At 42.8% G+C, this 135,038-nt stretch overlaps 1 protein-coding gene across 6 annotated transcripts; it reads right to left on the bottom strand.

Annotated features, from left to right (window-relative positions):
- Nucleotides 1–16,053: 16,053 nt before the first annotated feature.
- On the bottom strand, nucleotides 16,054–103,151 carry AGPAT3 (1-acylglycerol-3-phosphate O-acyltransferase 3). 6 transcript variants are annotated; one of them, XM_084224430.1, is made up of 11 exons: nucleotides 102,440–102,718; nucleotides 69,710–69,899; nucleotides 63,597–63,717; nucleotides 32,332–32,558; nucleotides 27,009–27,178; nucleotides 26,660–26,821; nucleotides 25,063–25,216; nucleotides 24,560–24,662; nucleotides 22,109–22,184; nucleotides 19,780–19,978; nucleotides 16,054–19,122 (listed from the first exon to the last, which is right to left on the bottom strand). In XM_084224430.1, exons 4-11 carry the CDS (start codon nucleotides 32,507–32,509, stop codon nucleotides 19,034–19,036), a joined length of 1,131 nt encoding a protein of 376 aa, XP_084080556.1. In that variant the 5' UTR covers nucleotides 32,510–32,558; nucleotides 63,597–63,717; nucleotides 69,710–69,899; nucleotides 102,440–102,718; the 3' UTR covers nucleotides 16,054–19,033. The 6 variants fall into 6 exon arrangements, with proteins under 6 accessions (XP_084080556.1, XP_084080557.1, XP_084080555.1 ...); XM_084224431.1 differs by lacking the exons at nucleotides 69,710–69,899; nucleotides 102,440–102,718 and adding an exon at nucleotides 103,031–103,151; XM_084224429.1 differs by lacking the exon at nucleotides 69,710–69,899.
- Between the last annotated feature and the right edge of the window lie 31,887 nt (nucleotides 103,152–135,038).

The following is a 135,038-nucleotide window of genomic DNA, read 5'->3' as shown; positions in this document are numbered from 1 at the left end:
TTCAAATATTTATAGAAGTCAATTTGTTTAGAATTTTCTTTCAGTAAAACCTTAACCCTATTTTCTGGACTTAAAATGTTGATTCAAAAAAAAATCACAGCGTCCTTGTAACATATTTCATCCCTTAATACTACTGAATATTCCCAGTTTTATCTCTGCCATTTTACTGGGGGATTATTGGTTGTTTCCTAATTGAATATTTTCACCAACATTTGCACAGAAATTTGCTTTCACCTTGGTTGTAACTTGTTTTCTTGGCACAGTAAAATTTTAAGAATCTTATATAGCACAATAAAATTTTTTAATCTGACTTTCAGGTTTAGGTCAGCAGTTGGACACAAACATTTTTTATTGTTGTGAGAGTCAAGGCATTTCATGGTACAATTTTATTTTAAAAATGTCAGCACTTAAACACTGTTTTACAGCATAAGTGTATAGCAAAAATTATTCACTGAAACAGAAAAGAAAAAACATTCTTTATGCACGTATAAAAAGTGAGAAATTCCTCCCAGTAAGTTCCTAAGTAATTCAGATGCCCAAAGTAATTTTGTGCATCTGTCAAATGGTCCTGAGCAGCACAGGTTGGGAAACAGGTGAGCCCAAGTCAAATGTATTTATCCCCTTTTCTCAGAGATTAGAGATAAGGCAAATAGTTCATTGGGATTAACATTTTATTAACAGTACAATTTGATAAATAATTCAATTTCCTCTATAGTTTTTATGTTGCAGTATAGCTGCTTCTATTAAAAACTAACAAACCAACCAAAAGAAAAGCCCTGTCCTAGCCCTGCTTGCTGTTTTTGATAGCAAGTGAAGCAAATGCATCTCCATTTGTGGTTTATCCCTAAACCATCATCTCCCTCCCAAAAAACAAGACAGGCTTATTAATACAGACAAGAAGACTCAGGAAAACAACTTTTCATTGTGTCTCAGGTGTTTAATTGCCAAAAATACTTGAAAGTCAGTTTGACAAGGGAGTGAAATTGGTCTCTGATGGGAAAAGTAGATCTTTTATAGCAAACTACACAGAGAAAAAAGAAATCAAGCATTTGGAAATTGGGACTTCAACAATTTTCTGGTTCTACCTTGCATTTTGAAATGAATGGATGGAATTTTCCTTCTGGGGAAAAGAGGAAAAAAGACCACTTGAAGGGTAACTAGAATTTTGCTTTTTCTTTTGCCTTTACACCAGCTAAAATACTCTCTGCCTCTGCTAGAAATCATTACATGTCTTAAGTGAATATTAGTTCTGTATCCACAAAACATAATCATTACAGATACCAGGCCACTGTGGTGCTACAGTTCACTCCCAATTTTTCAACCTCTCATGCATGGCAAGATAAAATTTCATTCTTGCCTACCAATCAGTCTCTTTAGCCAAGCAAATTCTCTTCACCAATTCAGATTGCTGGGTATCAGGTGCCTTAAACTTTTCTGTTGCCACATTAGCAGGGCAGAATGATGCCTGCACTTTGGATGAGGAGTCAGTAAGAGAAGAGGAGCTGAATTTGGGGTAGTTGATGGCCAGGCAGAGCCTGCACAAGTGCTTTTACATATCAGCTTTATCATTTCTATTCCAGCCACAGGCTAAGTGCCCAAGTAGGTCAGCTCTGGGATGGAGCTTGACTTTGAGGCACAGTATAAAGGAGCAGATTAATCTAAGAGGCATTTGTATGGCTGGGTGGAAAGACTGCGTGTATATTATTAAACCAGGAAGAGTTTCCTGGTTTCCAAGTCTGTGCATCTCATTTTCCTGTGGATTTCAGGTTGGTGTGGAACAGAAGGGCACAGCAGCCTTTCTTTTCATCCCCACTCCACAGCCTGGCCTCTGCACAGAGCAGAGGTGTGCTGATGGAGCAGGCCCATGGCACACACCATCAGCACTGTCTGGGGTGTTTGTGAGAACAGTGCTCTAGCAGGAAAACAACCTCAGAAAAATGGACTCTCTCCCAAAACAAGGCACATAAACTCATTCAATTTCCACAGCCAGGCTCTGTACCTCACTCTCACTTGGTTTAACTGCACTTCATTAACTGTTTCATTAGCAGGAGCTGGTGTCTCTTCTTCCAACTTTCACTTTGTCTGTGCACTCTGATTGTGCAGCCTCATCACTTCTCCCTCAGTTCATAGCTTCTCTCTGCAATAGCATTTTTACAGAATTCAAAATTTTCTCCCATCAAAATTTTGCACAGTTGTTCTTCTGTGATGTTTCTTCTTATTGATGACCTAGAGATTTATACACCAAATAGCCACTGCCACAGGCAGTCCCATCAGTATCTGACTGGGTTTGGGTTAGGCTAGCTTCATGGGCAGTTTCTGTGGCTTTTGGGAACTCTCCCTCCTAGAGGAGGAATGAAGTCTGACTTGAAAAGTGGGAATTGTTTCAGAAGAAAAAAACTGGTTTCAGAGGTGCTGTTTGTGTATATTGTGTGGTGGTTAATGTAAACCAAGGGTTAAATTTCTCATTGTCCTGTTCTATCATATTTTATATGCACAAACCCAGTGGCACAGGTGTCAGGCAAACAGAGGAAGTCAGCATATCCCACACCTCTTTCTGCTCCTGAATTTCCATTTCTTTCTTTTTTTCCCTAGCTCTTCTTCTGTTACTGGTTTGTTTAAATGATGTGCTCTGCAAGGCAGGACAAGGAATTTCTCGGTAAAATATTTGGCACTTGATCAAAATGGAACATAGCTGTACCCTTAAGAACCATATCACAGAGATTAATGAGCTCAGTAACTGCAAGAGAAGCTGCAGTGGTTTTCAGAGGAACTGGATCCCGTGTCTCAGGTCTCCCAAAGAGCAAGAAGGTTAATTAAATCCTGGCTCTTTGTTATAACATTAAATCCTAAAATATGATGTCAGTCTTCAGGTCTCTACTGGGACAACTCTTGGTGAATTTCTTTCAAATATTTAAGCAGCAGGAGAATGAAAGGAAAGTACTTTAAGTGTATCCCTAATTGCCTTATGTTTTGATGCAATGTCCATTACAGGGGAAAATCCACATTTGAAAATGGTCCTGCTGAGTTTGAAAATTATGACAACCATCCTATTTTGGAGATGCAGAGAGAGAAAAGATAAACAGAAAGAATGGTGTTGATGAAAGAAACGATTACCAGCAGGCAAGGCTTTGATAGGAGGAAGTAAAATTCTTATGCCAGGTTTCAGTCAGGATGAAGACAAAACCAGCAGTGTCTACAGGACAATTTGATTTCTCTTCTCCAGTGTCACCTGACTGTCTGTAAGATAACCAGGGCCCAGGGGTATCATGGTAGATCCCAGGATTTGCTAGTAATAGCAGTCATAAGTTTCTTGTATCCTCTCATTTATATAAAATCCAAGTAAAGATTTGCCATGAAAAATTTTATCTTTATATTCTCCATATCTGACCACACTAACATTTCTGCTGGATGTAGTGGGTTGAGCCTGGCCAGCAGCCACACAAACACTCTCTCTCCCATCCCCAGCAGGACTGGGGAAGAAAAGAAGAACAGGAGTGGGAAAGCACATGGTTTGAGATAAAAACAGTTTATTAGGTGAAGGAAAGAGACAGAAATGAAGCAAAGGAAATCACTCACCACCTCCCACACGCAGAGCAAGCAGGAGCCACCTTGGAAGCCAGAGGTTTCCCTTTCTCTGTCCCAGTTTTTACTGGTGACCATGACCTTATGGCACTGTATTGTATGTAAGGAAAAGCCCTTTGGCCACCTGGGGTCAGCTGGCCCAGCAAAGTCCCCTGACCATCTCTTGCCTATCCCAGCCTACTTGTTGGAGGAGAAGAGTGTCCAGGTCTGCTTGTTTTTACAACAATCTCATTTAGCAGATAATGTTGGTTTCCCTGTGATGACTTAGTGTAGGATTATGCCAGAGATATTAATGAAATAATATCCAGACTTTGACATATTGTCACCACTACTTAAAACTGAGTCTGTAGATGGACAGTCCTGGATAGAATGGTAGGAGAGAGTTTATACATGTGCTTTTTTACCAATGTTGTAAGTTCTATCTGACCTGAATATGATTACAGATTAGAAACTTTATGGGCAAGATTAATATTTGAATGTTCAACAGTAGCAAGGTTTGGAATGGAAAACTGAAGGAATTTCTAGAGAAAGCTTTTCTTTTCAGGTTGAGCATCACCTCTGGGGAAACTTCAAGCAAATTTTTCCAGTGAGGTTAAAGGATAAATCTTTGCTTGTAGGGATTTCTTACATTTTCCTTTGATAGTTTTGGTAATTAATATTTAGGGAGAAATGGATATGGAAGTCCATGGGTTACCACTGGGATGACCATCACTCTATACAGTGTTTGGGATTAAAAATAAATCAACATAATAACTGTAACTAAGTTTTAGAGAATTAGTGAAGGAAACTTTACCCCAAAGGAAGAATTATTCAAGGAATCAGGAGAGAAGCAAATGCATAGTTTTGTGTTTTCACTGTGACTTGTGGCAGCAGTCAGAAAATGGTCACCAAAAACCACAGAAAGTTTAACTGAGGGAATTCTGGTTTTAATTAACTAATTTCATGAAATCACAGCCACCTGCAGAAACAGGAAAAAATGACAAGATTTTTATATTTTGGAAAATAATTTTATAAGATTGTAAATTCTTTTTTAAAAAATGAGTACTTTAAAAGCCACATTTTCGAATTAGTATGTCAGCCACAAATCATTAGTGCTACATTATAATCAAAATTCTGGCTTTTTATTTCATATTGTTGGGAATGAATCACTGACAGAAACGTATTTAATAGCAACAAAACCAGCATGGGGAACCTATTTCCATAGAAGCACTACTCCAGAGTATTTTCATTCCATCCATAGATTTCTGCAGCAGAATCTGTTGTGTATTGTGAACTGTTGCCAATCTCCAGAGTTAGGAAAATATGGGAATGCAGAGAAGGTGAGAGTAACTGTGGAAGAGCTGCTGTGTGTCCCTGTTCTGAAACCTGTAAATGACCACAGACAAACCAGAGGGAAAAAACATTTCAAAATTGAAATGTGCAATCAAAGACTTTCAAGAAGGGTCAGGAAAAGTGAAAAGCCTTTTGAAGGGAAGAGAAAAAGAGAGTAATCATAGAAATGCTGAAAATATTTAAGAAAGGAGTCTACAGAAATGCTGGCCAGCAAGCCAGGGCAGAGCAGCTGGAGCAAGGAGGAGGAAGAGATGCTGGCCTAGAAGGGAGAATCAGTACCTTGCTATTTGTCCAGCAAATAATCTTCACAATCTTTCCAACCAGTCTGTGCCTTCTGGGACTCCAAGAAACCTCCTTTCCTGGCAGTGCCTCTCTTCCAGCACCTCTTGAGACAGACTTTCCTCCTCCTCCAAACAGCTTGCTTTGTTCTCTAAAATCCTACTCATCCAGGGAGGATGCCACAAAAAGGCAGTGCATTTGAGTTATCAGAGCAGCTCTACCTTGCAGACATGAGAAAGGCATTTGGACTCAGATCAAGTGCTGAATGTGTTACAAGCACACCAACTCACCTTAGTAATGAGGAACAAGTTCAAAGTGTGAAATTTTAAATAGGAAAGTATAAACATCATTACCAGGATGTTAATGCTATGTGTCTAATGGTGTCAGCAACTGCTCTTGCTGCCCCTGTACCACATGAACCACATAAAAGAAAGAGGAAAAAGCAGACATGACAGCCCTTCCTCCAAGCTAATTCTGAAGACCAGAGGAATTCAATCTGCAGCTGAGCTACCACTGCCCTTGCCTCCTTTTCTTCTCCCCCAACATGTCATTTAGATCCATTTCCCAAGCCACTCAAATGTGTTTAGTAACTAACTAGAAATAGTGCAGTGATCTCAGAGCCTTTCACAGCTCCCTGAAATCCAAACAACTTTTCAACCAGTATGGGCAGAAACAAGGTCAGGTGCCAGCAGGCAGAGAAGGCCCTCAAGCCCCAGGAGTTCCTGCAGCTCTGGACTATTTTCAGGATAAATCCGAGCTGCAAAACAGAAACATTTCATCTGCCAGCAGGGAGGCACAGGGCTAATTAGCAGGTCTTGAACAGCAAGATTCAAACTGAGAGCATCCAGCACTGTCCCTGGTTTTTAGAGAAATGGATGCTATTTCTCTGTATCACCAGCCTCTGCTCCCTGAGCACCCATCTTTTCCCTGAAATCCAGCCCTGCTGAGCACGGAGCTGTGGTAGCTGTCATGAGAACATCAGCTCAAACTGTGTGAAAATGGAAATCAATTCTCCTCACTCATGAGAGAGGTTTGTGTCAGGAGTTTCATTCTCATTTATGCCACGAGTATGAGTGGCAGAGAGCCCAAGATAGAGTCCCAGGGCAGTCACACACCAGCATAATTCTGAACTTCCTCTTGAGACTGGAGACCTTAGAAGAAAAGAGTTGTTTGTCTGAAAAGTTACCCTGTCCTGAGAGGAGTTAGAAGCACAGGAAGATAAACATTTGAACACTGGCTGTTCTTTGGAAAAAGGGGAGGTAAAGGGACACCACCATGGGATGTTTCCATGCACAAATCTCCTGCAGGGGCTTTGGTACCACCACCAGCAAGGTGATTTCATCACCAGACACAGGAGACCTGTCATGGCCTGCCATGAGGGCCTGGAGAGAGCATGGTGTATTTAACCTGTGCACAGCCAGAGAGCTCCCTGCTCCCAGCTCACAAGGAATTCACTGTTCTTTTATCAGCTGTACTCTGCAGTCTGCACCTGGACTCTCTCAGCTGGGGACTGAAAACCCTTTCCTACACAATATATTCATTTCTATTAATTTCTGCTCACTACATGATTAGAAATGTAGATGTGTGGTCACTTTAAAAAAACACATTACAGGAAACATTATCAAAATACACCTTTAGTAATTATGCTTTTTGTCCAAACATATCATAGTAGTTCTGGCTTGTTACTTCATTTATCATCCTTCTTAGGAGTAGCTTCTGAAGAGTACTGAAGTTGGTAAGAATGAGACCATAAAATTTCTAATTCAATTTTCTAGACAAGAAGAATCTATTCTAAAGATTGTCTAAGGATGATTGTTTAATCTCTGCCCATCACACCAGCCTGAGGAAGAGCTCACACATATCCAAGGGATAATGTAATACTGGTGGGAATAAGGAAGGAGGGAATCTTAAGACTGAATTACACCATTATTTAAATACTCTTCTCTACATTCATCAAGGGAAAGCTCAATTCCAAATTAGAATGTAAAATTATTAGTTGTTAAATTAAAATGCATTATTAATTAGAAATTAGATTCCCTTGCAAGCTTATCTTAGGCAGGTCCTCCCTGGGTGGCAAAATTGAAGCACAACAAGAATAATGAAGTCTGGAGAAGAGGCCCAGAAAGCCATTCATAATAAGCACAGAAGTAAATATTCTGATGAGAATACTCCCCTTCAGAATACTCCTTTTTATTTTTGCATCCTGCCATGACAGCAGGACCCTCTCAGAGGGTTAAATTGACAGGGTATGTGTGATTTTATGGAGAAGGAAGAGAGTTAAACAACCAGAGACTCAGCAGTAGCGTAGGTTTTGAGATCATAAAGACATCCAGGCCACAAAGGATATTTCCACTACAGATTTCTATTCCAGGCTTTGATCCTATTAGACCCTGGTGCTCTTAGGAATAAAGCTACTGAGACAGCTGTAAACCAAAATATATCATTGATGGGAGAGAAGGACAATGAAATCTCTCATCAATTCTTGCTCTGACCCCCAAATAATACAGCAGCAAATATTTCAAACAGATGATGCTGCTCAGATCCAGGTCCTGTAGCAGCACTGCAAACAAACCTTCGCTGCTCTTAACACCTTGTTAATCCTTTTCAGCTGTGCCTGAAGACACAAAGGTGCTGAGAGCCTTGCCCTGAGCACCGAACTGAAGCTGAGTAAAACTAAGCTTGAACCCTCCTCAGTGAGCTGTTGAGAAATGAGGTTTCCTCTTGCAAGTGTAACAACAAAATTCTGATATTTCATTTATGTAAAGGTGCTATAGAGTTACGATGTTTTGCTTTGTATCTTGAGTAGGAGTGAGTACTGTTTAGTCACAGCTTGCACACCAAGTACAAGGCCCTTTACCCTTCTGATGGGTGGAATAACAAATCTCCTTGTCTGGGGAACACAGAAGGGAAAATCTGGGTGTACTGATTGTTTGGGTGACACTTCTGAACCTGTGCTGAAATCTCTGAGAAGCCCAAGGGAATTAAACACTGACTCCCATCAGACTGAAAAGGAAGTCATGTGCCTAATCCTATTAGTGCCTGTAAAATTCCCAGACCTAACATTAGCTCCAGAGGTTACTCTACTGAGAGATCCCTTTGAGAGTAAGCAAAACCCCCCATATTGCTTCTGTGCAATTTGTTCTCCCTAACCACGTTGTCGTTTTGGAGTTAGCATAATTTATGTTCCATTATGTGCAGTACTTAATTTAGATAGGCCAGCTGCCTTCCTGCATGGCTGCCAGCAAAAGAGTGCACACTCTCAGGAAATAACAAATTTGCAGGTTTCCCTTGCCTGCCTTTCTAATCTTACTGGAGTTCTGGGCCAGGGGTGCTGGGGGAATGTGGTCTCTTTGTTCCCATCCAGCAGGGAACTAACCCCGGTGTGAGCAAGCTTCCCTCCCCAAAAATACAGAGTTCCAGTCTGCAGCACAGGGCTGTGTCATGTCTTCACAGCTGAAGAATATTCAAAAGCCTTTTCATAAAAGCATTTCTTAACAGTTTGAGGTCTTCTCCACCCTTAAATTAATCAGAAAAGAAATATGGGATTTGCCAGGTAAACTCTTTTACTGTGTTCAGTTAGAGTCTTGATCTGAACCTACCTGCTGACAGAGAGGAAGCAGTGCATGCTTCTGGCAGATTATGCCATTGTAATCCCAATAAATGCTCTGTATGAAAACATTCAAATTTTTAAATAACATAAAATAATTATTTTTTTAAAAAATCAGAATTTTGCCATAAAATTTTGTAAATTATGGGAATGACATGATTATGTGCTAGGTGGAACATGAGAAGAAAGTAGCAAAACAGGAAAGAGTTTTGCCTGCCCATTCAGCATCAACTGTATTTTCCCTTTATTTCACTTTTGTGCAATTGCTTAAAGTAAAGCCTTTCACAGCTGGGAGAAAGAAGTGCCTAAAAGAAGTCAGCCTTGTCCGGTCAAACACAACACTTGCAGCAGTTGTGTGAAGAGAGGAGTAACCTCAGAGAGAAGGATTTTCTCCCAGGGAGCTTCAGGGGATCAGCTCAGCTCTGTGGCAGAGTGGACCCTGCTTTTATCACCTCCAAAGCAGCTTTGCTGCACAGAGACAAAGGACAGCCATCTTCTACCTCTGACAAGGAGCTCTGACCTGATAGGAAGCAAACAAGATTTAGCATTTTCCTGAAAATACTTATGGAATTCATATTTAATTGCAGCAAAGGTAGGAGGACACTTGTATGTGTTCCTAAACTGATTAGTTTCTTTCTTCCACTGATCTTCCTTATGAATGGAGCAACCACTAGCACTGAACTACTTGTAACTTCATTGGAGAAGTGAAAAAAAGAGACGTCACAACTAGGCCAGTGCTGAATTTGGCTTTTGCACATGTTGCCTGACATCAGCAAGATGAAGAACAAAGGCAGTTCATTTTCACACCACAAGTCACAGAAAAGTAAAAGAACCTGCCCTCAGAGTGAGCTCTCTGTATCCCATCAGTCACGTTCCATGTCTGCAGAGGCAGTGGCACAGGTGGCACAGGGACACCTGCTTTTGGCACTCTGCTCTCATGTGCTTTGTCTTTCCAGTGCAGAGCAGAAATGCCTACTCCAGCCCTGTCAGCTCAGGTGTCACAACTCCAGCTCCAGCCCCAGCAGCCTCATCATAGCAGTGCTGTCCCTTTGGCACAAACCTCAATCACAGCAGGACATGATGATGTTGGCAGTATGGGGGACTTCTATATGTGCACGGATCTCATATAATGTGTTGGTATCATATGTTATTTTTGTAACCCCTTGCAGGAGAGAAGGCTCAGTGGAGATCAGTGGGGGTGAGTGTCTGGGCAATGAAAAATGGAATCATAGAATTTTAGGAGGTTGGAACAGACATTTAAGATCATATACTTCTGATGATGAGCCTCCCACTAGACCAGGTTGTTCAAGACCTTCCAATTTGCTTGGAACACTGCCAGGGATGGGGCATCCACAATATTCCTGGACAACCTGTGCCAGGTCCTCACCACCCTCACAGTAAAGAATTTCTTTCTACTGCTACCTTAAATTTCTCCTCTTTAAATTTGTACCCATTTCCCCCTGTCCTGTCACTGCAGTTCCAGACAAAGAGTCCTTCTCCAGCTTCCCTGCAGCCCCTCCAGACTCTGCAAGGTGCTCTGAGGTCTCCACACAACCTTCTCTTCTCCTGGCTGAACAGCCACAGCTTTCCCAGCCTGTCTCCAAAGGCGAGGTGCTCCAGTGCTCTGGACATGTTCCAACAATTCCACATCCTTCTTTTGTTGGGGACACCAGACCTGGACACAGCACTGCAGGTGGGGTCTCACCAGAGTAGGGTAGAGGTAGAGAATCTCCTCCTTGGACCTGCTACCCATGTTCCTTTTGATGGAAGCCAGGAGAGGGTTGGTTTCTGGCTGTGGGTGCTCACTGCCACTTCTTGTTGTTTTTCCTCAGTTATCACCCCCAGGTCTTTCTCTGCAGGGCTGCTCTCAATCCCTTCCCCACCCAACCTGTAGGTGTGTCTGGGATTGCCCCAACGCAGGTGCAGGACCTTGTACTTCACTTTGTTCAACTTCATGAATTTTCCACCAGCCCCACCTCTCAGGCCTGCCAAGGTCCCTTGTTGTGGGGTGTGACACACCACAGCTGTGGCACTGCAAGCTGACTTCAGCTCTGCACAACAGGGACCAGGGGTGGCCTTTGCTTCAGACCAACAGCTGCCAAGAGCTGAGTGCATCAACTGGTGGTCTGAATACTTCCCCCAGTCACACGAGGAGAGGGGGAATTAAACATTATCCCTCCACATGTGGGATGGTTAAAAGAAGATGGGCAGAGAGCTCTGGACTCTGACATATAATATAGGATGTGATGAAATCCAGAAGATTATTTTGTTAACCCACACCACAGCTTTTAACATTTATCTACCTACAAAATCCTGTTACACGAAGTTTTGTTTCACAGAGGCATTCTGTCAAGCCTCCCAGGAATGGATTCCAGTTTTAGAAGCATGTAGAAAGTGCATCAGCCTGTTCCTCACCCCAAAAGCCCTCTGTCCAACATAGCACTCAGCAGGGTGGCACATCTGAACTATGAACTTGCTCCCAGTGCAGCAGCTGATTGTATCTGGTGTTGAGAACACAGCATTGCTTTTATGGAATTCCAGGCTGTTTTCCCAAATACATTAATGCAGTGTTGGAAGAAAAAGAGTGGAATTGGTGAGATGGAAGTACATACAGAAAATGCCCCTACCATAAGCAGCCTCCAATGGTGTTTGCAACTTAAAGAGAGGGTGTGTAAGAAGCTCCCACAGCCTGAAGGTCACTGTTATGTGGACTGCTTAGCGCAGGAAAAACCACCTAACAACATTCCCTGTGCCTTCATGCATGGAGCAAACATTCCATTTCCACAGCTCCCTTACACAGGGCTGGCTGTCAAACACTGCAGTGCCACACTGCCCCACTGACCCCCCCTTGCCCATAAACCCCACTGCTGGCTGCTTCTTACAGGTGTGGTTGTGATGTTTGACCCTGCTTGGTTCCAGATCAAAATCATCATCCTCTAAAAATGAATTATGGATCCAAGGAGAGCCAACAGAGGCACTGAGGTAAGAAAAGCTGTATTCATGAGAACTCACAAGGAAGACAAGGAAGTTCCTGCTTGCATACTCTTAGAATGGAAGCCCATCCTCTCCACAAAAAATAGGTCCTCCCACACAGAGACACATGACACCATTCATCTGTCATTTTAAGGCAGCTCAGCCCAACCTAGACTGTTCAAAGGGGAACAGATCAGGAAAGAGAAAACCTACAGGAGAAACCAAGAACCCAGTCCTTGCAGGGCAGCAAAAAGATGACCCAGGAATGTGATATTGTGACACAAATGTCATTTGCTAAAGGATCACATAGGCTAAAGAAGAGCTGGTGGTCCAGGGGACAGAGCATGGTACAGTGTATGATGTTGGAGTACACCGGAGGAAGTGCTTTATCTTCTAGTGAAAAATAAAAACTTTAAAGATGTCAGATTTGAAAAATTGGTTTAATCTACAGCATCTCTGCGTACAGCCACCCTACCCTGCTGCAGTCTCAACTTAGATTACACAGCTTTGGGGTTACTTTGGAGGATTCTTCAGGAAAGGAAGATACCTCCTTCCTTATTCTGATCTTTCGGAGGAGCCACGAAAAACTTTATACATTGCAGCTGTAAGTGCCTCAGCAGTGAACCATCCCTCTGAGTTCTCAAGGACTGGCTTTGTGCAAGGAATGCACATGGGGTTAACCTCGTTTTTGCCTCCCATCCCCACAAAACGATCCATCCAGGTTACTGCTGCAGACATGTGGCACTCACACGGGTCAGTTTGCAGGACTGAGACCAAAATGCGTCAATGGAAATGAAACCAATCAAAGCAAAAAGAAAATAGCCCTTAGTACATGTTTAGTTACAAAAATCAGAGTGCTAAGTCAGAAAAGTATGCAGATCTTCCAGCTACATTATGGGCTGCCCAATAAACACTTGAAAAAAAGCCAGATGCTGGGCAGTCACCATTTCATTCAAGCACAATTAAACCCCCTGTATCCCTTCATAGTATGTACAAAATCACATACAGTTAAATAAACAACTGAAAGCGTGAATGAGATTCTAATATACAGTACTTTCACACAGCCAAAGCTATTTTATTTTACAAGACGAGGCTTTTGCGTTCATCTTTTTTCTGAAGGCCATTAAAAACAGCGTAAACTACTTAAGCAAAATTTAAGAGACAACTTACAAAGTAAAATTTGCATAGCACTGTAAATCTGCGTGTTTGTTTGGGCACAGTTCTCTGTAAAAACTACAGTAAGTGACAGGGTCGGGTTTTCTTGATAGCTTCTTGTTTTTCACCAGATTCAGACACACTTCTGAACATCATAAAATCAAGTGTAGGAAACAACTGTAAAAATGTACAAAAATATATACACATGCACAGTAAATGCATACCCTGTATACAGTTTTATTACTCGTTAGATTTGGCTAATAATGATCATCTGGTGACTTATGCTTCCCTCCGAATGACAGGTTGCAACACATCAATCAGCTCAAGGAGGGTGATTTTCCTCGGAGAGGAGGTTTGGATTAAAGCTACAGTACTTGCTGGTGATCTGAGAAGTGAGCGAGGCGCCGGCCGGCAGCGGCCGCCGGGCGTTCAGGCAAGTTCAGCATTCAAATGTCACAAGGGGACAGCTCGGACACAGCTGAAGCGAAGGGACACGAAGGGACACAGCTTGGCTCTCTGCACAGATGCACATGCACGGAATAAAGGAGGTACACAGAACCCACTCATGCCTTGGGGTGTAAAATTTAATTCCTGATTAGGCTCTGCTACCTACTCTTCCTTCCTCCGCAAATTGTATTTTAGCAATTTGTAACTCAGTGTGTTTTCCTTAAGAATGCACGCTGGCCAAAACTAAAAAAGTTGTGTAAGACTGAAAATTGGTAGTGGTAGCCCCCCACATTAAGGAATACTTCTAATTTAAATTTTAAAAGTACTATTATATTCTGATTGCTGCTGAAGTGTCTAATTTTAAAATACACTTTTCTCCTAAAAAGATAAAATGCTGCTTCTGCTAGTGGTTTATAGAAACAGGCTATCTGCACTCAAGTGCTCTCAACAGTGAAAGTGCCCAAATCTTTCTTTACGGTTTCAAAAACTGAACAGTGGCAGGTAACTACAGGTATAACATTTTAAGAAACACAGGCAGCTTTCTAAAAGCCTAGAGAGGCCAAGGATCAGAGAAACAGATTTGTCTTAGATGCCAATCCCATGTCTTCCCAATTCTGAAGTATGAAATATTTTCACGACTTTGTCTGGTGGCTAACACACGTGGCACAGACCCTATAACGCTGACTTCCAGAATGTTCTCACTCCAAACCACAGCAGGTGAATAACACACAACCAGCAGCCTGCAAGCATCTTGCTGCAGAGACAATCAGATAAACCAGCCTTAAAGATAAACAGGGTAGAATGAGAGTCCCCATCTGAAACAAGCCCTCAGGAGGAATTCTGACCCAAATCACGTGAACATGGCAAGGGATATTTTGTAGGTTGTTACACAGAGGTCTCACATCCACATTAGTCAGAGCTTGCCTCTCACATAGTTGTCTCTGCTTTGCAAAGCTCCTGGTGATCCCTCAGTTTTCTCAGAACAAGAATTTGGCTGGACCTGTCAGTGCTCCTGCTCCTCCCAGCGGTGCACCTTGCTGAGTTCCTTCTCCCTCGCAGCTCCCAGCAGGGCTGTCACCTGCTTCAAATCCCAGCTTCACTCAGCACCAGCAGCCCTGGAGCAGCGCCTGTTATGATCAGAAGGTTCAGGAACACGGGAACAAGCAGCTGTGACACTGTACAGTACAAATTCAGCATTCCCATCACAGGGACGAGCTTCTTTGTGCAGGCACACAGCAGAACTTGCAGCAATCGTCTGCTGGGAATCAGAACCTTCACACCAGGGGACAGAAGCACATGGCATCCAGGAGATGCTGTGAGCTATCCTGCTGCATCCCATCTTCAAAGGAGATCAAGGAATGGGTTCTTCACTTTGATCTGTGTTGGCCTCCAGCATCTGCATGAAACACTTGGGCGAAGTCTGCCCAAGTCTGGCTTAAAGATTCTTAGCAAATACTTCTCAAAGATGCCAAAATACATCAGATTGTGTCTTCAATCTGAAACACTGTGTAGTGTCAAGTCAGCATTATTAAAAGCCTCCAACCCCACATTTCTTCAAAAGGTACATGAAGCAAAACCAGGCTTTGGGGTAATCCCAAGACAGAAACAGTACTTTCAACAAATATCCCATGACAGTGACTCCCTTGCTTTCTCATTATTCCAACTCTTAGTAAAAACCTTGTCCCAATGCCTTTCACCAGAGGGACCTGTTGCCAGGTAGGGAGGGCCTGTGTGAGGGAGGCCTCTTCTCTTCCCTGCTAAAAGTTTTGCTTTGAAGCAGCAAAGTTGCATTACCATGTAACACAAACACAATCCTGTCACTTCAAACCTAGAGCTGTCAACCAGTGCCAAAATTCAGGAAGAGAAAACCCCAGCCATGTGAGACAGCTGCTGTAGGACTGGTTGAACTGGAGAGCTCCGATTTCCTCTAAGAGGTTGTAACCAAACCATCTGCAGAAGATACAGGTGAGCAAATATACATGACATCAGTGATGGAGACAAGAGGTACTACGTGGAAGTGAGCAGTCACACCCACCTTTCCTGTGAATACCAGGCAATTAGGACACAGGCAGCAGTCAGATTCATTGGTCAGCAGTTAAGTGTAGAGCCCTTCAAGATAAGTTAAAGCAGAACAAAGGAACATTGCCCATGCTCTTTGTGCCAGAGACAGATATTTTGCTCAGTGATGCAAAGTCAATTGCGGGAGCACATTCAGCCCATGATGAGCAAGAGAGAACTGTAATCCTACCGAGCCAAGGCCTCTGGATACCACATCCTTCTTCAGCATCAGCTCTTTGTGCCTTCCTAACTCAGTGATGCCACGTGGCCAGCAGTCCCCAAGCTCTCTCACCAGGTTCTCAGATGTAGGTCAACGCGACGCTCCTTTGGAACTGCAAATCCCACTTGGAGAGCAGCATCATTGCTGTTGGTGACAATGACAAGTGCTGCCAAGGCCAAGAGCACACATCTATCATCTGCCCATGTTAGTCTGAGAACCGTTCCTCTTCGGAGTCAATGCTGAGCTCCAGGGCAGTCAGCTTGCAAGTCCATACTGGAAAACTCTATTTACTCCAAACAAATAAACAATAAATGAAAATTCTGAAAGATGGAGAGAAAAAACACTCCCACAGCTGTAAGTTTATTAAACCTAGCATGGTTGAAAAGCAAAAGACGAAAAACATGATATATTTTTGTTTATTATTGCTCTTAAAGGGCTTGGTAGTCAAATATACAAGCTATGCTCTATTAAACCAGAAGAAAATATGATATAAAATCTATGCTCACTTTTCCAATCCAATCCAATCCACCTGCTAATCTTCATTAGTGACATTAACTTCAGCTATTTCCAGTCATTTTAATTGATACATACTCTGTGTACGTGTGCGCGCGCGAGTATAAAAACCCCTATTTGAGAGATAAAATTCAAAATGAAGAGATTTGTGTTGGTTTTGTACTGTTTTGTGCACTGCTGTAGGTTTCAGTTTTTCAAGTGGTTACTGATATGTCTGTTTAGAAGAGCAAAATTTAAGTATCTGATGATGTATTTATTATATTGTCAAAAAGAAAGCATGACCAATAAGTTATGATAAGAAAATATGAAATGTTGATTATTCTCCCCTTGATGTACATGCACTAATCCCATGATCCTGAATAGGGAGTTACATGCACTAAGAGGAGAAAAGGATCCTGTAAAGAGAAAGGCTATTAATTCCTTTCTCCTCTAAGCAGCTCCCCTCTTCTCAGCATTAAGAAGAGATTTATTTTGTGACATTCTCGTCATGCCCATTAATATACTGCTCAAAATGTAAGTATAAAACATAGTCAATGGTCAGCCTGCTTAGCAAGCCTCTTCTGCTAAGCCAGTACAATTTATATATACTCAATATCATCTTCAGGAAGCAAGTATACAGCATTTGTAACATCTTTCTAGGAAGCAAGAACTATACCCATTACTGAATTACTTAAGAAGAAAGAAAAAAAAAAAGGAAAAAAAAAAAGAACCCCCCCCACTGTTCTCAGTCCTCTGGTTAAAAACAGGGAAAAGCCAGAGTTAACTTTATCAGCATTTGGATGCCTGACTGTATTTGAAGGAAAATTTCAAAAACATCCAGCAAGGAAAACAGAGTTATGGCTAGGCTCTGCTCTCCTCAGTTCCCATAGCATATTTCAAATTCCACTAACATTTGCAACAGATTTGCAGCCCCCCTCTTAGGGAAGATTTATTGAGGGGACAAAGATGACACACTAACGTTGGGGGTCTGGGTACAATGATTCAGCAAGGTGGAGTCTAACAGGAGACAGACAGAACTCAGGTGAGCCTTCAAATGCTCTTGTTGAAAAGACCACAAATAAAAATCAAGTGCATGACAGAACAAGTGATTAATGACCCCAAGTAAAATATTTTTCTAAGTTACAAAATTGCTCTTCCAGTGTTTGAAAACAGAAAAACCTGTGGGAGAAGAGGTTACATTCCAACATTTAAGAGCAAATTCGGAAAGAAGGTAAATTATTACTCTCTTATCTTGGTTACTGGAGCAAAGATGAAAACAACAACCGGTGCTTTGATAAAATCTGCTCTTTACAAAAGTGAGATAAATATTCTAGTGGCAGCAGGGTTAAAGATACAGACCCTGAGGGTTAGCTTCTGCCCTCAGCTGTAGATCTGCAACTCATTTCACCCACTTTCTGCAAGCAGCCAAATGCAGATTGTGACCTTCAGACTTGAACATACAGGTATAGTTACCATCTGTTTGCAAATAATTCCCCAGCTATGCATACAGCAGCAACCTACAGAAACCTCCAAATGTGCGTTTGTAAAAAAAGGAAAGGAAGAAAGGAAAAAAGGGAGACAGGTACAGACATGATTCTGAGCTCTAATTTTAAATGAAAAAGACCAAAATGTCAACAAGCAAAACTAAAGATACTTAAAATCCCTGAAGAGACCTTATACTCTTTCTAACGCTTCAACAGCACAGCCCACCTTGCAAAAAACTTCACATGAACATCTAAAGCATGACCAAGTCAAAAGAGCAGCACATCCTATCCTGACACACACAGGGTAAAATCCTGGCCCCATCTCAATCCATGCTGAAACTCTCATTAGAAGTTCAAGAGATACCAGCATTCCAAATTTGACTGCTACAGACCCCTCCTTTTCACATTTTTTACAAAAGAAGACATTTTGAAAGCTATTGTGCTGATTTCTAGTGCTGCCTCCCAGTTTACTGAGAGAGGTTGGCTGAACTGGACTTTGGTAATGAGAGATGCAAACAGAAATATAAGGAGAATTGAAAAAATTTCCTTCTTTGCACAACTCTAAATCCCACAGCCAACCACTAATTAAAAAAACCCACAAAAAACCAAACGGGCCCAAACAGATTCAAAATTATGGAACATGTTTGATGTGAAACAGGGCAAACAGCACTCAAGACTGAAGTAAGATTTTGAAATTAAACAGCCTTGAGCAGTTAGCAGGAGATAGGATGAGAGTGTTATCCCATTGGATCTGTTCTATGGGATGTGCTGATGGATAACACACTGCTTCCAAACTCCACTGTCTCCTGCCTTACAGAAGTCTTAAGATGTTGCCTGAAAATAAAAAGTGTAACATACAAACAGGATTTCATCTGTAGCCACGACAACACAGCCAAAAAGACTCTAACCCAACGAACACCTGTCAATTCATTTAAAGAGGGTGTTTTTTCCTGGCTCATTAGTAAGAGAAGTTGGAAATCAATAAATGTTACATTGGCTTTAGCAAGAGGAAACATTCAATGGCTCCTGTTGTAAAAGTGAGTGTAGTGCTCTTGACAGAAACCAGTTTTCAGTCATCTGAAGATACACGTGGCCATTGCCAATGCCCTCTTTTCTCCCCCACCCCAAGTCCCCCAACAAAGCAAGAAAAATTAGTTTCTTCTTCCACCCCACCCCAGATTTTCTCCCACAGCTTGACTACAGTAATCCTTGAACAGGCAGAAGGTTGGTGCATTCTCTTCAGTCGATGCCTCCACCTTCTTCATTCTTGGCTCAAGTTTTATTCATTAATATTAGTCATCAGTTATTAAGAAAAAGATAGTTTCTAAGTGTTTGTTGTTGTTTTTTAACTGAAGTTAATCGGATACCATAGTCTGGTTATATGTGCTGAACTGCAGCCGTCAGTTATTCCTTTTTCTTGAATTCCTGGTTGCCATAGCTGGAGCCTTTTTCTATTTCAGTTACTCCTATCAGTCTACGAACTCCAAAGGAAGCTTTAAAATATAACAGAGAAATGAGAGGCACATTAAAAACAGTCCAAGCATCCAGGGAGTTACATGTAAGCACACGAGCAGAACCCAATCCCCAAGTCAGCAGTGACCAACAGTGCACTGTACGAGGCTGCACAAGGCTCACAGGTCAAATGACACTCAAGGAGAGGGACAATCCGGATTTAAAAATATCATTATTGCTTCTCCTGGTTAACAGGACATGTAGCATGAACACTGAAGCATATCCCCTCCCTCTACTTCCCCTTCTTTTATTGTTAGGGGTTTTTTGTTGGGGGGCAGGGGGAAGGGAAATTTTGGTGGTATTTATGTATTTTTTGTTTGTGGTGATGGTTTTCTCTGTTTTTTTTAAATTCTCAGACAGGTTGTCCAGTGAAAGTATTTTTTCCTTTGGGCACCATAATAATGGGCTACACGACTCACCTGCTATCACTACAGTTTTTGCTTAAGTTTGCAAAAGATTAAATCTTTTGAAACAATAAAAATGCTGTACAACAGAAAGACTAATGAATGAGCTCCAAATATTTTCCTGCAAGTCCCATTCTCATTCCCATTCCCATTAATCAAGACACAGGATTTGTTGGAGGTATAGGATCCTGTTATGTGTCACACTGGGCTTAGCATCTTCTCTGCTTTTATTACCTGCTCCTACAAGTCCCAGGAATGCAAGGATAAGGAGAGGTGATCCACTTGCAAAAACTCCGAAGCCAAATGTGAAGAGAGGAGAGAGGAGAACTGTGGCCCAAAAAAGGAAGTTTAGGAGAGTCCATGGTCTCCTAGGAGGTTTAAACTGCTTGCCAGGAAATACACCTTCCTGATTATACATCTCTTGCAAAGCATCCTGGGGGAAAAAGAAAACAGGTTTATAATGTTTGCACCAAGCAGCCCAAGATTAGTCAGCTCCAGGACAACATTCAGGACAGTATCTGTGCTACAAACTCATCAAAAGGGCACAGCATCCAATTCCATCTGCTGTCACTTATTTGGGCATTTCTGTTGACCATCCAAGTGACCTTTAAGCCTTTTGAAGGCAATTTTGGCACCATCAAAAACTGAAACATTATCATCCTCTCTACTACCAAATAGTTTCATCTTGCTAATTAATTGCTTAAGAATTTAGGGCAGCTTCAGGCCAGAGACACAGTTCAGACACTACCAACCCTCTTAGCTGGGTGCTTTTCCTTCCTGTTTTTACTTCCAGAAAGGTCAGCATGATTCAGCAAAGCACAGCAGAAAAATTCTGTGTGGAGAGCCAGGAGGGGAGGGCAAGGAATGAGCTGAGAGCAGAGACAGCACCACACCAGCCCTAATCCCAGCCCTGCAACAGAGCCACTGCAGCCCAAGCTGAGCCTGAACACACCACTCAAAAGAACAAGGCCCCCTCCACCTTCCCTCAGTCTGTAAGACTGTTCTTTAAGGTTTCCAAGGCATTACCAAGGATGGCTCAAGTCCAGCTATTTCTAATTTTTATTTCTTACTTTTTAAATTTCCCTTACAAAGGACTGAAAAGTGCAAAGCATTCCTTGCCAAAACCAGCCTTTGGAGGACATATCCTCTGTGCATGAAGAGGATTCCAGTTACAAAGTCATTGCAATAAATGGAATGAGAGGATTCCAGTTACAAAGTATTGCTAACACTGTAAGATCAATATGTATAAAAGATCAATATGTATAATACCCATGTCCATAAGCAATACCTCCCTGTCAACACCTCACAACAAAGCTGAATAGAGGTACAGCCAACATCAGGAGGGACGAGAGGAAATGGTGTCACATTGCACCAGGGGAGGGTTAGACTGTACATTAGGAAAGGGTTGTAAAGCAGTAAGACTGTCCAGGGAACTGGTAGAGTCATCATCCCTGGAAGTGCTCAAAAAAACCCTGTGGATTTGGCACTTGAGGATGTGGTTTAGTGGTGAGCATGGTGCTGGTGCTGGGTTGACAGCTGGACTCTGTTCTTAGAAGCCTTTCTCAACCTCCAACACTATTTGGTTTTGTAGACCTGCTAAGGGAGGTGGGGGGAAAAGATCATGAGCTACTGCTCTTTGTAAGATAACCTCTCTCCTTAACTAAATCAGAGTTCAGATATTCAAACAAATTAGGTTGAAATAAATACAATGAAATTCAGAACAATTTGCTGCCTACCTAGAGACTGAGCATAAGCTTGGCAATGTTGCAGCACAGGTCATCATAGCTGGGGAAAGCCCAGGACACTTTACCTTTCTGTGCTCTGCTGTCTTCCCAAAAGATCAGCAACACAGAAATCAAGATACACTTTTCAAGTTCAATAATCCACCACTTAGGGCTGAACAACAATTACAGCTCTCTCCTACTCCCCACAGAAGTGTTAAATCTGTGGTCGAGAAAAATGGATTTTTCTAACCATCTAAGGTTAGAAAAAGAAATGACACAAGGAAAAGCTCTGAGCCATCTGAAGGCATGCTGGGCACATGTTTTATCAGTCCCTGGCAGCAGATCCCAGGGACTGTCTGTCCCATGTCACACACCACTGCAGAAGTATTAGCAGGAGGCAGAAGGAAAGTGACAGTGGAAGAAAAATGAAAGCAAAGAACAATTGCAGCTGAAAGCTGGGACCGGCTGTCCCTGACAGACAGTTATCACTCTTCTCAAGTGCCTAAAAACACCCACAGGGAAAATGGAGCCTTTAGAAATGCATGAGACAGAGATCCAAGGGCTGAAAAATGTAAAAAGACACTGGATTGCTATTAGTCTTCCACAGCTCAGGCATATCTCTGAATTCTACTGTGCTTCCTGGCAATTTGAGACCTCACTACCCAGCCCTCTGCTGCCAAGGGGCTCCTCAGTCCTGCTCCTTCCAGCACTTTGAGGGATGGCTGCCTAGTTATACATAATATCCTCTCCATCCAGTGCAAGAGTGTGTATTACTCACTGACTTAATACACTCCCCTGTGCAAGTCCCAAAAGGCAGAATAGAAAGTAAAGCTATTTACCTTTTCCTGGTAAAGCTTATGAAGCCAGTTTGCAGCTTCCTTTTCATCTTGAGGGATATCTTCCAGAGGAAATCTCCTAGTTTAGTAGAGAGATTAAAAAAATTGAAAGAAGAAAAACAACAACAACAACAAAAAGAATTAAGGGAAAATCAGGTATTTGGTTTTACGCCTCTCCTAGGGAAGATCTTCCATTCACTAAAGGGCAGAAATCACAGGCAATAGTGTCACTGATGGCAGAGGTCTTAAACACAGAGAACTGGCACTTAAAATCTGAGGTTTTAGGCTGGGAATTGGGTGCTATTTTAGACAAAAGAAACTGTACAAGCTCCTGTCAGTTTCAGAGCACATCAGTAAAATCATCATTTCCCATTCAAACACTGTTCCTCCTTCACCAGATCCACCACTGGCTGATTTCCAGTGAGCTCAGACTGAGTCACTCGGAGCTGGGAAAAGAAAAGCAAGTGGAAAACCCAAGGATAATTGTTGGCTACATTTTGGTAGTGAAAACCGTATTTTGGAAGCAATGGGAAAGGCAACGAAACATTCACTTTATACCATCCCTAAGGCAAACATCTGCAGTGACTGCACTTGTCCCTCTTTGCCTCTGCAGCCCCACAGACTGAGGCACATGGTTCTGGGGGTGACAATTTTGCCCAGTGCCAGCCCTGACTTGACCTCACTGAGAACAGGTGCCTTGTCAGAGCCTCTCTGTAGTGATGAAGAGCCAACCATTCCCCTGCATTCTTCTGTTTTCTAGACCCTTCCAAGCCCAGACCCTCTATGATTCTGTGAATTTGTTCTAATTCATTTCTAATGATCCCATAAGCCCACTGAACAACAGATCTGGCAGATTTACTTACATGAGCTCTAACAAGAGAAACTGCTCATTTCATATGAATAATGCTCAATAAAAGCTCAGTGAAAAGCCATTTGCTGAAAGCCTTCTGGTGAAGTCACTGCGGTGTTGCTGTCACCACTAGAGGGGACTCACAGCAATCACATTTGGTGACTTCCTGATTATTTCCTCTGGAGGCAGTCGGGATAAAGACTGGATCCACTGCAGAGCTAAGCTGCTTACCTCTGCACAGGTAACTATGTCTGCACATACCAAGAACAAGAGCTTATGTGCTTCCCTTCTCTGAGCCACGCTAAGTCTGTTAGCACAACAAGGGCATGCTCCATTTTCAGCAAAACATCTGTGAAAACAGTCTCCTTACTCTCATAGCTTCTTCCCCAAAAGAGAGAAAAAGTGTAGAAAAGCACCTTGAGAATATTCATTCCATCCACAATCATATTGTTAATCTAATTATCTAAGCACAGCCATTTGCAGGGTGCAATTAGTAATTTTACCTGGCAACATCACCCTCAACAGACTTTTACAAACCCAAACCTCTTCTAACTCTATTGAAAACTACATTTCTCTTCTTTCCTCCCATTACCTCTCCAAGAAATGAAAGAAAATTGCACCTCCATTAGAAAAAAAGCATATTTAACTGAAGGCTGCCACAGTTCAGTGTATAATTAATAATTATACAGATGTGCATCCATGCATGTGCACCTCAGACCCAGCTAGATATCCTACATGCATTTGCTATCAGTGTGGAATTACAGGTGGAACTGCCTGACCAGCTGTTTTGCTGGCTGGCAAATTGTCTGCTCACTTTCCTCATCAGGAATATGTCTGGCAAGTGTAAATAGTGAAAATGAAACCCCTTGCAAATGAGCAACTCCACCTCTCCATGGACAGCTCCACAGTATTCTTTTCAGATGAGAAACTAAAATGTTGCAGATGTTGCAGCAACACACAGACCCAAACATAGGGGAAAGGTGTGGGGGGAAGGAAAAAGGCTTTTAAAATTTTTTTTCAACTTTAGAAAACCAAGCATCAATCACATGACCAGAATACAGCAGTGTTTTCCAAAGGGTGGGTGAATCCCCCAGAGAAGCAGAAGCAAAGTGTCTAAAGAACTCTGGAAAGAATAACCAGGTCATGTCTCAGGTACAAACATAAAAGGGAAAAGAAGAAATTCAACAGAATTGGTAGTTTTTATGATCACAAAGAAGCCTTTGAAGCAGAAGGCAGCAAGGAGAAAGCAAGAAAGAGAAGGGGTGTTTGTGCATGCAAATGTGTACGTGCTGCATGGGGTTAGCTGTTAACAGCTACTCTTTGAGGCAAAGGAACAGTGAGGAATGTGAGTAATGTCCCACCTCATTCACAGGATGTCTGAATTTCAGCATTTTTAAATTTTTAATCTGCTGATGAAACCATGTGAGTGAGGGAGAGAAACTGGCATGTAAAGGAGCTTTAGACTATTTACTACAAGGGACCACTGAAGGTGAAGGGCAAGGAGAAGTGGACTACAGGAAAGGAAATCACCCTGTAAAATCTGAATAAACTTCAACATGCTAAGCTATGCATCTTAGGCCTCACCTCCATCAGTAAATGCTCACCTTACACACATATCTGCTTCATATTTCTTTCCATAAAGAATTCCTAATAAAGACGGGTTCTTGTTTCCTCTGAAATTTAGTGTTACATCATACACTGCTGAAACTGTTAGGGAAAAAAAATAAAACAGGACTGTTACAGCAGCAATTCTAGCAAGCTCCTTCTGGCATCCTTGCTTGAGACAGCACAGAGCCTTGTGCAAGCCTTGCATTAATGATGTGTCAGAGTCCTCCACTATTCTGTGTTTACACACCACATTTATCTGCACCAGCCCCCTGACACTCCCAGCTCTGTAAAACACCAGATGACTTGATGAACTAAGCAACATAAAAAGGTTTTTAGTATTTTTTAAGACTGGTATCTGACAGTTCTGTGGCAATTTACAAATTACCAGCTGACATGCTGGATTCCTCATTACTGCCTGCTCACTAATTGTAACGAATAACAGAGCAGACTATGCTGGTGCTAAACAACAGATTACAAGTGCTGCAAAGCTTGGCAGTACCTGTTCCCCTGAGACACTGGACAGCAGTGGTGAAACCTTTGGTTCTGGGCAACAGGTGGTATTTCAGTTTAGGCAACCCCTTGGATTCAGCTACTTCCATACTGATGCGGTGCTTGGTCTCTGTGAAACGAGTTCCTTCACAGTACAGCAGAAACTGTGCAAGACAAAAGCAAAAAAAAACCCCAAGGATATCTTGAGATACCAAAAAAAATCCAGCAGTATACTGAAAATTTGTCCAAGATAAACATACATGTGCACACACTTCAGTTGTCTCACCTCTTCACCAAGTATTAGGCATAAGCACCAACTCCCAGCTCATTTACCATTACCTTTGCATTTAACAACACTTGTACCAAATTTAAGGTGGCAAAGAGACAGCCCTAATTGTGGCATTTAGAATGCACAGAAATTAGGAAATTGATCCACTCAAGTCAATTTTAATCATGATTTCAATTATCAAGCAGGAAGCCTTGATTTAAATAATCAATGCTAACTACATTTTGCACTTCTATTTTCTAGTTGTTTTCCCTAGAGACTCGTCCTTGGTTCTCAGTTGTAGAATCATTAAAATGTATAGATCTGAAGCTCAAGTTCAGTCGTGAGATTTTCTAATTGGTAGGGTTTATTCTGTTTTTTCTTTTCTTCCCCACACTCATCACAAAGATATATTCAATATAATTCATATCTATATATTCAAGCAATTAAGTAGCTTAAAATACATTCTCCAGATTCTTACTTTTTTCTATCTTTATAATGGTAGAAAATTACAATGCATTCACAATGTTCTAGTTAAGGCTTAATGTTTCACTATTAATTTTAACAAGCTGTACTGGATAATACTGAAAACTCACTTAAAATGCATAAAAAGCCCCTTAATGTTTTATAAGCCAAATAATTGTACATTACATGTGCTGCTATAAAAGTAAAATTGAGAATTTATCAAAACCTTTGCATTCAAAGCTGTAAGAAGGTTAATGGGTTGATTACACCACTGTGCTGCTGCAGTGAAGTTTAACAGCATTGCCACAATGAAACAGAGATGTTTTACCCTTGATTTTAAATAATGTCAAAATAAAAAGGAAAAAATGTAACTGCAGAAGCAGATATAAGCTTGCCATATGTTCTCACAGAGACTTTTTGGGAAACCTGCAATTTCACAGATCAATGAACACACTAACAGGAACTTTCCATCAAAATCCATGGCCTGTGCAGTCAAATTCACTTCTCCAAAAAAGATTTTTTTGTCGATGTGTCTTTTCAGCCTACCTGAGAAAATATTATACAGATGTAGCAATCAAATGTAAGGGTTTTTTTGAAATAGGCAAAAATAAGTTTGGACAGAATCATTGTATCACACAAGCCTGATTTATTAATGATTCAAGCTTCTGAACTGTTTCCCAAATGGTTTCCCTTACCAATAGGCAAACAGCACTTTTCTACCAGCATATCCCAAAAGACCTCCTGAAACAGAGCATGGCTTTTCTGTGACAACTCTGGGAAGCGAGCACACCTTCTCCTGACACACAAAGCCACAGGCACCAGTCTGTCACTGCTTCACTGCCAGCAGCCAATACCAGAGGAGGGACTCAACACTTACCCACATATATTCAGGATAATCAGACAAACGTTTCAATCCCTCAATGACTGTATCTCTGTCCTCTTCCCATTTCCTTTTGCAGAAAACAATCTCAAGGAAGTACCACGTCCAGCCAATTAGGGGCACATAGAGCAGCTCTCTCTTAGCAAGAACTTTGGAACTCTTGGAGAGAAAACAGAAGTGACAATCCAAAAATGTCATCTGCTGATTTGTGCAATGAGGTCAAACACATTAAAGCTAAGATGATTGAGTTGGATCTGGGAACTTAAATGCAAAGAAAGTGTTTATAGATGGGTTTTAGGCAGACCTGCCACCCTGCAGAGGAAGGGAAAGCTCATGGCCCACATACCCCCAGCACTCCAAAGCGCTCCGTCATCGTCCAGCCGCACAGGAAGTCGATCTCAAAGTTGTGGTTCAGGATGATGATGACATGTTCCTTCCCAAAGGTTTTCACCGTGGCCTCGTCTGAGAACAGGGTGCACTCTGTGCCTGACCACCATTCCAGCAGCATTACCAACTCTAGCAAACATGATGAAGGTGGAGAGAGGAGTCAGGGGTACCCCTCACAGGAAGCATTTAGAGTTTCCTCCTCAGCCCCATTCACTGCCCAGCCTCTCCTGACTGCCAACACCATCACCTGCCCAAACCCACCCAGCAGAGATGAAACAGAAGCTTGGAAGGGTACAGACCACACCATATTACCATCCCTAAGCAGTATTTAGGGCACCAGACATATGCATTATGGATAATTCAGCAAGTTTTTAACAGTGACAAGTCTGGGCATTGCATTACAAATGCAAAATTAGATGACCACTGGAAAAAAAAGCTCAAAGACTTTTATGCCTGAAAACAGACAGTGGAGCTGTTGATTGCTCCACTAAATGAGCACAGTTCCTCCCAGGTGGAATAGAAATTATGCATAGATGCAGCCTAATGTTTTTACTCCACATGAAACAAGCCTTATGGAGGTAAACAGACCAATAAAGGTCTTTTAAAGGGATGCAGTGACATAGATCTTCCGTGATAGATTTTAATATTAAAACACAGGGCTTTAATTGTTCTGCATTATGATCATCCACAGAGAGTTAAAAACAGCAGAAAATTGAGCTAATTTATCAAAATACCTGGGCAAAGACAGGAATGGTAAATTTTGTCTTCCTTTTAGTGCAAAAGAATGAGCCTTTTCCCCTCCATTTACTCCAACTTTAAAAGTATGACAGCAACTCTTTTTCCACCCAGAACATTTGTTACCCTTTTTTATTTTCCACCTCCCCTTTTTTCATCATAAACTCCCCTTCCACTTAAATTCAGCATGCACTGACTGTAGTTGCTATGGTTAGCTTATTTCCCTCATTTCAGTAGATCAAGGCAGATGGAAGGCATTGCTTGCATCATGGGACAACTATAAAAAGTATGAGAATAGTTCAACCTCCCAGTAGGAAGATTTGCTTCCCTGTAAACTGCAGTCATTGGTATTTTTTAATTTCAATGAGGTATGGTTGAAATAAAAACGTGTTTGCACAAATATGGCAGTTAAAAAGAGTCCAACCCTTCCCACATGACTACACCTGCAGGTTCCCCCTCTCTTCCCTCCATCAGGCTCTGCCAGGAGGTTTTTCAGCTTCCCACTGGGAGTTTCTGGTTCTGCCAAACAGGGCAGCACCTTCCTGCACAAGGGTTTCTGATCAGTGGGATCAGACAAGCTCATCTATCCATACTGCTAAACAGGAGTTTGGGATCCAGTCTTGTACCACACCAGAGAGAGGGCAAACACAGGATTTGGGTGAATAATGGGGAAAACCATGTTTAAAAGTTTAAAGTGTTCCAGCACTGTTTTTTTCACTCATGACCACTTACTCACCCACCAGGTTATTCTCCTGTACCACTTTCAGCACTTGCTCATTTGGAAGAACGACAAAGTTATGCACCTTGCTGGCCAAGAGAGCTTAACCCCAGTCAACTGGAAATATGGCAGAGGAAAGACAGAATTGTCTTGTTCCTTCATACCAGGTACAGGTTTCCATCACTGCTCCCCAGATTTGCATGCTTTGTGTTCACTCACCTTCCTTTCTCTGGTTACCCTGGCTCAGTAAAAGGGGAAAGAGGACAGCAGGAGTGTCCTCACATCACCTTCCAAGCAGGTGGCCAGGAGAATGGAGCAGTAGTACCAAACACATCGTGGTACTCTGAGCAATTTTCCCTTTCCATTGCAGACTGTGTACCAAGGAGGAACATCTCCAGTACCTGCTACATTTTCTTATAAAAATTATAATCATCTGTGTGTGTTTCTTCTTCAAAATCAGGGAAGAAAAATCTGCAGAGGCCAGTGTGGATGTGACTTTCTGCAGAACCTTTCTCCCTAGAACACTGGAGGATTTGCCAGAGTTCATACTGAGAGAGAAGGGTTGACAAGCCAAAGGATTAACATGAGGAAACAGATTGTCCCTTACAAGTGTGCTGACAAATGATGTAATTATAACCAGGAGTGGGCTCATTTCCTTTTTTCAGTGTGTGGGTTACAGCTCCTTTGCGTGGCACTGATCCTATCAATGCTACACAAGAAATCCCTCTGAATGAAGGAATGGCAGCACTTGCACTGCCCAGGACAGTTCCTGTAGGGAATAAGCAACACCTGGCATCAATCCCCCCTGCAGCTGGGGGTCCCACACACCAAACCAGGTGCATTTACAGCCAAGCCCCCCAGAAACAAAGCAAGCAAGGGGCACAGCACATCCCTCAGCTGGAAGTACCAACATTTGAGAGGTTATTTTTGCAACAGGACTAACCCAAACACGCTGCACTCTCCAAGGGTGTGATTCATCTGAAAGGAGCTGACGTGGGAGAGCTGCAAGTACAGACGACCTGTCATGAATTTATGGGTTTATGTTGGGGCCAGAGCCTGAGAGGCTTCCTTCCCCAAATGTCTGTCAGGAACATTGGATAGAGTCTCTCTCCCTCTTATTTGGAAGCTGGGCTTTATGTATTTGAGAGGAGATACAGTAAGAACAGAGCCTGGTTTTCAGTACAGAGCCACACAGGATCACCTTTGCATCCCTCCCTGCACTGATCCTCTGCCAGCTGGGCAGAGCAGCTTCTCTTACAGACCCTCAGCCTAAAACCACAAACAGCTTGGGGAAAGTGAGCAAAACATAGCATCCAGGGCAGAGCACCAACCTACAGCTTCCTTGCCAAAAGGCTTCTCTTTACTGAAACATATTTCATTATGAATGGTAACACTGGATTTACTGCATTTACACAGCTTACCTAAATTGCTATAAATCACAGTTGAAGAGCATATTCTGGCAGCTCTTCCATTACAGGCCATCATCTCTCTGCAATCCCACATAACATTTACATTGATTTTCATAGTTTAATTTCCCAAGATGTTAATTTATAACAGGCTACACACTAGGGGTTATCCTATGTACAACCAATTATCTACTCAGCTTCTCCCAACCTCTTTGAACAATGGTGTGGGTTATTTCCAGTGTTTAGAGGATGTAAGACAGCAGCATTTACAGTGTGGGGTTTTTTTAATGCACAATGCTAAGGGCTGAGCCTAAAGACTTACAGGAGCAAGCAGCTCATATCCTCAGAAAAGCTTAACTATTAATGCAGCAATAGTTTTCAGCATGAGATCAGATTCTAGATTTTTGAAAGCACAAAGAAATTCTTACAAGCAAATTAAAAATAAAAACTCCTATATGTCCCCACTCTCATCCAACCAAACTAATTTTGAAGTTTCTACTAAGCTCTTCTACTACAATGCCTTTTTTTCCTGACAATTTGCTTGGTAGTCTATTTCATTTCCTCTCTCTTGCACTTCTCAGTAGGCAGGACAAAAAGCACAGTAAAGGCAATGACAACAAGCTTAAAAAGAGACTGAACCAGACACCTCAGAGAGTTTTTGTTGGTGATACTTCACATGGATGATTTATAAAATGTGGGTGCCTGTCAGTGGACTGCTGAACTGTAATTTCAGTGTTCATTCTGATGACTCATTTACCCAAAGTGGGAGTTGGATGCTGAGCTGAGCACTAAGGTAAGTGGCCATGCATACTGGGAAGGGATGGAGAATGGAAAGCAATTAGATGATTCACTGCTGAAACAGGAGGTGACATTTGGGCTAAGGAGCCTTCTAAACACTCTAAACATTTTCAGAAATCCAGCTCTGTGAGAAGAAGGCTTCCACAGGGAGGAAGTTTTGCATTGGTCTGACAGAGGAGAACAAAGAAGCTGCACTCAGTACAGAGCTGATCCATGGGCAGAAGAACTACTGAAAAAATGCTCCCAAAAGGAGACCCTGGCCTCACAGATGGACACTGAAGGGTGTAAGTGGATTCTGAAGTTTGTCACACAGTTTAGCTGCACACATCTACATGAGACACTTTAAGATAGACCTCTCCCTCTGCAGCCCCCACCATAAACCTGGCCTCCTACATGATCAATACTGCTCACGTGCTCAGTACCTGAGCCAGTCTCACAATGGTGCTGATACTGGATGAAGATGGCATTGAGACACAAGTAACAACTCCTATCAGCCCAGATAAGGTTGGAGGTGCAGAGGATCTTTACTTCCCACTTTTTTGAATGACAGAGTGACAACACACTTTAGACTCTTGACTTCTGTGTGATTTCCCAGTATTCCAGGAAAAAAAAAATGCTGTTTTGACCTGCTCTGAAAAAATCTACATCTAACTTACCATTTCTCTCATCTCTGTGTGCAAACAGATACAAGTGCAAATGTGGCTGCAGCTCTCTTCCCGGAGAGCAGCAGGCACAACTTCCCCAGGATTTTTCATGGGGAAGGCAGTGAGAAAGCTCAGAGAAGAAGAAAAGCAATTCTTATCTCTACTTGCTGCATCTGTTGTTTGGCACATGTGGAATGTGTTATGGAAACTGTTTACCCAAAAGGGATTTGTTAATTGGACACTGGTGATGGCTGTTTTGGATTAATTGACCAATTAGGTCAGAGCTATGTTGTGACTGCCTGTAAAGGGTCACGGGTTTTTCTTCAGTATAGTTTTAGTTCAGTTTAGTATAGTATAGTTTTTAATATAATATAATATAGCTTAATAAAGCATTTGTTCAGCCTTCTGAATCATGGAGTCATTGCACATTTGTGGTGTTTGTGAGGGTTCCCAGGACAAAGTGAGAGATGAGAATTTGACTCCTTGTTTTCTGAAGGCTGATATGATATGATAGGATATGATATTAAAAGAATGCTATACTAAAGAAAGAGAAAGGATACATCAGAAGGCTTAATAAGAATGATAATGAAAGCCCATGATTGACTCCTCAGAGTACAATATAAATGATAGTGATTGGTCATTAAGTAAAAACAATTCACATGTTTGGATAAACAATCTCCAGACCACATTCCAGAGCAGCAAAACATGGAGAAGCTAAAGCTTCCCAGGAGAAGAAATCCTGGCAAAGGGATTTTTCAGAAAATATGGTGACAGCATGTTATTCCCCAGCTGGGGGTCGTCCTGCATCGATACGTATATCCATGTATTTCTTTTGGTTAACAAAAGCAAAACCAAGAAAGGCCCCGCCCCATCCCATCCCATCCCATCCCATCCCATCCCATCCCATCCCATCCCATCCCATCCCATCCCATCCCATCCCATCCCATCTCATCCCATCCCATCCCATCCCAGCATACTCACGGCTCCACAGGGAATAGGCAAGGCGACAGTTTATTCGGCGATAGAGCTGCTTGTTGATGGGCCAGAGGAGCAGCGTGCATAGTTGGATGAAGTTAATGATCAGTCCACTGACAACAAAGACGAACCCAATGAGGAGGTGAACTATGAACTGGGTCTTCAGGAAGGCAATGAAGCCCATGATAACCACTCAGAAGCGTGTGCAAGGGCCGTCACTCAGAATAACTGTCCTGAAACAGGGAAAAAAAAAAACCAACAAAAGAGTCAGATGGAGTGGATTTGCAAGCTCTGAGGAAGGACAAAGCAAAAGCCCTGAAACAGTCCAGGCTCATTCATCAAGAGGAACCCAACCCAATAAACACTGTGCTCTCCAAGCTTGCCTCATGCAGGTCTTCACACAATAAACTGGTGATGGTGCAAATCCCTGCCCAAAATAGGAAGGAATCATTATTTACAATTTACAGCCCACCAGGAAGATTATTGTTTGCTGAAGACACTAATCTCACACCTCTCTTCAAACAAATACCATATAATTGGGAGTTAATGCTGGGAGGAACACAGAGCCCTGCAGTCACAGTGAGCAGTGGGCAAACAGGGGCTTTATCTTTAAGGATGCTGCTCTGAACTGCAACAGGAGCCTCACCCTGCAAAGAGCAGGGCTGGTCACACACACCATCAGTCTGGCCAACACTAAGGCAAGGAAATGGAGATCAGGTATTCCCACATTCAAAACCCATGCTGGAGAAGGTTTAATAACTCTTCACCTTGTCAAGACACAGTTCTGGGATCAAACATACCAGTTAGTGTGAGGGAAAAATGTAAAATTATAAAAAGGCCTTAGGCTATGTAGCAGTACAAACTTGATCTAGAAAGGGCATTGGTGTAGAATCTTGATTCCACCAAATCAGCACTTAACTCTGAGCCTGTGCCATATTTATACCAGGTGCAGAAAGACTGGCAAGGTCTGAACCAGCAGAATGCCACAGGAGCTTAGACAAGCCTGATCCACTACAAATCCTGCCAGCACAAAGTTAAGCCAGCAAACTCTATTTACCAAGCCACCAAACTGAGTTTATTGCAAACCCCACAATATCCAGCACCGGCCTGTTTGACCTGTTGGGTACTGGAAATCACAGCCTCAAGGTCTCACCCAAAAAATAAAAGTTTGACCCTGATTTTCTGCCACAGCCACAGCTTGCTGAAGGTTTTCATGCTCAGTTTTCGCAAGTGTGGCAAATGACCAGATCGAGCAGTAGATGATAACAAATACTTCTGACAAACCAGGCATCCCAAGGTGATGTGGACCTGCTGTCTGAAAATAAAGCCCCTGCCAGTTGTGAAGAATCAAATAATATTCACTCACCACCAGCTTACTGTGTGCTGCTATTTATAAAACTCTACAGCAATTTTATTGTGAAAGCTTGTTTTCTATCCTCTCTTCTGCCAATCAGGTACAGCCTCTCAAGGCACAGAGTGTCTAGTTTTTGCACAATTAACATCCATTTGCATCATTAGTAACCTATCCACTTCAGAAGCACATAAGAGAGGCAAAAAAAAGCCTGGTTGAACACAGCCAGTATTGTGCCTACCACAGAAAGCAAAGCAAAGCAAGATGAATAGTATTGGAGCTCATGATAAATAATCTAAATTCTCCCAGTGTCTTCCTGTAAGGATGAAAGAAACATTTCTTCCACGGATAAATTACTTTAAGAACAGCTGTTGGGAAGCAGAGACTTCTGTTTGAAAAGGAACAAGTGGAGCCCTCCTTCCTCTTCCCTCCCCAAAAGGCTGCAGTTGTCTCACACAGCCAAAACACCACCCCAGTGTTCACACATTGCCATGTGGGAGGCAGCTGTGGCATCCAGTGACTCCCGAGCACTGGGCTTGTTTGTCTTTTCCACTGGCACACTCTAATAAATACTGCCAAACATTAAACACCAAGTTCTTCACTTCCAAGAGTCATTCTCTTCATCTGGTGTATCTCAAAAGCCAGTTCAAACAAACAAGAAAAGAACAATTCCCTCCACCCCTGCAAGCTATTTCTTGAGTTCTTGCTTGCCCTCTGCAGAGCCACATGCAAGCAGCTTTGCTGATGACTGTGTCCAGTGTCAAACCATTCAAAGGCTGGACTTGAGGATCCTGGAAGCTCTTCCAACATGATTTTATCTGTGACAGTCATAAGAGCAGCACTTAGAGGCTTTTTCCACACAGCCTGGCCCCTCTCAGACAGGGGCACAAAGCAGACAAACGGCATAAGGAGGAACAGGAATGTCAGGTATTATCTATCCTCAAATCAAATGGTTTGGCTGCATTTCCACAGCCTCTTGGCTCTGAGCAGAGTCTGTGGCTGGTGTTTGTCTCTTCCATTAAGGACACTGCTGTTCTACACACCCCAAAGGACACATCCCTCCTTACACAGCAGCAAGATGGTTTCTCCAGCTTTGCTGGACATGGAAAACAGGATTTATCACTCTTGCACCAGCATCCTGCCCCACATGCTGGGCACCATAGAATCATTAAGGTTGGAAAAGCCCTCCAGGATCACTGAGTGCCATCTTTGACCAACCATTACCTCATCAACTACACCACAGCCCTAAATCTCACATCCAGTCACTTCTCGAACACCTCCAGGAATAGCAACTCCACCATTCCCCCAGGCAGTTTCAATGCTTAACAACACCTTCCATGAAGAAATTCCTCCTGATGTCCAATCTGAGCCTTCCTGGCACAGCTTGAGACCACTTCCTCTGGTCCTGTTGCTGTCTGATCCTTCCAGTTTTGCTGCTGGATACAGAACCTGCCAGTTTCTGTTTTGACAATCCCCCACTTAACTGTATTTGACTTTTAAGATCATTAGAAGTTAACCTTAATCTAGGAATTATTTTGTTTTCTGCATCCCTGCCCATGTAGGACAGGCAGACAACTTAGGGACAGGACAGCAGGCAAAAGGTGGTCAGCAGCTGTTTTGTTGTATCCCATGGTCAGGGTCAGGGGAGGATGGGGAAATCAGAATTTGCTGAAACAAGGAAAAACACCACTTCTGCATTTGATGTATGTATTAAGATCAGCTTAGTGAAGTATCTAGGAAGTAAACAGCTGCCCCAGTGTAATACAGCAAAGTCTCAGCACTATTATTTTTTTTTTAACCTGTCCATATCATCTGCTTTTTTAAAGACCTGCTGGTAAAATCTTATTTTTGTCCTTGTTTTTCATAAACGAGGAAACACTGTCACTTCCCAGCATTGACCTTTCACCACAAAACCTTCATTTCTTCCTGAACAGCCACACTGAGAACTGTGGGGAGTTTTAGTACTCTCCCTGCTTTCACAGGATCAGAGAATGGTTTGGGTTGGAAGAAGCATTAAATATCACCAACTTCCAACCCCCACACCATGGGCAGGGACGCCTCCCACTACACCAGGTTGCCCAGAGCCCAATCCAGCCTGGTCTTGATCGATCTGCTCTGATGAAAAAGTTCTTAAACGTTTTGCATCCTTCAGGGCTCTCTTCCTTATTTCTGTTCCTCTCAAGAAAAGGGCAAGGAGAAAAATGTCTTGGTGTGGTAAGCTGACCCTGGCTGAAGGACTGGTGCCACCAAGGCTGCTCTATCACTCCCCTCCTCACCTGGACAGGGAAAACAACAAATGGAGAGATCACTCACCAATTACTGTCATGGGCAGAACAGACTTGATGTGGAGAAATCAGTTCAATTTATTACTAATCAAAGCACAGCGTGGTAATGAGAAATAAAAACAGATCTTAAAACACTTTCTCCCAACCCCTCCCTTTTTTGTTGGGCTCAATTTCCTGATTTTCTGTATTTCCTCTCACCCAGCAGTGCATGGAGACAAGGAATGGGGCTGTGGTCAGTCCATTACTCATCTCTGCTCCTTCTTCTTCGCAGAGAGAAGTTCTCACACACTTCCCCTGCTCCAGAGGGGAGTCCCTCCCACAGGAGACAGTCCTCCAAGGACTTCTCCAATATGAGTTCTTCACCGGCTGCTCCAGCCTGCTTCCTTTCCATGGGGGGAAATCCTTCAGGAGCAGGCTGCTCCAGTGGGTCCTTTGCAGGGCAACAAGTCCTGCCAGCAAACCAGCTCCAGCCTGGGCTTCCCACAGGACCACAGCCTTCTTCAGGCTCTCATGTGGGCTCCTCCAGGGGATCTCTGCATCCCCATGGATCTCCACGGGCTGCAGGGGCACAGCTGTCTCGACAGGGTTTGCAGGGGAATCTCTGCTCCAGCGCCAGGAGCACCTCCTGCCCCTCCTTCTGCACTGACCTTGGAACCTCCTGGGCTTGAACCACATATTCACACTCTTCTCTCTGGCCACAATTTCTGCTGTGGAGTTCTTTCCTTCTTCAGTACACTCCCCCAGAGGTGGTACCACCATCTCTGATGGGCTCAGCCTTGGCCAGTGGCTCTGTCCTGGACTCGAGGACAGAGTTGTGTCTTGAAGCCCCATGTTCACATGGATCCAAAACATACAATGTGCCTCTCACCAGAAGTCAGAATATAACTGTTCTCCTTTACCCAGCTGTCTGCATTCATGGCAGTCCTAATGATTAAACTTCCTGGAGACTTCTACCTCTGCCAAATGTCACTGGAATTTGCCACCAAGTTCAAAGCCATTAGAAGAGAGAATGACAGAGAAATGTGACTGCATTCATTAAGAAATCAGTCAAATGCACAACGTGCACATTACAGCATTTCATGACACATAGCTATTTATGAACTCAAAATTAAAAATTAAGCCACTAATCATTCTGTAAGACAATCTATTCAGTTTGAACTCCAGATTTTAATTAATTTCTTGCTGTCGTGCATGCTCAATGCCTCTGAAGTTCATGATGTTTGCATGAATATGAGCATGAAATTAGAAACTGGCCCACTGATCCTAATATTCCAACCCAGTGAGAGTTAATGTGCTTGTCAACAACAAAAACTGTGGCAGGTAGTATTTACATCTCCAGGACTTTGCCTTCAGTTTTTCTGAACATGCTTTTGCCATCTCTGCTGTGCCATATTTACCTTCACCCATGAAACCAACCACAGATATCTTTTGCCTGAATATCTTGCCCCCACCCTGAAATTTGGTAATTTACTTACTTTTTTTAATTTGAGAAATTAGTGAAACTTTTAGATCACTGAATTTTACCTTTTACCACCATATTTTAAAGTACTGTATTTTTCAGATGAAGCTTTCTAAGCCTCCTTGATGTCTATATAAACTTGGCAAACCCTGCCTGGGAGGAAGGGTTAATGATGTTGCAAAAAAGTACAAAAAGGCATTTTGTTGCCCATCAAGAGCTTCCTGATGATTTTTCAGAATTCTACAAAATTCATCAAAAACACACAAAGAAAATAAAATCTGGTTTTTATTCAAAGTGATATCTACCTGTTGCATGAGCTCCTTCACGAGTATGGGTACAGATAAAGGCAGCAGAAACCAGGAGCTCAAGAAAATGGCTTTTTCTGAGTATACTTTCTACCCTTCTAACTTTTCTGATGATCCAACTCAGGCTACTTCTCTTTCAAAAGCATGAAAACCACCAGCCTAAGTGTCTGTTCCCTCACCCCTCCTGAGATCAGAAATCCCAAGAATACTCAGGAGCTACCCAAGAGTCAGGGCAGAGATATGAGGGACAGCTTCCAGTGGCCCTGCCTATACTTCTGAGTCAGATAAATAAAAGTACAGGTCCCAGTCTGGTTATTTTAGAATCCTTCAGAAACACCACATTACCACACTGGGATAGCAGGTTATTTTCCTGGACATTTCTGGGATATTCTATGTAAAAATATGTTGATAATCTTATGATTAATGCTTAGAAGTAATCAGTTACCACTAAGAAATAATTTTTCCTTGCAGAATACACAATACTCTTCTAGCTCAAAGACAGAAGTGCAGTGGCTATCCAGCTTTTAAAAGCTAAATGAAATATTCATAGAAAATAGGAAAATATTCAGGAAGACAACAGGTCATTGATGGGCTCCCACTTCCTGCACTGTACCACATCTCCTGGGATGAGGAATTTGGGAGCCTGACCCCCTTGATGCAGAAAGCACACATGGAGAGAGTATTTACCCAGGGCTTTGCCCCAGACTTTAAAAAAGCATCCCAGGACTCCTGCTCTGCTCAGAGTCTCCCAGACTCTGCCATGGCACCACTAAAAGCTATCTTCACTCAGGCCTCATTTATTTTAGAACTAGCACTGGCAACCACAGGTGTCTAAGTAGGCTGGAAAACAGAGTGAGATCAACAGCAGTGAGTCAGAGAGAATAAGCAAATAAGCAAATAAGGTATAACAACAGTTTTGGTACCCATTTGAACAGTCTGTACCAGGGATTCTCCAGATAAGCTGTAAAAATGGACAGCTACTCAATTGCATCCCACACAGCATTACAAACTGTCTACTACAGACCCAGCCTTTTAAACCTAAGCGTGACAGAAAGATTATCTTAGCTTCTCACACAATATAGGTCTAATTTCCCTGAATGTGCCTCAGTGAGGTGCAAGGATGTTTCAGAGTTCATTAAAAATCCTGCTTGTCATGAATTTTTAAAATTGAAAGGTATGGAAAAGAACCTTAAGCTAAACTGAGGTCACAGAGATGTAAGTTTGGTTTTGAGTTGTAAGAACTAGGAATAAGATCTCAAAAAGAAAAAATGGTACAATCATGAAATCAGATGAAAACTCATGCCTTGAAATGTTGTCCATCTTGGCCTTGAAACAGCACCACAGCCAATTTCCAGAAAAGGTCAAGATTATCACCACTATCTGTCTGAAATATATTCCTTAATTTGGGCTTGATCTGAAGGCATTCAAGCCACAGAAACTTCCACTCATGTCAATAGGTTTGGCTCAGTATCTGTAGAGATTTTTGATAAGACTGTTTCCATCAAATAAAAAGCCTTTGGTTTGACTCATCATCCTGATGAGATGCCAATACTTTGAGGTTAAAAAAATAAAAAAGAAAGAAAAAAGCTGTGCTTATGGCTCTGACACTCATGATCATTTCACAGGCACATAGAATTAGACTTAATGAGAAGTTTTTACATTCCATTCTTATCTTCAAGATACAGGTTGCTCTAAGAAAAAATACCAAGATAATCAGTTAACTTGCATTTTGTAGTGAGAAGACCACTGAATATAACAAAGCAAAGCAAAGTATTCAAACAACTCAGTGCAACCAGAAGGAAAAAATACCAGCTCTCAATACTACACATCACTGCACCTGAGGGGCAGATTTCCCTCTTCCCTGCCCTAAATGCAATGTTACTGACATGACTGAGCCTCCTCAACAGCTGTAAAAAGACCTGTGCCTATGCCACCACTAGGGATGAAATTATGTTTTCTCTAACTTCTGCTACAATATTACAGCTGAAAATATCAGCAATATTAAAATGGCTGTTTTCCAAATTTAATTTCAACCATTTCCTTCTATCACACTTGGCACAAAAAGGAGAGATCAAGTGTGCACAAATTCAATTTCTTCTCAGCATACACCCTTCAGTTAACATTGTCTCTATTTGAACAAATGGATTGGGTAACCAAATTGAACTCTGACTTGCTTAGAAATCTGCTGGCTGCATGACAACCCCCACAAGGAAGCAAAACTCCTTGCAGAATTTCTCTCACTGTGAGTGCCTCTTTATTGACAAAGAAAATAATGGTATTTTCATTGTGATTTTTTGTTCACAACAGGGAAACTAGAGAGATTCTGTCACAAGTTCCCTGGGTAAAACCAGCTCAGACAACTTAGATGCCATGGCTGAGTCTCACCAAAGCAGGCTGACATCACTTTTCCCACAAAACAGCCTCCCATACTCACAAGGCATCACAGGGCCCTGCATGGAGCTCTCCAGGGAAGGCACCCCACAACTTGTTTTTACTTCAGGAAGACAATCACTGCCTTATGTTTTAATAAACTTACAATAGTTTCTATAAGAGTATGTCACTTACAACTGCTTGTAGGTGTTTGTGTGCTGCTTCTCTCCTGGATACACACATTTGTCATCCCTCAGTCTGCAGTCTCACACTTTTGTTTCAGTATGAGTAAAGCAGAATTAGTTTTTTCTTAGAACTATAATTACAAAACCTTAATTGCTATTAAATTTAGATTAGATAAGAATTGTGAATTTGGCAAGTTTGCTTCATTTCTCACACGTTCAGATGGGTTTTGTGGGTATATGCATATTTACAGATACTTTTGAGAGTTCTTGCAGAACTCAGCCTTAACAAATCTTGTCCCAAACTTGAATATTCGTAATCACTAAGGTTTACCCAACTGCAAGCATTTGAGCTCAAGTTTTCTTTTACCTGCTTACTATCAGGAGGAAAAATAAACACCCTGTAACTTACATTGTTCTGCAAACCACACAACCCCATAATTAGCCTGATTTTGAAAACCAAAATCAGGTAGACACAGATTACTCCTGGTTTCATCTTTAGAACAAGGCACAAGACATGAGCCAAGGCAGGGCGATCCATGCTCCCACCAGCACAGTAAGACACAGCAGGATGGAGCAGCAGAAGATAAGCAAGACTGAAATTTCTAAGAAAAAAGGATTAAAACCAGGGGAAAATACCAGCCCACTGCAAGACATTTACACCGAGATGCACGAGCTAGAACATGTCATATTCTGTATATTTTAAGAAATAAATAGGAACAATTATTCAGCTTTGCAAATTCCTCCTGGCTCCAGACAGACAGCTTAGCGTGACTCACTCAGGAATGGCTGTCAAACACCTTCTGCCAGCCTTGTTCCTCCTCTTGGGAACTTTTAAACTTCTCCCTGGCCTTGTTTGCTTGGTGGCAGCTGCTCTCCCCCCTTGGCCACTCTGGATAAAACTCCCTCAAGGGAAAAGCAGGATGCTAATCCTTGCTAGCTCCTCAGTTCCCTGCTCCTTCCCTTGTGTCAGACTCTCCTCTTTTACACACACCAACACCTTCCCAGCCTGGGCAAGAGCCCTGCTTTGTGCCACAGTGGACTTGAGCCCACCCCATCACTGTGGGCAGTGCTGCAGGCACTGCCTGCCCACCTGGTGCTCAGGTTGTGTGTCAACCTCAAGTTCTAAAAAACTGTCAAGTTTCCAGCTTGCTTTGAGAGCAAAAGCAGGCTGGGAGAAGCTCCTGGAGAACTCAGCACACTCCAGCAGGTCCACTGCACCTCTTTAAAGGACAGGCAAATATTTTCAGTCCTGGCAACTGCTCTCTGGAATCTCACCCCGAGGGCAATGGCAGGGCGTCCTGCCTGGGGTAAAACTGGGCAGATGATGGCAGTGCTGGGATACTCCTGCTGTTGAACACTCCGTGTCTTTCCTCAGACAGTTACTCACCAGAGATAAATAAGAAAGGACATCACAGGATGGTTTGGCTTGGAAGGCACTTTGAAGCTCATCTCATTCCACCCCCTGCAGGAACACCTTCCACTACCCCAGGCTGCTTCAAGCCCTGTCCAACCTGGCCCTGGACATCTCCTAAGATGGGGCTTCTCCAGGCAACCTGTGCCAAGGCCTCACCACCCTCACAGGGAAGAATTTCTTCCCAACATCTAATCTAACCCTACTCTCTTCCAGTTTGAAGTCATTCCCCATGTTCTGTCACTCCAGTTCCTCTCTGCCTTCATGCAGGCCTCTTCAGATCCTGGAAGCTGCTCTGAAGCCTCCACACAACCTCCTCTTCTCCTCCTTCTCTTGGCTGAACAGCCCCAAATCTCTCATCCTGTCTCCAGAGGGAAGGTGTTCCAATCCTCCTATGAACTTTGTGGCCTCCTCTGGACTCACCCAACAGTTCCATACCCTCCTTGTGCTGGGGGCACAAGAACTGTACACAGCATTCCAGCTGAAAATCCTGGCTGGAGAAGCAAGCAGAGCAAACACAATGCACCCCTTTAACCCTGTACAGAAAGGGAGGGATACCTGGGAGAGCCAGGAGCCAGCTGGAGCTCCCTGCACAGCCCACACATCATTTCATGCTGCACTTGCAGTGAACAGAATCACCACCTGCAGCACCCACAAGACATTTAAGCAGTTTTGAATGCTCATAGTGAAAAATAAACCAACAAATCTCCAATAACCACAGAGTTTTGCATGCTTCCCACTCCCCAAGTTGTACCCAAGGCATGGGAAATCCTTTCCTTAGTGACAGCACACAGCTTTAGGGTGTTGCAGATGTAAAACACATCCCCAGAGGGACCTGTTGATTGACCACTTGTGCTCGTGTTGCTCTCTGCAGCCAAGCCAAGACTGACCAGTTTGTGTTCAGCACCACACTGATGTGGCTTGGGGGTTTATGAAGCTGAGGGTGAGAGCAGGAAGCAATGCTTCTCCCTGCAAGGAGTAGGATGGAGGGGATGACCAATTTCAGACATGTTTAGTGCTCACAGTGTGGGTACTCTGGAGATCTCACAGATTCAGTAGGCAGCACTGTACTGACACACCAAAGAATGCCCCTCAGCCAAAGGCAGGTCTCACTATAAGGGCAGAAATTCCTGAATTTGAAAATCACTTTGCTGACATATCAATATACACACAGTACAAAAAGGTGCTGAGGTCCAGCAATTTCCAGGATAGGAACTGTAGGCCTGAAGGGACTTCATGTTAACCCAGTAGTTATGCTGGTATTTGGTAAGAAATTACCTTTAGAAAATCAGCATTGTCATCAGAGAAAGGGTGGGAAATGGAAACCAGGAGAGCAAGGATCTCATGATTGAAAAGTAATGCCACAATTATGGCTGGCCATAATCAATGCTCTTCTCAAATCAGCTCATCATTTATTCCATCCTGCTGCACTCTGAACACCTTTGTAAGTACTATACTGCATCAGCAATCCCACAAATCTGTGATAAAATTTGCATTTGGACAGAAGCATTAATATTTCTTTTTCACAGGCTGTGTGGCAAGAGCATCAAATCTCTTCCCTCCCCACAAAAGTGACTGCTGCCAGTTGAATTTGTCCTGTTAAGTCAATGCATAGATCAACCAGTACAAAGTAGTAAGAAAAGTTAAGATGAACATTTTAATCATACTTGTGAAAAAAGGACAGACAAAAGGAAGCAATTCTTCCCAGTTCTCAACTGGAACAGACTCCTGCCCTGAGCTTAACTTCTCAAATGCAAAAAATGTGATACATATTTGGTTTCTCCACTTTTATTCCCCATGCAGGTCACTGTTATTTCTGCACAAACACCTTGAGTATTGTGAAACCCTGACCAGGCTGGGTGCTGACACAATTCCCATGGCTCTGACAAGCCAGGAGGAGCTACAAGCTCCCCTTCCACCTGACAGGAAGGTGAGCAAAACCAGCAATAAAGTACATATTGTGAGTCGAAAATACAACCCAGGATTTCCGTTTGATTAAAAAAAAACAAAAAAAAACCCAAAAGAAAACAACACCAGACACTAAAAAAAGCAAAACAAACTCTATCTGCTTAAAATGATAAAAGAGGACTGAGACCAAAACTTACAAACATGTTATTTCACAGAAGTAGTTAGAGCTGTAAGTTATCTCTTCAAGTTCTTCTCATATAGATGAAAAATGGGTGGTTTTTTTTTTTATTTTGAAGAACTCAGGGCTTTTGCACCCCCTGACTGGAAATCATGTCAAGATTTAACCACCAGGAAATCACATTCTGCATCTAGCAGCTCTACTATTTTCAGCCTTTCCCATGGAGCAAATGCTGATACTGCCTTTTTCCCCCTTAAATGCAAGCATTTTCCATTTCTCTTGCAAAGAAAGACTTTTTGCCTTAATTACTTCTGGTTTTGATAGAGCTAGCAGGTGTAGTGAGTATTTTCTTCATTTCAACTCGTTCATTCAAAGTTGAAAACCCAACTGGGAGTTGAAAAAAAAGAGCTTCTTGCAATCTATGAATAAAAAGCAGGTGGGAGAAAATGAGGTCTCTGAATTTTAAAGCAGCCAGACTTTCCTTGGCACTTAGGTCTTGTTTCCTCCCTTACATTCTGGCTGTGGCTGCTCTTTAGTAAGAAGAATACTACCCAGAGTGGATTTTCACAGTAATTCAATATCTTTCCAAAGCCTTTCATTCTTTCTGAAGTTATTAAGACTGATGGTTTGACTGCAGGAGGGAAAATGCATTTTTATGAATACAAAAACCTGAAGCTACCACAATTACAACTGGCACCATAAAACAGGATTTAGTCAGATTTATGTCTAGACTCTGATAATGACACTTTTAAAGCATTAATTGAACACTGTGGGGAAAATACTAAAAAACAGTTCAAGAGTAACATGCTTAGATAATGTCATCCCTTTGACTCCTAATTTCTAATTTGAGATTAACACCTGCCTTGTATCTGGTAATTAAACCTCTCATTAGGTCTCAAATTCTGAAGTTTAATCAGGTAAAAAAAAGTTTTCTTTGTTAAAAAAGACAAACTCAAACCAAACCAACCAGGCTGAAATACAACTATTTCAGAGAGAAACTTTAGCATTTCTAACTTCAGCATTTCTGTATTTCTATGCAAGGATTTTCATTTTGACAGTAGATTTGGTGAAGTGCCCTTTCCTGAGTCACCTGCTCTGCTTTGCACAACTCCCAGGTTGCAAAAAAATTTCAGTTTTGCCACCCTTGTTGAAGACAGAGTTTCACTGACAGCAAGAGGCCAGAGCAGAGCTATGGAGCAACCAGATGAACTGGAACGTAAGAAATTAATTAGACACAGTAAATTATACTGGATTTTTTTTTCAGGTTGCCCCAATAAACTTTGTAACACCACAAAGCCAATATAATGGCTTTAAAGAAGTTAAATATTTTATAGAAAGGCATCTTTTAGAAAATGCTGCCTGTTTCCAGATGGGTGTGTGGTTTCTCCCAAAGACCAGAGTGCACAGCTCCAGGTGTGCCCTGGAGTCACTGCCCTGGATGGAGGAACAATTTCCAAAGTGAGCCTCACAACTGCTGAACAGAAAACCTGACCCGTGGGGCTGCCACCACCAACATCACCAGTAAATTAAACCCAAGGAGTGCACAGGGACAGCCAAACCTCCTGCAAAACAGCAGCTTCCCCACACCCCTGTGGAGCAAGGGGCCCAAACCTGATTCACAATTGCTGGTGAAGAGAAAGGGGAAGATAAATGAACATGGCTTAAGAGCTGAGAAACTGAGGAGGAGTACAGACTATGCTCCCCACTGAATCCACAACGTGAACAAGTCTTCCATCCATCACTCTCCACCTCCATGCCAGAATATTCAGCATGCTATTTCCCTCCCCTCACTAGATGCAGCGACAGGAGTTATTTATACCTCAGAAGAAACCCTCCTGACTTTATTTTTTCCCCTACTTGCTGAATCCACAGAGTAAAATGACAATCTGGTGTCCTGACACCATCAATCTGATGCTAACTACTATAATGGCACAGAGACAGGTTATTATATTAATAACCACAACCACTATAACACTTGGATTTAGTCAGACAAGATGAGCTTACTAACTGCCAGAAAAAGCCCTCTGAACTGGACTGTTTGTCTCCCAGTCCACTGAGCACAGAAGGAAGCTGCATCCATCCCCACACACATCGCCCTGGTGCAGCTCTGCCCTGCTCATCAGCTTCCTTCCACCAGATCTGCTCCCACTGGACAAGCAGAGCAATCACCAGCTAATCCAAAAACTTCCCAGACATATCAAGAGGGTAGTAAACCTAAAATATCCTTGCTTCATCTCCTCCACGTAAACATCTATTTTCAGAATTGCAGCTTCTATTATTGATCTCTCGAGAACAAACGATTTAGTTTTAATTCTCCCCTCACCATGGCAATATGTGCACCAAGTAGAAAGATGGTCTATTTAGTGAAGTGCATTTGATGCTATTTCTGAACTCAAGATACAAAACAATATCTTCATGGTTTGCAAGTTTTATTTCTACAGTAATTTCACAAGAACTCAAGTACCCATTAATTTTTCTGATATTACAGGTCACTTCCCCAGTCATGTTTTCTGTTTTCTTTTCAAAAGAAGTTTTGAACAAGGTGGTTATATTTTAAGAACATTATTTTTTCCCTGACACTTCATACCTTCATTTCTAGTTAGTTTTCTCTGCAAACTTTCCTCCTCTCCTCTGTGTTAATGTATTCATTTTTGTCATCCTACCTGCTCCCATGTACACAGTTGGTCTCCTCAATCCTTCCCTGGATGACAGCCCCTACAAGCACTTTATGATCTTTGCTACACACATCAAAGTTTTGCTTTCACCTTCTGGTTTTATAAATGTATTGGACTGTGTAAAAGCAAAAAGAATAGATGTATGACAGGGATCTGAGGGAAAGCATCTTCAAACAATTACAGGTGAATATCTATTTCAAACTGTAGGACAAACAGGAGAAAGGGAGTGACTCCAGCTGCTGATAGCATCTGTTTCCCTGGCACACTCCTACTGCAGGATAAGAAATCAGCACTTCACACAGACAAGGCCAAACCATGGATACCTGCATTGGTTTGAATCTCTCCAGGCAAAAAAGGGCCACCAAAAAAAGAAAACCCACAGGCTTCTCCCAGGTTTACTTCAGTTTCAAAGTCTACCAAACTTCATCAGATGTTTGCATTTTCAAATGGCCTGTCCCAAGCAGCCACCTCTGGAAAAAGTGACTCATCGTTCCCTTCTGGACACAGACTAATAAGATTCTCTTTAAAAGATGACACCAATTTATATTACTGCCACAACAACACAGAACAGTTCAGCACTGCAACAAGTTGAGTGCAAAGAGGCTGAGGAAATGCCATCCTTGGACATTTTCAAAACCCAGCTGGACAAAGCCCTGAGCAAACCAACCTTTTTATGAAATAAGCTTGGCTGAAAGCTGCCTCATACTCAAATCACACCCACCCAACTATATTCTATGTTTGATTTTTTTTTTCAATGACAATCTCCATTGAAAAAAAGATGCTGAGATCTCTCATTTGGCCACGTGAAGCCATCCTGAGATGTCTCTCCTTGAAATGTCATCAGTGGGCTGAACAAGAAGGCAAGCATTGCACATGGTGCAATAATAATTACGTCCAAACTGCCTGAGTGTTCACTCCACTTCCCAGGTGTTTTTTGCAGCCTGCAATGAGCTTTATGTTGTCATGGCTACTATTACAAGCATTTCACCCCTCTAAAACTAATCACAGCCCAGCTGCAGTACAGACACACCCTACACCAGGTAACTCAGCCACGGATTCATTTTTAACTCTACCAGCTAAATCTAAGATGTGATTTGAAATACATTCATCCTTCTTAAGACAGACCTAAGTTTAAGTATTACTTACATTTATTTTGCTCCTCTTAATCCCTTTGCCAGCATTGAAATGATGGGCGTCTCCCAGGGTGTCTTCCAGATTTCACAGCACTAAATCACATCTCTCTCACATCACAGTCTGACATCATTTGTTTTCAAAGGGCAAGCAAATCAGCCATGGGGGACCAAATGCCTGGGGAACTGTGCTGCTGCACATCCTCAGTGAAAAGGGAACTGCTGCCTCTCTGGACCAGAGGTCTGTGGCAGAGCAACCACTGCACAGAGCAGATCAGCCAAGTCCCTGAGGTCAACTTGGTTTGTGTTCAAAAGGAAAAAGCAGCCTGTGCAGTGTTGACAGCTGCTCTTCCAGCCTTTCCTCCAGCCTTTAATATCTCATGTTTTAGCCAACCTCCAACTCAGACCCATATATAGGAATCTCTGTTTAGTTCCTGGATAACAATTGCTCTGGTTGCAGAGAAGAGCTTAAGTAGCTTAGAGAGCTGCCTGCCAGAGAATGGAATTTAGCATGTTGTTCCAAAAGCCTGGCTCCTTATGAACTTGGATTTTAGTGTTGACAGTGCTCACATCCATGTAGAGACATGGGTAGCAAAGAACATCCAACTTTGTCATAACAGGCTCTTAGCAGCGCCTTTCTCCTTTCCCAGGCTACTTCCATGAAACTTGTATTCCAGTTATTTTGGAGACACCCTCATAGACACTCGCCAGCCAGCCAAGTGTGTCTGGAAATTCCTCCATGAGTTCAAAACATACCACTGAAGAGAGAGATAAATGTATCTGAACAGGACAACACCAAGTTTTATTTCCATAGCAAAGCAGGCAGAAAAGTCTGCCAAGCTCAACCTCTTCAGCTCATCACATTTAATGACACAGCAATGCTGTGTTAGCCCAGATAAATTCATGGTTTAGGCACATGGGCATGGCCACAGAATTCTTTGGTTAATGAGCTTTTAGACAGTCAAGGTTTCCATCTTTTTCACAAGAAGCAGCCACAGCACAGAAACAAGCCCCCTGAAATCCACACTGAGAACACTGCTCAGAGCTCCAACTTCTCTGCAAACTCCTGATTTAGAGGAATACTCTACACTCAAAGTGCGTGGTTTGGTGCTACGGGTGTGCTGGGAAGGCACAGGCTGCTTTAATCTCCAGGCATTTATCTCACAGACAACTACTCAGTCAATGTAGGACACCTATCAGCTCAGTGCTTCACTCTAAGCTGCCTAAATAAAGCAGCAGAGCACACAGTGGCTTTTACACAAACACAGTTATATTTCAAGCACGGGCTGCTAGATTATGGGCACGTTATCCACAGATGACAGACATCACAAACCCAGCCCAAACATGACAGGAATGGGGCTCAGTGCTCACATTTCACCAGTTTGGTGTTTACACTGCACTTCCCAGAGCACCAAACCGTTCCCATGGCCAGGCAGGGGCTTCCCATAGAAACAACCTGGCCCCATTGTCTGTGCACCACCCCCCCAGCACGTAGAAATTAGGAACCTCCAGGTTATTGTGGCTGAAATAACAGATAGTACACTCAGTTCAAAAACACCATTATGTGAATTGATAATAAAATCCAAGTGAAGACAGACATCATGCGCTAAACTACTGTTTCAAACACTAGAGAGAGCAAAGCACCACTTCAGTCAATAAGCAAAAAAACCCAAAACAACCACCACCAAAAAAAAAACAAAACAAAAAAACCCACAAACCCAAAAAACAAACAAAAAACCCCACAAAAACAAAAAACAATTTAAAAAACCCCCGTGGGGTAGTGAAATTACGAAGTTCATTAAAACTGGAAGTCTAGCATAGGTGTCCCTACTCAAAAAACATTAATCTGTTGCAGCACAAAATACATCAGTAGCCAAAATGTTGTGATCTGAATTATTTTGCTCTTAAGGTACATTAATAAAATCAAAGCATTAAGGGAAAGTTCAGGCATTTGGGCACCTCACTCAAGTAACAAAGTAGCTCTAGGAATGAGGTAAAATCACTGTATCAAATTACCTTCACTTCTAATACAAAGTACACCAATTAATCACACTAAATACATGTTAGTATTCCAGGTTCCTTTGGTGGCCAGAAGCTGAAACAGAAGGCAGATTTGGCAGCAGGGGAAAAAGAAAAGGAAAAGCATTTGCTTCAAATATTTTGTAGCTTGGAAATGGTCAGTTAAAACACACACAAAAAAGTACAGAGGATTCTTATGAGTTTATTCTACATATTAAGTGATGAGAAGCCTACACAGAGTGACAATCCATTATTTAAGGGCTAAGAGATTTCTTGATTGGCGAAAAAGGACAATTCTTTTAGGGGCTCATGTGGTGGAGAGAATTTAACCAAACAAACTCTCTGAAGAGGCAATGACTGAGCAAAGAATAAAATGTGATGTCTAATGCTGTTATAATTTCTGTCTACTTTGGTTCTGCACTACTGGATTGCTGAGTGTATCTTGTGAGGTTTCACACCTGGTATCAGAAGGAGCCTGCATGCAGGGATGTGGCTGGGTAATGGGGAACCCTCTGGATTATTCCTTATACAGCTGCCTGTAACTTTGACACTCTGGTGGTCCCTCACCCTTTCACCACTGCCTGAGCACCAGCCTTCACATATCCAAGAAATGCATATTTATCTTCCTCTTTCTGGTTTTTCTTTTTTTGGTTTTTTTTTTCCTGGAGGGGAGCAGAAGACACATGCTGATTTGCAAGGCTTGGGGTGATATTGCATGAAAAATGCAGCAAGGGAGCCCCAGCCTGGAGGGTGCCACAAGTTCCAGTGGAACAAAGAATATTCACTTCCTAGATGAATTCCTTAGAGAGGACAAATTAGATTCAGCCCAGAAAATGACCAAAATGCATCTGGTCCAGCAAGTTAATAAGGGTGCTCCAACCCAGGAGAGGCAAAAGATCAGATGGAATTACAGAAAAAAAAAAAAAAAAACCAACCCCGAGTTAATCTCTCAATATTCAAGGTTGATTCCCTGCTGAACTGGTGATCTCTGATCTTAATCACCCCAGTTCCATCTGAGGATATTCTACGGGAATTGCAGCAGCCAAACTAACATATTTAAGAAGAAAAAGGAAATAATTAGTCTTTCTAGCTACTTCCTACAGGGCAGACTTACATTAAAAATTAATAAACTAAAATATTTATCAAAGTCAGCTTTATTCAAGCAACAACAAACTAAAGAGTTAAAAATACCCAAACCAAAAAAGGCACAAAAATGCTGTAAGGTACTTGCAGTAAGTCTCATCTACATCTAATCAAGAGGTTTGAGTGAGCTCTCTTCTCACAAACAAGCAGGTGATGTAATTAATTTTCTCCTGAACCCTGAGGTTGTCAAAGAAGAGGATCTGACCTAATACCAGCTAATTCCTGCTGTGTGCAGAATTGTAATCTCTCCTGCAAACCAGATTTGACCTGGATTCAAGTCAAGAATTTTAAGAGGGAACAAAATAAGGGGAAAGAATGAATTCTAAGAGATGTGTGCATGTTATTCTGTATGCATAATGCACGCAAATTTATATTTGCATCAGTACAAAATCTATATGCTGTCAGATGCACACATCACACCCCAATATTGAGTTAAGACATGAAGAATTAATTAAAAACTACACTGGGTTCATGTATGTACTTATCACATGAACTTTCTTTTGTTAAAATAACATTTAGCAGGGCAGCTATAGATGTCCTTAAGCTCTAGGTTTCCTGATTTTAACATTAAAACTGTAAAATCACTTACACATATCTGTTTTGTTGCACATTTTGAGGATTACAGGGACTAGTAATCACACACATTTTAATTTGAGCTGCCACACTGTATAGCTGAGAGTTGACATATCTGCAGAGAATCACTGTGAAGCTTAAATGTAAATAAACTCATTAATATTACAATTGTGTGCATACACACACACAGAGGATCGTAGGCTTGTAAATAGATCAGGCATAACTGCCTGGAGGAAAAACTTGGCAAAGACAAACCAAGATGATCCTACAGAGATTTTAATTTCTTTTGTTTTTTAAACACTTTATTAAACAAACTCATGTGTCATGCTAGAAACTTGTTCCCAGCAATGTCACACTCCTTGGAAAGTTCTCCAGGCACAGCTGTATTAATTCCAACTCCAGCAAGCTTTTCCTTTTACAGTAGAGGTGTCTTTTTTCACTAAAGCCAGTCAACAGATTGCATTTCTAAAAGTCGCTGTTTGCTCCAGACAAGGTTCTAAAAAGTTTCTAGACTTCTTTTGGCTGAACATCTTGGACATATGTGGAGCCACAGAGAAACAAGGCCAGCCCAGAAATGTAGGGCAGCCCTGTCCTGCTCCTACCCTTCCCAAACCCAGTCAAAACACCCAGGCACATGTGAGCTCCTGGCTCTGCTGCTCCCAGCCACCACTCTCCAAGGGCTGCTCACCCACAAGGGGTAGAATCTTCATTTTCACCTGCCTGAAACATCCATTTTCCATGCTAAAGATAAATGTCTCCTACAAACACCCCAATACATGGTGAGCCTGTCAGCCTAATTTTTGTGTTACATGCTGAGAGACAGCTGTGAGAACACTAAGAGCACAAAATAAGAGTGAAAGAGCTCTATAAAGGCTTGCAGAAAAAAATAGAAACACACAGTCACCATGTTGCCCCAAGTGGCATGCTTAGCCACTATACTCTCAGCTGAATAAAAACACAAAAACTCAGAAGGCAACAAAACCGAGTCCCATAGCAAGTAACAAGGGCACCAGAGCAAATCAGGGAAGGTATCTGCCCCAGCCACACATTAGTAAGTGCCCACCAGCCTTCCAGAGCACTTCAAAAATTACCACCACTCTCCAGCTCACCCCAAGAAAGCATTTTAAAGGACAAGCCACCACCAGCACAGCTGCAGTACAAAAATCCAACTTACCAATACAAGTAATAGGCTAAAGCCAGGACAATCAGTGTAGCGCAGACTCCAGCTAACAAGCATATACTTGACTGGTTTACCAACATCTTCCCAATTTGTTACTGATTAATAGACAGACAAACAAACACCAAAAAAAATAAAGAGGAGAAGAAATGGAACGGCAAAAACGCACGATGTGAGTCTTGGCTAGGAAAGCGAATCAGTCTTGACATGGAGGAGGGATTATGGTGACAAAAGCACATCGAGGTAAATCTGCAAGTGCTTCAGCTACTAAAACTGCCGGCTCAGCAGCCCAAAAAATCAGCTGGGTGTCCTCTCTACTAGATGGCTTTGTAAGCCACTGAACTAAAAACGCCCCTCTTACCTCAAGAATGAAGGCATGAATGGGGCAGAAGTGGACTAATATTTAAAACAGGTAATACTGCTCAATAAATATTACAGTCAGGTGGTGTTGCTGGCAAACCAAGCCTTTGCTCTAATCCAGTAAGCTCCTTACAGGAAATTACCAGGCTACAATCGTCCGGATTCGCTCGCGTGGTCGTGCGTGTGCTCAGCACGGCCACTCGACACTTTTTGTGTCTGCAGGACCTGAGGAAAGATTTTATTAAAATCTAGATTTCAGCACAAAGGAACCAAGAGATGACAATGGTGTTTCCTCTCTCTTCTCCCTGCTCCACAATCAGGGCTTTTGGAAGGCCTGAGCAGGCATAGTCCAGGAGCTTGGTTAGCAAAAAGGAGATATTGGAGCCTGGAGAGGGGACAAATGAAGTGGCAGCAGCTACACCCTGTGCAGGAACAACACCCTGTGCAGCTACACCCTGTGCAGGAACACGGTGCTGATGGGGTTAAGCTCAGGGCCCTGGTGCCTCAGGTTTAGCTTTTATATGTTTCAGATTCTGTGCTGCTTTAGTGGGTGGGTCTGGGCTTCATATTAGGGGATGGTCAGCTCTCTTCACAGGGAGACAAACAATTGTTTTGTCTCAGTAGGGAGACAAAACAATTCCTTCTCTAGCTGGGGATCAAGGACAAATGATCCAAATCTCAGGCCCAAGAGGACAAACAATGTGGACCAAAGACAGAAAACAAGAAGAATGGGACTTCATAACCTAAAGCTATAATTAGACAATTAGCTTCAATATGCAAATGGAGCAGAACTTATAAAAGTGGGAGACCCCATGACCTGTTGTCCATTTTGTGGCCATTTTGGGTTGTGCTGCCCAAGGTGGATCTACTGAGGCCTCTTAATAAATCCCTACTTTAACTCCATCTAGTCTCTGTTCTAGGTCAGCCTTCACAAGGCATCAGCCCCATCCAGATGCTCTGCAGCATAATATGGACAGTCCAGGTAAAGAGAGACTTGAAGGCACATCTGTACCCAGACACAACAGCTGGACTGAAGAGTGATTCCTATTTATGAACACAGCCCTCTATGAAGCATAATTCACCTGGTCAGAGTTAAGCCTCGAAAGAAAACAAATCTAAACAAAATCTAGCTTAGATACCAAAAATAAAAGTTAAGTGGTAGTCACAGGCCCCTGACACTCCCATTTTTTGACTAAACTTTACCATCAGCACTAAAGAGAGCAAAGTCATGGTGTAAGACCCTCTTAAAACCCTGGCTGCCCTGGAGGTAGAGTCCCATCAGAAGATTTCAATGAAGTTGAAAGAGGCAGCACAAACCCACTGAAGATGAAACAAGTAAGAACCTTTTTACATTAAAAGAGCAGACATTGCTTGGAATTGTTTGGCTAAAAAGGTGGGGGGGGGGGGGGGGGGGGAAGGAGGCTGTGAATGTTAAAGTTACAGACAAACAGGAACCTTTATCTTATTTAGCAGAGCTGGGTAGAATAAGAATGTAAAAGCACACACAAATTAAATACAACATACTCCAGAAAGTGTGGTGAATAAGGTCCAGTGGAAAACCAGGATAGAAACACCACAGCATTCATAAAAAAAAAGGAAAATTTCAGGTGATCTCCATGCACCAAGTCAATAGGTCCTCCTGTCCTCTTATATCTTGCACAAAGTCCAGGTCTGTTGGAAAACCTTTTGCAACCTCACCTACAGCTCAACCCCATTTCTCAAGCAACTCCAAGGTAAAAGTCTTACTACTATCTACACCTTTGTCAATGAAGGAGATAGCTTGCAACTACATTCCTTGCTTAGGAATAATCAGTTTCTGTGGTCTCCAAAAGAATTTTTACTGATTGTGTTCCCCAATCCCGTTTTGAGACTGGTCACACTGCTTCTGTTCTCAACTGCAGAAATCAGGTTATATCAAAAAACATCAAAATAAACCCCAAAGGCCAAGAGACAAACACACACACAGTTTAAAGATGACAGGAGGGTTTCAGACATGCAGAGTCACTAAACTGGCACTTGCAGTGTTTTCATAGGTGAAGCTCAATCACCAGTTTCCAGGACTGCTGACCGATACTTTTCCAATGCACAACACTCATTACAGAAAATGCACATAATGGATTATGACTGGGCACAGGACAGCATCATGATTTTATAATGAAAACAGAACCCAAAGTAGCAATTATCAAGAGGCCTCATTTGGGGAAAAAAAATAAATTACGATATTGGAATAATTGCCTATATTTGGAACAAGGCTTACTTGGTATTTCTATTATAAAAGCTATTCTAAAATTATAGTGCTGGTATTCAAACAGCAATTCTATAATACCAGCCCTTACATAACAAACAGAAAAGGAGTTATCTAACAGAAGCCCTATTAGTACAAAATTATTTGAGTAATAGGCCTCTTGCAATGTATAAAATAGATCAATGTTATGTAATTACAAAATGCTGCCAATCTTCGTCTCTGATTATTAAGAAAAAAACTCAGTAATGTCTGCTCATCTCTAAGACTACATAAAATGCTCCTCTTCACTCCAAGTGGTTGAATTTTCAAGAGAAATGGGAATTCATCCTTTGTATTCAGATAAAAATAAACTACAAAAGAAACTTCAGGAGTCTTAAATGCATTTACACACCAAGCTCTGAAACCTAGGGAGCCACCTGCTAGACAGATTGGGTGAATCTGGAAAATGCTTTGTGGCACAGGCCCATCACTTGTTAAAACAGAGATGTAAAATAAACGATAAACAAAAGAGTCTCACCTGTGAGATGTTATAGGGAAAATGAAATACTTTTCTTTCTGGATGGAAAACTATGCAGAAAAAAAAAATTAAGCCTCAAACACATGACAGAGAGAGAGCTAGCCAGGAGACATCTGTCTGCATGCAAATGTGCTGTGGCTGAGCAAGGAGAAGCCTCTGACTGCTGCTGCACAGAGTCTCAGCAAGCACAGCATTCATGCCTGCAAGCCCCTGCCCAGGTTCAAAGCTTCCCTTTGAAGTACTGAGCACTAATTGGGAAGAAATGGAAACTGTCTTACAAGAAGTGCTGAGCTGCTTTAAATTTCAGGTATTAAACATTGCCTTCTGCAGAAGAGGAGCAGTGTGATTTGCTCTCTGATCCACAGTAACGCAGGATCCCTGATGCAAGTGAATGAGCTGGGGCAGGAAAGCTCCTGGGGCTGTCTGGTGGCAAAGCCACCACCTCCTAAATCCATGTGTTCAGAGGCAAAGCCACCACCTCCTGAATCCCAGAGTCCAGAGGCAAAGCCACCACCTCCTGAATCCATGTGTCCAGAGGAAAAGTCACCACCTCCTGAATCCATGTGTCCAGAAGCAAAGCCACCACCTCCTGAGAGCCAGCTTGGAGACAGAGCAGGGCTCAGCACATCCCCTTTGTTCATTTATGCCTCTGCTCCAGAGTTTGCTACCACGAGCTGTACTGCCATGATGGAAAAAATTAAATAGGATTATTTATTATTTTTATGATTTATAAGTAAGAGGGACAGGGTAAAGCAAAGGCCTCAGGTGACACCTAAGCTATTCACATGCTGTGGGAATCACAGCTGCAAGACCAAAGAGAGACAGAAGGAAAGTTTTCCCCTGCCAGTGCCCTGCTATACCAAATCTAAAAATTCCCCAGAGGAGCATTTGCATGATCTCACCTACAAATGTACCTCCAAACCAGGAACTGCTCACAGCTTACCAGCAATGAAGAAAGGCAGCTCTAGAACTGAGAAGCAGAATACATGCCATGCACTTTTGACTTTACAGTCCCCAGTCTTCCTGACAGATCTATGACAAGTGATGAAGACCAACCAGCCTCCTGTCACCAGACTGACATTTGTCACATGGACAAAGACACCTTGTCTATATATTTTTATATACATAAAATGTCTACAAATTTTCAGTTTTTTCACCATTATTTTTTCCATGGTTTGAGCCTGGAAGGAGACAGAGGCCATGTGAAGAGTGAGGGGAAGACAAAAGTCATCATTCTTCCAAATCCAGATGTTTCAGATCTTCATCACAGGGGAGACAAAGAAGCAAAAAAAAAAACCACCAAATTAGGGTTCTGCTGAGTTACTGTCACTGAGGCAGCTTCAGATAAAACCCACTGTTCCGCAGTCAAGAACAAATAACAGGTGAATTATGAAAATGCAGCAGGTACACAAGCAAACAGTTTCTCAGAAAGTTCAGTGAGCTGAACTGGCAGCCTGAATTACAGTGGGTGAGGAGCTGGATCCTGCTCAGTGCATTCATACTGCTCATACAGAGCTGTGCATCTGCTATCACAACCCAAAGGGGGGAAAAGCAAGAAAGGAAGAGCTGTACAGCAGGGCAGGGACCCACATCATCCCTTTCCTCCTTCTATGGGATCTAACTTCTCTCTTGGATGCCACCCTGACTGCCAACAGCAGCGTGTTCATTCCTGAATAAGACATCTGTTCTTCTTTTGGATTATTTCACTGGCAAATATTGCACAAGGTTGTTATCAGCCTGAATCCATAATTACCCCTGTGGTCAGATCTGTTTTTGCATATATACAAAAGTAGGTATCTTCCTAAAAAGATAGACCAGACTTATCAAGCAGACTGATAGCAAAAACAAATATATACTGAACAAAGTTTTATTGTTCTGTGTTTTCTGTCAAGATCACACCAGCCCCTTCTGGTCTCTGTACCAATACTGGCAGCAGCCATTCACCACACAACCTTTACACTGACCTCTTCACCCAACAATAAAAAACCCTCAAACCCCCAAACAAGCCACCATAAAAGAAAAAAACCCTTCTCCTGTGTGAATTTGAAGATCACATTTCGAACACAAAGCTGAACTGCATGTGCATAAATGTGAACTTTTGCTTGTGGTAAAATCTTTATAAATTAAAACCAGAATTCTTTACAAATGTAGTAGCCCACAATTAAAAAAAAAAATTAACTTGTAAGTGGGAATGCTGCACGTTGTGTAAATTCAGGCTTTTGTTGGCCATTCAGCTGGGAAACCAAACAACAGCCACTCTGTAAACATCCCACCTGTCTTTAAAATCCATGTCAGTCAAACACCTGAAAAGAAACATCTACAGCTCTCACCTTTTCTTAATATCTCCCATCTCCTGGATGGCTTCTATTGTTAAATAGGCCTCTAGCAGCAAATATAGTTAATTTAGGCCATCTGGATTCTGCAGAGCAGGGGACCCTTCTGTGGTAACACACAGAGTCTTTGGAACATGCTGCCAACAAAGATCACAAATCCAGGACCGGTCAGCCCTGTCACGATTCAGTGTCCCTTGTTCAGCTTCTTTTGAACAGTGGCTTTTTAATGCAATATTTGAGAGAGACATGACCTAAATACCCTTTCACTGAGGGCTGCAGGAATCCCAGGAATGACTGGCCCACTAGAAATCCACACTTGCCTTCCACCAGCAACGTTCAGACAGCAACACAGTTTATAGAGAAACTTTGAGAGCTTTCACAGATGCTCTCTTTATCATGGTCTCATGTTAAAGCAGCTCTGACAGACCCAGCCAAAAGGACATTCAAATATTCTGCCACTGTGAATACTTTTTCAGTCCTACAAGTGCCACAAAATACTGACACTAATCTGACCACAGGAGATCTCTCAGCGATCACAACCCCAGCCAGGTGGGCAGCTGCCTGTGTGGAAATTTCTGGATCTCCATACATTCCTCTGTATTCCTTCCACTTCTGTCAGAGACAAAAAAAAACTCACCAAAGCAAAGCTTGTTTCCTGCTGGAATAGTTATAAAGTCCTGGAAGAAATGCAGAATGTGAAATTACTGGTATAAAAGTGAGCATCCATTTCCCTTGGAGCTTGCAGCATTTCTGAACAGTTTGACTGCCAAGTCAAAAACTGCTCCCCATCACTTGAAAAATTAGAAGCTAATTAGTAAAGAGAGGTGTTCACTGTACCAAAGCCTCATATTCAAAAGACCCTATGTGCCAAACTGGAATTATGGATGTCACCACTGCTAGCTTGGCACTGCTCTACAAAAGCTCCTCAGTCAGGCTGAGTAGCAGTTTGAGAAGCAGTATTTATGCTCTTATGATTCATTTTTATCTGCCAGAATAACCCTCAGCTCATCTGCAATTATATGCCCAAAAAATCAGATATTCAAGGGTATTACAAACTGCCTGCAGTTCAATGCAATGTGTTAATATAGGACACATTTATAGACAATGAATCCAGCAAACCAGACTGGCTTCATTTAAAATAAACAAACAAGCAGCCTGGTCTATGTACCAGAACTAATCTAAAAGAATCAATATTTCCCCAATCAAGACATAGAACAAGAAACTTCATACAATTTACATGCAATGTATAATTACTTCTTGAATCTGTAGATTTTGTTCACTTTTAAGCCCATTAAACATGAACTACTTTTTATTAGTTCTATTTAAATTATTTTTACCTTAACTGTAATGAACCAGATTTCTAAATAACTGGAATAATTGAAACTCCACTGCCTTAATAAGAAGTATTTTACTGTCAGTAAATTCATTACTTCCAGGCAACTGGGAGCTTTTTCTATGCCTAGTTTGACTGACTGCTCATAAGCCTCTCCTCCCAGGCACTACTACAGGCTCACTCTAAACTCAAGCTTAAGGTCAGCACATCCTCAAGGTTTGCTTGTATAACTGCCTTTACAGTTATTACTCATCCCACAACTCTACCAGCAAGATATATCTTAAGCTGAACTGTTGGGTTTCACGTTTTTTTGTTCAGTTTGGGTTGGGTTTTGAGGTGTTTTGTATTTTATAAAGTAGATGATTTCAGTAGACATGAGGGAAAAGTTAACCCAGGGCACCCAGGACAGTAATAAGAGGCATTATTACATCTTCAGCACGGGAAAAAGAACTGCACAAGATGATGCTTAGGCATTTTGTTCCCGTCTTGCAACATGGTTCCAAAGCATCCAGATGACTTTGAACTGAACAAGTTGAAAGCTCACAAAGCCATGGCAAAGAGCATCCAGAAGGGACCTGCAAAATGCCCCAGCACAACCAGGTCCTGCAGTGCCACAAGGGCCCAGCAGGCACATCTCCAGCTCACACTGCCCTGAGCCTCTTCCCTCTGTCCTTTTCATACATCCCACAGGAGGGGGCTTGTTCAGCTTTTAGAGAGTGTCCCTTATCAGCCCTTTGCAATCACAATTTGGTTGTGCAATCTTGAACTCCTCAGCCTCAGTCTCTAGTGCATCATGTATCTCATTAAACTTTGTGGAAGAGTTTTTACAGTGACTCCTGTGAGCCAGAGAGAAGTTTGATAAGAGGATCGATGTTTACCCCTGAAATAATTTTCTACCAAGGTCGTTGACATAGAAACCAAGAAAGAAAGAAGGATAAATAGAGAAACCTACAACAGCTTATTCCAATAAGCACTTTGTCTCTCATGACCAATGAGTAAAGTGTAAAGTTATGAGTTTTGTAAGAATGTATAAAAAGCATGCATGCTATAATAAAAACTGTTTGAAGCCTTCTGAAAATGGAGTGTGTTGCTTTGTATTGTCTCCATCTCAACTACAACAAAACTTGAACACCACAACCAAGGAGAAAAGGGAGGCTCTTTCCAGAGGGAGAGACAGGTGCAGAGATTGGGCAAATGAAGCCCTGAATCAAAAGTGGCCTTGCTGCAAAGGCACAGTAATATTGTCCTGAAGCACATCCTGTGACAGTATTTGTATTTAAAACTGTGCTTTCTGCTGTTTTGGAAAGTACTGCCAAAGGTCCTGAATGTGTGGCCTTCACAACTTCCACATGTGAAAACAACTGCTCCCACAGCAACTTTGACATTTTCAAAACAATTATGAAAGAGTAAATGCTGTTATGCCTTCTAAGAAAGCACTTTCAGTTTAGATTACTTTTTTCTTCTCAAAAAAAAACATCCCCAGGAGATCAAGCCCAGTCCTTGAGCTCACCAGCAGATACCCCCAGCTGGAAGTGGATCCTGTGCTGGCCCAGAGCAGTGACCACCCTGGCAGGGCTGAACAGTGCTGGATTCCAGCCATAAATGGATCCAGCATTGTTCAGCAAGGCTGGTTTTCCTTAGGAAAGAGGCTCAAAGTTTAACGGGGTGCAGTTTTTGAAGAGTAGAAGTGAGTGCCACAGAAAAAAAAACCCACTGTCATGCTCTCTTCCTCCAAATTAAAGGTGCAACAACTCAGTGCCTATTTATTAGAAACAGAAAGGAGAAAACATTACTTCTGCAAGTTGTGCAGACTGCCTGAAAACCAGACCACACTAGACTAACAGCAGGGATCATGCCTCTGGGAGCAGCTTTCCAGAGCATCACTCTGCCAGTGGAGAGGCCTGTCTTACAGGCTTTGAAACCTCACCACAGCCTCCACACTGGTAAATTAAATATGAAAACAGGGATTGTAACTGGTCTTCTAATATAATTTACATTTCACCTTGCTTGAACTGTAGAAACTCTTGAAACTGTGACTGCCATGACTGCTTTTGTGAGCTGCTCTCAGGTCTAGCCTGATGAATCCAAAGATTACTTTGTTTTCCTCTTTGTGGTCCCAACTAAGTTTTTATGAAAACTGACTTTTCCAGCAATTTCTACAAATTATAACATTGACAGGTCTGAAGACAAATCCCCCCCCCCAGTAAGACACACAATAAGGACAACAGCAGCAGATGACAGATCACAGAATCACAGGATGGTTTGGGATGTGACCTTAAAGATCATCCAGGTCCAACCCCCCTGCCATGTGCAGGGACAAATGACTCTATCCCAGGCTGCTCAGGGCCCCATCCAACCTGGCCTTGAACACTTCCAGGGATGGGACATTCACAACTTGTCTGGGCACCCTGTGCCAGGGCCTCACCACCCTCACAGGGAAGAATTTCTTCCCAATATCTGATCCAACCCTGCTCCCTCTCAGTTTGAAGCCATTCCCTCTTGTCCTGTCACTCCAGGCCCTTTAAATAGTCTCTCTCCATTTTTCTTTCTCTTTCCAGCTGTCTTTAGGCACTGGAAGGCCACAATAAGGAAGGACACCTTCTCTTTTTCAGACTGAACAATCCCAGTTATCTCAACCTTTGCTCACAGTGGAGGTGTTCCAGCCCTCTCATCATCTGGGTGACAATCAAGCAAGTGAAGGCTGAAGGAATTACTCAGGGGGTTATTCAATCCATGCAGTTTCCAGCATGGCCATTCACTTCACTCAGAACACTTAATTTCCAGATTATTCCTCATTTCAGGTTCTAGTGACCCAAGACAAGACACCCAGGCAGCACCACACAGGTAACAGGCCTGGGTATGAGAAACCCAGAGGTCTCTGAACAGAAGCACAGCTTGAGAATTCAGCTGTCACTATCTGTCACTATCCAAAATCTTGCTCCCTCCCACCCCAGCATATTTTAGCTTCTCAGTAACTCATCAATGGCTTTTTCAAGCCTTACACACAAAGAAAAAAAGCAAAGATTGCAGCCACGTAAGTTGAAAAGTATCCTACAAAACAGCAACTAGATAAAAAGGGGCTTTCTTGTGTTTCTGGGGCATTGCTCCTACACCAGTGTCAACAAGCACAGGCAAAAACATTTTACACAACCACTTTTGAAAGCAGCTGGTCACCATGACACTGGGACAAGGCTACTTTAATAAATCAGCTACTGGGTGTCCCTCCACACACCAAAGCTGCAGGCAGTCAGACAAGTTCAGCTGCAATAGCTAATTTTTGGAGGTAAAATTTTGGACCCAAGGATATTTTGGGCTTGCAGGAAGTGTCTATTTGGCCACCTAATGAGCTGGGATCAATGCTTTCACTTCCTCTACAGCAGGAAAATGTACATCTTTAAAGGGATGTAACTTTGCACAGGGTCAGTACCTGCCCTGAACACAGATTGTGGCTGTTCCACACAATGTGCTGCTTTATGAAACACAGCTTTAAAAAATATCTCACAGAAATTACCAATTTTAGGGAGACAATTTGTCCTACAATAGACCTTGAAAGGTGATAGAACAAAAGCAATAATTCAAGTCTTTGCAAAAGCACCAAGATTAAATTATTTTCTTACCAAAAAAAAAAATCTACTAATAGCCCCTGAAGGGGCAGGGTATCAGAGATCATCATTAAAATGTCAACATCTGACAGTAACCACAGGTTTTAAGATCCTGTCCTGAAAAAAAACTGCTCTACTGCTGTGTCAGCAGGGTCTCAGCAGCTTTCCACTTTCCCTGTCACTGTTTGTAGGACAGACTACAGAAAAAGGCAAAAAGTAGGAAGCTTGCTGAGATACTTAACATTTTCATGGCCAGTTATTGGATAAAATTTAAAGGTGTTCAGATTAAAGGCAGCCTAGGATGACCTCAGTCAGCATTGATGAGATTTCTATGAACCCCATAAAGGAGGTCCTTCAAGCACTCTAAGGACATAGCTCCCTTTCTTCTACATTTAAGGAAGGAGGAGACAGATAAGTATTTCTAGAGTCCCAGGGAGGTTTATTTGTGGTTAAATCTCTGCTGCAATGATCACCAGCAGACACAGCATACATGAGACAGCAGCAGCAACAAGCTCAAGTGCTGATTTCATTCCTAAACTAAAATTCTTCGAGTGGGAGACATCTGACACCTCTCCCAGCAGTTCATGCAGCTCTACCAAAACAACAGGATTTGCACACCCGTTTCCACACACCTCCCCCCCCCCTCCAAAAGCATATTGCTACAGACAAAGCACAAATACAGAAATGTGGGGGAAGATTATTTCTTTCTTACCACCACCAGTGGGGACCACTTCTGGCGCCTGGCAACACTCAGAGCAACAGCAGAATCCCCATCTCCTCCCTCCAGGGAAGTACCACTGCTTATGTCTCAAGAGATTTGCTTTCTCATTTGCCTATAAGCAAAAAAGACATTCTCCAGTGAATGAAGGTAAAAATATTTTGTTTAGAAGCAAAATGCAATGCAAACAAGCAGCTGACAACCCAGGTAATGAATAACCCAAACACTTCTTAGTAAAATTATGAGTCTTTTTCCTTTATCTGAAGAAAAAAAACCCTACTTTATCCTTCTTCACATATATATTACTACTCTCAGCTCCACAGGTACCAACTACTATTGCTTTCAGAGGGACTAACTGGCACATATCTATGCAATTAAAAGCAAGTGTTCTAAATTTGCCACTAATAGTGAAATTGCAGCTTCTATTCAGACAGGAGCAAGGGCTTGCATACATAAGAACTAGCCTACTTTTCCTGGCTTTACTAATCAGCATAACAAAAGGTTATTTTATTTCTCTTACCTCCAAACCCTGTCTTGAGAGAAGTTACTGAAAATGAAGCAGAAGCAATTATCTGCTCTGAGAACACACAATTAATCCTTATATTTTATTAAGAGTGTTTTTTATGATCCTCAAGCAATTAAGCTAATCATTATTTAATTTTAGATTACTGAACTGGAGATTTACTTCAGACACAAGCTCACTTTCCACATAATTTAGTCTCTGTAATTAGAGATGTACTTTACCCAGAGGTGGCTTGTTTAAAGCATGTTATCTAATTTCACAAGCCTCACACCATGAAAGTTTCATGCAGAAATCTACAACCCAAACTTCAAAAATGAGAAAAGCCCCGAAGACACTCAGATTTACCAGACTGCAAATCTGTTTTTCCTTAAAAAAAAAGAAGTTCTCCAAACATGTGCCCAGCAAGTTAATGTATCACAAAAGCTAACCCAAAGCATTTCTATAACCCACCAGTCCTCTAGCAAGTTGTTAGAACAAAGAGTGCTCCTCTCACACGGATCACTTCATTTATAACTTATTTTAACCAGGATGCAAAGTCTGCAAATATAAATGTTTGATTAGGATGCCCCAGCAGGTACCTGCCACAGGATGTAACCAGTGATGAAACACTCAGACACTTAAAGAATTCTGTGTCAGTGTTAGCAGAGGAACAGAAATAGGGAGCAGGCAGGTAGGTTCACACTGTACATACTCACCCTGGACATGATGCCATTGGAAAACTGCTCTTTTCAAACCTACTTCAGATAAAACTGTGTTGTAGAAATCAAACTGTACTAGGAAACACCAGCTACCCTGGACACTCCTACCCACCCAGCTCAGCTTTTGTTCGGCAGACAGTTAATGCCATCTATCCAGGCTGGGACATTGTCCAAGGCCAGTTTTATGTCAAAACACATTTCCTGGCTTTTGGAAGGGCATCACCTCCCACTACTACCACTAAAGAGAAGGAAAACATGACCAGGCAAATATTTGAAAAGCACACAGTGCTTTTTGTAACTTTTAGCTTTCTAAATCATCCAACAAAACCAACACATGCAACTGCTCACTCAGTTAAAAGTCAACTATACTCACATCCCTAAAAATGCAGAAGATGCAGATTTATTTCAAGATTTTAGTGCCAGTACTTTCACAAACCAGTTTGACTTGCCACATGTAAGAAAGGCTACAGAACTCATCAACAGCACATTACATTTCAGCAAAGACTGACAAAGAAGAATCAGAACATGAAGCTACAAGATCATAACAAGACAGGTTGGTTATTTGGAGTGTGTTTAAAATAAATACAAGTAAGTCTCAGCTATCTGGATATTCAACAAAGATAATTTTCCATGTGGTATCACATTAAAAGTGTAAACTTGGAGACAGAGGAATTGTGACAGCAGTAGATTCTGCCCAAAAGAGACGGTTCCTGACAACACAGAAAGAAAAAGCTGCAGGCTTCTTGGAAGTAACTGGTGGAAAGACAAACCCTGACAGTCAATCTTCTGGTTCATTTTTAACTGATTAATGGCTTGCATACAAAAGAAAGAGTAATTTTGGCAGCTGGTAACAAAGCTGGGAAACAATCTGAACATGAAGGTGCATTGAGGTGTTAACACCACAGGCACCATGGCCATGAAGAGTGGAGCCACAGGACTGGGGTGCAATTGCTCCTCATAAGACAGTAAAGACAACCACTAGGAAGGGAAATAAACCACTTCAAGCAAAAAAGGCTGCTGAAACCAGAGCAAACAGGTATCAGCTGGTCAAGAGTAAGTTCAGGCTTGAGCCCCTGAGAACAGCAAATCTCTGGGAGAAGTTTTTGGGGACAATAAACCTACATGTTTAAGGAAATCCTATTATGACAAATTACCAGCTTTCTTTAGCTCTGACTGGTTTGGTAGCTGTTCCATCTAAATATTCATCAAAGGGTCTATGAAAGTATCACCAAAAGCAGGTGGTCCAGTTGTCAGTGCTGGTGGGGAAGGTGATACTGTGAATTACAGAGCTGGGGGAAAGCCAGCTTATAGGCTAAAGCATAAAAAATCACCACAACAGTCCTGCATACCTATACAACAAATACTGGTAAATTTAAAACAACAACATTAGCCATTTTGTTTTCATTAAAATCCACACATGCAACTATGGCAATAAAAAGTGTTCACTAAAAAAGCTCAGCAAGTCAGGAGCAGTATCTCATCCTGCCTCCCATTATCCCACAACAAAGGGTTCCCTAAAACCAATGCAACAGAAGCTGAGCTGCTCCTTGGAACAAGCACATTCTCTGGTCTCAAAGTAATTCTTGAAAACTTCCTCCATGGGCTGTCAAAAGGATCTTTGCCTTTTTCACTGCCTGCAGTGTACAGCAACTCTCATGAAGACATTTTAGTTAAACTGATAAAACCAAGGTCAAAGTTCCTTTGACCAGAATTAAAGAGTGCAACTGGTAAGAGAATAATTTCTGGTTCAAGACTGAAGCACAGCAGTGTTATGCAAGAGAACAGGATCTGAAAGCAAGCTTTGGCACTGTTTATTTTAAGGCTGCTGGCTAAGAGGTACCTGAGCCCCAAAGAATGAGAGAGAAGTTCTTCCCATTTGAGATCCTCACCTTTCTCACTTGGAAAAAAATGTATTGAGATATATATATATATATATATATATATATATATATATATATATAAAACACTATGTACTAGACACTGCAAGCTGTATCAAATTGCTTTTTTGATGTCTTCTAAAATGGAACAAACAGATTTAGGCAGTACATTGAGGATGAGAGTCACATTTAAGCATACACACACAAGTATTTTTCCATTTCAAAAATGTCCTGGAATTAAATATAAATGTGCATGCACTTAAACACACAGTTTCTTTCTTGCACAGTACCTTGTACTGAATTCAATATAACCTTCAAACCCATGTTTCCATTAGCTACTTTGTGATACCACAGCTTTGAAAATATTCTCAGTGCCCCAACAATCAAGGCATACAAGATTCTAAAGTGGCCATTCACAACTCTACAGCATTATCTCAGAAGGAGAACATTTCATTCCTTTTTATTTCCTCCACTCCTTCTTTCCTTATTCTTAAATAATTTATTAAAACTACTGAAAGTATTTTCTGGTCAGCTTTCTTCCTCACTATAGGAAGCATCAAGATCTTTGGTTCCCATGGTTCCCCAGCTTGGTTACCTCTCCAAAGGCCATCTTCTATATAATAACCTGATATTGATGGACTAATGTCAGGGGGAAAAGGAGGAGAAATGATAATGTATTTTTAATCACAAGCTGAATTTCTCCCTAGATAGCAAAGCCGATTTCATGGCATGCCCCTCTTTCAATGTCTTACGGAATTATCCATCACTAACAGAATGACTTCAAGAAATTCCTTTCTGCTACCATCCTACAACTATGACCATCACCTCTCAGAAAGAGAGCCTCTAAAAACAAAACACTGCCCTAAAGATAACTGGAAATTATTGACTTGAAGGCACTTTCAGAAAAAGAAGTCTTCACTCACAGCAGGAAAACCAGAGAAGATGTCAGTAAGTTATGATGGGTGTACAACAAACAATCAGAAGTGGTTTCCCCCCTCATAGTCCATAACTGACCTGTGAAACTTTTTGCCACAGCTGTCAGAGGTGGTGTAAGTAGAGAGAAAAGAGAACTGGAATCCTGAATGACACAGAAATAACAGAGCAAATACCAGCCACTGCATTGACTGTAAATCCTTTAGTAGGGAAATCCATTATAAACCAGACTGCTGACCTAGATGGACCAATGACAGACAAATTCTCTCCTTTCCAAGATGGAAATTAGACTTCTTCAGCAAACAAAGCTATTAATTTTCCATTGCAACTTGAAACAAAACCCTTCAGTTTTGAGCTTCTCTCAAAGACAAGCAAGAATGAAATGGGTGAATGTATCTGTGACCTCATAATTCCAGAAAGTTCTGTGTTCACTCATCAGGAGAACCTGAGCTCCAGCAACCCATCAGTTTCATCTAACTCTGTCCCTAACCATGTGGAGCCAGGGCTCTGATGCATAAACATCCTGGAGCAGGTTCAACTGTGGCAGCCTAAAACATTACTGCCCTCTCTTGTCCATCTTAGCCTTCTGCCAGGGATCACTGCTCCATAGCACTCACCTCAGCTGCTCCAATCCACAGCACAGTGTCACTTTAACCCCCTGATGAAGGTGGGTTCTTATCATCGTTTATTTTTTATAGGCAAACTGCTCTGTAATTTTCCAGCTGTGAACTGCAGGGGCTGAAGCAGCTGCACATGGTCCTCTCTGCAGTGGCTGGCAACACCTGGAGGAGGTGATGTCTGAGGTCATTGCAGCAGGTTTGATACAACTCTGGTCCAACTTGCAGAGGTTGAATTATTCTTGGTGAAAGAGCCTGTAATTTTCCTATTGCTAGAGCCCAGAATCAGGGTAAGTCCTGGGCAGGTTAACTCAGTAGAGCACTACAGTGCTGAAACTTTCATCTCACTCTGAGTTTCAAATGGGAGAGAATTTCAAATACAGGACAGGAAACCATGGCCATGTGCAAATGAAGCTGGAAAACACACAGCTGCCCTAAGCAACCAGGGCAGAACATCTTTGAACCAAGTGCAATGTGCCCTGTCCTGGGAAATCTAATCCCAGTTTCAGTCCAGACAGGTTTAGTCCCAAGAGTAAATTCTTACAGCCTTGCAATTTCTTGCAGCTTGGCTACCTCTGAGGTTTTCCCATGACTTATCCCTGATTAAAGGCCTACATGACAAACAGCAGAAGAGAGTAAGTGTAAGAGGGGAATTTGAGCAGGCTTAGCCAAGGTTTCTGCATTTCCTTGTGTTTAAATTTAAATAGTGAATAAATCTTGAATGTTGATGCAAGCTCATCCATAAGCGTTGCCTAAATTGACTTCTGAGAAGAAGTAGGCTCTGAGAAAGGACCTAAATTATTTTTTTAAATGCCCACTAATTGTACACTTTTTTTCTAATTGCAATATAGAATGTAAATCTGTCACTTTCAGAGTAATCCTAAGATTTGCCTTTTTCTTTTAAACACTGCAATACTCTTTTGCATAGAATAAGCCCATTATAGAAAATGTTTATGGCAATAGCAGAACACAGAGCTATGTAAAGCACAGCCTTCCACAGAAACAAGGAGAGCTGCTGTAATCAGCATTGAAATACTAGAGAGAGACCTGAATGGAGTGAGTGTGGGACACATACACAGGAGTGATCTGCAGAGTAAGGGATAAGCTTAACTTACTAATTTCTCCTCCTCTTTTACTCTTTCTTAAATAACAAACAAACAAAAATATCAGTTGAAAACATCCTTCCTCTGGCTTCCATCCTTCCTTATCATTTCCTCTGGCTGAGCAGCACATCCCTTTCACTTCAGTGGTCTCTGCCACCTTCATTTTGTGCCCTGCCTCAAACCCTGGGGCTGAGGGTCCCTGAACTGCCCCCAGGTGCTGCATCAGCTTTTCTCCTAATGCTGTGATGTTTTCTTTGGTGTGCAATAGATTTATAGGTCAATTTTAGAGCTGTAAGTCTTTAAGTGGACTTCAGTCAGGTGAAAAAAATATTCTAAATAAAATTCTTCATAATTACCCAGTAACAAGAAGCAATTGATCATTAACTTTCATGCTCTGATCTTCCACAAGCAGACTTTCCAGTTACTCCAAATTAATCATTTCCTTAGGAACTCCCAGGCAAAGGTAACAGGAAGGAGTTGTCTCATGGGAGTTGAGAACTGCAGGGAATCTTTGGCAGAAATATCTTTCCTTTACCAGCTTTGAATCTGCAAGGATCCAAAATGAAAATCTGTAGGTGACGTGTCAGTAACATCAGGATTAAAACTCTCAGCCACCTGTACATCCCAGCATGCCAGACTCACATCACCTTGAGCTCACCCACACCCTTTCCCAGCCTACTTTCAGCCCCCTTTAGCAAGAGGCTGTCACCAGGGTCACAAGTCAAGCAGGCTTGGCTAAAAATATCCCCCAGCACTGTCCCTGGTCTGCCTCACTGTCATCCACCTCACCCTGGACATCATCCAGGAGACACTCACTGGGCACAAACCTGTGTGAAGCTCAGGGATCCTCCTCCTCCTCCTCAAGTTACTTCACTCCCCCTGGTTAGATTGAACTAACTACCAATATTTGTTTATTCACTATTCATAATTCAAGTTCGAGTGAAATTAAAGGGCTCTAGAATGGCAATCTGGTTAAGCACTTTAATGAAGTGCACTTTAGATATAAAATCTATTATAAAGCACTTAAACTAATGAAGGTTGCTCCCTGTCCCTAGCATTCTGCACTAAGAAGGTAAAAGTATTTTAAAGAAACCTTTAAAATTCTGAACTGCTGCAGGTAAGATCTGAAGAGGCAACAGTGAAACAAGCTGCATTTGATTTCATATCTCATTCCAGGACAAAACAAGGGAAAAAAACCAGTTTAATAGCACCTCTATCCTGAGAAAAATAATATTATTCTTTGTTATGGGTGAAGTAATTTCATAGTGAATGAGATGATAATTTTGAATGCATCACCTCTTCAGGCTCTCAGAAAAATTATACATCTGCATACTCATACTGTAGATATTCATACTCATATCAGGGAACAGTCTAACAATAAAATAACAATAAAAAATTCAAAATACAATCTTCAATAAAGCTAACAGTGGAGGTGGAGAAGGCCTAGCTCATCTTCTGTGGGGGGACCTGGAGTTTGAACCATTTTTTACACAAGGAAAGTTTTTTAATAACATTTTTAATTTACCAGAAATATACATAAATAATAGATTTCCAGAAGCCTGACGAGGCTTGCAATCTAAAATAACAATGTAATTAATTCCTAGGAGGAAGCATTCTCTTTACATTGCCCTTCCTTGGTCAAACACAACGAGAGAGTAAATTTGGTTAAAAGCAGGGAGGTGAGGGGAAGAAACCAAGTCAAACAGAAGAGCATACAGCTGAGGAGACAAAAATACTTGTGATCAAAGGGTGAAACAGCATGGGTGTTTTATTAATCTTGTAGAGACCAGGGAGCAGCTCTGCCAAGGGTCTGTCCATGCCCACCCCATGGCCACACCACTCCACCTGTGATAGGCACAGAAATCCTCACCAGACCCCTCTCAGCCCCAGCTCAGCCCAGCCCAGCCTGACTGAAGCAGGTGCTGGCTATTTTTATGTCTAAACTGCAGTTTACATCTGCCCTGCTCTCAAGTTCAAAGGGAGAAGCAGGCACAGCAACTCCTCTGGGAAGGCAGAGGGATGTGCTCCCGGCTCAGCCATGGAGAAAGGGTTTGGATGAGCAGATTGTGGGCCTGGAATGGGCTGCAGGAATGGGCTGCTCCAACCATCATAAACCAGCATCTGTCTCATGCTGCACAACCTGTGAGATGCCCAAAAGCCCTGAGTCCTCATGCCCCCTGCACCATACCACCCACCCCTGACAGCACCAGGCCATGGGGGCGAGCCTGGGCTGATCCCAGGGTTTGTGGATACTGAAATGCCTGCACAGTGTGTATATAAAGGAGCCTGGCACTGAATTCCTACATTTCAAAGGGCACTGAAGTAATAATCTAATCTTAAACTGATTTACAAGTGTTAACTGATTCACCAGCTCACTCTCACACTACAGATCAAAGTTCCCCATTTGGAACAGAATCAAGTGGCCAGGTATGTGCAAGGAATCATGTCCACAGCAGTTCATCTGCAAATTGAGAATTACTTGAAGTGGATTTTCAAGTAAGTCATCCTCCTGCTATGAAAATCTCAGCTTCTAGGATTAGAAACCTTGTGGAAGATTATTCATTCCCTCATCTCACAGTTAAAAGGATGCCAGCATTACTATATCCCAGACTGTAGCTGAAGCCATTCAATAAAAGCAGCTTTCCTATCAAGGGACCATCTTTTCAGTGAGATCCATTACATATCTCAGGGTTTGACTGAAGTATTTAGTATCCTTTTTTTTTCCCCATAAACAGAAGAGCTGAGCAGTCTTCTAATCTTCGAGATCATAAATGCCCAGCTTCTACAGCTGCAGTAATTAAACCAACTTCTCATTCCATTACCCACATCAAGTCTCTTCCTCAGCATCTGCTCTATTCCCACACTGCACTCTTCAATCAACCAAGATAAGCTATTTTCTGAGATCAGCTGACTTGTCTGTCCCTCAAGACATCACCGGAGCCAAAAGGATTCTGAGCAGATATGATGCATCTTGCTAAATATCCAAAAGGTCTCTTTTAAAGGGGGAAAAAAAAGCAGACGTCAATGCAAGTGGTTATTTTTAGCATCTGAGTCGTTCTATATTTATTCCTTTATGTCTTTCTAAAAGAAGCACAATCTCAGATGAAGCACTGCCATAAAATACACCCTGCTGGGAAGTCTGCTTTATGACACCTGGCTACTGAGCACTGCAACAAGTACATCACACCACCCGTTCAACCACACAAGATTAAGGGTACACACAGCACACAGAACAAGGCTTCCCCACCTCCAAAGAAGTGCTTAAAACAACCCAAGCCCAAAAGCCAACCCAACCCATCCACACAGAAAGCAAACTCAGTATAATCTGTCATTCTGATTAGATGCCACTCTTCAGACTCAAGCTTGAAAACTGCCACTTTTATGTATTTCCAATTGTCTAACCCCCCAAAAAACCCCTCAAGACACCTTGTGAGTTACCTGTTAAAACCAACACAAATCACAACTCCAAACTCCAGGACACACCATACTTCAACAAACACTTAAGTTAGCAGGAACAGCAGCAGCTCAGCTCACCCAAATACTCAAACTATAAAAGACTACTTAATTTCTTCCTTATCCTCTTTCCTTATAGCTTTTACCTTCTTGCCCTAAAGACTCCTGGACCTCTACCTCCAATATATTTACCCCAATAACCTTGTGCCTCTGATCTTATGCAAATCAGCTGAAGATTTATTTTCAAGGACAAGATACAGTTAATCAAAGGTGTGGTGTGGCTTATTTGTGTGGGAAGTGATATGTCAAATGAACAGGAAAAGCAGAACTGTGTCAAGGAAGCTTCTGCTAGTTGCATTAAATGTTCACAAAAAGAAGAAAATAGTTTAAGACGGGGTCTAACATTAACAAAACTGGGAAGAAAACCTGCATTTTGAAGCTAACAGAATTTTTATTTGCTGCTCTAGAAAGATAGCTGTTATCTAGCCACAGCTATTTTAGATTTTTGTATTTTGCTAGATCTCTCAACACACCCATTGAAACAGCAGGAGTTGGGATGGGGTGGGTAAAGACAATACATACCTCTGTGTGTTAACTGAAACCTCTCTCTCCTCTGACCTTGGAGAACTGTGTTTTCCTTCCAGGTACTCCCTACCTATAAGACAGACATGTCCCATCACTCAGCTGTGCCCTTCAAGTATTTTACCAACTGGAATTACCTGCACATGAACAGCTCTCTGATCCCAGGGTAAACAACAGATGGTTGAGGGACTCCAGAGTATGAAACCATGCTCAACACACATATTGATATCAGATAAATAGGTTTGGTCAGTGGCAGGTTATTACTACCTTCATGCAGTGCAAATCACCCAAGTCACATATTTTCCACAAGGTAAAAGTATGGATCTTCAAAAAATAGTACACTTTGGAAGTTAAAAACATACATGCCCTAATTACCTCAATCTCGGACTGACCTTTGTATGTTTGCCTACAAAGACCTTGCACTAAGTAACTGTTGCACTGTGGAAGCCAGAATGACTCCAGGTTAATTTAAAAACAAGCTGTTCTGAAAGCTTTTAACTGAGCAAACCCACCTAACTCTATCTTGTTGTGAAATATTTTCCCTACTGATTAAAATGTTTCCCATGCAGCTGTGATTTCATTTTAGTCTTCTGCAGAAAACTGAAGAGAAGAAAATATCTAGTTGGAATTCAATGATCCTCTTCTCATAGCAACATAAAATTCACCAAAAAAGGCAATTCTCTCACTGTTTCTCCTCCTCTACTAATAAAAAAATAGTTTCTTTATCACTGTAAAGTACCCCAAAGCAAGAAAGAAGAAGCATGCAAAACCTTTGTGAGAAATCAGATGCTTTTTATACTCTCTGATTATTAAAAACAAACAACAAAACACATACACTAAGCAAAATGAAGTTAGTTTTGCTTAAAGAAAGTTCATCTGTGGATGAAGGAGCACACCCAATTTATTCTTATTTCCTAGATTAAAAGCTGTTTAGTTCACATGAAAATTCTGAGGCAGTTTGTCTATCTTCTATGAATGAGATAATCCCTTTTTCAAAATGGATTAAATTCCAGAACAAGCACGTCAAGAGCAGTTTGTTCAGAAACCCGCACTGTGAATGACATGGGGTTTGCCTCTTGGCAATCTTCACTTTTCCTCTTAACTCCCAAACTTGGCTGGTCTGTGGATTTTTTTAGTATTTGGGTGTCAAACTGGCCACATACAACCTGTGCACTGAAAGGCCCAACACAGGCAGGTGTAACCCATTTGTAATTACAGTTCACACACACATCCTTCTCAGCTCCCTGATGCGCTCCTCTGCGCAGACACCCTCCACATCTGAGCTGGTTCCTCAACACAGGCCACAAACACAAGGACACAAAAAACTGAGGGGGTCACTGCAGCCACGAGCACACAAGGGACAAAAATAGCTTATTTCAGAGGAATTAAGACTGCAACATGACCTCTGGCACCTGCCCCTGCTATGAGAAGGCGGAAAAAGCAACAATGGAAGTCCAGCTAGAACACATCCAAGTCCCAGACACAGCCAGCATCAAAGGCAGTGGCTAAACAGAGGGCTAAGTAGCTCCCTGTGCACTTTTATAAGTAATGCACTTTTATATTTGATGTTAAGCACCATTTCTGCAGCTCTCAATCCTTTGTGATCTGCTCTGCCTTCCACTGAGGCCCCTCCATCCAGCCTCGTGTGCCACTGTTTTTTCCTCAATATTTGCCCTGCCTTCTGTCATCTTCCTCATCATTGCTGAACACCACCACTATTTTCAGCTTTATTTTGTATCATTCTGCTTCAAAATGTCCTTTCCCAAGACAAAGATGAGCAGAGAAGCATGGTCTATTGGTTTATACTGCCTTCCAAATAAGCCTGCCCTAAATCCCCCATAGGCATGCTTGGGATATGGGACACCTGGGTGGTTTGTTCCATCTACTGGGTATCCTGGTAATCCTAAAAACTCTTGGTGCCACTGCCTTCCCTCAGCAACTCCTTCCCTCGAGATGGCAACATCTAACAGAGGTTTTGCTGAATTTGCCTTCCCTTCCCCAGCCCAGCAAAGCAGAGACACCTCTCCAAGGGCAGTGTCTCAGGGCCCTGAGGCCCGCTCCCCTTGAGGGCTCCGCAAGGAAGGGGACAGGAGGCACAAACCTGGAAATGAGGAAGATCCAAAGGGTTGGAGGACCAGCAAAAATGGGACAAAAGGTGAGTGTGCACACACATGCGCATGCACAGGCATGGAAATGTGGGGAGAGCGGGTTAAGTAGATTCAGGATCCATCTCTTGCTTTTTATTCATCAGTGCTCACACACTGAAGTCATGGCACAAAGTTTTGTTCCCCTGTTCCACCACGTCCGTTCCAAGACACTGGTCACAATGGTTTTCCTTTGTGACAAGTGTCTTAGATGAGACCCATGCTAGGGATTCCACCTTTTTGGAGCAGATGTGTGGGGCTGAAATTACCTCCTCTGTCCACAGCAGCCACCCTCTGACTCCCAGGGCCCTGCAGATATTTGCATCCAGCCTTTAGTGCAGGCAGAACCAGGCAGAAGGTGCCACCTCCATCAGGCAAGACATGAGGTGCTGGCCTGGAAATAGCTTAGCATGGCCTGCAGTCAGCAGGACTAGCAAAGAACTGCCCCCACTGTTTCTGGGACAGCAGTCCTGCTCAAGGCCCCAGGCCGGATTCAATACTGCTCACACTGGATTCACAGAAGGCGAAGGCCCAGGTTACCGTGTTGAAAACTCCCACTACATGGTGGTGAAAGTCTGGAAGACATCCTTGGAAACCTTGACCATAGCTACACCCAGACCAGCCTTGTTCACCCCACATCAGCTTACAACTTCTAGGGACTGAGGTTCATGAGACTTTACAGGCGACAGTGGCTCTCTTGAGCAAGGCCTGAGCTGCTAAAGTTCCATTCAAGGACACCACAGGGTGGAAGAAGGCTTTGACTGTGCCTCTTCTCACAGCAAAACCCTGTGCCTGCTCCTTATCATTTCACACATTGACAGCAATGGCATCCAGCTGGATCAAGCTTCTGCATTGGACAAGAAAAAAAGCAGCTGCAAAACTTGAGAGAAAGCTCCTTTTCTATCTTCCCCAAACAACAGGATGTGCAGAAAAGTGAGACCCTGGTCTTTCGGGTGAGCTTCTGGAGAGCTGATGGTGAGAAACACCCAGCCCCTGACACCACCCTAATCTCAATAACCAAGTGAGAATTCAGGCAGCAGGTTCCATGGGTCACTCAAGTGAGCAGGAAGAGAAATAAAGTTTGTTCCCAGAAGAAGATTACACAGCCACCACTGCCAGGGAAATGACACTGTAGCTTCATCCCTGTGAAATGGGGAAGAGAATAATTTGACACTTCCTGGAGCAACAGTCCAAGGAGCAGAGATCCAGGGGACAGGTTTCCTCCAGAGAGATCTGCAGCACATGCACAGGAAGGATGGTCAGTCGAGGGAGTAGGATACCTCAAATGTAAAGAACATGAAGAAGATAAAGCAAATAAAACTGAAATCTGCTCTCCTGGCCTGCTCATATTGCACACTGCAAATGGGATCAAAGCAGATACAGCCACTCAGCTCCCCTAGCAAAGAGATCCTCTCCTGTGTGGAAAAAACGCCCAGAGAACAGCTCCAAAATCCAGCCAAAGCCCAGCAGTGGCACTGAGGGGAGGAGAGGACTTCTGCTAAAAAGCTTTATGAGAATTATGTGCCATACTGCAGTACAGTTCTGTTGCTTGGGGGTTTGCTTGTCTTTATAAACTTTTGCTTTAGATGGACAGGTAAATTTTCAATTTTTTTTTTCCAATCTTCCTTACAATATGTACCTTTCTCACTGTATTATAATCCCCACAGCTACTAGAAAAAAAAAGGGATTAGCATGTCTATTTGAACTACTGATAAAGAAAGAAAAGCACACCACATAGTCCTTTGATTTCCAGTTTGAGCAATATCCTGAGTTTGAACATTTCGCATGGGTGTATTCTCCCCCCTTCCTCCTCCAAGCACGACATTCAAACACCCAGAGGTTATCACACACAGAGCTAGAATTAACCAGCCTCTCAGGATATGAATCCCATGGGCTCAGGGCAAATTGCTGTAGAGGCCAGTTTCTTCTTCAGTGGACTCTGTGCTGATTCACCAGGCACATGAGGAGCTCAGGGCAAGGGCAGGACTCCACTTTGGCACGCACCCTGCCAGGCAATGCAGCCACTGCTAGCCAAAGTTCTACTCTTAAGCTTGACCAGTGCTGCCACAAGAAAGGCCAGAAGGCCAAATTTGGTCAAAAACAAGTCAGAGGGCAACCTAATAGGGTCTAAGCAGGGTGGATGACAAAGAGCCAGTCCTTACAATCCCTTTTTCTTTTACTTTTTTTTTTTTTACAGAGTTGTCTTCTTGTGTCCCAGAGCCACCAGAGCACTGCAGCAAGTAACACCACCAAGAGCTTCATTGAACCACTGCTTTCCAAACATCTCCCTTCTACAGCTTGCCATGAAGCATCACCAACTCCCACTGCTTCAGACATGCTCTAAGATGTCTCCTACCCTGACTCTCCCTGTCTCCACTATTCTGGAGGAGTACCCAGAACCTACAGAGAGGAGGTATCAAAGGAGAGAGGGAAGGTATCCTTACATCCAGGCTCATCCTGACATGAGCAACATGAGGAGAAATATTTTAACTCAAGTGTGTGTGGGAAATCCCAAATCTTTATGAATATATTAGAGACCGAAAGAATTTTTCAGTAATTTCTTGTTCTGTTTCTTTGCTTTCTCTGCTCTTGCTCTATATATAATAGATGCTGGCCTATTCTCCAGCCAGAAGCACTGAGCCACTGAAATCTGAGAGAAAGCAGATCTCTCATGCACTCACATTATCAGCACCTAAATGTAAATCCTCAGTGTTGGCTGCCCAATTAGAGAAGAACCAGCTGCAGAACAAAAGGAATATATCTCTTCATCACACAGTTCACTTCTCTTACAGGGGTTGGACAACAGAGAACAGCCAAACTGGGGGGACAGGGATGAAAAGAATAAAAAAGGTCAGAGTAGGGAACAGACTAAGCAGATTTGCAGTGGACAGAAACAGCTCTACCTCCAAATGGGATAACAGGACCCTCAGAAACACCCAGGATAAATCCTTACCAGAGCTGTACATTCATACCTAGTGCCATCCATTCCTGTTCATGTCTGGACAATACTCTGAAGCCTGGGGAAAGGACTAATTTGAGCACAGCTCTTCACTGGGCTGATGAATCAGCTCTCCAGTGTGCATTCTCCTTAGGGAGAAAAGGGAGAATTGGCAGAGGACAGCACCGCAGAAGACAGCAATACAAGGAAACAGCTGCTGAATTGGACGCAGAAGCAGCCCATCATGTGGGGAACATTTTGGTGCAGTGTTCTTGGCCAAAATCCTCATCCCCAGCCGAGCACATCCTCCAGCATGAAAGGAACAAGCACATTCCCCTAGGAAATTCACAGGCGTTCCAACTCCAAAGTGCTGGCACAGCGAAACCCAAGGCTCTTGGTACTGCACATGCAAGTAATAACAAGACAGAAAATATTCTGTAACACATGGCAAATATCAAAGGAAACACATATCCATGATTCTATCCTTGAAAGGACTGCAGGTGTGTGCACCCAAAAGTGACAAGCTTGTCACATGCCCACATCTGTATTTCATGAAACCTGTACAAGTTTGAGGATAGTTTTTACAGCACCTTGAGGTCCACTGGCCTTAAGTCTGTCCTGTTAACTTCACTCACTAACCTTTCATAAGGTTAAATGCAAAATTAAATTCAAGTCTTTTCTATAAAATTATTTTATAAAACCCTTAAAAATCCTCAGAATAAAACAAGAGTACAAAACACCAGGTACAGCTTCTATACCCTATACATGCTCACTTCCATAGGCAAACACATCTCCAGGAGAGGTTCCTAGAGGAAAGGGATGCAGAATCAGCAGTTCAATTTCCTCCTCTCCATGTGAAGGCAAAATCCATCCTTGGAGGTGTTCAAGGCCAGGTTGGATGGGGCCCTGAGCAACCTGGTCTAGTGAAAGGTGTCCTTGCTCGTGGCAGGGATGTAGGAATGAGACAATCTTCAAGGTCCCTTTCCAATCCCTCCCATTCCAAGGTGCTATTGATGATTCTATGAAGCATGTAACAGAAAATTAGAACTGCAAATGTACATGTGCTCCAAGGGATCTTCACACGACTCAGTCTGTTCCACCAAGCAATTTTTATACTTTGAGGAACAGAATTGGGTTTATATTCCTGTGCCAGACTGACTGGTCTTCTCCTTTTTCTTGGAAGTAAAGAGAAACCTTCTCTCAATTCTGTCAGCACAGTGATAAGGATCTAACTTCAGAGAACTGCAAGTAACTCGACCTTTTAATTTTTCCTAATGCTTCACATGTGTCCCATCAGGAGCAGACTAACGTTTTCCTTATTTGTTCTTTTCCTGCACAGAAGAAAAGAGCTTTCAGTCTGTGTGAAAGACGATGCCTTGGGCACTCCCCATGGGCCTCTTATTGTTCACTCTAACTTATTTCTCCCGCTGGAAACTGGAGACTCATTCACCAGATTTCTCTGGTGACAGGTATAATAAGAGACAAGCAGATAACTTCTGTTGCATCTCTGGACACCTGCTCTGAAAGGGTTTTTTGTTCCTGCACACTGTTATTTGAACACATATTTGACCTTTCCAAGGCAAGTGCCAGTTTTCCACAGAAAAGCCTTGGGCTGACTGTCAAACTGAAGGGTGGTAAAAAAATACTTGTACTCCTCAAATATCTTCCAGCACCACCTTAATGAATTGAGAAACCAACAGCCTCAAGGACTTATTTCCAGTCCTGCAAAACACAGGGCTTAAAGCAAACAGGGCCTTACTGTTGCAATACAAATACAACTGTGACACTGCCTATCAGGACTGTAAAAATACAGAGTGCAGTGAAGGAGTCCTACTGTTTTTTTCATGAGTTTTTTTTCCATGTGACCAAAAGGTCTACTTTCCCCCAAAAAAGCCTTGACAGGAACCTGGAAAAGCAAAGCAGCAGATTTTTTTTTAAATTATAAATGCTGAGCCACTGAAAACTAAAGGAGGGCTCTACATACACAGCAAATTCCTGAGCCTGGTGAGACTCAGGACTTGAGATTGCTTCCTCTAAAGTCAGCCTGAAGAGTAGAACCATACTAACAGTCTTCTAGTATTCACTCAATAGTTTTCAAACCAGTCAGTAACTCTACCCAAAAGGCATAAAAAATAGGTCCTGAAGAAATGGTGAAGAGGAAAACACACACATGAGGTTTTGGGGCAGTTCTTGAGTGAGGGGAAGAAGAGCAGATTGAAAACTCCATTGGAGAGGCAGGAGAAGCAACGTGAGTGAACAAAGATGCTGGATGAAACTAAAACACAAAGAGGTCACAAGCCAAATAATTCAGCAAAGACCAGCATCCCCTGGAACAAATTCCCAAGGGCCAGGATAGTCTCTGTAACCAAAAACTTTTAAAATCAACTTTGGAAGCTTTCCTTGGAGAGAAATTACAGTTTGCACACAGATTTATGAGACATGGGTTCATACCTGGGATAATTCCTACACACTCCAATTTTGGCTTGTGACTTGAGAAGCCAAGGGATGGCTCTGCAAAGGGATCAGGGAATGAAAAACGGGAAGGAAAAGAAAGTAAAAGAAAGTACAGAAAAATATACAGAAGGAAACAAAGAAACCATACTGATAATGAGGAAGAATGAGTAAAAGCAGCCTAAAAAGAAACCAAAAGTAGGCATGCAGAACGTGGATTTCTTTTAGTAGATGTGTGGCAGAAAATAAATGGAATAAGAGAAAACAATTCTGTGCAAGAAACAGTTCTGGGACTGGAACAGGGCAAGCAGGGGCCATGAGGGAAAAGATGACAACTTTATTTGCTTTTTCTCTCAGATCACTGAGTATTTCAAGGATGACTTTTCCAAGCACAAAATTTCCTGTACCAGAGACAGGGAGCCTGGGTCCAGCTGGCCATGCAACACACTGACCAGTGTTGAGCTGAGCTGTCAGTACACATGACAATAAGCCAGAAAAATGCTACATATTCACCCACATTCACCCTGACTCTTCTGGGTGGCAAATCCCCCATTCCAAGCAAAATATGGGAGCAGATGCTCTTTTAAACTCACTTTACTCCTCTCCATGCTGCCCTGATCAATACAGCTGTTGTTCGTTCACTTTTTTTAAGCTCCATGACAAGGGAAAGCAGCGAAACTTTACCTGGACACCAGCTCTGGGGGGGATCAGGTGTGTGCAGGCATTGTGATCTATGCAGAGGGAAAGGGGACACCAGGAACAGGGACACAAAAGCAAGGGACTGCCCAGCCAGGCTCTTTCTACTGCCTTCTTTAAGCAACAGCTACAGGATCCAGTAACAACAACCAAATTCAAAGGGTTTGCCACATAATGGTGTAAGTTCAGGTCTTTATAGTCAACAGTAGCTCAGGTGGAAAACTCTACAGGACAGATCAAAACATCCTGACTGATTCATTAGGCACAGAGGCTTCAAAGCAGGCTGGTTTGTCTCGTTTACAGCTCTATCAATGAAACCAATCAGCCTCCCTGAACACAGCAAGAAAGTTTATTTAGGGCAGCACAGCAGGCTTCTCTCACCTCTGCCAGGCACAGGATGGCAACTTCCAAGGGGTGCTGGACAGAGGGATCAATTCCCTCACCAGATCCAAGTTAACATCTATCTTTGCTCTAAAAATCACATCCAGCAAAACACAAAAACTTTGAAGTGGATAAACACTGCATAAAAGCTTACAGCAGCTGAGCCCTGTCTTAGGCAGAAAATGCACACAGCATCATATGCACACAAAAAAGCCATAGGCAAAAACTAACTTAGGGAACATAAGTCTGATGAAAGTTTTAGGGAAGTAAAAGCAGGCAGCTTTACTACATCCTCTTTTGCTTCCTTCTATAGGCTTCATCCACTGAGGAAAACAAAACAGAACAACAACCAAAAAAAAAAAAAAAAAAAAAAAACCCAAAAGACAAAAATCCCTGCAATAAGCAGAGATATTCAAAAATATGTTTTGCCTCCCATCAATCCTACAGAGTCTCTCTGCAACTGGTGCAATACTGCCCTGGATCAGTTCAGTGAGCCTCACATCACACAGGGTGGTGCCAAGCAGTGTTCACTCTGGAGGTATCACAAGCAGAAAAAAGCCCTACTCATGTACAGATAGACTTGAATTACTCCAGAATGACTCAAGGAGAAGGGAATAATTATTCCTGAGCACTACAGACAGCTGGCAATTTACTCACACCACATGCAGAAAGACTTCTGAGCATTCAGCAGCACAGTCAAAGAGATTTATTCCTTCTCCCATGTGCCTCTCTCCCTGTGCTTCCAGTCTCTCTGCTCCTGGGAGCTCCATTATTTGTGTTAAAGTGTATCCCTTTTTAATCTACCTACTTCTTTCCAGATCCATTTCACAGCATGGATTTTAAAGTTTTTAAATCAAAGGGGAAAAAAAAGAAATCACAACATTTGACCACAGGAAACTAACACTACCCAAATAAGCAAGTTGCGTTTTTTTTTCCCCTTTCTCTGTATAAAATTTCTAAACACAAAGAAAGGCAATGAAAAAAAAAGAAATAAATGAACAGTCAAATCCCAAAAAATCAGATCTCTGCTTGTCATTTAAATTTGACAGATCTGGGTCCTGCAGTAAGACTGACTGCCTTCAAGCTCCACCAAAAAGGCTCAACTGCATCCACATATCAGTAGCCTCTTTTCACACCTCCTTGTCAGCCTGAGTACAGGGTTAAGCTTTCCCTGATTCTCATTTTTCAGGTGCCACAAGACTCTAAAATGGAACAGTAGACCCACTTCCTACACAAAGAAATTTTAAAAAGTGAGATGCCTCTCTACATCCATCACATTCATTTATTTCCATACAGGAAGCAAAAGATGTCTCCTTATTATCCTCAGAGGGAACAGAAATATATGAGTAAAGACAACTTTTCCTAAGTGGATGAGAAATTTGAAAAGCAATTGCTGTTTCAGGAACCCATAAAACAGTATTAGTAACTAAAGATTAAAATATTTACTGGCACATGGAAAATAGAATAAATAGAATTCCATGCTCACAGAGCATCCCAAGTATAGCACATTCAGTGGTAAACAGATTAAGACCTCATACACATGATATGTAGGGGAATTGTAGTGACAGGACAAGGAGTAACCAGTACAAATTGAAAGAGGAGAAATTTAGATTAGATATGAGGCAGAAGTTCATTACTGTGAGGGTGGTCAGACACTGGAACAGGTTGCCCAGGAAGGTTGTGGATGCCCTGGAAGTTTTCAAAGCCAGGTTGGATGGCGCTTGGAGCAACCTGGCCTAGCAGCAGGTGTCCCTGCCCATGGCAGGAGGGTTTGGAACCATCTTTAAGATCCCTTCCAACCCCTGGACATTCTGTGATTCTGTGATTACAGCTTTTCTTTAACGAGTTCCCTGTGATGGTGTTCGCAGGGGTCCCAGGATGAGGGAAGAGATGAGAAAGTTGACTCCATGTTTCAGAAAGTTTGATTTATTATTTTATGATATCTATTATATGAAAACTATACTAAAAGAATAGAAGACAGGATTTCATCAGAAGGCTGGCTAATAATAGAAAAAGAATGATAACAAAGGCTCAGACTGACCGAGACAGAGCGGACAGCTGGACTGTGATTGGCCATTAATTAGAAACAACCACATGAGACCAATCCCAGACCCACCTGTTGCATTCCACAGCAGCAGATAATCATTGTTTATATTTTGTTCCTGAGGCCTCTCAGCTTCTCAGGAGAAAAAATCCTAAGGAAAGGATTTTTCAGAAAATATCATGGCTACAGTTCCCAACTTCACTTTGCCCTCCAGCACAATCATCACCTTGAAATATGAAATCCCAAACCACTTCTAGCAAGCTGGGAAACAAGGTTGCCCCATTCTTCCATCCAAAGACCTGCTGGGGCAGAGATCCACAGGAACCACCCCTGGCTTACCCACTGCAGGAAGAGCTGCTGCTCTAGGAGAGATGAACCACAGGAGGAATTCAGGCACAGCCAGAGGAGCAGCCTCCCTGGCCTCACCAACACCTTCTGCTCACACAGCTCACCAGAGCTACCTCAGGTTCAGTGCCCCAGAGGGATGGCCAGCTCCACCTTCATGCCCTCTCCTAAATCCAGGGATCTTTCACCAAGGAAGTGCCCCACAGTATCCCCAGAACGAGATATGGCTGCCTGCACACCCTGCTACCTTCCAGATGTGTCCAGCTGCAGGTCAGAAGATGAGGGAGTCACTGCAGGGCAGGCTCAGGGAGGAACAGCCAGTGAGTTCTGAGCACATGTAAACCACCCCTCTTGTCCTTCACGGGCCCAGCTGCAATCTCATGTTGCTTAAAATATAAATACCCCTTGGAAAAGGCACACAACTAGGCCAAAGGGCACAGGTAAAGCAAACACACAGCTGCCCTCTGGACCTCTGACAAGTTTTTTTTGTACGGTCACAAGGAAGGGTTATGATTCCTCACGAGTGCATTTTGCCAAGAGCCAGAATTGGCTTTTCAACCCCGTGTCCTGCCCCACTGCCCAGCCCAGCACTGCAGGCTCAGCTGTCACCTCCTTCCCAAGCCAAATCCACCCCCTGCAAACTTTACCAACCCTGCTGCCAGTGATTTGTCACACCACAGAGCAGCATTTCATTACAACCCTCAAACATCATTTGAAATATTTAGAAAGCACGAACTACAGATTACTTACACGTAAAAACTCTATAAGACACTGCTGTGAGACTCTTTTTCAATGTAGATACTGGCAAACAAAATATATTTTGACCCATATTCAAAGTAGTGGCTGAATTTTAGAAAGAAAATTAGGTAAAAATAAGCAGAATGCCTTTTGAATTCAGGCACATTAACCACTACTGCAATGAGCATTTGATGCACTTCAGAGGAAAGAATGTTTACTTTCAGCAGTGCCATAACCTGGATGAAGCACCATTTTAAATGCTGGTCACTAGAGAGATGGGCACGAGTTACTGATCTGCAGGGAAGGTTTCTAGTTACTAATTTCTGGGTTTAAAGCTCTGCTTAGCACTTGATTCTTAAAAACAGCCAACTTGGCTCCTGTCTTTCTCTTGGACACAGAAAAAAACTAAGAGAAAAGGAATATATATGTAAACTGCCCCCCTCTGCAACTTCTCCCCTTCTATTCTATGCCTTGCCTCCCAGAAGGGTATTCAAAAATAGGAAATACTTACTCAAAATACTACTGAATCTATATAGACCTATAAAAGAGGAAGCATAACAAAACCAGAGTCTTAGTGACGAAGTAACCTGCAGCACCTTAACACCAAAGAGGTCTTCAGACAACAAGAACAACAGCATTCAGACACTCCTTGAACCTTACCCCAATTTCTCCTACTATCTACACTCATCTTTCTTTCCACAGCTCTGGATGGTTGTCATATTTTTTGGTTCTAAGGCAGTTTGCAACAGTTTGCCCCTTTTTAAAGTCCAAATCACTCTTTAGGAATGGTGATAAAATGAAAAATAAAAAAGCAGCTTCATTCAGGAGACGTAGGAATCCTGAAATCAAAAGGACTTAAAACATTTATCAGTGTTGTCCTCTGGATAACAGAGGATTGGAAAGCACAGAGGTGCAAGTAATTTTTGCTAGGGAATGAGTTCTCTCTTCACAGGACAAATATTTTTCTGAAGCTGCTAATCACTGGAGTTGTTTTATTTTCTTCCTTCAGACCACCAGAGCTACCACAAAGCTATCACACAGTGTTTAGTTTGGAAGCAGTGTGTTAAAAGACAATGGGAAATTGGGGGGGGGACGGGAATCTCACCATTCCAATCTTATAACACTATCTTATTCCTTCTGCCTTGATCATAGCAGAGGAATTGCATTTCACTGAAATGGGGATAACACTGGGGGCCAGAAAGAGGGGAAACAGCAAGTAAGCAGACACTTTATAGGCATTTCTCAGCTGCCTATAAACTGTTTAATGCATAATAAAAAACTTGATCACAACAATAATGAAAATACTAAGGCTTACAGCACTTGCAGTTCCATAAGTATCTGTCTTTCAAGGCAGAGTATACCTACTGCTAAGCACCTGGATTTTTGCAATGTTCCTTAATTATAGATTACTCAAAGACCTTAATTTCAGAGTGGTTTTAGAGTCTTACAGCCATGAAATCACATCTTCAAGACAGTCAAATAATCTCAAACTGAATTCATGCATTGACCTATGGGTGTATTTGCATATTGGAACTCAAAGCATTTGGCTTTGAAAACACAGGGAGGTAGGGAGAGGAAAAGATGGCTGAGGTTGGAGGAAAAGGATTCCAGGTTAAAGGGCAGGGAAAAGTTGCTCCTTGAACTTCTAACCAACATTTATGGAGAGATCTGGGTTTCTAAACATAGCACCAAGAGACATTTTTAGACGTTTCCAACACACATCCACAACATCCACACAGGACTGGCAGATGCCACATTAGACCATTGGGAAGCCAGTGCCCTTTGAGAGTGGTGGCTCCAGGCCAGGAGAAATACCTTAAACTACCTAAAGGGACATTAGATGTTCAGCTAGACAAGCCTCTACAACATTTAATTAAAGAAGAGACAATAATTTGGAACCACCCTTGTCCCTCCATCCTGTTCCTTTCCAGACAGTTCATTTGGTGGATGGACACATTATTTCAGTGTGCAGAAAAAAGCTGCTGTCTCACTGTAAATATTTTTAATATTTTGCCTGGTATCAGTCTATCTAAATAAACTTTGGAGAATAGTGACCATGAGGGAAAGAGCATGTAATAAAAACCTGAATTGCACAGGAGGAAAATAGAAGGTAGCAACAGGAAAGGTCTAGGCTTTCATCAAGGGATTTATAACACTATTTCCCTCTATGACTTTGTGAGAGATCATAACAGTTTCTCTTAAAAAAAACCAAAATCAATCAAGCTCCAATATGAAAAAGCATACATTATGAACTCAACTCCCCTCCAGGTTTTAGATATCAGACATTACAGATATTAACTACTACCTGATATGCACACTTCATGCTTTCAGAAAGTGTTTTCTAACCTCACAGAGCCATCCTGCTCTCCAAGGCCACAATGATTGCTAATGGGAACCACCATGATATGGTGAACAAAGGTGACATCTTGTAGACTCCAAGTACTCTGCCTTAATTTACTTGAATGCTTTATATGTTTACTCTGCTCAGTGGCAAGAACTTTAAATTTCAAGTTCATGCTAGCAATGAAACAGGTCAAAACAAAATATGTCCATGTCTGATCTACAGAAAAAACACTATGCCAAGAGGAAATGGTTTTGTTCCCCTTTGGGTTTTATTACTTTCCCCAACATATTTCTGTTAGTCGAAAGTACATTTAATACAAAACAGAAATTAGTGTTCTGAAGTCTGAAATGAAACCACGTCAGGAAAGCCAATCAATGACAATGGGAAAGACCAAGTAAAAATTAGTTTGAACACTCCAATTCTTCTGACTTCTATTGTGAGCAGTGCCCAGCAACCAAAACATGCCCATACAAAATGAATCACCCCTGACTGAAATTTGATTTTTGACCTGATTACATTCTTCCTCCCAAAATAACCTCCCATTAAAGAACTAAAAAAGCAGCAGTAAAGAACTGGCCAACAGAACCAAAATCTTTAGTGGTTAGCACAGCCCCCTCCACATGCAGAAACTCTCACTTCCAGCACAGGAACTGCAAAGCTGCCTGTGATAAGTTAACAACTGAACAAGTTTCAAGATAGGATTTCTACATAAATTAGGACTGTGTCCAGACCTGAGGCAGAAAACTAGGACTCCCAAAAAAAGGAGGAGAGCATGCATCCGAAAAAATGGGCAGCAGCTCTTAAATGGCTGTGAGAGCCCTCCAGGGAGCAGTCTGAGCCTCTTGGCATCTGACAAAGCAGCACCAAGTGCCCTGGTGGGACACGGGGGGGAAGAAACAGCAGAAACAGCTTCAAGAGTTCCTAGTGGAGAAAATAAAGAATTTGACAAACAGCACATTCAAGATGTGACAGATCCCAAGGAGGCAAGGCCAGGAGAGATGTGCCACAGGAATTTAGAACAAGACAGGCAACAGGAGTCCCAGAAAGCAACAGGTTGAACAGATGATGCTGCACAGGCCCCACAGCATCTCCCTGACACATTCCTCTCCTCCAACCCAGATCACTCCCCAGACCTGCTAGCTTAGTTCACAGCTGAAAAAACAGCAGTGGCTGCCCAAATGTGGACCTGCTACATTCAGGTCTGCTGGTTGCCTACAGATGGACTTGGCAGAGAAGAGCAGCCCCCACCCCATGGCAACATAAATGTTAAATCCAAGAAAAACCAGGAATAAAGGCCATTTTCACCCCCTTCATCCTCCTCCTGTTCCCCCACATACAACCTGTACCAAAAAATGGTCAGAGCTACAGGAAAGAAAACCTGATCTGCGTATGCTGGAAGCCCACAAGAAGATGAAGCATTGCTAGGACAATTACTGCATCTGTCGTGCTGTGCAGCGTTAAACTTACCTCTTGTTACTGTAATTTGGCAACTGACTCTAAATGCCTAAAAAAGGGCCCTGACAAAACCCACAATAAGTGGGATGAAGCACTGAAGAAAAGGAGGAGGAGGTGAACAAGAGAAAATTATACCAAGATAAGTTGGAGATGCACAGTTTCACCTGTCTGAGAAGATCCACCCCTCTCTAGAAGACATGCAAGTTAAAATTTCAAGCAAAAAAAGCTCAGTCCAGGGGAAAAAAAAAAAAAAACAAAGCAATTTGTAGTCAGGTTGTATTTTCTTGATGCTGCTGGAACTTGTTAAATACTATTGTTGTCAGCCAGACACCCCTGCAGAGAGGACCAGTACCAGAGTAGTGGGGAATTTAATTTGTGTAACAACTATTTGCAGGTTTAGAAGCACACAGCTAATGGGAACTCACTGGCTATCCAGAGCAAACGTACTGTGGAGTGCAGGTAACTGGCTTTCTGCTCCTCATACCCTCTCTCATATGTGTCATTCCACCAGATTTGTGAACTCCAAACACTACATTGTCTGCAAAAGACAGACTTCCAAGGTGGAGGGTCCATTTACCTCACAATAACATCCAAAATGCTTCCAGTGGACAGAAACCCATCTTAATGTTGACCTGTAATTAGGGTAGAAACACAGCAGGGCTCCCCTCTCAGAAGAGCATCTGGTTTTTGAAAATGAGCAAATTAGAGACTGGCCCAACAGCTACTGAGTTATTAAATGGAGGCTCAGTTTATCTTAGTTCTGCCTTCTCTCTGCAGGCACAGGCCCTATAGCCAGCAACAGGAAAACTGAATTTCTTTGTGGTCAAGACCCAAGTTGTGCCTGATTTACATTAGAAATACAAACATTTTTGATGGTTTATTAAGACACAGCTGATGGGAGCTCAGCACTAACAAGGTGACATGCTGGTCATTGCTGGGAAGAGAACTCCCAAGAACAAGATGCTCCACTTGCACTTCCTTGCACGGAGCCTCCCAGATTGCCTGTGTTTTACCAACACACAGAGACCATATGTCCTGCCAAATAATTTTAGGCTCACCACGCACCAAAAAAATCAATTCAGGAAGCTGGATGGTATTTCTTTTCTGCTCACACAGAGTGACAGACCATCACAGTCCATAAATTTTCTGGTACTTCATCTCAGATGCTTGCTAGCGAAGCATAGCACTCCTGGTGCAGGGAGCCAGGAACTTGACTCAGATTTTAATTCAGTGCTTATGGCTCTGCAAAACTCCTTCAGCACCCACCAGCTTTGTGCAATGGCTGCAATACCAAAAAGGCAAGCAGGACTGTGCTGTAGAGAGATCCAGCACCTGCATTTAAATTCTGCAGGCACTTACCCAGCCTTTCAGCTTTTGTTCAGTGCCCTCCATGGATTCCTGGTGGTTACAACTCTCCTTTGGCTGGTCATCAGGAATTAACTGTGCCACAGAAACTGATTGAGAGCCCAAAGGCTGAAAAAAATAGCAAGCTGAAGGCACCATGGTCTTGCTGGTGCACCTGTTTTGAGGCTGATCTCTAAGGTCACCACCTTCAAGGCTTTGCTCCACCTTCTCCATGGAACACACACGGACTGCAAGTGAATTTGCCCTAAACCAGGACACCTTCTCAGAGAGGAAGATAAGAAGCAGCTCCTATCTGAAAGGAGCACTTGAAAGCAAATTAAAAATACCAATATCCTTCCCAGGGTCATTGGATCTGACAGTCAGGTCACTGTTGGCCTGTGCTGGAATTCACAGCACGTGAGGCTCCAAGAGTGGAGCAGGGTTGGAACACAAATCTCCACCAATATAAAATTTCAGAGTGTGCAGCTAAAGGAGATTTCCATAAGTCCAGCTGTCCCCAGCCTTTGACAGCTGTCCTAGGGGATGCTTGTATCCCCATTGGTGTGTTCTGTTTATGCTGGATATTATGTTCTGTGCCTTCAAGACTGGCACTGAAGAGCAAAGTTTTGTTCTGGTTTCTTATCAGCCGCTCCCCCACGGCTGGAGGGACACAGAGACAGGGCAGAACGTAGTGCAGCCTTTGCTTTTTGCTTTGCTCTTGCTTTTTGCTTCTGCTCATTAGTTAAGTTTAGCTAAGCAGTCTGAATTTTTCCCTGGACTGTTTTTCCTTTCCCTTTTTTGGAACCACTGGAGCCTGCTCTGGACTGGGCCCTGGGAACACCGAGAGTTTGCACCCTGTGGCTGCAGCAGCTGCCCCAGCGCCAGAGGGACTGATAACAGAGCGACCACCCCAGGAGAGACTTTCTGAATTTGTCATCTTTTTCAGAGCAGTGACACAGTGCTGTCATCCTGTATTGTTCATTTTGTGTGCTGGGGGGTGCTGTGCCTGTTAAATAAACAGGTTCTTTCCACTTCTCTCCAGGAATCCTTTCCAAACCGATTGGGGTGAGGGGCTCTGTGGTTTTTTTTTCTGGAGGGGCCCCCTTGGGAGGTTTTCTCCCAAATTTGCCCTAAACCAGGACAACAGCAAAGCTTCTCCATCACCTTTTACTTCTCTTCATCATGGCTACTAATTTCTTGCCCCCCACCCCCTCCTAGCTTTTTTTTTTTTTTTTTTGCACAGCAACATAAGGGATGAGCAGGGAAGGCCAGAGCTCACATTCTTTGGATCTCATCCCTTGCCACATCTCATAAGGGCTCATTTCCCACCAGGGACCAGGCACTCCAGTAGCCAGTGCAGAAACACCAAACCCCAACTGTTCTCCAGCATCTGCCAGGATCTTTTCTTTTTGAGTTCCTTCCGGCAACATCAATTTTACAACTCCTGCCTGGCAACAGAAAGCTTCTTCCAAAGTTTTGCAGCTCTCCATTCTGCATCTCAAATCCCTAACTTGTCCTCTCTACAGCAGGCACAGACAGCAGTTCACTTCCTTCTGCTCCTGCAGTAGGCTTTCAGGTGTTCTCTATGAATAACCATCTTGATTCTTTAAACCTTCTCTTTATCAATGTTTTCTAGACATCTCTGTGAATTTTTTTTTTCCCCACTCAGTTTTTCTTACAGCTTGGTCCACAGGAAAAGGTGCCTTCAGCTGCATGCCACAGTCCAGCTCATGCCAAGGAGAAACATTTTGCAAGTATATGTGTGTGTGTGTGTGTGTGTGTGTGTGTGTGTGTGTGTGTGTGTGTGCACCCTCATATGGGGTACTTGGTTTTTTTCTTTTGGAGTCAGAGAGAAAGGAAGGGTTTGGGGTTCTTGGGCATCTTGACCCACATTCAAGTTTTCCAGCTGCTAAATGGAAGCTCTACATTTTTAGTTATTATCAAAACAGGTATTTGGTAGGAATACAAGACAGCCTTTTTTCCCCTTTAGAAGTTTTGCAACCTTGCTGTTTTAATGAACAGCGTTAAAGAAAAGCCTCCAGAGTAAATACAGAGGCACAAATGAATGTAGGCAATGGTATCACCAAAAATTGAGGCTGTTGTGATTAATTCTATTCAAAGGGAGGGTTCAAGAGTACCAGCAGACTCCTACATTCCAGACTAAATGGTAATGCCACCATAAATGATGGTGCCAACCTTTTTTTCCCAGTGTTGGAATTCCTGCTGCACTGGGGAAGAGCAAGGAGCCAACTAGGCAGGAGGGAGTCAGTTTTATCTGCTCAGTGACAAAATCCTCCTGCCCAGGAGAACTTCACCATTCCACACACTGGATCAGGCAGAAACCTCAAAAGAGAGGAACATGGCTCTGTTTCCTCTTTAAGGATCCAGGACAGTTAATGCTGGCCAACAAGAAAAGACATGCCTGTGAGAGGAAGGGAGGGGGGAAAAAGGGAGAAAAACTGTAAGTTGGTTATTTTAGGTCACCCAGTATCCAAGGCATCTGTGCAATGCTGCAAGGTTCACATTTAGAATTAAATTAATGAGGTTCAAAAAGGCAGCTTACAAACACCACAGTATGCCTTACACCATTCTTAATGCTTTTTGGCCTGAACCCATCTCTTTAAAAGCCAGCTTTTTTTATTTTTTTTTACCAAGCCCACCCCTCCCACATACCTCCCTGCCAAAGGGCAGCAATACAACAGACATTTCTCTCCAAATTAAATCCACTTCTTGAATGAAGAGGGTCAGGAGGATGAGGGCACTACACTTTAAAAAAGGGCATTAAAAAATAATTATGCTAAACCATGTATCAGCACAAATTAAAGAGAGACAGTAAAATGCCTGCTTTCAGCTTGCTTAAACATTCAATTAAAAAAGCCATCTAGGCAAAATTTTATTCAAATAAATCAACAGAGGAAATGCCTGTTAAACCAATGTGAAACCACATTCTTTAGGATGTTCTTTCACTGAGAAGGAAGTCTTCACTGCCATTATGAACCCAATCATGTTCTCAAAGGATGTGCCTTCCTTCACAGCAGCAATGGTGTGAAGAGCAACCAGTGCTAGTTTCATATGCAATGCCAAGTGTGGTAAAGCTTCTGCTGACTTCCCTCGTACAAAACCACATCCTCCTCCTCTCTCAGGCCCAGCAAGCCAAGTTACCCACAGATAACCCTTTCCAGCAGTTTACAGCTTCCTTTGGGAGCCATCAGGACAGGTTTAGAATTGGAAGAGTTAGTGTAGATGGATGTAAAGCACAGGCTTTGCACCCTTCAGTGCCTTGAAGGAAAACCAAAGCTTCAACCTCCAGACCAGATCTACCAACAAACATTGAGATCACTGCAGAAACAAAAATGTTAGAAAATGTTTAAGGTTTAGGACATTAAAAAATGATGAAATACAAACAGTACAAGACAAAAGAAAGGATTATACCATTTGCTTTTGCTGTACAGAAAGGTAAATGCTCATTACCTGAATGAAGTAAGGCTCATAGTGGGCTGCATACAGCAGTCCTGTTATCTCAAAGATGAAGAGTATCTACCTGGTTTTTACTGTGAAGTGTAACTGAGGTGATGTTGTGGGTGCCCCTGGACTCACCACCACCACTTGGGTCAGCTCTTGCTCTCCAGTTGATGTTGCTTCTGAAAAGCCAGCACACCACTCCAGCAGTGCACTGGAATACACCAGAAAAAAACTATAGTACACACACAAAAATGAAACTTCTCCTTATTGGAAAATTGTTGGCAAAAGCTTCAAAGTTAAAAAACCAGAAGCACCATCAAGAGGGTTTTGGTATAGGCAGAGCTGCACCCAGGAGAGCTTGCCAGCAGCAGTACACATCTAACACCATAAACATACATTTTAATGGACTTGTCTTCATTCTTGGACTCTATGCTCCAAAAACCTTTACCATAAGTTATGGTCCTCAATTCACAGCTCCAGCTGCAACAAACAAGCTGAAGCAATGCCATTTTTAAAAGTGGGGCTGAATGCCTTTTCTGGGGGCTGAGCAGGACCCAGGCAGCAAACAAGCACGTCTGTAGCAGGTCAGAGCCAAGGTCCACCCCACCTCATGACACATCCCTGGCAGCAGACAGCCACTGATGGCCAGGGAAGAGCAGAGCACCCAGGCAAGCACACTGTGACCCTGCTGCTGCTCCCCAGCATCCAGTGATCTGCAGCCAAGGCACTTCTCTGATGCTGCCCTCTAAACTCAGCTTAAGGCACCACTGCTGTTAGGCAATGAATGCAAACTCAGTCTTTGCAGAGCAGGCAGAGGGCTCACACTGAGTGTTTTCTAATGAATATTTGGGCAGGAAAGCTTGAAAGGAATCAGCAGTGTCTGGCAGCAATGGGTCTTGTACCAACACAGAGGACACTGGGGAAAAATGCAGCTGGATTGTTGGGCCAACCAGTTCAGGTTCCACTGACAGAAACAACTCAACTTAAGACAATAAATAAAAAGCAAACTGAGTTTTAAAGTACATCCTATTTCAGATTAAGCCATCTCAATTCCTAAAAGATTATATAAACAATATCTTTGCTACAGTGCTAGCTAAATATGATATACATCTGTTTGCAAGTAGTTGTTCTCTCCACAAGTGAGAGCAATACCACAGGCAAATTCAACATGAAAACCATTTACAAGTTTCAGAAGAGTCAGTCGTGAGCAGAGACTGCAAAAGGCATGGCCCTGTCCCCTTGCCATGGGGTAGCCAGGAAAGCAAAAGACAAGATAAAAACCTCAAAACACAAAAGCCACCTCAATCCCATGATCCCAGTGATGATATTTCACTGAAAGCAGAGATCAATAACAATCTGCTCTCTGGCCCAAAGTCCCATTGCTACTTATACATTTAGCCAAATGTACTTTACAAACAAAGTAAGTTAAAAAAAAAAAACCACCAAACTCAAATAGAGAAGAGACTCCTGTGCTCCCTAGAAAGAGAGGGGCTCCAACCCTTTGTACTATGAGCAACCACAGGAAGCTGTCTGAGGAACCAGAGGCACCACCTCTGCTGTAACCACCAGAAGAAAAAAACATTGCTCAGGGGGTGATTTGGGTCACAGCCTCTTCACTGACCTCAGGAAATGAAAACCTTTCTTTCCCTTTCCCTTCAGCCCTCTTATAATTCAAACCTGACTAGCTACATAGTACATACATACCCAAGGGCCATCAGCATCAGAGGGATGCAAGAGGAGATAATTCAGCTCAAACACACTGGTAAGGAGATCAAGACTTCAGAAAGGAATTTGGAGCAAGGAGCCCACAGAAAAGAAGACACTGTGCAGCATAACTTTGGGTCAATCAATCACAGCTGGGGGATGAGCTCTAGCATTAGGCATTAAAAAGGTGTCAAACCTAGAGCTGCACATCCCTGCTCAGATGGGAGAACAACATCCACACTGAAACCTGCTGGAAGGTTATCTACCTACCACATAAAGAGATGATGGTTGGGGTATTTAGTAGTATGTCAGCTGTTATCAAAACCTGGGTCCATCAGCAGTGTAGCCCATACCACTAGCAGGAGCATGAGAGCTGACCTAGCAAGAGAAGACTGAAAACTACTAACACTAAAGCATGATATGAATTATGTCAAGAGGAAAGACAGGCTTCTTTTGAACCAGCACTTAAATCACACATTTCCTCCATCGTGTTCCCCTGAAAAGACCAAATCTGCATTTGAAGTATGAGAACTTTGAATCTCCAAGGGGGAAAAACGTTCTTTGTGCAGAGTCAAGCTTCGGGGAATCTTGCAGCAGTAATTACAGACACTGCCTCCCCAAGCCATCTGCTGTGGCATTTATAACTCCTGGAAGGGCAGCAGGCAGAGCTGGTGGAGGAGAAGAGGAGACACAAGTATCCCAGAAGCCACAGCCAGGCTGCACAGGAAAGCTGTGACACTGGGCTGACCCAAACAGAACTGATGACCTGGTGTGAAAAACGCCAATCACTTGTTTTTAAATTTTTAAAAGTTTAATGATAATAAAATGGCTAGAAAAATACCAATCTAATTAGAGCAGTAATAATTTGGACAATTTGGATCAGGACAATACGAGAAAATAAAAACAAAGAGTTACAGACGGTCAGGGAACCTCTTTCTGGGACACATAAGCCCAAAAAAGGACCCACGTTAACAGAGGATTAACCCTTAAAAACAACATCCTGCTGCATATTCATACACCTCATCCATGATGCATAAATTCCATTCAAACACAGGATTCTGTCTGGGCAGTGTCAGCTGCTTCCTCTTAATCCTGATGGTGTCTTCAGGGTGAGTGAGGCAGGAAGAAGTTCGTTTCTTCTGATAAGAGAGCAATAAATTCTCTTTCTCTGAAAGATTTGGGTGTCCTGTGGCTGCTGTCTGGTGTGAGTCCTTTCTTTAGAAAAAGTATCTTACATAGCGTAGTTTCTATTTTAACCTTACGTTATAACCTAAAACTATATTTAACACACTAAAGAAAATTAATACAGCATAACTTTCTAACATAACACACATAATATTCATTTTAATATTTGCAAAAAGCCAATCATAAAATACGCATTTTTCACACTGGTTATCCAGACCTCTTTCAGTTGGCAGCCACAGCTGGTGGTGTTCATGCAGCAGAGGGAACAGTGGGATCTGCACCCTTTTCAGATCAAAGGAAATTAGGAGACCACCCTCAAGTCACACTAAGCAAGCCCAGGCTGGCAAGGCCCCAGTGGGAAGTGTCTGGCCAGAACCTCATCCCCCAAAATGAGGGAACTTGTGCTCTGGATCCAATCTGAGCAACCCAATTTCACATCCAGATGGACATTCCAGATCACAGCACAGCCAACGGCTCCACACACCTCTCTCTCCTCCAAGAAGTGATGCCAGTGACGTGGTCAGAATAATTCAGAACGAGCTGAATCCATCCTTTATCAGGGCATGAACGCTCCACCCCGACCTACACACCTTCATGCTGATGACCACAGCATCTGCAGCTTGTTTCCATCAGCACAGATCAGACAGAAGAAGAGGCAGCAGGACAGGCTCACCCACCCTTTGCTCCCATAAGCAGGAGTTCCAGCAGCAGGCTGAGCAAATTCCACTTTCTCAGTACAGCTGGAGACAACGCCGATTAATTGTTTTGCCATCCATACAAAATTACTACAATACTCACTTCATAGGGTTGTCACAAGGATTATTTAACATCTCTGAAGAGCTTTGAAGAAGAAATAGTGGCTATTGTTCTCAGTACCATAGAACTGGGAACTATCTCACATGAATTTTGCATGACTGTGCATGTGTGACAGTCACAGCAGCATCAATAGATTATTTTTCTTCACCAAAAAAAAAAAAAGTGCCTCACAGTAGCTCATTTACTCTGGGCAACATTTTAGTCAGAAATGTATTTTGTTTTGCTTGCTAATATATCCTAAATAGGTATCAACTTTGACTTTTTAATTAATAGATTCAGGTGCTGTTTCTAGTCTCTGTTAATTAAGGGAAACACCATGTTTTTTACAAAGAACTCAGTTTAGGCTGTCAGGGCTTCTAGCAAGCACACTATAATTACCTAAGCAATGCTAACACACAAGAACAACAAGAGGAGAAGAAAAGGAACTAAAAATGTCACTGAAGTCTCATTTCATTTACAGCAGATAAGAAAGTCTGCATGGAGAAGAGCTGCTACACACAGAGCCCAGTGTCACACTGCTTATGCCTGACCATTAAATAGCTCTCAACACTGATGCAGAACATCGTAGCACTTTAGATAGGTGGTTTTTTTTTTCCCTGAATACACAGGAGCTGCTGGATTCTAAACGTTCTGCAATACACTGGGATCCATCTCATCGGTATGGAAAACTTTTACCATTTCAGTCCAAATGTATAAGCAATCTATATGCCTTTTCTTTCTCATAAAATACAGGGAAATCAGCATCTACTTCAAGGATAAGCACCTTTTTTTTTTTTTTTCTGAGCAGTCTGAAACTCCAGCAGTTATCACACAATTAGGCAACAAGGTTGCAACCCAGGGCACAGCCCATTTTGGCAGAGAAAACTAGGGATCTCCACAAGCTTCAAATGATCTTTCAACTCTTTGGGACACAAACCACATCTTTTGTTTGGAAAGCAAACACCACACTATCGATACTACTGCAACAGAAATGACAGTATGAAGACTAGTCAGCACACCAGCTTTCATTCCCCATCCAAGAGGGAACAGAAAGCTTATTCTCTTTATTTCATGCTGGCTTTCTACAGAGGAACTGACACCTATGGGGGCACAAAAAACACAGCATTGCAGTAGCAAGCCTCACAGAGCCTAGGTCCCAAGTTCCCCAATTCCCAGGGGAGGAACAAGCCCGAAATTACATGCTTGCTCTCCCTAAAGCTGCATGCCTCAGAATAGCCACAAGGGCTGGGGGAAAAGATAAATTAAAAAAAAAAAAAAAAAAAAAAAAAAAAAAAAAAAAAAAAGACAGAAAAAAGCAACAGGAGCAACTGGGCTCTTTTACCAACAGCAAGGAGATGTACTACCAGCTCCTGCTTTCCCCAGGTTTGTCTTACAAGCACAAAACAGAAAGGTCACTCTGATTGTCTCCTCTGCCCATCAGTCCAGTGCAAAGTATCCTCAGGTACCCTCAGCTGTGAATTATTTCAAAAGGCCCAGAAAGCTTCACACCATAATTGCCACCCAGCAATTCCTTGGTCAATGCACTGACCTCCTAAAACTATTTCGATTTTACTTGGGCTTACCTGCAAAAAAGAGCCCCATAGGCTCTCAGTTCTTTCTGGTAACACTGAATACTCATTTGGACAAGAACAAAACCCAGGTCTCCTGATTCCCAAAACAAATGTCCCATCCAGCACAGTAATGCTGGTCAGACAGCTGCAAACACATGCACAGCAGAAGGCAGAGCTGCTGCAAAGGACTGGATCCAACGGCAGCACTTGCAAATTGGTCTTTACAAAAAAGACAAATATTTCTTTCATCTTTGCTATGACTTGTGTGTCACATGTCTAAGTGTTCATCTTCTTATCACTGTCATGTCTTGCACACTCCTAAATGTGTCCAGACTCACAGGCACAAGGAAATATTACAGATAAATCATAAATATATGCTGACTTCGGAGGCATCAAAAAAAAAAACATAAGCAAGGGGTCACTTCCTTTTTAACCATTTGAAATTTGCACCTCTGCAATTAATAAACCAAGTTTGGTATACCAGCAAATTAAACACTTCCTAGATTATCTTGATTTTTCCCACAGGTGCCTGTGTCCTAGTGATAATCAGTCCCTAACTTAGGTGCTGACTCACGCCTGGAATCCTACCAGGATCCTGCATCAGATGGCAAACTGATTTTCATGCAACACATTTAAGAGTATCTTCATCAAGCATGCAGCACAGGCCTGGGGGTTAGTGTTCCTTTTTCTTATTTTATCTTGGTTAATATCATGGGTACAGAAAAAAATTGGATAACACCTTGAAATATCTCTCTATTCCCTTCCTTTTCATTTTGGTAATAAAAAATGTTATCAATTACTTGTTAAGAGTTACCCACAAACAAAAGCTCCCTGGCCCTAACATGGATTGCAAGTCTAGACAGAGAGCACTTATTACTGATGTCTCTGCACCAGAAGGTAGTAGAACAATCTGAGAAACAATCAAGTCCTAGGTTCTCTTTGGGTTTTGCAATTTCTTTTGTTCTTTATCTCCCAGCACTCTGGGTACCAATTGCCAAGACACCTGGTCTTTCTTCAGGCACTAGGCTACACATGCACTAACCAACCACGAACACTAAAAAGCCCAGTGAAAGAACAGGACATTTTTAACCACTGCAGATGATAATTAAGTTTCTTCATCAGTACCCTGGCCATTCTTATTAAGAATTATGTTCTCATAAGCCAAAGCAGCAAGACTAAATGCAACCTTTTTTTTTAATTTGCAGTGTAGAAGCAGCGTCCCAAAATTTATGGCTATCATAAATTTAGAACAGGTGAACTCATTACAGTTAACAGCAATACTTTATTCACACCAGTTCCCCACAAGATGTAAGCCTCAAATCCAATTATTCTGCAACAGTTTTGTAAGTAAACAAAACACCATTTAGGATTTGAAAACAATGCATCTTTCTGCTAACAGAGGCAGAAAGGGGGGGGAAAAAAATGAAGCCAGCACAAGACTATGCAATAATTTCATTTTGTAAGAAGATTAACACAAAGCAGAAAGCTCTAGCTCTGGCTGGGAAGAGAGCATATACTTTGTGCTAGCAGAGTTCCCTGTAACTGTAAGTGGAATTTTGTCCAGTTTGTTAATGCACCTCTTCAGAGATAAAAGAAACCACAAGGGGAAGAGAAAATAACATTCTTTTTTTTCTGTCTAACATTACCTCAACTAAAGCCCATTCTGATTTCAGCCCTTGTCGGGCACAACCTGAGCACTCTCAGCAGAGCTATCTGCAATGCATTGTTAAACTGCACTACAAAGTTTTGATAAGTGGTCCTGCCATTTTTATCATGCTCAGCGGGGACAATCTGGTCAGGTGTTTTTCCTGTGCTTGTTGAATTCTATCTATATTTGGAGACCAACTGTTCTCTGTCCTGCTTTCTCCAATTAAGTGTGTGTATGAGGGTGGAGAGGTGAAGGTGGGAATCAGGCAAGAAAGAGATAATGAGACTTTCTTAAGAGTACATAAAGCTGCTCTTAGAAAAGGCTGAAAACCATACTGAAAGTAATGAGCATAACCTTAGTCATGAAGGCTCAGTATCAATAGATGTGAAAGGGAAAGAAGACTAGAGTACACAAAAGGGAACCAAAAGCCGAGGCTCCTGTGAAAGTTACAGGAAATTGTAGAACATTACGCTTAAAATCCAAGGGTCAGAACTGTTTGCAGCACAAGGAGTCCTGTAACAGCCCAATGCTCCACTACAACTCCATTTAACTTCATCATCTCCTACACAGCTGCAGTCTTGCAAGAAAATTAACGGAAACTGTACAAGTTCTACAGCTTGTAGAATCAGACTTGAAAAAAACCCCACATACATCTGAGATTCCGTTGAACTTCACCTCAATGACCTGTGGTTCAAGCACAGTCTCAAGTGAAGAGCGTCATCACAAGAGAAACAGTGCCAAGCCAAGAGGAGAGCTTTACCACTCTGCTCCCAAACACGCTGGGCACATCAGCAATTCACTGACAGCAAACATGCCATCTTGGACTCCAGCCTGTTTCCCTCAGAGCAGGACAGGGGGAAAGGCCATGAAGTTTATTTTGGCCTTGAAATTAATGAATAAGATAACACGATGAGCTAATGAGATTATATTATGCTGCTTTGAAGAATGAGCAGCATGAGTCCTGGAAACTCTGACACTTTCCTTTCTCATACCACACAGGCTCTCTGCCTAATCAATGAGGAAATATGAACACTAAAAAATATTGGAGGGGAAGAACATACAAGTGTGGCATCAAAGAAGTAACCATCTCAACACAAAAAATTTCCATCAGAATACAGTGTATTAAAAGCTCTAAGGGGATAATCAGTGGGCTTATTTATTTAGATGCCTACACATTAGGCTAACACCTTAATATATCCATCAGCATCCTCTGAACAGAATCCAGGCACAACAGCATCCCATTTGGTTGCCTCTCTCAGATCAATAGGATTTGCTCTTCTCCATTTTGCACTCGCAAGCCCAGGCACAGCCCGGCTCTTCCGAAACGGGCTTTCCTTCTTTCTTTTTGTTTTAAACCGCTCTCCCACTTTTTATCCGTCCGTCCGTCCATCCATCCATCGCACTCGGCGGGGATCCCAGCCGCCCTCCGCCCGGCAGCGAGCGGCCAGCCTGCGCCTCCCGGGACGGCGTCCATCTCACCCGGGATGGGCAGGATGCGTTCCAGCCGGGACCATTGTGCCCTTCCCCGCACCGCCGCCGTCCCCCCGCCCCGGGTACCGCCCGCCGGCGCACAAAGCGCTGCTCCCGCCGGCGGCACCGGCACCGCCGGACCGAGCCGGGCTGGGCCCGCCGCGGCTCCTCCCGAGCCGCCGCAGCGGGGGCGGCGCGCCGGGGCCTTTCCAAAGGGGCTCCCGGCCGAGCAGTGCGGCAGCGCCGGGCGGGGATGCTGCCCCGGCCGCCGAGAGTCCGCCGCCCGCCTCCCCCCGCATCCCGGCACCCGCGCCTCGCCGGTGGAGCGGCACCAACCTGCAGTCCCCGCTGCCGCCTCCTCCGCCTCCTCCTCCTCTTCCTCGGGAAGAGCCGGAGCTGCCTCTGCCCGCTTCAGCCTCCAACCCCCGGCGGCGGCGGGCTGGCTCGGCGCCGCTGCCCTCGGGAGGCGGGGAAGGGGCGAGCGGGGCGGGCGGCTGCGGGAGCGTCGCTCATTGAGTGCGGCAGCCCCGGCTGTCGCTGCCGCCGCTCCCCGCAGCCGCTACTTCCTGTGCGGCGATGGTTCAGTTCCTCCCGGGCCGCTGGGGGCAGGAGAGCCGGGGGGCGGAGGAGGAGGAGGAGGAGAGGGGGAAGGTCGGGTCAGATAGCGGGGGCGGCAGCGGCCGCCGCCGCCGCCGCTCCTCCCGCTCCTCCCGCCCGGCGCGGCTCCGCCCCGCAGCGCCCGGCCGGGGCTCCGCGCTGCCCGCGCCGCAGCGGGACGCGATGCGGCGGAGCCGCCCCCCCTGCGCCCGCACCGCGCCCATCACCCCGCGCTCCGCTGTGCCGGTGGCGGCCGTGGGGGGATCACCCAGCCCTGGAGACGGGAGAGCGGCTCTCCCGCAGCCCCGCTGCCCGCCCCGTGCCGCTCACCGGAGACATGGCTCTGGCTCCCGCCGCTGCCCCCGGGGAGCGCGGTCCGTGTGCGCCCGCCCGCCCGGCAGCGCATCCCGCGGCACGCAGGGAGGGAGGGAGGGAGGGAGGGATGCGGGCGGGCAGGCAGGGAAGGAGGGAGGGAGGTGCCCAAGGGCCCGGCCCCGCCGCAGCCGCCCCGCGGGGCTGGGAGGGAGCGGGCGGCACCCGGCTGGGGTGGGCGAAGCTCCCGGGCGCGGGGGATGTGTGTGGGGAAAGGCGGAGATGGAGCCGTGGGGGAAAGGCTCAGTAAGGCAGGAAACGGGCACGTAGCGGTGTTAATAAATGGCACAGTCCCTGGGCGGATGGAGGAGAAGCGATGGAGGGATGGGGGCTCGGTTGCGGACGCTCCACTCGGTGTAAATCCGTGCCCTGCCGAGAACCGGCGTGGTGTAAGCGCTCCATGAAAGGAGCAGGATCTCACCTGGGCTATTTGATTGGTGCAAATGTGACACCAACAGACTGACGGTGTCTTTTTGTTCCTACACATAAACATAAAGGAGCAGGTCGGAACACATCAAAGGCTGTACGAGTTCGTTCCGTTTTGCAGAAGTGTTAAAAGATGATGGTTTTGTTTGGACTCATACTCGTTCTCCTCAGGGTGTGACGGGATTACGTGTAGGGTCTGTCCTGGCCAGAGAAATTCAGCATTAAGAGGTTTTTATGGATAATAATGAGTTGAGAAAGGGAGGTCTTCCTCTGCTTTCTTGGATGCAGCATGGCAAGTGTCAAAGCTTGGAAGTCAAAACCTTTCCTTAAAAAAGGGGGGGGGGGGGGGGGGGAAGAAAATAAGAACAAAAGAGAAGAAAAGAAAAATGAAAGTTTCAGCAGAACAACATTTTAAAAAACCAGTTCCTAGTGTTATCCTTCAAACACCTTACTAATGCCACTAAATAATTAGGTACAATCTCCAAGATGGTGAGCGCTTGCAGCTCTTAAAGCTTTTTCTTCAAGATCACATGTGTTCATCACCTCTGAAAGATATTTCCAGAATACAAATTTTGAGGAGATTAACATTAGGCAGTAACATGGAAAGAGAGGGTCATTGTCTTCTCTGAACTTTGACAATAAAGCAAATGTTACTCTCAGCATCTATGGCATACCTATATAAAAAAAAGGAGTGGATTTAACTGGGGTTTAGGTTCCAAATGTCCTCCCTCTTTTACCTGTGAAATATGACATTCAGAACATCATAACTCACCCTACTTTAGAAAAGTACACACAAGGAATATCTAAATATTTATGTTCTGTGTTTACCTGAAGTGCCATTAAATCCCTTTATTGCTGTGCCTTTACTGCCATCGCAGAACTCTCAACTGGTTTCCAGTTGTAGTAGGAGGCAGAGATTTCTGCCCTGAGGTCAGGTGGGTGTGTTGCTTCTCCTTCCCTCTCTGTCCTCCTGGCAGTTCTGCTCAGCCTCATGTAATGCTGCTCAGCCCACGCTGCCTTGGCCAACCACAAACCCTCTGGCTGATCTCCTGTGCTGATGTGGCTTTACAGGAGGCTGCCATGAATTCCAGCAGCCTCCCTGGCTTCCTGGGGAACATCACAGGTGTATTTCAGTCCTCCCATGGAATGAAGACAGGACAAAGGCAGCTCCTCTCAAGTGCTGAGCCTCCTCTTTGTCATTATTTTCCACACAGGTATTTGCAGCTCATTTTTTTCTGCAACTTTTGTGTTTGGAGAAGCATGCTCATAGAGTTGAGCTTCAATTTTTTTTTCTCTCTCTGTGTGAATTTTAGTGTACCTCACAAATCCTTTTCCAGGTAAGAAGTAGCTCATTCAGAGAAATGATCTCATAGAAGTAGCTCATGGCAGTTTGACTGCAGAAAGGGAGCATGATGTAATTCTTCAGTCAGAAAAATACTCAGATTGTATCACCAACAGGATGACAATTAAGCCTGCCTGACCTGTTTCTGGTCTGCCCAAATTTTAACTACAGCAAAGTATAAATTCCCTATATTATTACATACTGGCAGTCCTACTTTGCAGTGCTTATTGTGTCCAGTGAGAGTGTTGTGCACATAAAAATCAAATTATCAAAACTAAAACCTGAAAGGATGATGCATTCACAGGGTATTTTAGCATAAGACAGATAAAGAGAAGAAAAAAAAAAAAAAAGGAAGTACTTTTAAAGTTTAGAATAAAAATGGTGAACACAGAAACAGCTTTAACAGCTTTTTAAAAATCCCCAAAGGTAGCACTTACAAAGTTTGCCAAGAAATGAGTTGCCATATTCCTGCTCTGCTGTGTTCTGTCATCTCCTGGCAAATGACATCTTCTCTTTCTCAGCACTTAAGAGAGCTCTCTGAAGTTCTGGCCATTACCTCTGGGGTGAAACTGAGAGCAGCTGTCCTGATATTCATCCATTATCATCTCCAGGATTAAAATAAACTCTTCCACAGAGGAGTTTGCTGTGTGCATGAAGCAAGATTTCAAATAAAGCACTACCAACCTTTTCAATTGAGCAAAATCCCCTTAAGTAGATTTTAACTGCTTTGATGTGTTAAGAGCATGAGTGAAGCAGCAATTTCAGAGAACCCCAACAAGTCTGCAGGGGATGCTGCAAAGAAAGTCTCCTGCACTGATCCTCACCTGTCAATTCTTCTGAAAGTGTGAATATAATCAGAAGCAAATTTTCTTTCCACCTGAAGAGACTCCCTTAGTACCCATTTCACCTGCTAGAGCTCCTCCCTCCCCAGATCTCCTTCTGGCTTCTCAAACCAGGTTTTTTTCATTAGAAATCACTGGAGAAGGTTTTCATATTAGTCTTCAGTCCTGAGCTGTGTCTAAGGCATGTTCAACACCCTGGTGCAAAGGCAGCTCCTCATTTCCAGTCAAGTGCAGAGAAGTCCCAGTTCCCTTCTGGAGTGAGCAGAATCCAGGCAATATCTTGAATATTGGTACAGCAGGTCCTGCACGAGCTGCTGAAGGGTCAAGGAGACTTAAAGCTGACACTGGACTGGGGCTCATCTATTCTTAAAAATTCAGGGGTGCTCCACAAGCATAGATGCACAGCTTTGGTCACATGTGAAGCACAACAGCAGCAACATTCATTTTCTAGTGTTGACACATCCTGCCCTAAATTTAAGCTCTAATTAATTGGAGGTCTCAAGAAAAAGCACATGCTGACACAATGCATTAATGTGCACGTGATACAAAAGATGGAGAAAGCCAGAATTCACCTCCTGAAGTGGTTAATGCTTTAAATCCAACCTAACTGAGTATCTGCTTAGCTTGCCAAATGTTCAGCATTGCCTTCCACTCATTGCTGCAAAATTCCATGTTTTGCTGTGTTCCTGGCAGGCTTGTGTTGTTGTTCATGACAAATGAACAGAAATCTGTACATGAGCACAGCTTTCTACCAGTTACCTGAAAACTCACTGCTGTTAGAGCTGAAATTTCTTAATGCATAAAACTTTTTTTGTTTTCCCTTTGGGAAAGTGTAGTCAGCTTTCATTTGGCCATTTTTGAGTTTCACAAGCATTAAAAAAAGTCCTCTCACCATAATTACAAAGGCTTCCAGTATGGTAGAAGAAATTACTAGAAATAAAGAAGCTGCAAGCTAAAAATACATATATAGAGGGCATTTCAGAAGGGACTGCTGATTTGGAGTGCCTGTACACTTCAAGGGCCCAGCTTTTCAAAAGCTGTTGAGTTTGTATAAACAGTTCCCTTCCAGATGTCTCTGTTATATATATGCTTGTTTTTTTCTCTCTCTCTGTGTCCTCTCAGATTTAGTGTTAGCTCAATTAGGAGTGAACTCAGAAAGTCTGACAGAGTTGCTTATGAGACTGGTACACAGGAATTCCTGTTTTAGGAATGATTTTAGCCAGAGGTGACATCCCTAGATTTTCATCTCTGTGTGCAGAATTTAGAAAACTTCAGGCAATTAAGCAGAATTTAAGTAGGAAGCTGAGGCCCCTCTGTGAGGTGGGAGGTGTGGAAGGCAGCTTAAATTCCTTTTGTGCACTTTAAAGGCCTAAGTGCTTAGCTGCTGTTGTGGTTGGAAACAGACTTTAAATCATATTAAATCCTAGTGTAGTTTCATTTGGGTTTTCCTGATGCCTTGTACATTTCTTTGAATGAAATCTTAATGAAAATTTACATTGCCAGCAACAGATAAGTGTGTGCATATGCTTTACTCGTCTGTATCGTTTAAAAGGATGATGAAGTTTAGGAAAGTAAATAAAAAGTAATGTCATGTTAAACTGCTTCATTGGGCAGAAGTAAAGAAAATCAGTATTGTCTCTTTTCCACTGGAAAATTAATTCTGTTTCTTTACAGAAGAGTCTTCCAATACAAAAATCACATGATGCTGGGAAATAGGTCATGCTGCTCAGGGAAGAACAAAACCTTGCACAATACAAACACACAATACACATTTTGTTATAACTACAATCCCTACACTTTCTCTCAAAATTTCATTTGTTGTCTTTGGATGCCCTGAGGTGAATTTTAGTTCTGTTCTTCTCACACAGCACTTGGAGCTGAACCAAGCACTCTTGATTTATACTGAAATTGCATATTTATGCCTGTAGTCTAGGGGCTGTGTTTTGTACATCTTTTTAAGGAAAAAAAGTACTCATTAATGTTAGTAGGAGCTTTTCTGTACCAAGAAAGCAGAATCACAATCCTATACATAATTGAATCTGAGGAAATACTGGAAAACCACTATTTTTGTTTAACCCCTCTTAGCAGTATTTATTCACCCCCTCTCTCAGCAGTTTATTTTCAGCCTCAGGAGCCTGAGCAGGGCTCACTGTCCCAGCCAGGCCTGTTTCCCACTGATAACAGAGGCAGCCCAGGGAGTGCAAACAGCTGCACTTGAGATGCTGAGGGGGAAATGAATCCAGCACATGCTGTGCTGTGTGGCTGCAGAAGCCTGGGTCTGGAAGGGACCCTGGAGATCACTTAGCCCAGTGCTCATTTATCTGATCCAGGAGCTACATAACCACTTCAGATAAAATGAAGGAGTCTTGAAATGCACCCATGAAGGTTTTCATTTACCAACAGGAAGCCTCGGGTTCAGCTTTGAGTGACTCTTTACTTGGTTTCCTTTAATGAACTGATTTTCTTGCTTGTATGCATGAAGGTTTGCTGCTGAGTTTTAGTGTCCTGTTCCATCACCCCCCTTCTGACAGATCACGAGCTGTGCACAGTCCCCAGATCACAGAGTGAAAAAGAGTTCATCTATAGAAAATATCTCTAGAGAGAAGTAGGATGGTGTAATGAAAACCCCACTAAACACATGTGGTCAAGGAAACAGAAGGAAGTTCACTGGGCATTCTTAATTCTGAATTTCCTGGTGTTTACCCCAGACACAGGAAATTGATTTGACACTGAGTCTCTAAAGTCATTCTGGAAGCTTAGTCAATTGATTTCCCTTTGCATTGCCAGAATGGTGGACCTGGGCCAAAATGGGAGTGCAAATTAGGTCCCTGAGCTTGGGGAATGCATCAGGAGAGGTTCTCTGCCAGCCACGGCACCTTGCTCTCTAGAGGCACTCCCACACTGCTGGGTTTTGCTGTGTTTATGGTGCTGTGCCTCCAGATTCACAGCTGGGTGCTGACAAACCAGCACACCTATTCCATGCACTGCTCCAATAAAAGCCCCTTCACTCAGAGCTAAGCTCTCTCTTCTCTTTTGGCCAGAGCTGCTGGCAGGCTGCCCTGTTATGTATAAACATGTAAACCACAAAAGGTAAAAAACTGCATTGTGCCAGATCCCTAATATAGATGAAAACTTGATTGCTTGCCTCTGTGAGGAAGAAGTTGCTTTTTCCCCAGTTTTTGGAAGCATTTGCAGTTCAGTAAGCTGCTGTTACATGGAAGGGGATGTGCTTTCCCATCATGGTTTTGTTTTACTTCAAAATGCTTTTCTGGAGTAATCGATTGCTTTGCCAGCCTAAAACTCAATAAACATGGTTTTAAAAGGGCAAAGATTTAGTGGTGCTGCAGTCTGCACCATAAATCTCTGTTGATTTATTAATGAATGAATGAGGCCAGAGATGATTGTCCAATATTATCTGCCATCATTGTTTACAATCTCTGATTTATGGGCCTGACTCCTTGTTTTCTCAGGTGTGGTTTGATGATGCTTCTGGAGTCAGACTGGCATTGTGACAAAACACCCAAGAGGAAAACCAGCCCCTGTTTCTGCCATCAATTCATGTTGTAGGCACAGGTATAGATAAGCCCCCAAGCTCAGGTGAGGGCTTATTATTTATTACATTAAGTTATTACAACTAGTTATTACATTAAGTGTCCACAAAACCAGGTTGTGGCAACACTTCTCTTAGTCAGGCTTATTTGTATGGTTTTCTCTATGTGTTAATCTCTATGCATGAGTAATTTTCCCCACACAATGAAATGAAAATTGAATGTCACACTGTCTGTTTGGTCTGTACATCTGTTACTTGTGCTCTGTTTTGCACAATGGTGCATTTTTCTACATATTTTATTGCAGATTTCAGTGTCATTGTCACATTTCTGAGGCTAAGAGAAGAGAAAGGAGCCAGTGGACATCCCTCCCTGCAAGAGTATGGAAGGTATTTGTAATTCACACAGCCTTTGAAATCCCATGGCTGGTGTATTGCTGCTTCAAAATCTACATTCACAAAATGCAAGTTTGGAGAAATGCCAGTGCCACCATCATGTTACAGCCTGGACTTGCCAGAGCTGGGAATGGCAGATTTGGTGTCATCAGCAGTGCTTCAGCACATCTACAGTTGGGAAGAAATGTTTGGATGTATTTGTGTCAGGAGAGAAAAGCAGCAATTACTGATAGAGAGTCTGAGGCAGATCCGAGTGCATCATCACATCAAGCAGCCTGTCTCCTCTCAAATGGAAAAGGAAAAAAAAGAAACCAAACCAAAAAGCCCAAAGCAACCATATTTGAAAGAGGGATTATTCAAGTGCTGGTAAATGTAATGCACAGTGCCCAAGCAAAGGAATCTGCCAGAAAGGAAATGAACAATTGGTGCTTCCCAACTTTCCTATGAGAGACTGGGGCTGTAAAAGCATGTTATGATTGTGCTTTCTCCCATGTATGCACTGAGAATGAAGAGGTCATGATAGCAAACTAAGAGTGGGATTGTTTTCTGGAGTCTAGATTAGAATATGCCTCTCAATGCAAATATTTTCTGGTCAGAAATAGGATATCCATTAATCCACGTGCAAGAACTGTGACTGACTTGACAATGAGACTTATGCCTCTGTGAAATCATATATATATAACTCACTATTTATATATACTCATGGAAGAAACACTTCCCATTGTAAATGAGAGAATAAATTTGAGGAACTACCAAACAACCTTGTTAAGACAGAAGACAAAATTACTTTCAGGTAACTTGTTTGGAAAATGTTTGCTATGGATAAATCTGTTGGTAAAAACATAGCTGACATTTCAGAGCTCAAAACAAGCAAACACAAAGCAACACAGGCAATAGATTTTGAGCAGAGCAGCATCATGGCAGAGAGCTGACTTCTCTAGTAACACCCTGTGAATCACTGTGAGGGAAAGGACAGGCAGAAGAGAACAGGAGGCCAGCTGAAACCATCCCAGGAAATCTCTGTGCAGTACAAACTGAATTGAATCAAATCAAAAGCATGAGTGGATTTGTGCAGACCTTCCAGCAGTGCATTAGCACTCCAGAAGGGAAGTGGTGGATTTCACATGGCATTTGATATCTGCCAGGAGATACCAATAAAGGCACTACAAGAAGCAAAGGAAATTCCTGTTCTGCAAGACACATGGTCTGAGAACAGAGACCTTCATTGTATAGCCCCATTTACAGCCCAGGATTCATCAAATTATCACTTGAGAATGGAGAAGATTCTAGTGAGAAGCTGCATGGCAAAGATCACTGTCCCAGACATGGAACCTGACCAGAAACCACGGAGAGGAAACTGAGCTCCTGAAATCAGCACAGGAGGCACACACAGATGTGCTGCCTCACACATTCTCCAGGATGAGGGACCAAATCAAGCCTCACTAAAGGCACAGAAGCCTTGGATTCAGCAGTGCTGTGCTGCCCTGGAATATTGGGAAACTGCTGCTGCTTTCTTCTTGTTTTTCTGAAACACAATCTCGGGCAAGACTCCCTGGCAGCAATAATTATAATAATAACAGTAATACAAGTACCCTGATGAGTGGCTTTTGGGATGAGACACAGCTTGTAGGAGTTTTAGGTGTTTCTGCAGTCAGCAGAGCCTTGGGAGCCCTGCTACTGACAGACTTCTTGCAGGTCTGGATTTCAGGGCAGTTCCCACTAGGATCTGTGGCATTGCCACATCTCAGTGCAAAGTGCAGTGCCCCTGGGCACTGCAAGACTCTTGCCTGTGCCAAACGTGGGTGCAGGGAGAGCCAGGAGACAGGGATTAACTCCAGACACCTTTTGCCCCACAGCTGTCACCAGTGTGCCTGGGATGGGTGCTTGGAAGTGAGAATCTGGAGACAGCTGTGTAGTGTGTGCACTGGTTATTTTCAAGCAAAGTTTGGAGGAGGAAAAAAATCCACAATATTGCTGGAGTTCTGCATCTTGTATCATAGTAGTGTCTTGCAGTGTACATTGTGGGCATTCATCAAGAAACAGTAATATTCCATTTGTTTGTGGTGCATTTAATCAATGAATATTGGTACTTGTATTGCAACTCTGTCTTCTAACTATAACTATGTGAAGCTCAAGCATTTTTGCACCAAATACATTTGTCAGTGATGGGAGGAGGTTGCCATAAATACATTAATTACTAACTGATAGACTGCTACAAAGAGAAGGTGGTTATATCTAAAGCAAACCTAAAAATATAGATGTCTCCAAAAAGCATCTCTAGAATTTGCTGCCTTCAGTGATACCAAGATGATATTTCCAAACTTGTCTCACTGGCTGCATGACCTTTAAAGAGTGAAAGAAGCAGTGTGCTCTGGCTTTGCTGCAGTTGTATAGTCATCTCAACAGAATTCCATGTCATCACAACATAAAACAGGTAAAAAAAAGTGAATACCTGCAAAATATTAAAATCAGCAGCTGTTCAGTTCTAGAATAAGTGTAGTTGAAAGATTTTCTTACCCAGTAGCTGAATAAAGTCTTAGAAAATTTTAAAAATATGAGGAAGTCCAATTACTGGAGCAATCAGATTATCTGAAAAATACTTTCTGAAGCTTTTAAGTTACAGGAAGAGAGTGAGGAATCATTTGTTTGTCTAATAATTTAAATGCAGGCAGGTACCAGAGAAGGTTCTAGGCAAATAAATCACAGATGTGAAATATTGACTTCCCACATATTTTTCAGTTTCATTCTTTATCAAAAGTGCTTGGCATGAATTCATATCAAATTTCCTTTTTTTACTGTCATTATATCACTCAGCACATTAGGAATGCAAAAATTAAGCATTTGGATAAATATATGTTAGAGCAGGTAATTAATTTAGTAAGTACATACACAGACCTTGTTTACAAGAAAAATGTCTGACAGTGTAAAATTATATATGATTGCAAAGCAACCTGGTTTTTTAATGGCTTTAATGCAATAATAACCAACTTCTCCAAATGAAAATAGCAAATGGATGAAGGGCAAAAAAAAAGCTTGAGCATATAAATCAGTGAATATCCAACCACTTAACTGATGATTGAAGTGACTGTGGATTCAAAATTAGAATTCTTGGGTACTACAATTTCCAATCCATGAAAAACTTTTGCCTATAAGAAAGGGGGTTTTTTTCCTCATACAGAACTTGAAAAGGGAATATTCCACACAGCAGAGCTTTTAAAACTCTAGATGTTGAAATGTAAAGATGGGATACAGACACACACAGAGCTCTGAAAATATGCAGGTATATTTTGCCTGACTCTCAGCTGCCCAGTTACTGTTCAAGAGAGCAAAAATATGTATTTAAGTGGCAACAAAACATAAAGGAGAAGCAAATCCTTCTGGTTTGGAACCTGAAACAACAACAACCAAAAATCCTTATGTCATAGATCAGTATGCATTTATTGCCTGAGTGTGCAGACCAGCTTTCCAGTCATAGGACTAACTGAAAGGATGAGAAAAGAAGAGAGCAGAAATTAATATCTTGGTTTTTCTTTTTTTCCAGTCAACAAGATATTGCCTCCTTACAATAAATCCCATCCACCACGCAGCTTACAGAACAAGTACTGATGATTAGAGTGTTTCATAAGACAGTCTGAACATGGGGTTTTGGGAAAAACTATAAAAGTTGCCATTTCCAACTGGGAGACAGCTCATTAGAAGGCATGAGATCAGCTCAAATTATGCCAAGAGGGAGAAAGAAGAAGGCAAAAAGATCCCAAGGTAGGCTGTTATAAGTATGGATTATTTGCCTTGCTTTAAATTTAAGACATATTTAACAAAAGGAATGTTTTCTATTACTTCTTGGAGACTTTAAAAATAAATCTAGTCTGCTTTCTGTAATTTTTCCTTGGTTTTAATTGCTCAGGACTCCAGGGTTCTGCTGTGGTAGCATTCTTTAAATCAGTGACTGATGCACACCAGCATCTCAATTTTTATTTACCCACCTCTGAAATTGGTTAGAGGAAGGTAAACAATCTTTCTAGGTTTTAGTGGGTGTTAATTATTTGATTGTAAAGCACAGTGAGGTGTCTGTGCCTGAAAAAATGCCTCCTGTGCCTTTTGAGTGGCTTCTAAGTAAATCCTCCCACGTCTCCCTGTGGGGGCAACCTCACAGGTTAAATGGAAAGGCAATCCTAAATTCACTCTGGTGCCTCAGGTTTGAGCTTTTCTGTGTTTCAGATTCTGTAGTGCTTTAGTGTGTGGGTCTGGGTTCACATTTTGGGATGGTGAGCTCTGTGCACAGAGCAGGGAGACAAAACAATTCCTGCTCCAGCTGGGCACCAAGGACAAATGAGCCAAATCTCAGCCAGGAGCACAAACCCCGTGGGCTGCAGAGAGAAAAACAAGCAGGGTGGGACTGCAGGGGCTAAAGCTGGGATGGGACAATGAACTGCAAGGTGCAAATGGAGCAGAGCTGATCCCAGGGAGAGACCCCGTGCCTGGCCGTGCATTTTGGGGCCGTTTTGGGTCATCTTGGGTGCAGCCCTGGCTGGGCTCTGGTGCTGCCCAAGGTGGGTCCATGCAGGAGATCCTTTGGATAAATCCCTGCTTTATTCTTTAGCTCTGCCCAGCCTCTGCTCCAGGGCAGCCTGCACAAGGCATCAACTCAAAGATGTTCAGTGTGCTGAACCCACCCTGCCTTTCATTTCCAGCTGCTGCCAGCTGGATTGTGCCCCCCAGCAGTGCCCCTCAGCCTTGGCCCTGTCTCCAGTCCATACAGACAGCCCTTGTTTATTGGGAAGGGGGGATACAGACACTCTAACCATTGCTGTCTGCATGGAAAGTTTGTTTTTTCCTTCCTTTATCTTCCTTTAGCTGCTTTTTACTCAAACTTGCTCCTTGGCATTGACTGTGATTAGGAGGTGCAGCAGGCTTGTGTGGCTTGGGTTTGGGTTTTTAAGAGGTTTTCAAAGGTTCAGCAGCAATGTTGGACTATCAAGTGCTGTACCTGTGTCAGGAATTTCTGGCCATCACCATCAGATGACACAGAAGAGAGGAGTTTTCCTTAAGTTATGCTTTTAAATGTCACCAAGATAAGGGAAAATTCCTGCAATCCTGAATTAAAGGGTTTTTATCCTCCCTGCCTCAAGATCATAAGCATTTATGATCATAACAGATAGACACACTTAAATATTGCCTTTGCAGAATTAAATTTTACAGCTGCTGCTTGCAAAATCTGCTGTTCAAAGTAGTCTGAATTTATTAAGTCGAGGGTTTAAGGGCAGCTACTGTCCAGGAAAAAAAAAAAAAACCCAAACCAAACAAAACCAAACCAACTAAAACCCAGCAATACAGCCAGAAAACTATTAAGACAGGTCTTAGGAAAGCTTAGCTTAGTGTAATTGCCTTGTCAGACAGAGGAAGGGGATGTCATGTTCATGTTGCTTCCTCTTCTCCTAAATCAGAAATGGAATTAAGTGAAACTGATGCAATCAGGGCTCTGATTTGGCTGTGTTTGTGCAGCTGTGTCAGGCAGTGGCAGCTCTAATCTCTGCCCTGCCATGACACAGCACAGGCTGTGCAGGAGGCAGCTCCAAGGAGCTCTCCAGTGCAAATCTCTCCATAGAAAAATCTCCCCCATCTCCATTTCTTTCTTCTCCATTTTGCCTACATTAAGGACTTTGCATGGTAGAGTTATATCCTATAATATGTCAGAAAATATGCAAAAATATTTACAGTAAATCTACACAGGATATTGCAGTTTTGTTGCCATTTCCCTAAATTTGCCCACAAGTTCAAATCAAGATAAAATCCCCATTAATTGGAAGGGCAGAGGATCCTTTCTAAGCACCAATGTCCTCCCAAATTCCAGGTGCAGAGGAATGAATCTCCAAGAGAGGAGGGCAGGGAGGTGGCCTTGGCAGCCAAGGGGACAAGGTGGTGTTTTTTGTGGTGGGGGAGACCAGAGGTCCACATGCTGAGGTGATCTGGGGAATTCTGCACAAAAGTCATTATTAGGAAGCAAATAAAAACTGATGATACATTTGATCAAAAAGAGGGGAGAGTGGAACGGGATAAAACTGTTGATTGCTCAAGGGAAACCTTGAGGCAGTCACAACTCCTTTCAAAACAGCAATCTGACCACCCAAGAGAGGTGACTGGTGTTGCAAAGCTCACTCTGTGAATAAGGAAACGAATTTCCTTCCCAAGAAGAACACAAGGAAGGAGAGAAGTCCTGCTGTCCCTCTCCTGGGGCTGAGCCTCACGGGGTAAATCATCCATACAGCCTCCCACCCTGCACTGGTGCACACCAACAGCAGTCTCACACGACATTTACAAAATTTTGGGACTTTTGACCAATTTAGAGGCACTGTATAAAAATCATTTCTGAATCAGGAACAGGATTGCAGACAGCCACAAGCTCTGGAAGCCATGCACACCTAGCAAGTGAAGGATTCAGTTTTGATGCTCCAGCTTGCATGCAGACAGAAACCTGTGCAGAGTGGTTTCACTGCAGCTGAAGGAGAACCTGTCCCCAAAGGAAGTAAACCTGACTGAAGTGTTCAGGAGGGCAACATGGTACCAACTAATGGCAAAGATGAACCACCAAACAGGCACTGGGTTAGCATAAATTCATGCCTGAAGGGAAATTTAATCAAGGTACCAAGGACATGACAGGAAGAATGTCTCATTTTCTATAAATCAGCTCTTGATGACTGGGGTAATAAATGAGATTTGGGATTTCTTAAGTAGCTCAGCCTGTTTAGCTTAATAAGGAGAGAGTGATAATTATATGATAGGCTGTAAATATCTACCTACAGGGGAGCAGAAATCTGATTAGTGAGGGCTCTTCCACCTCCCAAACAAAAAAGTCCAATTGTCTAGATGAAGCTATAAACTCAAACTAAAAATGACATGCAAAGTCTGAAATGTGAGGATAGGTAACTATTACCAAGCTGTGCTAATGCTGAATTCCCATTTCTTGAATCCATTAGGAAGCTGTAACAATGGAATAGTGGATTTCCTACTTCTGATAATCTTAAAACTAAAAAAAACCCCAAAGGTTATGTTTCTTTGTTGCTGTGTTGGGGGTTTTTAAGTGGGTTTTCCCCCAAAATAAGTGGTTTAAACAAGATTTTTGGGAAGGTGGGTTGTGTTGTAGAGATGATTACCCTACATAATCAAAATTCCTTGTTTTTTATAAACTGCAAATCCCTCTTTTGTGCAACCTTATCTTTTCGAGGTGCTTAGAAGGATGTATCACAAGTTAAAGGAGTAAATTTTGGTGGGAACTGCTTGTTGAAACATTGGTAGCCCCTTACCATGGCATCCTCATGGAATCCTCACTTTGAAACCACAAATGTGTGTGAGAAAAAGACCCAGAGCTATGCAGAGCAGCACCAGTAAAATGACAATGTTCTGGAGAGATTTTTCTCAAGTATATATAAACAGAAAGAAACTGAAATGATTCACATGACAAAGGGAAATATCTGCACTTGAAATTAACTGTCACATCCATCAAATCTTGGATTTAAGCCTGGCACTTTACACTAAGCAAGAATTGCTTCCAGATTTCCACCAGGCACAAATTGACAGTCTGGGCTAAACAGACCATAATGTGAGTGCTAAGAGAATTTTGATGAAATTGGACAAAGAGTGAAGAGAATTCTAAAAGCTCCATATCTGGTGGTTTAGAAAAAGGAAAAGTTTCAGAGGAGGGAAGCTTAATCCATCCCTGGTATAAGTGAACACAGTTTTGGACTGAGATGGAGCCAATAGCACTGCCCAGTCACAGTGGGAACCTCTCTGGGATCTGCTTTAATTTTAAAAAATCAGGACAGAGATCCAAGAAAAGACCATTTCTGCTCCTATTCTCCCTCTCCACCCAAGGCAGGTAGAAGGACTTTGCTACAGAGTCTGGAGCCCAAGGGTTTGGGCAAACATCAGCGACCATCACTGGGATTTGAATTTAATGTCCACATATAAAACTACCAAGACACAGAGAGAATTCCTTGGGTTACTTCCACACCTGATTTTTGCAGCTTTTCAGAACAGCAGCAGGGTTTGGTCACTTCTAACAAACATAAATAGCCTTCTTCTTAACATGGTTTAGGTCAAAAGCAAACTGCTTTTATTTGGGGTTTTTGGGGGTAAGAAGAATTTCATATCTGAATTTTAGGGAAACTGATCTGAAATCTCAGGTTAAAGTCACTCTCCATGAGATTTGCTTCCAGATTTGAGGCGTTATTGATTGTGTAGCAAGGTTTAAAATCAAATTAAATGCAGTAATTTGCCCCCAGGAAAACTGTGTACAAAAGATGTTTCTCCAAGCAAATCTCTAAAGTAAAAAACAACAACAACAAAAAAAAAAAAAGGTAAGAAAAAAAAGAGGAAACAAAACAAAATAAATCCCCATTGCCTTATTAAATCTCTTCCTATGTGACAACATCTTTTTCTCTTTAGAGAGAATTATTTTTGACTTTGATTGTGAAGAACACTGGTGGAAGAACTCTTGTGTGAGCCACAGCAAGAAGCAGCAGTGCCAAAAGCATAGCTAGGATTTTGCAGAGTTGCTGAGACAGTAGTGAAACTGCTGTTGTGCCACCTAGGAAGACAAAAATGATGCACTTTTCACAAATTCAGACAAAAATGTGCTCACAGTCAGATTTTGAGAAGGAACATTGTATCAGACTGAAGCTAATTTTCTACACTCGTACACTCTGCTGCACTTTGGGATATTTTCTAACATCTCTTTTTTCCTCATCTCCCAGAACTGCATCAAACCAGTCAGATTACAGCATTATACATCAACAGCCAAGGAGAGAAGAGGGAATAAGACATTTCTTCCAGCCCCATTTGCAAAGCTCACATGAATGAAAATCAAGCACTGTGACTGCTGAACCCTGGAGCTTTACCTTGTCATTTAAACAGCGGGGTCACTGCTGGTGGAAGCTGCCATGTCTGAGCTCTCTGGAATTCGAGGGGTTGGGGGAAAGTGAAGTCAAACTTCCCCTTTCCTGTCTCAATTAAAAATGCTGTGATTCCCAGGGTAAGAGCCTGTTGGGCAACACCTTCCTGGTATTTGCTTTTCATTCAGCACAATTAACAGGTGATTTGCAGCAATCCCTGCTGATGAGGGCAAGTTCCTCCCTGCTCACTGCCCCAAATCTTGCCCCGAGCACCATCCCTGTCTCTTGGGTGTCCCTAGAGCGTGCTGCTGTTTGGGTATGTGTGGGTTGTTGGAGTCTCTGGGTCTGCATTGAAGGCACTCGAGATGGTGTTTCATGTTCACACTCAGGTGTTTATTATTTCTTATCAGTGAAACAGTCTCACTGCTGTGAGTGCAGCAGCTTTTCATCAGAAGGCACAAAATGCCCAAAAATCTCTTGTTCCAAGGACTTTTAAGACTGAACTATCCAGTGAAGAACTGACACCTGGATTATTTTCCCTTTTACCCCAATAACTGATCCCACAGAGCTGCAATGGGGACTTTTCTGCCCAGTTACAAAATGCCACCCAAACCCATGGAGAAGGAGGAAGAAGAAGGTGAAGAAGAAACCCAGGACCACACCCTGTGCCCTCCATCTTGCTTCCATCCACAATATGCTAAAAACCCCAAAACCTCAATTTCTCACCCAGTGACACACCCACACTGCTCTCTATAATCTATTGCACACTTTTGTGGATTCCAGTCTATCTTGAAGTCTGGGAAACTTTCTCCATGGATGAGGGTCAGAGTCAGTGCTGCCCTGGGGGTCAGGGCATCCCAGAGCAGACAGAGAAATATTCCCAGTGCCCTGGGCTTCCACAGGTATGAGCCATTCTTTCTCAGGGATTTTGGAACCTCTGCCCCAGCTGGCAGAAAATCCCAGCTGGAAGGAGCCCTGGTGGGAAAGGGATGGGCTGGAGAGGGTTCCCACTGTGGGCAAGGCACAGAGACCTGTTTGGAGGAGGCCTTGGTAGGAGAGCTTGCATTTGGGAGCTGATGGATAAAGAGAGGGCAGCCCGTGAACCCACGAGGGGCAGCTTGGGTGGGAAGGGGCCTTTAAAGGTCAACCTGAACCCCCAGGAGGGAGATCCAGGGAGGACAGAGAGGAATGGGGGCTGATGTGGGATGAGATTGCTGTGGCATATTAAAAAGGATGGGGAAATGCACGTGGCTGGTGCCCCGAAGCAGCCCAAGCCCTCGGATTCATCCCTGTCCCTGCTCCTCTGGGCTGTGCCCTCAGCAGGGAGAATGCAGCACGCCCAAACAGAAGGCAATTAAACTTCCTTCTGTACAGCAGCAGGGACTCTCTTTTTAGCTTTAGAAAGCTGCTCTCCAGGGCTTAAATTGAACTTCAGTCTACAATTGAGCAGCACTATGGGGGCTCTGCTCTAGACTGGAGTACCTGGGAATTACTGGGATGTAAATAATAATTTCATAATATTCATGTAAGGCTGTTGTTGGGTTGCAGAGTCACACATTAGAGTTCAACATGCCTGGCATAAGGTTGCTCATGCATAGTCTTGCAGAGAGGGTGGAACTGGGAGGGCTAAATAGCTATGGAGGGGTTACTCTGACATTTCTTCTGAGGGTAATATGGGTTTCACTGCCTACAACTCAGTAGATCCATATGGAGGATTCTGCTTTAAAACTGGCTTTTATTCAAGGCTCTTCAGAGAATTTCCCTGCTTTGCTTTTCAAATGCAGTCACGAGAGGAAAGGAAAAATATATCTGAACAATTTCACTGCTGAGGGATTTTTTTTTTCTTTAGTTTTGCTATAGCTGCATATTATTTCCATTTTTTGCAAAGTAGCTTTGAAATACAAAAGCTAAAAAGGGGTAGAGAACATTTTTTTTTTTTTAGTATTACTGTTTACAGTTGAGACCTTATAATTTGGATAAATTTTCCAGGTACAGCCTTACAGAAGTCAATAATAATTCTCCATTGCCTCTGTGGGACTGAGTGAAGGGAAAGCAATCCAATGGTGGGATATTGTTGGTTTCTCCTCTTTTCCAGAGATACTACTCAACCCAAATCCAAACAAACCCTGGCTTGACTTTTGGTTTTATGCTTGAAGGTCACAAGTCTCAGTTTTGTTTAGGCTGCACATGGACCTGCTTCTAAAAACATTGGACTCATCCCACAAGTGCATCTGGTGTCTTATCTCTGATGCCCAGGAAATGAGCCTCCCCCTACTGTCACACTGCTCTGTTGAGAAGGAGCTTTTGTAATACATTGAGAGTAAAAACCATACAGGACTTTGTTAATCCAAAAAGAAGATTTTGCACTGGGACTAGAAATAAAATTCTCCAACAGGGTGTAGTTCATCCTCGTGCCAAGAGATGCTGAAGGACTGTTGGAATCAGAGGACTCCAGAGGGCACCAAAGTTATCAAACTGCAAAACTGATGGATGTCAGGATGATATGTGTTGGTCTTTTGCTCACCTGTGATGGTGACTTTCCTGTGGCAGATATTCCCAAATTTGAGTAACAAACTAGAAACCCATCCTGAACTGCAAGCATTGCAGCTGTAATTAGTAAGATTATATTTCCACACTTTGCCTGTTCTGCACTGAAATAATTTTGCATTAATTTCTCTAACTGGTTAACTGCTCTTTTTTTTTTTTTTTTTTACCTTTTTCTAATGAGTGAGTTCACCTAGTTTGGCAAAATCCATGTGCACATTCCAATTTCTGCTTATTTACAGCACTGATTGTATAACTCCATAAATGTCCCCCTTAATTTTGTGGTGAGTTATATGTGGTGGAGGCCACCACAAGAATTTCATTAGCCTCAACTCTAAAGCAGTGACAGTAATTGCTGTGAGGCCATAAAGATTGAGCAGGATGTCATAAAAACACAACAGTGCCAATAAGAAATGTAAATATTTTTGATACCTGGAGACCAGTTAATCTGTGCAGGCAATGTATCATGTTCTTTATATTTGTAAAATGTCTCTGTGCATCCTGTTGGCAGCAAGAAACTCCAAACTGCAGAAAACTTGACTCCAACTCTCAGCAGGTCACTCATCTCCAAAACTGCAGCATTAATTTGTGCTGCAAATAGTGAATCAATAACTCATTGAAGAAAACAAGTGGAAATGTTTCAGTGGAGGCTGGGTGACAACCCACAGTGACACTCCCAATCTTTGCAAAAATGACCTGTCCAGAACCTCTCTGGGCAACCTGTGCCAGGGCCTCACCACCCTCACAGCAAAAAATTTCTTCCTAATACCTGATCTAAACTTCCCTCTTCCATCTAAAGGTCATCTCCACTTGTCCTGTCACTCCTTGCCCTTGTGAAAAATCCCTCTCCAGCTCTCTTGGAAGGCTCCAAGGCTGCTCTCCTTTAGATATTTTGTGCTCTTCAACAGACACCACAATCTCATCACTCCTTTCTGGTGAAGGTGTGCTAGTGGTAGCTCTGTGCCCACCCTGTCCTGCACAAGCCCTGACAAGTCAGTCTCTTTTTCCTAAGGTAGCAAAGTGTCCTCAGAAGGATGAAAACACAGGAACTGGTATCTAGCTCCAAACCTGCCATCCTACTGCAAGCAGGACCAGCTTCTTAATGAACTGAGAATTGATTATCTGAAAAGTGGTGATGAACTGGGAGTTGGTCATCTGAAGAGTAGTAACTTAACTGAGAATCCAAATTTTGTCTCACTGTGCTGTGTTAGACATTTGGTGGGGGGAGGAGGAATGTTTTTAGAAGGTTTTCATTTTGAGTTCTGTGTGTGTGTTTCTTTTACATATTGTAAGTTAATAAAGTTTTCCCCCTGTATTCCTAAGTTAGAACCTGCTTTGCTCTATTTCTAATCACATCTCACAGCAGAGATTAAGGAGAATATATTTTCATGAGAGCACTGGCATTGCACCAGCATCAAACCATGACATTTTTGGTTCCCTGACCAGGAAGCAAATTTTAGGCAAGTGATAAAATAAAATTGTGAGATAGATCAAAGAAGAATAGGAGCAAAGCATGTATTAAGTTAAAGTAGATTGATGGTGAAAATCTAGAGATAGAAGCTTAGTGAGTTATAGTTTTGAGTAGAAGTATGTTTAATGTCATTTTGATAATAATTTTAGAAATGTGTGTTCTCAGAGGCAAAGGGTGAAGTGCCTTAGTTTGAAAAGGAAGTGAGTTTTTTGGGAGTTTGTGACCAAACCAATTGGTACTCAGATTTGAATACTGGCACCTGGTGTGGCCACTGAGGACATGGTGCTCAACATGTGTGGGCAAACCTTGGTGATGTTAGAGACCACACAGCTCCATTTTAATGTGCTTCTGAGTCCCCATCCCCAGTGAGGCACGGGCTGTGTGGCTGCAGCTCCCTGAGCTGGCATGAAGGAAAATAAACCCTGCTCTGAGAGAAGCTGAGCTGAGGAAGCTCAGCTTGAATTCCACATCTTTACTCTTCACACAGTATCCCCTTCTACCTTCCCTTATCTCCTGAAAAGCTGAATACTTTTTTTCTGATTTCTCCAGCATCCCTCACAATCTCCTCATCACTGCATCCCAGGGATGTGCTCATCCTTCCTCCAACCTCTTCCCATGGACCTCACAATCTCCTCATCACTGCATCCCAGGGATGTGCTCATCCTTCCTCCAACCTCTTCCCATGGACCTCACAATCTCCTCATCACTGCATCCCAGGGATGTGCTCATCCTACCTCCAGCCTCTTCCCATGGACCTCACAATTTCATCACTGCATCCCAGGGATGTGCTCATCCTACCTCCAGCCTCTTCCCATGGAACTCACAATTTCATCACTGCATCCCAGGGATGTGCTCATCCTACCTCCAACCTCTTCCCATGGACCTCACAATTTCATCACTGCATCCCAGAGATGTGCTCATCCTACCTCCATCCTCTTCCCATGGACCTCACAATCTCCTCATCACTGCATCCCAGGGATGTGCTCATCCTACCTCCAACCTCTTCCCATGTCCCAAGGCAGGGGCAGTTTCTCTTGTGGCCACAGCTGTGCTGATTGTTTGGCCACCTGAGCACAGACTGACCCTCCCAAGGACAAACAGACCCAGGGGATGCCAGCACAGGCTGCAGTCTTTCCCACAGGAGGACACACATGGGAACTTCACTATCTCTATGTCTTCAACTCACCTCTCAAATTTGGGCAAATCTGGTCAGTTTTGAGGGGGAAATTGGCAGACAAGTGTGATCTCATGGTATTTGGGGGACCTGTGGAGAAAGCAGTAGGGTTTTTGCTGTTCTGGTGGTACAGCTGGGCAGCCCCAAGGCCCAGGGCTGTGGGACATCATGGAGCCAACCTCTCTGGCTTTCTTTTGCCTCTCTTGCTCTTCTCTTTGCTATGAAACTCCAGTGACCATACCAAAAACCTGCCAGACCTCTGAGGCCATGGCTGCACAAGCTGCCCTCGATGTGATGTCTGTCCTTTTGTGATAGCCCTTCAGGCAGGGCTGACTCAAGTGTCCTCACAGCCTGGTGAGAGACAGAAACTGGAAGCTGATCTGACTGCAGGGGAAAAAAAAGGCAGAATGGGGGTAGGCATGGGAGCATTAGAGCTCATGGCAGTAATGCTTAAACCAGCACCACTTCTAGGAAATAATTTGTCTGAAAGGCCCTGAATTTAGGGTAGGGGCCACTGCAATCACTGCTTGAAACTGAGGTGATAATCCTTGACCAGGGGAAAAATGAACCAACAAAAGAAACAAACAAATAAAAGCCAAAACCAAAAACCTCACACCAAATACAAGAAGCCCAGGGACATCTTAAAATATCTGCTGGGAAGTGGTAGGGAAACCAAGTGTACACAGCATGTCTGCCACCAAGGAGAAGTTATTCCTAGGTGGAGATTTGTAACAGAAATAAATCTGGTTGGAACGAAGCATGAATGGAAATGGGTTTCTGAAATCACCAGAAAAAAACCAGCAAAACAAGGGTTAAAAGAGCAGCCTCTGCCAGTGCCCAAGGTCAGACAGACAGCTATGATACATTAATGAAGGTGTTTATGCCAAGAGCAGAAGGTCTGTGCTCAGATAAAGGCACAGCTGGGATGGTTCCTCAACAGCACATCCCACAGGAGGAGGGCAGAAGATTACAGGTACCTCTGAGGATCCCAAAATAGGGAAGCACAGACACAGCACAGCGGGTTTTGCTAACAGTCATGAAGGATGAAACGAGCAAAAATTCTGAGGCAAAAAATTGCTGGCCATAATTTCTGGCTCCTAAAAGGTATTAAAGGCTCATTCAGACCCAACTGGCCATCACCAATGAAGAGGAGCTGCCTGTGTCTCTCATCTCCCTCAGACATCACTCTGGGCTCTGCTGCTCTGGTTTCCTGCACCTGAAAGTGTGGAGACAAACAAATAAAAATGTTCTTAGCTCTGAGACCTGATCTGCTCCCAGCTCAGCCCCTCACTCATAGTTCTGTGTGCTCCTGAAAGGATTGCACTTACCAGCTGATTTTTTTCATTAGCACTTACCTTTATCTGAAGTAGCTGAGCAGGTGGAAAGGATTTAACAGTTGGTGCCTTTCCAAATGCATCTCTCTCATCTTCCACGTCTTCTCTTCCTCCTCCTCCTGCTGCTTTACTGGAATGGGTGAGCTGTGTCCCTTGTTCCTGCTTCTCCTCCCTGATCCCTGCTACAGCCACTGTGTTGGGGAAGTGTCACAGAAATGGGGTAACTGATCCTTTTCTCCTAACTGTTCCTTTTCTCCTAAGCACTTCCCATTCCTGCCTTCATCTGGTGACAGCAGCAAGAAACAGAGCAGCAAGAAACCAGAATTCCATCAGGATGACTGAAGCATCAGGCTGTGACCTGTCAAATCCCTCTGAAACCTTCTTTTGCCTTCAAAACAAGCACTTCTGCGGAGTCCCTTCTTATGTTCAGTGCATTCTCTGTTTTGACCTGACTGTTACTAATGCTTAATGCAATTTCCAATATTCCATTCAGATAAGACATGAACCCCATTTATCTGGTTATCAGTCATTTTCCTCCACTTCATGGGTACAGTGTAATCATAGATTCAGTGGTTCTTCTCTGTTCTTCAGGAAGTGGAAATTCAGAGCCTTTAGAGAAACAACTTCCACCTTGCTGGGCATCCCCCCATATCTTAATGCAAGGCATGAAAGGGTTTTTACAATGAAGGAGTTAAAGTAGAGTCATGGCACAGCTAGAGCAGGGCAAAGGTATTTAGCAGAGCTCAAAAGTGTAAAAATCCACTGCTCTGTGCCCTGCTGCTCACCAGAGTAACCCACAGCTCCCTGGCTTCCTCATGGCTCTTTCCCTCTTCCATCCTACCCTTGGATGATCCAGAATTTTCCATCTTTCTCCTCTTTTTGCTGGAACTATGCCATCTCCCCATCCCTCCCTGTCCTCTTGAAGACTTCCATGACTAATTTGGGACCTTGCAGTTTCCTGCCCTGCCTATAAACTTAAGCTGAGGGTTCCTCTTGCTGCCCAGTGGAGTACAACAGTGAGGGGATGAGCCAAAGTCCAGGCAGAAAATCACCTGTGCAAATCCTTATTTGTGTGCCTGCTGGGGGATGTTAAGCTCTACATCTGTGCTGCAGCTTCATTAAAATTAAAATACTAGGAGCAAGGGAAAAGTCTCCTGATTTGATCCCTCCTTTTTCCCAGATTTGCTTTGTGATTGTGTAGATTTTCCCAGATTTGCTTTGGGATTGTTTCACCCATATGCCACCCCTTTGGTAAGAAGAGACAAATAATTCAGCTGCTGTTTGGTCTGCAACCAGCATGAGCTTGCAGAAATGTGAGCAGCCTGGTTGAGGGAAAGGTTGTGTAAGTGCAAACTTCTGGTTCACAGTAGTCAGCAAGAAATGGTTTATGGCTTTACTTCCCGGGGGCTTTGTAGGAACAAGTTCTGGCCTTGAAAATTCCTGTCTGTGTTCAGAAGAGGAGGAGTATTTCCATCACAACAATGAAAGACATTCCTGAAAAAATGGCAACTTTCATCTTTTATCTCAAATATTTATATGTAGGTGTGATAATACATCACTTCAGAAGAAAAGGTTGATAAATATCATAAAACCAGGGTACAGCCAGGGCTCAACTTGGCCAATAATGCCTCAGCAAACTGAAGGCACTTCTACCTCCTTTTATCTGGACCTGTGTAAATTATGGAATAGTTCAGGTACACAATAAAGTTACTGAGTTCTCATCATCCATATTATCACTCTGGACCAGGCAATCATCTCTGGTAGCTCTTATGATTCTGGCTAAACTGAGATCTTTTTCCCTCACATATTATTCATGTTGTATGGAAGGAAAAAAAAATCTTTGTGCTTCTCCAATAATTTTTAGAAGGTGAGAACTCCTCTGAACCACAAAAGAGAGAATCATCCTTTCAGCACTCACATTTCTGGAATAATAGCACAGATATTTTATTTCTTGCAACTGTTTTACACCATGTGTTAGCAAACCCACACAAGAGGAAGTTGCTTGTTCAAAATATCAGAGACACAATGTGGGCTGCTGATACAATGAGAGACGCCTTCTGTGTCTGAGGGGTTGTTTTTTTGTTTCTTTATTTTTATTTTTTTTTAACTGCCAAGCAACATTTGGGTGCTAAATGGGAGAAGTCTGGATGTAGAATGTTTTCTGCAGCTGAGTTCTTGGTGGCTTTGCTATTGTAGAAATCACAGGTGGTCTGCAGGAAATCTGTATGGCACAGGGTCAGTGACATTAAAAATCCAGAACACAAACATGCTCTGCCTGCCTCCTCTCCATGTGCTACACTGAGCAACAGAATATTCCACATTAATTTGCAAACCAAATCAGTTTTCTCTCACTGGAGACTCACACAGGTGTTGCTCAATATTTTTTAATTAAAAGTCTTCTTCACTTTCTGGGAAGAAAAAACCCGACCAAACAACGAAAAACCAAACAAGCACCTGGGCAGGATCTTTCATTTCTAGCAAAACTAAAATGTGTCTGTTTCTCTTTTCCCCACTGTTTTTTTCCACTTACTAAAAGACATGAGGGTGTGTGTGCATGTTTTATTTGACTTTAAGTAAACCAAACCCACTCAGTCTCAGCACCTTTTATCACCCACCAGTGACCTGAAACCACTGATTTATACAATTTGGCCATTTCACAGTTTGAACATTGAGACTATCAGAATATTTCTCAGAATGAATCTGTGCAAGCCACACACAGTTCTCTGAAGAAAATGAGTGCTTGGCTGCTTCAGCTCTCATCATCACCACTGGAAACTTCCCCTTATACTAGCTGGGTTTCCTCTGTGATCAGTTAAACTGGCATCTCAGAAAAGTCACGATTTTTTGCAAAATTATATTCTCTGTAAAGAAGATAAGGTTTTTTTTTTTCAGGTAAAGGAAAATTGAGAGAGAGAGAGACTCATTACATAACCTCTGAGTGTTTTCTCCATTACAGATAATTTTGTCTTTAAACTGCATCAGGAATTAATTAAAGCCTAGAAAATGAACATTGGCATGGGGCAGAGGGACTAGCCTTATCATTTAGAATTTAAAAATCCCCAAAAATCAGAGCAGAGGCAAATCATGTATGGTGTTGCTGCATATTATGGAACAACAGGAACATTTCAAGATCCTGCTGAGCTGGGTAACACCCAGTGAGAGGGACACCAGGCAGGAACCCTGAGACCCAGCAGGATCAGCCTGATCCAGTCAAAGCAAAACACTGGGACTGCTTTCCTCCCCTCTGGGAAGGGAAAAAGCTGTGTTATCACATTTCCAACGTGAATGCAAACCAGAAAGCCTCATGCTGTAAATGCTCTTAGGGATTGGTGGTGACCCCTGTGGTGTGGCCCCTCTTCTGACAGCTATTTATTCTCCAGAGCTGTCTCAGACTGCTGGAGAAAAAAAGCCAAATGTGAAGCAATGGTAAAACATTTCTGCAAAGTTTTTAGACTCTTGCAGAGAGGATTCCTGAAGCACTAGGCTCTCAAAGCCTATGGCTCTTGGAAGAAATTCTTCAAGCCTCCAAAACCACTTCTAAAAGCGTCCCAGCTGCCCCTTCAACCCAGCCCATTGCTGCATTGAACCACCTCAGGTCCTGTGCACTGTAAGGTCAGATAATTTCTTTTTGTTTGCCTTTGCCTTGAGCTGGGATGTTCAGAGTTTGTGTAACTTCTTCACCTACCTCAGACACCACTGTTGCCAGCATTTTTTGGAAATAACCATGATGAGCAACTTCTAACTGGCTTTCATCTGAGAAATGAGAGTCTTCTCCTCTTTTTGTTCTTCTCTGTATACCTCACTGGTTCTGAGAACAAAAAGCAAAATATTTGTCTTTTTTTGGTGACAAAGTGGCTGTATTTATTTCCATCCTGCCCTCACCATGTGACAGACCTTCTTCACTTCACTGATGCCAAAAGTATTTAATATTGGGGTTTTTTCTGGGTTTTGGTTGGGGTTTTGTTTGGTCTGGGTTTTGTTTGTTGTTTGTTTGGGTTTTTTTACTATTTTTATTAATTATCCTTTGCAATATCTATCTCAGCTTGGTTCTTGGCCATTTGGCTGTTATCCTCTCCTGCTGACCTGAGTTTTTCCTAAACTCCTTTCCACATTTACTCAGATCCAAAAATTCCCCATTGTCATGAAATAAAAGATGCAAAACACTTTCAAAGCCGACTCTTCAACTGAGCTTTTGAGGAGCACACCATGACAGTCAACTTCACAAAGATGTGCCCTTTAAAATCAAAAGCACTGTTGATAAGCCTGTTATTCCTTTCATTTAGTTGATGAAATCACTTGATCCAAAGTTAATTTCTTAAACTAATATATTATAATATTCTTATTTTTCACCAAATCAAAATTTCAATGTATCTACACAATTTGTTCAGTAGCTGTGTGGGAAATAACAGATCCATTTTCAATTCCCAGAATATCTGGGTCCTACAATAATTACCAACATGTTCCTTAATCTGTCAGGTTAGCAACAGCTCTCAGTAGTATTAATCCATACAATCCTAGGGAAACAATTGGCTTCATCCAGGTCAAAACCTGGGGATAGTTATTCCTTGGAACTTCTCTAGCAAGGCCCCAGAATTTATTCTAACACTTCCCTGCATCATTAAGGTGATATAGCTTAATCTGAAATGGAATTGTTTGCCCCTTTTCTCTACAACTACTTTTGATTCAGAGTTCTCTATGTTTTACATATTAGATTTAATGTCCTCTAGTTCTATTTCTTATCATATTAATACACTATAATGATCCATAACTTCTCTGAGTGGAAGTCATACAAACAACAAAGATCAGTGTGGAATTACACACACTCAGTGTGTGAGTGTGTAATTCACTCACAGAATTATTGGAGGAAAATCTCTTTGTCAGACTTATTTTTGATTCTGGGCATCCCACAGTTTTTACATTTGGATACATCTGAAGTCACAGAGCTCTTAAGAGGCTGCACTGAAATTTGAGGATTCAAACCAAACTTGGTTAAAAGGATAACCTGCAGTGTATCTTGGGAACCCATCTGTTTCTGACTGCTCCTTACTCCTCTCATCATGCACACAGCGCTCTGTGTGCCCAAGATTTGCCTCAATCAAAAGTGTGAGCATCACTCCATTGCTGAAAATCTGAGCTTGGACCTGGACATGACTTCTAAGTGGCACAAATCTGCCTTTCCTTGAACTGAACTGAGTCTCAACCCCCCCGAGTCGTGCTGATCTGAATGAGTAAGGCACTTTTCAGAGCAAAGGGAAATAAGGACAGAGAGGGGATGATTTAGGCTAGAAGGGACCTTAAAGATCATCTCATTCCATCCCCCCTGCCATGGGCAGGGACACCTTCCACTAAGACCAGGCTGCTCAAATCTGTTTAGTTCACACAACAATGCTTCATCCCTTCCAGCTATGGAAATCTTCATCTGATTTCAGGAGGCTGAAGTAGCACAAATAAAATGTTACTGAATGGAAAAAAAAAAATGCAGCATGAAGAAAGCCCCCAAACTGTCAAAAAAGCAACATTGATTTCAAGGCTACACAAGGTAGCATCTAATGACCACAAATGCCATCAGACACTCTGCTTAAACAGGATTTCAGATTACTGTTCTTGCTTAATTAGAGTCATAAATCACTGAACCTTAACAAAACAAAAATATCTCCTATTCTGGAGACAACTTGCAGCAAATATTGTAATGGAAATACTGGGAGTAGTTGAAATCCTTTCCTTAGAAAATGTGTCCTCTCTTCACTGGGCAGAAATCACACTGAAAATATGCAGGAAAATCAGTGATGACCCTGTGAGCCATGATTTTGTGGTGGTCACAGTGCTCTTCACAACTCAACAGCCCCAGTTAAAGCACCACTGAATTGCAAGAAGAGGAAAAAAAAAAGAGAGGGAAAAAAAATGACCTTTGAGGTGCTGCTGGGAATGATGGTGTAAATTTGTTGGGGTGGGATGCTCTGAATGCAAGGGCAGGAGTGGCTGCTCCCCCTTGTTCAGGGCACAGGGCTGACAGACCACCCACACCCCTGGGAAGGGGCAGCAGCACTGAGTGATTCAGCTGCCAAGTACAGGCAGAGCAGGTGATGGCTCCTTATCACATCTCTGTGTTTGATTCCACATCCCCTGTGGTACCTTCTCTCTCCAGCTGTCTCTGTCAGACTAAACTCTCCCTGTCTTTTTCATTTCTACTCTTTTGCTGTACAATTGCTTCAAAGCTCTCACCAGCTCTGCCCCTTTTTTCTCTGATTTTTCTGGTTCCCCTGACACCTTTCCTGCAGAGCCATGAGCAACCCAACGTGAACCTTTCAAAGTGAGAGCACATTGTGGGTCTGCAGAATGGCAAAACATCCCACTTCGCTCCCTCATTTCTTTCCTGCTGCTTTTTAATTATCCATTTCCCTTTTTGACAGCTGCTGGGGGTTTAGCTGAAACTTTCTTGAGCACCAAGATGGTTTCCTTCAGTGGCAATTCTTCAGGGTCCACCACTGTGCACGTAGAGTTACGTGCACTAAATTAAGTCTACTCCTCTGCACTTGACAACACTGCCATCCATTATTTTATTCCCAAGCTATTCAGCACTGTGAGATCTTTCTGTCACTCTTTACAATTGGTTTTCATTTTCATTACTCCAAGTCACTGAAAGTTTTGGGCAAGTTTTGTCATCTACAATAATTTTTCAGGTCACTTCTGAGTACCTGAAGCTGCCATGTGGCCACCACACGTCCCTGAGTGACCCTGGGTGGTGACATTGTCCTGTTGTGCAGCTGACAGGTCTTCCTGCCCTCAGTCTCTTGTCTTTAAACTGGTTGCTAGTCCACAAGACAACCTTCATCCTAATGAAAACTTAGTTTATTTAAGGAAGGGACTTCACCAGAAGCTTTGAGGTTTCCAAGTATGTGGAGTTTACTGCATCTACTTCATCTATGTGCATGCTGATTCTCAAAAAACCCCCTTAACAACAGATTTATGAGTTGTGGTTTCCAAGCTGTGCTGACTCTTCTCCATTATTTTGTATTTCTCCATATGGCTGCTAATTTTCATTTTCATAATTCTTCTCACAAATTAAAAAAAATTAAATTCTTCTCTAAAATGAAAATCAATTAATGTCTATAAAGTTGTTTGGGTTCTTTTAGGGACCTTTTCAGGAGCAGGCATCACGTGTCCCACTTCCTCTGACCTTGAGGCTAATTTAAGCAAAGCCAATTTCAGCAGTAGGTTATTCACCACAGTTAATAGTTTGGCAATTTCATATCAGAGCTGCTCTGAAGCTCCTGCATGAGTGCCATCTGGTCCTGTTGATCTGTTGTTATCTGTTTTAGGGGTTTGTTTTAAAAAGGCTTTTAATGTCATTTCAGTTTGAGACCTTTCATCAGACTTGCCCAATTAAAGTTTTCAGTATGGCAACTCCATTGACCTCCTAAATGGGAGCAAACACCAGGACAAATAACCCATTTGGCATTCCTGCTACTGCTTTGCCTTCCTTTTACACTTTGATCATTTGTCAGCTATACTGAGTTTCTGACTGTGACCTTCTGTTTCTGACATGTTTGAAAATTTTCTTATTATTACTTAAATGCATTTAGTGTGCTGCTAGCAAGAACCTTTTCATCACCCATTGCTTTTTTATGCTTTTACATTTCCTTTCCCAGAACGTGTATTCTCTTCTATTTTAGTCATTTGTACCTTCCCCTCTATTTTGTAAAGTAACTCTTTTCCTGTGGTTTCTTTTACTTTGCTTTTAACTTTGAAAGTATTTTTTGAACACAAAGTACAGCCCTACTCTGAACTCCCAATGTCAGTAAGTGTGTCTGTGGCACCTCCATGCAATTTACTTTTTTTAACTGTGCTGTTGATCTCTAAAATGTTTTCTCATTTCCACACTTCTGTCATTTCTGAAGCTCTGCACTGGGGTCTTTGTGGGATTTTTTGTTTCCTATGGACCTGCTACATTTTGAGTGTGCTGTGGTCACCCTGCTCAGATGTTTGGGTGACACCTGCCCACAGCAATTCTCTGCTGATGGCTCAGTCAGAACCAGGGACTGATTTATCTCTGCTGTGTTCCCTGTTCAGGTGCTGCAAAAAGCACTTTTTTTATGGCATCTGCCAATATAATCTCTGCCTCATCCTTTCTCATAACCTTCACCCACTCTGCAGGGCATCACTGAGACCTCCAATCTCCTTTGTTTTCTGCCATTTCCCACTTTCTTATTGCCCTTGTCATTTCTCAGCCAAGGTCACCAGCCTGGTCAGGTGGCTGAGAGCATCCCTCTGTCCCCCCTCTTAGGCAACAGTATTTCAAACCACAGGGATTCTTCATTACCTGTGTGCCACAGATGACTTATTTACCTGGTTTGATGCCAAGCCTTTTTTAAACACAGACTAGCACAACGTAATCTGCAATTTCTTTATCATTTTCAGCCTACAACTGCTATCCCATGGCTCAGCTTGTTTCCTAAGTTTCTGGTATGTCCATTGCATCAACAACTTAATTTAAAAGTCTATCCATTTTAATTTTGAGCCTCTAGCCATTTAAATTTTGTACTTCTAGCTTTATAGAAAAGCTGGCATTTATTTGTTCTTGGCTTTGAGAATCAATATTTGTGTTTTTTAAACTCATGAATGCCCCTTGCTGTGGCTCTCATTAAATTGATCAGCTTTAACCCCATCTTTTTTAGTTGCTGCTGGTTTTTTGGGTTGTTTTTTTTGCAAATAAGGATGCTATTGAGCATTGTATATGGTCAGGAAAGATCTTCAAGTAAATTGGGAGAGCTACAGGATGTTTGGTCATGGATATCTAAAAAAAGCTGGGAGCATTCTGCCAGTGCCTGGCTCCTGAAGTGTGTGCTGTTACACTTTTGTGCTGCTACTTATTAATGAAGTTACTTATTAATTAAGTAGCACAGAACTGGGCAAAATCATTCATGTCCAGAAGCAAACCAAGCAAAGCAAGGACACAGCTCATGCTTTATCTTTAAAATGGGCTGCTAATGAAAACCTGCTCACAAAGTAGAGCTGTACCCCTGAGGTCTGTGCTCCCAGCAACAAAGGCTTGGAAAGCTGGCAGATGCATGACAGGGACACAAGCAGAGCTGGAGAGCTGATGGTTTGACAGGTCATCATGCTAAACAGGAGTCAGAGTGCTTGCTCAGTCAGAAAATCTCTCTGGAGTTGGGTCACTGAAAAATAAAAAGGATTAAACGTCCAAGGAACCCCACTTAACACCAGAGACACGATCACACAGCACTTGCTATCCTGCCAGAACTCATTGCCCCAAGGTAAAAACATATTATTTACCCTTAGACAACAAACCCTACAGATTTTAACAGATTACTCTCTCTCCAGCAGCAGGAACTTGCTTTGTGCACCATCTGTCGCCTCTCGCCCGTGTGTGTCAGCCCGCTCGCGCCGTCGTCACCAATTATTCCCCTTCCCTGTCACCACCACAGCAGTGACCCTCCCCCTGACCCAAAGCCCACCACAATGGGGGCTGAATAAACACCAGATTCTAATGACAGCCTCCCCCTTCTCCTCCCCCCAGCCAAGTTTGCAAACTGTGAAGAATTGAGGCTGTTTTACGGGTCAGCGCACTGCAGCACGTAACGCCCTGTAAATCATGCAGCTCCTTAGCTGGCCTTGACCAAACTCAGCCTGGGATGCAGAAGGCCCTGAGAAACTCAGCAAGAGCTCAGGGTGGTTGAACCACACGAGTGATGTGGTTGTTCTGCTCAGCAGGAGCAGCAGCAGCAGCTCAGAGCTGGCCCTGCTGTGGTCACATCCCACCCAGGTGAGAGCACAACATCCCTCCAGGCAGGTGGTGCCCCACGGTCACACACAGGATGAGAGAAGGCCACCAAACATATCTGAAAATCTTCCCTGAAGTCCAGTTCTCTGCTCATTTGTGGCTAAAGAGACTTTGCAGAACATATTTGTGTGTGTTTCCTGGGCATGGTTCCTTATTGTGAGGAGAGTTATGGGGGGGAAAAAAAACAACATGAAGGGATG

Source organism: Fringilla coelebs (assembly GCF_963513975.1).
Source record: "Fringilla coelebs genome assembly, chromosome: 2".
Classification (NCBI taxonomy): Eukaryota; Metazoa; Chordata; class Aves; order Passeriformes; family Fringillidae; genus Fringilla; species Fringilla coelebs.
The sequence above is the reverse complement of the archived record's forward strand: the minus strand, read 5'-3'. Positions and strand labels throughout refer to the sequence as shown.

What these genes read in the sequence shown, in the direction of transcription:
- AGPAT3 (XM_084224431.1), bottom strand. Translation starts at nt 32,509, where the DNA reads ATGGGCTTCATTGCCTTCCTGAAGACCCAGTTCATAGTTCACCTCCTC. An exon ending in AGCGCTTTGGAGTGCTGGGG is followed by an intron (nt 26,822 to 27,008) that starts GTATGTGGGCCA and finishes TTTCTCTCCAAG; the next exon opens with AGTTCCAAAGTTCTTGCTAA. An exon ending in CCTGGGACTTGTAGGAGCAG is followed by an intron (nt 19,123 to 19,779) that starts GTAATAAAAGCA and finishes TATATTTTAAAG; the next exon opens with CTTCCTTTGGAGTTCGTAGA.